This window comes from Podarcis liolepis, assembly GCF_965112155.1.
Source record: "Podarcis liolepis genome assembly, chromosome: 5".
NCBI lineage: Eukaryota > Metazoa > Chordata > Lepidosauria > Squamata > Lacertidae > Podarcis > Podarcis liolepis.
This window is the reverse complement of record NC_139556.1, coordinates 69344419-69458564: the sequence shown is the minus strand read 5'-3', so window position 1 is coordinate 69458564 and position 114146 is coordinate 69344419. Positions and strand designations below refer to the sequence as shown.

The following is a 114146-nucleotide window of genomic DNA, read 5'->3' as shown; positions in this document are numbered from 1 at the left end:
CACTTCTTGTGAATGCAGTTGAAACCTTAATGCAATATATATACAGTATATATAAATAGCCATCTACACTTGCAACAACATATAATACTTCTCCAACATTTGCATGTTAGGTTTATTTCTATCTTACGCAGAATTTAAATTTTGCTAATAGAAACTCTGTTTTTCCCACATATAGGTAACATCTCCTGGACTGATCTAAATCACAAACTTAACTACCCTGTCTTTCTTCAAAGTTCCATGGAAATTTATCATTTGGTGAACATGTATATTTGGGTGAAGATGCTGAGAATTCAGTTAAGACACTCAACTGCAGCTCCACGAGAGAGGGAATGACTTAAGCCCATTTTAATATGGATTTGTTCCCCAATTCCCACAAGCCACTTGGAGAGGTGGATGAGTTTGCCCACCTGTCAATCACCATGACATCTGATGCAATCATACCATGCAGGCAAAGGAAGAGCCCAGAGTATTATGAATAAGATACTATATTGCATCCTAGGTTGCCTTGGCTATTTCCAATCTAAGGGAGCTTCACACACCTAACTTTGGGGGTCCCCCCTCCCCATTTATCAGGGGTTCATTTACAACCTTAAAAAAGAGCAGTAAAGAGCAGTTTTTTCCAGTCTCTATGTATATCATATTAAAACTAGCTATGGTCTTCCTCTTCCTTGTTATACACTTAAATTGTGTATCTTGAAGCCTGACTCAAAGATTGGAATGTAAAACTTAATGCACCTTTAAATAACATATTTGTTGAAGTACAGTTCTCATAATTTCTGCAAGATTCTTGACATCCCCTTGTATCTTTTACCGCTGCTCCCACCAGAATCAAGCAGACTGCCAAAATAGCAGGGTGTCCTTTGGGCTTAGCTGCAAAGCAAGATAAGTCAGGTGTTAAGTTGATCCTCACCTCTGTACAAAGGTGCAAATTATATTTAAATCTTCTTAGCGGTAAACCAAATTGGGCTACTCTAGGAGGGAACATTTAAATTGCTTTAAATTAGGATCTTTCTGAGTGTTCTTAACTTCTTAACCTAGGACTGGGTAGGGGGTATCATTAGAAGTCATATATGGATATCTGGTTTTCCCAGCTTTACTCCTAATCCTAACCTAAAATACCCTGTGAATCAGCAGGTGCCTTCATTTAGTGAATTATTTTAACACCTTGCCACTCCATTTTGGTAGGAATAGATCTTACTTGGGGTACTAAGTCATCATCTCTCAGTTCCCAATCTCTGCATATAGAACTCCTTTCCCTGCTTCTCACCCTTTATTTATTTATATCCCGCCTTTCTTCCAGTACAGAACCCAAGGACTTTGTGGGCAATCTTAGAGGGCTGGGGCCATCATAACATGGCAGTGGTGGCCCAAGTGGACAGGGCAATGGTGGGCAGCTCTTAGCTTTAATTGTATGGTAGAACACATTCCACCCACACAAAGTCAGAGGTTTTTACACACAGACACACCTCTACACCTTCTCCCATCTCATATCTAGGGAAGCATGAGGCATTATCGCAGTTCAGTGACACAATCTGGTCAAGCCAAACCACTCAAGGGTGCAAAGAAGAACTGATGAGAAAATCCTGAGGCAAGAAAAAGTGCTGGAACCAAACTATACTTGACTATCACTGCTTGGTCTCCGCAGGCGCCATCACATTTGTTTGTGGGTGTTACAGAGCCTGTAGGCACTGCACTGGTGACGTCCCCAATAGCACTTTGGTCCTGTTTCACACTAGTCATTTTCAATTACAAACAGCCTCACTATCTGTGGCATTGCACCTGCTTGGATAACAACTGAATAACCTTCGGGTACAGTTTGGCAGCAGTTCCCTTGATCATGGTGACATTTTGCCCAGTAGCTTTGAACATGAGAATTGTTTCTTGTTTCATCCATGATTGCCTAGTTCATACCTGGCAAGCTATACAGAAACAAATTCCTGTGTCAAGTGTCCTTTGAAGGAGAATGGACAGGGTGTATAAAATTTCTCCCTTTTTAGCCACTCCTCTTCTTCGCGACATAAATTCATCGTTAGTCTGCCCATCTCCTGAATCTTTGGGGTCTTGCAGCATTCTTCTTTTCAAAAAGCTCCGCAATCTGGCAGGTGCTCTCAGCCATGTTTGAGTCTTATCCAACGGCCTCCTCAGACATGTTTTGTTAAAACATCCAGACATGTTTGTTTGTTTTTTAATATAATTTTTATTGATTTTTGCACAAATTTTCCAACATAACAACTCCAAAACACCCAGACATGTATTCTGCAAAGTGCTTGACACTCATAGTGCGTTAGTGATGGAGTTAGTTCTGTTTTATTAGTTCTGAAATGCTCCCCCAATGCTAACACATCATTTCCATGCATCACTGCCAAACTTTTGGAGGCACGGACGGAGTTGAAAGCAGGATCGCGCACAACCAATAGCATCATGAGTGCAAATAATCATGAATGCACAATAAAAAGGAGATCTGGAGGAGACCCAAAGCTGGCTCCTTGTCTTTCTTCAAGACCTTGTGAATTGTTACCCAATTACTGGCCCAGAGAAGAAAATGTATGTCTGACCAAAATCTGGGGAAATGGGCAACTGTAATGGGCAACTGTAATGGGCAACATACAGTCTATGGCAGGCTTCCTCAACCTTGGCCCTCCAGGTGTTTTTGGCCTACAACTCCCATGATCCCTAGCTAGCAGGACCAGTGGTCAGGGATGATGGGAATTGTAGTCTCAAAACATTTGGAGGGCAGAGGTTGAGGAAACCTGGTCTGTGGTGTAACCTGGCCTACCTGCTGCTGCTCTACCACTAAACTGCAAATCTAGCTGCCTACCTAGCAGGGGCAATAATTTCAGTTGCTAGCACCTCCGATCCAAGGAGCCATATCTCTTACAATCCTACTGCGTACACACGCTGGAGGTCTTCGCAGTTGCTGGGTGTCTGCTGTGCAGTTGAGATGTGTTTCCTTCTAAGTTCACAGCTCTAACCTTCAAACATTTCTTCTTTGCACTTTGGTGCCAAGAAAATCGCTAGGAAATGAGGCAACAATTTTAGACCTCTGTGGCGTTAGAATAAGCATGACCCTTGAGAGTTGGTTTTGGTTTTAACCCAGTGTCTCCCGAAGTACCCCCTGCTTTTTTTAAACACTGGTGGATATTAATTCAGCATATGAATGTACATCAACTATGCTATCTATATTTGAAAATAAAATAGGGTGGGAGGTGGACAACAAAATGCTAAGCAGTATGGGTAGATGCAGAACACTTAACAGACTATGAAGGAGGACTGGTACTGTGTTTGCAGTGATGTAGTTGTAAACTTTGAAGTGCAGGAACTCATCCTAACAGTCCCCATATCCACGCAGCCCCCCTCAAGAGTTCAAAACTGCAAGCCACAGTATCGATCAGCTTATTATACACACAAACCACACACCAAAGAAGGCAGAACCCACAGGGCCAGCAAGTTCAGCCTGTGATGCAATGATGATAATAATTAATAGCATAAGAAAATACAAAGGGACTTAACCGGTCACAGTCTCCTTGTGCTGATCTCACATCAACAGAGCGGCTGCATTCTTCACCACTTGCTTCTTTCCCAAATACCAATGAACAACTATCAGGAAGGGATTGCGGCCCCATTTACAATTGTTAAAACTGCCGCATCTGCAACCCTCCCTTCATAGGCAAGTATTTTGGTGCAGGCTCATGTCTCCCATATCTGGGACCCAACTCTTGAGGGCACCCCCTGGGGCATGGTGCAGCTCTCAAAGGACAATACTTTGTCGCTGGAAAAATACAATTTCACTGTCCGGCAAAACCTGTGGTTGACTGGAATGCGGTGTGACAAGTGTCATGGGGCACGTATTGGTTAGCACTTATGAAATCAGTGGTAGTCTTCCTGTGTCATTTTGCGAGCACATTTTAATATGCCTTAAGGTAATTTTTGAGAGCTTTCAGCTGAAGCATTCCAGCAGAAGCAGGATGTAGCATTTAAAAGAGATTGGAAATGGGGTGAGAGAGAAAAACGGGTGAGCATCATTGCTCTTTATTATTATGCTTACTAAGTCACTTATTAGTGTATTACACTATTTGAAATAGTGTAATATCCATTTAGGGACGCGGGTGGCACTGTGGGTTAAACCACAGAGCCTAGGACTTGCCGATCAGAAGGTCGGCGGTTCGAATCCTCCGCGACCGGGTGAGCTCCCTGCTCCTGCCAACTAGCAGTTCAAAAGCACCTCAAAGTGCAAGTAGATAAATAGGTACCGCTCTAGCGGGAAGGTAAATGGTGTTTCCGTGAGCTGCTCTGGTTCACCAGAAGCAGCTTAGTCATGCTGGCCACATGACCCGGAAGCTGTACGCTGGCTCCCTTGGCCAATAAAGCGAAATGAGCATCGCAACCCCAGAGTCGGTCACGACTGGACCTAATGGTCAGGGGTCCCTTTACCTTTAATATTCATTTACATCCATCCTTCCTCCCAAAGAGCTCAAGGCAATCTACAGCGTTCTCTGCTTTGCTCACCAGGGTATACTTACAGCAACCCTGTCAGGTACACTAGGCTGAAGTAGCCAACATGGTGACCTGCATATGCTGTTGAACTACAACTCCCATCAGCCCCAACCAGCATGGGCAGCAGCGGTCTGGGATAATGGAAATTGTAGTTCAACAAAATCCAGAGGTTACCATGTCGGCTGCACCTGCACTCAGCTGAGAGATAGTGATTGGCCGCAGGTCACTAAGCGAGCTTCATGGCTAGGTAAAAGGTAAAGGACCCCTGGACGGTTTAGTCCAGTCAAAGGCGACTATGGGGCTGCTGCGCTCATCTCGCTTTCAGGCCAAAGGAGCCAGCATTTGTCCACAGACAGCTTTCTGGGTTGTGATCAGCATGACTAAACCACCTCTGGCGCAACAGGACACCGTGACAGGAACCAGAGTGCAAGGAAACACCGTTTACCCTCCCGCCACAGCGGTACCTATTTATCTACTTGCACTGGCATGCTTTTGAACTGATAGGTTGGCAGGAGCTGGGCCAGAGCAATGGGATCTCATCCCATCCTGGGGATTCGAACCACCGGCTTTCTGATCGCCAAACCCAAGAGGCTCAGTGGTTTAGACCACAGCGCCACCCACATCATGGCTGGCAGGAGGGATCTGAACCCTGCTCTCCCAGATCACACTCCAGCTCTCCAACTACTGCATCACATTGTTGCATTATGAGTCTACCATTTCCTCACCTGAATTCTTTTCAAATGTGGGTGGGGGATTGGGCCCAGCAGGCACCCCACTGTTGCAACACAACTATTTCTCCCTAGAGACACGCTATTCCTTTCTCCACTGAGATGTGGGTAGGGGCAGTAATTATCAGTGTTACTGTAATGCTAATAGTCATATGGGGTCAGGAAGCTTATTAGTGACAACATATCTGATGCAAATTACACCAAATTTTATAATGGATTCTGGCTGCAGTGAGGAGGCCAACACAGGCTGACAGTAAACCATTTTTGAGGGCAAAATGGCCACAAAACACCGCAAATTTCTCTCAAGGTCGGGAAGGAGCAAGCTCTATTAAACGTGTAAATGATGGCTGTGAAGTGAAAATGTTGGGTGGCGGGGAGTCTTCTTCGCCTTCAACAGAGGGCCAAAACAATTAATGTGTCTGCATGTTTCATGAAAGAGTCAAGCATCTTCTTTTGATGTTCTTGGATCAAGGACAGTCAGCGTTGCCCGATGCTTCCCTTATTGACTGCTTCACCTAACAAAGTGACAGATTTTAATTGCATTTGCTGTTTAAAATTCAGTTATATTCATTAAAGGAAGTCTGAAGCGGAGGGAAACACACTGACCTTGACTATGAAAATCTCCTGGCTTAAGAAGCCCGCTGGGAATATGACTTACCGTTGCATCAGTACTGCAGAAAGCGGGAAGGGTCCAAATTAGAAAGTCAAATGTCTCCAGCTCCTCTTGATGTAGATTATCCGATAAATTTGAATTGATCATTTGCTTTTTAAAAAACAAAAAACAGGGCAGGTCCAAATAGAGGCTCACATGCAGCAATGCAAATACTTAGCAAGGCATTTACGGTAACTACATGTTTACAACAGAACAATTTCACACAATAACTGTCTACTTTTCATAAATAAATAAATAAATAAATATCCAAGTACAGTGGTACCTCAGGTTACATACACTTCAGGTTACAGACTCCGCTAACCGAGAAATATTACCTCAGGTTAAGAACTTTGCTTCAGGATGAGAACAGAAATCGCATGGCAGTGGCGCAGCGGCAGCAGGAGGCCCCATTAGCTAAAGTGGTGCTTCAGGTTAAGAACAGTTTCAGGTTAAGAACGGACCTCCGGAATGAATTAAGTACTTAACCTGAGGTACCACTGTACTTGGGAGCTACTGTATGGGGTTTACAGTTGAATGAAAATATCTTAGCCTGTGGCGCAAGGGGTCAGTGTATCTGGCTGTTAACCAGAAGGTTGGTGGTTCGAGCCAACCAGGAACAGCTGTGGGCAGGATTCCTGCATTGCAGGATTTGAAATAGATGACCCTCAGGGTCCCTTCGAATTTTGTAGTTCTATGATTCTTCTCTTTCCAAAATATTGCTACCCACATTATTCAGTTATTACACACTACCTTCAGTCTCCACACTGCTTCCAGGACCCGAGGATGGGGAAGTGGGAGGGAAAGTCTGGAGAGCCAGGAAGACCCAGTGGAAGCTGCAACCCTATTATCACAAGTTTTTTTTTAAAAAAATAATCATTCATTTCTTAAAAATTACATCCCTGTCTTGTAGAACACAGCAGGAAGATGGGAATGAAATGAGAATGAATTGGCTCTGTCCTCATTGGCTCTGGCCCCACCTACTGTTGACCTTCCTGTCTTCTGCCCCCACCAGTTTCAATGGGTGCCAGCCCTCCACTGTTCCTCATCCTTTCCTTCAAAGCCCTATGTGGCTCTGCTATCCTGCTACATTCCTGCCATAGCTCTGCCTCATCACCTGTCCAAAGATCTTCTCCCCGCCTTAATTACTCCGCACTTTCTCCCTTGCTGCCCCTGATGTCTGGAAGCATATTATTATTATTATTATTATTATTATTATTATTATTATTAATATCCCACCCTCCCCAGCCGAAGCCGGGCTCAGAGCGGCTAACAACAGTAAAATGATAAAACATTCTAAAATCATTTCATTATAAAATGAATTCCAATCAAATTAATGGCAACCGTTGGGCTAGAAGTTCTGTGAGGATTGCCAAAGGAGGGAGTCAGGCTGTGGCCTGGCCATAGGCCTGGTGGAACAGCTCTGTCTTGAAGGCCCTACCAGAATGCCTGTGTGATGCGACCTTTCTCGCTTCTAATTCCTCTTTAAAACCCACCTATTTTGTAAAGCCACTGTTCTCTGTGCCTTACTGTACATGAAATAAATGCAGATTCTTCTCCTTGTTTAACCCTGCCTCCATCTCTCTCCCTTTCTCTGCTAGGACTAGCTCTGCATCCACATTGAATGCTAGATTTTTGAGTCTGCATACAAACCAGACATTTAAAGTGCATTTGCCTCCCAAAGAATCCCAGGAACTGCAAAATCAAGTTTCCGGGATTTCTTCTTTAAGTGCATGGTTTGCAGCACATAGCCAATGTCCTTGAGCCATGGGCTTGTAATGGCCCTGTAAAGAGAATAATAACATTCGACATGTTGAAGATGAGTTTTCTGGGTGAACAGATGCTATTTGAAAATGAAGCACTGATGGTTCTATTGCCCACAGCAGATAGTGGTTATGTCACCTTTGACAACTGTCGCCACAGCATAATTTGTTGCTGGATTCCAAGAGACATGGAACATTCCTTCTCCTCAGAAGATCTTCAAAACAGGCATAATTAAAAGGCATCATCAGTCACTTGGTGAGATTCTCTCCCCCTCAAAATGATACGAATTCCCTCATGACCATATCCATTTGTCTTTATGCTAGCAATAACCCTGCAGAGCGTTCTGGTAAAAAAACAACAAACCTCAGTCATTTCTGGTTCAGAATTTTTAATAGGCTTTATTTGGTGTGTGGGACAGACAGGTGACTCTGCATTTTGTACTCAGGTTAGGGTTGTTGTTTTTTTGCAAGAGACACTATTGCTCAAATTACTCCTTTAACAATCAGGCACTTTAGGTAACTTGAGAAGAGGTCATAGTAAGCAAAGCAGAATGCCTTCTCACCTCTTTTCATGTAGGCGCCATCCCTGCGGGGATCTCAGTGCTGCACATCTGACAAAAAAGAAGTGGGGTAGCATTTATTCATCATTTCTTTCCTGCTACCTTTTAGTGGACGAAGTGTCATTGCCTTATATTCTGCCTGTATCTCTGACACACAATTCAGCTGGATGGAATGGATGGATTGCTTTTGGGGTGGAGTGAGAATGGGTGGTATATAAAAATCTGTAGGAAGAATCTATAGATCTACAAATCTGTAGAATCAGGCCACAAACAGCCTCTCTTTTTTGGTACAAACTCCACCTGCTTAGTCACGAATTTTGACTAGCTCTGTTTGGTCAGCCATTCCTCAGTATGGTTAGGTTAGGACCTCACTGCTGTTTTCATGCAAGTCTGTTTTCTCATCAGTTAAAACACCTTAGTGTATAACTGTTACTTTTTCACTGTATGTGGGGCTATTTTGCATAAAAATTATTGCATTTCGAGATCATTATGAGATCAGGCAGCAACTCCAAATTCATTTCCCCTAAGCCACAAAACCTTGAAGTTGCCCAATCCCTGAAAACAGGAGCAAAACTGAAATTATTGACCATGTTGGATCTAGTATGGTAGCTGCGTACAGGGCTGGATTTAGGTCTGATGAGGCCCTAAGCTACTGAAGGTAAGGGGGCCCATTATATGTCCAGCTGTCCTTTGTCAACAACAAATTGTCACTGTTTTTTGTGTTGAATATATGCTATATGGTAATTTATGGACCTAATAGGTATCTAAAGCCATTTGCACATAACAAAATATGTATTTTATCAAAGGAATTGTTGAACTGAAATACAATTAAGAAGAAGTATATTAATAGTGAAATACAATTAAGAAGAAGTATGTTGGGGGGGTGCAAGAGAGTGGGGCCCTAAGCTATAGCTTGTTTAGTTTATACGTAAATCCGGCACTGGCCATTAAACATACAGCCATTTGGGATTTTTAAAAACGAGTTTGGACTCGGCACATCCAATACAAAACCACTTCTGTTAAAAAGGTTTGAAGAGTTAAGCATCCAGCCTCCAACCTGATTCTTGTGGGCAGGAGAAACATAATGCTTGTCGATAGAGGCAAGGCAATAATGAAAAGGCTTCTTCATCATTATTTTTTGCTATTTATAGCACCATCAATATGCTTGGTGCTTTGCAGTTGGACAACAGAAAATGAGACTAACAAAGGAAGAATATCTGTTCAGTTGCATGTAAAGATGGGGGAGAAGTCTGGTCTCAATGTTAATGAGAACTTAACGAATCCATACTTTCCAAAACAATATGTGATCCAAAATACAGCTATCCTTCAAAATTTGCACTTCTCAGAATTTTCTGATGCAGTTTTTCAACCAAATAATTTGCAGGAAAATGTGTATGTTACGGGAAAGTGTGCTTTAAAAACCATGTATTAGAGAGCACAACATATAAAATGCATTATATTGGGGAAAATTGCTTGCAAAAATGCATATATTAGGAGAAATTAGGACTAAATGCTGGCAAATTTTCATAAGGATTATTTCTTTAAAAAGAAACTAACATTGCAGATTGAGGCAGAACTGTGAACTGATCTTGAGACGGAAAAAATGAGAAACTGAAATTCATCCCTCTCTAGTTACATCAGGGGATGGAGATTAGAAGACCTCCCCTCGCACATTAAGAGCACATGAAGGAGCACACAGATGTTGTAAAGGTGTGGTGATGTGTCCAGGAACAATTCCATTGAAGAAGCTAAGAGTGATTACCCAGACCTCACTGCTGGTTGCGAAGGGGCCCCCATGGTAATTCAAGCTTCAGGGGCCCCCAAAGGTAGGTCCGCCAGCCACTGATCTGAACTCCTCTGGACTGAGCATACAGAAATTTGGCAAATTCCCCTTTGGTGTGGCAGATTTTAATACGGCTGCCAGAATGTTCAAATTAGGATTCGGATGTGCTGGAACCATATTTCCCCCATTATCCCACTTCCTTTAGGACACTGGTGCTGACATTACTGATGCCCTTAGTTATGCAGAGATCCAAGGCTTTAAGCCTTATTATATACGTTGTGTAAGCCGCACAGTGTCTGGGAAAACCTAGCCAGATGGGCAGAGTATAAATAATAAAATTATTATTGTTGTTGTTGTTATTAAGCTGAAAACATCTGAGGTTGAGTGATTACATGGGTTGAGTGCAAAGGCAAAAGCAGATCTGTCAAGTCCAGAAGCAAACATTGCCTTTTCTTAAGAAATTTCAATTGGCCTATACTGTATTCATAGTTTCAAGGTTTGTGGTTCAGTCTTGACACAAATGCTCCATCACCTAGGCAATGAAACTGGCTGCCATAGAAACCTCAAGGCTGGATTACTCATCAGCTGCTTTTTCAGAAAGCAGATGGCTGCCTTTTCGCAGGAGGTATTTAAAATAGCTGTTATCTTATGGCAGGATGAAATCAACTTCATATGGGTTAAGTCTGTTCATTTAGATTTGTGGCCCATCCTTTCCTGTGGTTTCAGGATAGGTGATACAGTTACAGGTGCACAAAGATGGACCCCTATGCCAAAAAAATCCCTGAGCCAGTGTGGTGTAGTGGTTAAGAGCGGTAGTCTTGTAATCTGGGGAACCGGGTTCGTGTCTCCGCTCCTCCACATGCAGCTGCTGGGTGACCTTGGGCCAGTCACACTTCTCTGAAGTCTCTTAGCCCCACTCACCTCACAGAGTGTTTGTTGTGGGGGAGGAAGGGAAAGGAGAATGTTAGCCGCTTTGAGACTCCTGAAGGGGAGTGAAAGGCGGGATATCAAATCCAAACTCTTCTTCTCTTCTGAATTCAGTGCTGCACTCTCAAATATACTTACGTTTGCAAATTTATTAACTAGAGCTTTACCTGTAGATTACTATTTGCTTCTGGATTAATAGGCGTAGATGAGTTTTTAAGTACGATAGTGTCATAATGACCTAACTGCGGCACACACTGACAAGGTTTGAGGGCACCTTGAACCTTGTATTGTGAAAAATCCAAGTGCAAAAGATATCTGTCTCAACATCAGAAATAATGTTGTGACAATAAGGGCTGTTCAACAGTGGAAAAGTCTTCTTCGGGAGGTTGTGGACTCTCCTTCCTTGGAGGTTTTCAAGCAGAGGTTGGATGGCCACCTGTCATGGATGCTTTAGCTGATATTCCTGCATTGCAGGGGGTTGGACTAGATGACCCCTGGGGTCCCTTCCAACTCTGCAATTCTATGATTCTATATGCCACCTCTTGCTTTGGGCTGGACACTCTTCAGTTACCTCTGGTCCTTATTGCTAGAAAGAAAACAACTCTGGTTTCATCATGAAATGCAAAAGATTATGCAGCTGTTGTAATTTAGATATTATATTTTATGTGAGGGAGTCACTGGGAATTTTGGTTATTATGTACCGTATTTTCCGCCCTATAGGACGCACTTTTCCCCCTCCAAAAATGAAGGGGAAATGTGTGTGCGTCCTATGGGGCGAATACAGGCTTCAGGAAGCTCTGCGCGACCCTCCGGAGCCCGGCGCGTTTTTATGGAAGACAATCTTACTCAGCTACGATTGATCACTAAAGAAGAAGCCTGGACTTTTGTTGTGGGGACGGGACAGAACCGACGTGATTGGTCCGTTAGTGAAGTATGTCTATTGTTTTACTTGATCTTATTTCCATTGTTTTACTTGATTTGATACTGCAGTTATGAAATTAAAAGACACCTGCTTCTTGGGAGAAAAGCAATGACAAACCTAGACAGCATCTTAAAAAGCAGTGACATCGCCTTGCCAACAAAGGTCCATAGTTACAGCTATGGTTTTCCCAGTAGTGATGTGTGGAAGTGAGAGCTGGACCATAAAGAAGGCCAATCGCCAAAGAATTGATGCTTTTTGAATTATGGTGCTGAAGGAGACTCTTGAGAGTCCCATGGACTGCAAGAAGATCAAATCTATCCATTTTGAAGGAAATCAGCCCTGAGTGACCACTGGAAGGACAGATCCTGAAGCTGAGGCTCCAATACTTTGGCCACCTCATGAGAAGAGAAGACTCCCTGGAAAAGACCCTGATGTTGGGAAAGATGGAGGGCACAAGGAGAAGGGCACGACAGAGGACGAGATGGTTGAACAGTGTTCTCGAAGCTACCAGCATGAGTTTGACCAAACTGCGGGAGGCAGTGGAAGACAGGAGTGCCTAAACGACTAAACAACAAATACTGTACTTGCTGCTTTGTTGTTGTTTGTTGTTTAGTCGTTTAGGCACTCCTGTCTTCCACTGCCTCTGTTGTTTAGTCGTTTAGTCGTGTCCGACTCTTTGTGACCCCATGGACCAGAGCACGCCAGGCACTTCGTCCCCTTCTCCTTGTGCCCTCAACCTTTCCCAACATCTGTCCTTCCAGTGAGCACTCAGGGCTGATTTCCTTCAGAATGGATAGGTTTGATCTTCTTGCATTCCATGGGACTCTCAAGAGTCTCCTCCAGCACCAGTACTTGTTGCTAGGTGAGGCCAAAAGGCCTGTCTAGTCCAGCGACCTGTTCTTCCACGGTGGCCAACAAGTGATGCCCACAAGCAGGACTCACCCCACTTGAGCCCCACCAGCAACCATCATTCACAAGCATCCCTGCCTCCAACCGCGGAGAGAGACCGTAGAGCTCCGAAGCTAGGAGCCTTCGCTCTCTCGCTTTCCCTGAGCCACTTTGGAGTGCATCCTGAGCGCGGACTCTAGCGGCCACCTGCTCGCTCGCCAGCGCAAGACGCGCGTCCGCGGAGCCTCGTTAACTCTTGGCTTCTCCCGCGAAGGCGGGGGGGGGGGGGAGAGAGACGCGGGAAGGGGGGGCGGAGAGCTAAGGCTGCACTTCCGGCGCTTCCTCCCGGCGGCGGGGTGGGCTCGACGGATGGTCCAGAGAGCCGCGTCGAGCGCAGACGAGGCGTCGGGTTTCGCTTCGGACGCTGCTGCTGCTGCCCCTGCTCAGCCATGGTGAAAATCAGCTTCCAGCAGCCGGCGGCGGGGCTCAAGCCCGAGAAAGAGGCGGCGGCGGCGGCAGCAACAGGAGCCAACTATGGAGCCAAAGCCGAGGTCCTCTTGCCCCACGACTTGGTGAGTGGCGGCGGCTGGGAGCGCCTTTAGCTCAAAGGATAATGATAATAATAATAACAACAACACATTAAATAAAGGGAAAGCGTTTCGATGTCAAGGGATGGGTTCCATTAGGGGGACTTGAAAAGAAAATGAGCCCCGGAGAGTTGCTTGGGACGGAGCCCCCTGGAATGCACAGCGCGATCCGCTGCAGAGCCCGGCCGGGGCGGGACGGGTTTGCCTGCCGGCTTTTCCCTTGCAAGCGCCGACCGGCCGGACGGGCGAGAGGAGCGGAAGAAAGAAAGTCGCCTGCTTCCCTCTCGCCCCCGAGGGAGGGCAGAAAATGAACGCGTTTTCTGCAAAGGGAGGCTGTGCGGTGGTAGAAAAGTGGGGCAAGATCGCGCGTTGGGGGGCGCATGATGGCGAGAGGGCGCGTCGTGGCGCGCAGCCCTTCCCGTTCGCTGGCGAGCCTTGTCCCGCGGCGTTTCCCCTTCTGCCGCAGGGTCCGGGGCTCCCGAGGGTGCCCGCCCAAGCCCCTCGGTTGCGGGGCCGGGGAGGCACTTGGAGGCGCCCGCCTTGGGCTCCTGCATCCGTAGGACGCGAGAGAGGAGTCGGAAAGTTACAGCAGGAAGAGGCCTGGCGCCGAGTTGTAGCAACAGTCCAGCAGCCCCAGCCGTAGAGGCAGCTCGTAGCTCCCCGCAGGCGGAGGCAACTTTTGCCCATCCCTGAAGTCTCGGGTTATTTATTTATTTTCCAGGAATGACCGGAAAAACAGGCGCTTTGACCACGAGTTCTTCCCCCCCCCCCCATTCGTGCACCATCATTTGAAAAACCCAGCTTTAGGAAACTGTAAAATACGTCTTAGAACTCCTGAGCTTGTGCAGATATTTTCCCCACAGAGCGTTTGTTTCTCAACATTTATATCCCACCAAGAGTCTCGAGGAAGTGCAATTATTCCCTTCCTCCGTTTTTGGTCTTCGCAAAACAACAACCGTGCGAAGTAGATTGAGGCTGAGCAAGAAACTGCTCTGAGGTGATCCATGCTGTTCTCTCCGGACCAGGGCCTGCTGATCAGGGAAGGGCTTCTGGGCCAAGGCAAGAGGGGGATAAGCATAGCTGTCAACTTTTCCCTTTTCTTGCGAATAAAGGAATTTCCCTTTAAAAAGGGGAAACGTTGACAGCTATGGAGATAAGCTATCAGACATGCTAGACCTTTGTTGTCTCCCATGTTGAAGATTTGAAAAAAAAAGTATTTGGGGCTTGTTGGTTTTTTTTGAACCCAGGGTCCAATCCGTGGCCTAGAAAAAAGGCTGTTTCAGCTGTGGTTCTCCTAGTTGAGAAACCAGCATCTCCACAGTGAGTGGTGCTTTGGGTTTCTGTTTAGATTCCCTCCACCCCTGGGGTTTGCCCTGCTGACTGTGACCTGCTGAGTTTGGGGTTTGCTGTTGATTCTTCCCCTCTCCTGCCCCCTTGAATAGAATCAGTGGTTGGCATTCTTTGGCGAGATTTCAAAATATCCAGTTACAAAGCTGAGGGAAGCAGCCGAAAGGTTTCTGGGCTATAGTGGCTGTGTCCTTTACCGCAGGGGGCTCTTGCTAGTGTTTCTCTCTATATCAGTTCCTATCCAGTGGGTGGGTGGGGAGGTGCTAAGCTGCCTCCATGATCTCTTCTAAAATAATGGGAGCCTGACTTCATCCTTTGTCGTTTGTGTGTGCTGCATAATATCTGCCCCTGTTTTCATCACACCAGGAATCTCCGCTTGACTCCCGCAAATTGCATTGCACCGCCTCTGTTTACTCCACACAATTTCTCTTTCTAACTCGCTGTCCCGCTCCGCCCCCATGAATAGCCTGCAGGACACCCAGCATGCTTAGATAATGTTCTCATTCAGCCAGATTGCTGAGCATTTCCAGAGGCTTTCACTGACACGAGGAATGCGCAGAAAACTGAGAAACGAGAAGCGTTGTAAAATGGAGGTTTGGATGACCAGGATTCTTCTACATTTGAGTTTAAAGTTTTGTACAGAGCACACACCTTTTGTTCATTTGTTCTGTTATAGCATCCTCCTTCCCAAAGGAGCCCGGGGGAAGCACTTTTCCATTCCTCCATTTATATATGCGCCATTTATCTTAAATTATTGGCAGGGGTGGGGAGTGTGTTGCAATGACAGCTGCCTACCGTTTTGTTCCTGTAGATGTGTTCTTGTTGAGTGGTTCAGGAAGTGAACAAATTAAGGTCTCTCCCACTGTTGCCAGAACTGGGTGTGCAGAAGAAGCTGCTTTATACGGACCATTGGGCTACATAGCCCAGTCAGGCTGGTAGTGGCTGTTCTCTGTCTTCCCCACCATGACCCTTTTAATGCAGGCGTGGGAAAGATTTGGCCCACCAAGTGTTGCTGAACTACAACTTCCATCATCCCAGCCATTGGCTGTGTTTGCTGATACGGACTGTAGTTCAGCAAGTTTGGAGGGCCAGAGGTTCCCAGCCCTGGAGATGCCAAGATCGAACCTGGAAACATCTTTTGTGCAGCATGCAGAGCACCACACTTCTACCAATAAGCTATAGTCCCCATACCTGCTGTATGATCTGCACTTGTTCTCATTGGATTTGTAGCTTGGAGTTCTCTACCCAGATAAAGAACAATTCTGCACCAAGTTAACCCAGATTCTGATCCTAGGAAAGCTGAATTCCGCAATCACAACGCAGTTTGCAAATTGATACAATTTTCGTAATATACTCCGCAATTTCAAATCTTTTGCTTCATTTGCCTTTGCTATTATGGGAAAATTCAAGGAGCTATGCAGGACTGTGAACTCATTGAAACTCCTCTTTAGAATCCTAAAGGCTAGAAACTTTTAAAAATCAGACCTTGTGGTTCTGCCTTCAGAATAGTATTTTCCATGGTTTCCCCCCTCTTTGCACTTGTGTGGACTAACCAGAATTATCACCATATTCATGTTGGAGAAGGCTCCTGGCACAGTTTTGCCTACTTGTAAATTTATAGTGCTAAACTGACTTTCCATGGCAACGGTCAGTGGTGATATCACTGTACCATGAGGAAGATGCTGGCAGGGATTCCTGACATGTTTTTTTCCAGTTAAAATGAAGAAAAAGATAACAGTTTCTAACACCATTGAATGCGCTACAGTGGTACCTCTGGTTAAGAACTTAATTCGTTCTGGAGGTCCATTCTTAACCTGAAACTGTTCTTAACCTGAAGCACCACTTTAGCTAATGGGGCCTCCCACTGCCACCGCCGCACGATTTCTGTTCTCATCCTGAAGCAAAGTTCTTAACTTGAGGTACTACTTCCGGGTTAGCGGAGTCGGTAACCTGAAGCATTTGTAACCCAAAGCATTTGTAAGCTGAGGTACCACTGTACTAGGATTAGTGTTCCCTTGCAGTCATCTTGCAGCCCTTTTCCAAATCCAAGGTGAAGAGAGACTTGTAAAAGTTGTTTTTATTTTTCCTTTTCTTAAAAAACTATTACAATAAAAAAACTTAAAAAAAACTTAAACTACTCTAGAATTTATTTTATGAATATTATAAAACTGAGCGAACACAAATCTGTATCTTCTCCAAGCTATGCAGCTTGCATTTGAAAGGAGCAGCAACATGAATATTATGCAATCATTTTACTTTCTTACTTCAAGTTGAGTGCGTCGTATCTCAACTACTAGGATGTTTAGATGACTGATATTGAGCAAGCTGGGCTACAGCTTTTGTCTGAGGCTCCTCCCATAGAATTCAGAGTCAGAATCCTTGCTAATCTACTTCAAGTCACTCAGAGATCTACTAGCATATTTCATCCGACCTTCCCCCCATTTCTGCTTTGTACAGGGGAATAGGAAGCTCCATTATACAGAGTCACACTATCGGTCCATTTAGCTCCATGTTGCCCACACTGACTGACAGCAGCTTTCCAGGATTTTAGGTGGGGGACATTCCTAGCCCTACCTGGAGATGCTGGGGATTGGATCTCGAATCTTTTGCATGCACAACTGCAGGCACAAGCTCCTCTTCCTCTCCTCCCACCTGAAACCCCTTTTTGCTCCCAAAAGTCTGCTTCAGAAGGTTGGGGAACTCTGCAAACCCAGGTGGGGGGAGATGAGGCAGAGGAGGATGGAGAAGTCATGTTGCACAAGCAGGCTTGCACCACTGAATGTCACTTAAGGTACAAGCCTTTAACACCTGTGCAATTTCTTCCCTCCCGCTATGGAACGTGGTTCCAGGACAAGGAAATCTGGGTGGCTCCAGCTGCTGTCAGACCATAAGCTCTTGGCATTGGGCATGCTGAGAAGGGTTGGTGGGAGTTAAGAGTCCAACAACATGAAGGGACTCCGTTTCTGCCTCCTAGTTTTAGAGTCACCCTGAGGGGGCTGGGGAAACAACTGTTGGGAATTTGCATGTGTTGGCCTCCCTCTCAACCCACTCCCCTTTCCACATGACGGTGTACATTTGTCTTCCACTGTGGGCTGATAATCCTGCACTTCTCTGATAGAGGAAAAAGGGTTAAGCAGCCAGGGTTTTATTGAATTCCCTTGTTCTGATTGCACACCCACACGAATCAGCACCCTGCCACCTCTTTCATTCGTGCAGTGACAAAGCTATGCATTAATTAGAAAAGCAGCTTTATTGGGTATTTTGTGCATGGCCTGCTGCCTGTAGCCTCTGCTTAGGGCAGGTGGGTGAGCATTGTTTCTCAAAACACATGGCTGGTGTCAAGGACGCAATCAGACACATCATTGTGATTGTTCTCTTCAAGTGTCTTCATTTGAGATCCCAAGTGTCTGTGACTCTCTGTGGCTTTGCACAAGTACCACATTTCATATGCTCTCTGCTGAAAAACTGCTTGCCGTGAAGACTGCATGTAGTACCTTTTCTATTCTAAAGCAAAGCTTTTGAAACAGCCTGTATGCATAATTGCGTCCTGGTTTCTGCTGATGTGAGGAAACAAGAGCCATAGGGTTAAGGCTGTGCTCCAGACTTCCTGGGGTCGTGAGGATCTAGCTCAAAGCCAGGTGCCAGCAAGAGTTCTTGGGTGCTAGAGAGGACAAGGTGAGAGGTTATAGGCAGTTTACATGTGCAGCAAGAATAGTTCCCCTCCCCTCCACCTAGCTCAGGATGTCCACTCCAGTAATCTATAACTTTTCCGACCTGGAACCTGCCCTCAATTCACACATGCCTTTAGGGACCCACTTCTTAATTTTTCTTCACTAATACATTAGTACGGTCATTGTGTTGCTGTTGCAACACATATTAAATCAGGCTGTGCCCAGTAGTGGGTTACATGACCCACTGGGTAAGACAAATGGCATACACTGACTAATAGCGACACTCCAGCTTTTCAAAAATGGGACATTTCTGGCCCTACCTGGAGGTGCTGGGGTTTGAACCTGGGCAAAGCAAGCAGTGATATATAAACTAATTGCCAAATGGCACCTTAACGTTACGTTCGCCACAATGGAATGTCTAGGGGTCAATGAAATTATTTCATTCCATTTCTAAAGGTAAAGGGACCCCTGACGATTAGGTCCAGTCGTGGCCGACTCTGGGGTTGCAGCACTCATCTCGCTTTATTGGATGAGGGAGCCGGCGTACAGCTTCCGGGTCATGAGGCCAGCATGACTAAGCCGCTTCTGGCGAACCAGAGCAGCGCATGGAAACGCCGTTTACCTTCCCGCCGGAGCAGTACCTATTTATCTACTTGCCCTTTGACGTGCTTTTGAACTGCTGGGTTGGTAGGAGCAGGGACCAAACAATGGGAGCTCACCCCGTCATGGGGATCCGAACTGCCGACCTTTTGATTGGCAAGTCCTAGGCTCTGTGGTTTAACCCACAGCGCCACCCGCATCCCATTCCATTTCTACACCGCTTTATATTTCAAAGAACAAAAAATCTCAAAGCAGTTACAAACACATTAAAACAATCCAGAATAAAACAAATTCAAGCTTCAAGGAAAATATATCAGATCCTTCTCTAAATGACATTTTGCTTTCCCCTATTTATTTGCCTACAGAATTTAGGCAAAAGTACTGTAGGAAGCCAGAGCGGTGTAGTGGTTAGAGTGCTCGACTAGGACTTGGGAGATCAGGATTCAAATCCCCACTCAGCCATGAACCTCAATGGGTTACCTTGGAGCCAGTCACAGCTTCTAAACCTCACAGGGTTATTGTAGGGATTAACTGAGAAGGGGGTGAACCATGTACTCCTCGCAGAAAAAGGTAATTAATAAGCTCTTCTGCTTCCTGGCTTAAGAAAGCTGGGGATGGGGCAGCCAGATGGAGATGTCTGAACCAACCTGGCATCCAGAGATCTCCATGTGGTTGCATTTGGATCCGCACAAGTCGCAAAATGCGTTTGGCACGTGGAAATTTCTAATACTACAGAGCAGAGGCTCTGCTGCTGAGCTGCAATTAGTGGATCTGGTGCTCTTGTGCAACAAAGCCATGGTAGAAACATGGAATTTTTTTGGTAAGAAAAGCAGGAAAACCTCCATGCAAGCAAATTGGAATGAATGAACTGCAGTGTGGTGTGACCTCTGTAAATGTTGTTCAAACAGATCAGGATGAACGGTGAGTAATGGGGTTGTCTGGAAGAGCTCTTAGCAACATTTGCTAAGGACATATAGCGGCACTGAGATTGTGGTGGATATGCCCACCACTTCAAGAATTCATTGTTATGCCGCTCAGGAAACGGTGTGCCTGTTCTCCAAACCCATGTGTTTTTTCTAGGCAGGGGGCTCTTAACCAGCGTTGCCTGCAAAGCTCTCAATGCAGAACAGAAATAATCTGCCAAACTCACAAAATGCCCACATTCTTTGTGAGCACATTTTAGCTGAGGTCATTTTCATATTGCAATCTTAGTACAATACAATATATAAGCCCTTTGGGAGCTGCAGACTGTAGTAGAAGAAATAAATAAATGGGGAAAGAATATCGAGGTCCCAGCAGAATAGAAATGGGAAGATTTCAGGGCAAGTCATAAATAATGATGCCGTTCCCTCTGTGTAATTGAATGTTCCCATCCCTGAAAAACAACAACAGAGGACCAAAATGTGATAAGAGTTGAAGGGGCTGAGTGTCCTTTGCACCTTATTTGGGGGAAATGGTCTAGGATGGCAAAAGCTGAAAAATGAAACAGATGAAACAGCTTTGGAAAGCTAAGTGGGCAGGGGAGATGAAAGGACTGCTTTCTGATGGCACTGAACTTGGGTAAACTTGCTTTAATTTCCTTCCTCTTGTTTACATCAGCGGAAATCTCATTGATCAAACCTGCCCAGATACAAGCAACTGTAAGCTTGGCTGTCGCTTATTACATCTAACCTTGAACTTTATCAATGGCAACTGATTTCCTGCTGATAAAAAGGTCGCAAACGACTCTGGGGTTGCGGCACTCATCTCGCTTTGAAGGCCGAGGGACCTGGCATTTGTCCACTTCCGCAGACAGCCCCCCCCCCCCGGGTCACGTGGCCAGCATGACTAAGCTGCTTCTGGCGAAACCAGAGCAGTGCACGGAAACGCCGTTTACTGTTCCACCGGAACCTATATATCTACTTGCACAGTGTGCTTTTGAACTGCTAGGTTGGCAGGAACTGGGACCGAACAACGGGAGCTCACCCTGTTGCGGGGATTCGAACTGCCGGCCTTTTGATCAGCAAACCCAAGTGGCACAGAGGTTTAACCCACAGCGCCACCCACGTCCCTGTTAAATTACCCACATAAATTACCGTATTTTTTGCTCTATAAGACACACCAGACCACAAGATGCACTTAGTTTTTGGAGGAGGAAAACAATGAAAAATATATTCTGAATCGCAGAAGCCAGAACAGCAAGAGGGATCGCTGCGCAGTGAAAGCAGCAATCCCTCTTGCTACTCTGGCTTCTGTGACAGCTGTGCAGCGTGCATTCACTCCATAAGATGCACACACATTTCCCCTTACTTTTTAGGAGGGAAAAAATGAGTCTTATAGAGCAAAAAATGCGGTATATATAATACACAGGCATACAACCCACCCTGTTTAGGAGGTCCAGGTGTCTTTTGTACCCTGCCTTCACAAACATCCTTATTTCACCTGCGAGTGCTGCATTTTCCCCTTAAATTGGCTCTGGTTTATTTTGAGTTATTTTCCTCTTGCCCTCTCATGATTTTGGGTCAGGTTTGCTGTACTGCAAGAAGAGGAGGCATGAAAGGAAGAGCGGGAGGTACTTGCTCTAGGCCAGAGGCTCTCAAACTTTCCACCCTCAGAACCCAGTTGAAAGGGCTACAAATACCGAGGCTCCAACTATCACAAAATAGCTGTGTCAAGGTTATAGCCAGTTTCAAAACGGAGGTGGAGGCAGACGTAATAAAACAAATGGCAATTGTTGGCAACATTTTCTATTGCTTTCTAACCCCTCTTTTAAAAATGGATTCTTTGCCACTGTGAGTTCCCTGCGGCAGGGAGTTCCACAGGTCAGCTTTACTCAAGCTTAGCGCATACATTGGGTTCTCTTGAAATTCTTTTTGTTTTAGGCAAAATGTGATGACGCAGAAGCTCCTCGCAAGTATTTTGAGTAGCCTCCTGTAGCTTCTTCTCTCCATCTCCTTTCACACTTGTACTCTGTGCCTACCCCCAATCTGACAGTTTCTTTCATCCTTCCTACCTGGGCCTTCTACATTCACTCCTTCCTCCTAACAGCTTCCATGTTATATCCCCATCTTCTCTATTCCCAGTTTATTACTCTCGCTTTTGGAGATGCTTCTGCTAGCACCTGCCCAACCCAAAGTATCACATAGTCAGGGCTGGGTGGGTTATAGCGCAGAGGCCTTCCTGCCTGAAAGTGGGTTGAGGCTCCCTAGTAGTCCCTGACCCACAGCTGGAAAAACATGGCTCTAGACGGATTTCCTATTCATAATGAATATATTTCCATCCGTGTTTTCTCCCTGAACCAATCTAGCATCGTTTCCAAGGAAAGAAGAAGAAGAAAATGTCTCAGAATAACTCAGTCAATCCTGGCGTGTGTTAATTTATTAACCTGCCCTAAAACGGGCCAGATGTTTTTCATGGTCCTTTTGTTTTATAACAAGTTTGGGAAAGCCTGCCTTTTCATAGCTTGTTTGTTTTTTGCCATTCTGTGCCTGCCGCTCGTTGCTCTGCTTGGTTTTCTGCAGCAGACTGTGCACCAAGCTGATCCACCCTTTTTCTTTATTGGATCGTACACTCCTATATATCCTGCCTGCCAACTGGGACGGACTTAAAATGCCAGAGCATGCTTCCTGCAAGTCAGCCAGGGAGACTGTTCTCACCCCCTTACTTCAGGGCCCTCCCAGCTCCGACTATGCCCACCCCACCCACTCCCAACTGAACTGTGGAGTATCTGTGGTGTTCATGGAGCTCAGCCAAGCTACACAACCTGCCTTGTTGATTAGTTTATTATTTTTCTTCCTTGCTGCCCCGGTGGAATGCTCGCTTTTCGCTTCTGCCGAATTGCATATGTCTGTTGCATACAGGGGCAGCTGCAAATGAGCTCATTTAATGTTTTCGTGCAGTGCATCCTGAGCCGTACCTTGTTTTAAGGATTTGCAGCCACAGGCTTGCTCTCAGCAGTGACCCTTCATTGTTTTCCTAGACTGTGTGCCTGATGTTACTGTGTTGAATTAGCATTATCATTGTGCAGGCTGATCTCATGAGCGCTGGAACACTGATGTAATGCCACACGCCAGATTCCAGTTGCCCGTTTGAAATTCATTTATCTTTGCCCCTCAGATGTGTCCAAGGCAGTGTGCAAAGCTTAAATTAGAAAAAGGTTAGTTAGCAAAACAGGACCTGAAACCAGTTTGGTGTCGTTTTGTGAAGTACAGGCGGAAGAAACCACAGTTTCCCCAAGTTATGGACATAACAGGAAATTGTGGTTTATTCAGAACTGTATGTGAGTTTGCAACCTACAGCCTTTGCATGTGAAGAAGGCGGGGAAGAGATGGGAGGGCAAAGCACCCAAGGCTCTTTGCACCTTCTTCTTTGTAACTAAATAAACTAAACAAAAATGGTTCACTGCTACTTTTGAGTCCTGATTATATAAACGAAGCAACAAAATTATTATATGCTAAATATTGGGGAAGATAAAACAAGTTACAGGATTATGCAATAGTGCCAAAGATCAAAACGACTATGAATTAAGGAGGACAAATTGTGGAAATTTTTTAAAATCAAAAGTTATGTATTCTTTTCTGATTTTTTGTGACATGGTTTTTGAATATTACAAAACATGATGTTTGTGTAATTACTATTAATTGTTTTCCGTAGTGTGTCCAAGAGACTCAACAGGGACAAAAATATTAATGGCAGCATTCAAATAAAATATGAGCCACTTGGTCTGCAGAAACATACCCTCCAACATTTAGCCATTGAAAAAAGAGACATCCCATTCCATAATGATAATTTTACTATTTATACTCCACACATCTTATTGGGTTGCCCCAGCACTCTGGGCAGCTTCCAACATATATAAAAACCTAATAAAACATTTAAAAAATTCCCTATACAGGATTACCTTCAGGTGGCTTGGGGGTGTTTGTGTGGTGAATAACTCCATACCCTCCAACATTTCTCCAGTGAAAATAGGGACATCCTAAGGAAAAGCAGGACATTCTGGGATCAAATCAGAAACTGGGATGGCTTCTCTAAATCAGAGACATCCCTGGAAAATAGGGACACTTGGAGGGTCTGTAGAAACATCATATCTGTATAGGGATTCCATAGTAAGTAAATACAGTGTCCATATTGTTGACGGGGATGCTGAGGCTGAAGGAGAATGACTTGCTCAAATCTACCTAGTGAGCTTATGGCAGGGGCAGAATTTGAGTTGAGGCCTTCCTGGTTCAGAACACACTGTCTTTACTGCTCTTGACTACATCACAAAATATAGTACAGAATACAAATCACACACTAGCAGTGGCATACCTGTTTGCAGACTACCTGTTTTCAAGCTTTGCTTTGTTTGCTTGGCACAATTTGGAAACAATAATAATCAAAAAACTGAAAAAGGTCTGCTGTTCATCATGGGAAACAAACTTTCTGAAGTGTTTTATTCTGTATTGCCGTCTTGACTCATCTTATCTTCTGAAAATATTCTATTCAGCACTGAGAAATCCTGATCAGTGTTTAAGCATGTCTTTCATTGCCCATACCAATATTTTTGTTACCTTGTGTCCTTCTTTTAAACAGGAGGAGCAGCCCTTGCCTTTTCCAGTGGAGACCAGGAAGCCTCTTAGTCGCATCTTCTACTGGACGATGATGATGCTGTTGTTGCTCCTCGGCCTGATTTTGACATCGATGTATGTCTACAGATACTTCTCTTATACTTTCCCAAATCAGGTATGTATGGGGCATTGTGAAGGGTCTCCACCTCGTCCCCCCAGGATTCTCAAAGTTCATGTTGACTTAACCTATTGCCATATCTCCATTAGTCATTTGATTCCTTCATCTCTCCCCCGCCCCAGGTTCATTTATCATTCATAGCTCACTTTTGCTTCCTAGGGAAGCCCAGATCCCCAAACAGCAGACAAAAACAAAAAGCCAGAATGAAAGATCTCTGCTGTATATAACAAAATGCAGCATAGATCAAAATATAAAACACGACAAAGGCAAATTCATATCAAAGCAGTGTCAGCAAAACAATAAAACTGTTAGATACATAAGAATTAATTAAACAACAATCTTCTGACCTTAATGTTCCCATCCCTTTTCCATGGTACCGACAGATTATAATTTTCCTGAGAACTCCAGGGTGGAGACTGAGAGAGAGGTGAACCACAGCACTTAATTTCCCATCTTTAATATTAATCTGCCATTTTCATTTCCAAGTCCTTTGTCATTGGCACTTCTCTTTCTTGAGTACATTCCTGGCTCTCTTTTTACTCACTGGAGAGTTTGCTCTGTACGTACGCTACGGTGCAGGTTTGTGTAAAATGTGTTCTGTGAGGTGATATTTAAGCAACGCAGGTGGGAAGCTGAGACTTGTCTGGTCCCAGAGAACAGGAGGTAGGAAAAATGGGAAGTGTTGTTGTTGTTGAAGACTCATCATGTGCTTTATTTTTAGTTACATAGAAGCTTTGGGCAGAGAGGCAGCACTTACTTAGAGTCACACTTGGGAGCCAGCTGCACATCATATGCAAATGTGTGCAACAAAGCTCCAACTGTCGCTTGTTTTAAAAGAAAAGCAGCTTCAGAAGGCAGCCATGTTGAGGTTGTTTGTTGTATTTGCCTCATCTTAAGGGCCTTAGCTCAGTGTGTGGGATGCAGAAAGCCCAAGCTTCAGCCCCTGGTCTCTCCAGAGGTGGGTGGGAAACACACGTCTGAAACAATGGAGAGCTCGTAGTGGAGCCTACACAGCTAATGCAGAATTTGGTGGGCCAACACTGCATAAGGCACTGTCTGCTGTTCCTGCGTGAAAGCTTTTTCTCTGACTCTTGCAACAAAGGTCAAAGAGCCCCTGCATTTACGACCACCCTTTTTATTTCCACAGTATGGCCTGGAAGATCAGGAGCAGGAGATGCTCTGCCAGCTTTTCTACGTAGACGAACTGAGGGAGCAGCTGGAACTGCATGAGAATGTGAGGATTTACCTCGGCGAGAATTATGAGCAGATCAGCATCCCAATGCCCCACTTTGGTGAAAGCGACCCTGCAGATATTATCCATGACTTTCAGAGGGTAAGGAACGAACAACGTGCTACGGATATTATGACAGCTTCTGAGGAAGGGCTGCACCTTGGAGTCTCCTGAATATGCTTGTAGCAGCTTCAGAGACTTGCAGGAGTGACAGGACAGGAAGCCCACGTGAGATGCAGTTTTCCTGACCATGTTTTTAGTACAGCTTTCAAAAGAGGTTCCTGCTCAGTTAGGTGTACCAGTTCCTTTTCCTAACATTACGTCACGGGTATCTCCTGTAAGCAGAGCCTGTACTAGAAGGATCTTTCAAGAAGAGGATGCACTAATGGTTAATCTTTGATGTTGCATGAGAGGTACTAAGGTTGCTTAAGCTGAGGGATCCTGGGTTGTTGGAGGAAACCTCTGCTGCTCTCTCACCAAGAGCAACATAGCCTCCCTTGTTTGAGCTCATTCTGCCTGTTTTTCCTTTCAGGGTCTGACTGCCTACCTTGACATCAGCTTGGATAAATGCTATGTCATTGAGCTGAACACCACCACTGTCATGCCACCTCAGAGTTTCTGGGAGCTGTTGGTTAACGTAAAGGTAGGGGGGAATTGTTCCTTATTCTCACAGGGGTGCTTTGAAGATAAAATGGAGCGGACGCGTGAAATAGAATAGATAAAAATAATTGTGCACGGTCTGAAACACAGGGCAGGATTCACCTTACGAACACCAGGGCTTTTGCTTGTGCAGGTGGGACTTTCCCCCTCACTTTCTTTCCTGGAACAGCTGCTTAGTTGAGGGGGAGAGGGATGGGAGAACCCCCTGAATAGTGTGCACTGGGTGGGGACATCACAAATTGAACATGTGTAAATGAGGGGGTTGCCTGCATGTTGTAAACTGCCTTGATATACTTTATAGAACTGTTGATTATCAATATTTAAATAAAAATAAATAGATATAGTCAGTCATCCAACCTTGGATTTAAAAAATAGATATTGCCAGGAAATGCGTAGTCAGCCTCGCATACATGCTATCTCCTTCCGTGGTGCAGATAAACAGATAGCTTGACTTTTACAGAACAGCTCTGCTGCCATTGGAGAACTCTCCTTAATTGACTGAGACAGCAATATTTTACAACAGGCTATTGATTTAGCTTGATGTGGCAGCACAACAGCATAGCAATGTGTTAAGATGCCCTGCTCCCATTGAGTTTTCTTAATCTCCCAGGAGATAATCAATCACTGGGTCAGGAAGTGGGGTGGGAGGGCATCTGTGGCTTGGGATGCTTGCCAGGGGAACTGCCTATTCAGCTGATGCCATTCTGATGGTATCACTGTGGGATCTCTCTGCTTGCCTCCTCTGCGGTTTTGGAATGTGTAGGTCAGTTTGCTGGTGGGAAGCTTGTTTGCTTAGTAGATGGTCTTGTGTTGGGGCAGGTGTCTGCTTTTAAAAATTAATTTCATTTTTTTAATGCTGCCCTATAATTGTGTAATCTTAGGGTGGCTAACAGATTTAAAATTTGCGCTGGGAGTGAGGGTTGGTTAATAAAACATAAAGCAGGACTAAAAACAGCCCAGATACCAGAAACTTAAAATAGAAGGAAAAGGCTTAACAAAATGAAAAGGTCTCTACCTGGCACCAAAATGTTATCTAGGTAGTTGCCAGGTGAGCCTCTCTTGATAGGGCATTATATAATCAAGGACCATCTCAATCTCATGCCATTTAAGGTTTTAAGGGTCAAAAACCATTGCTTCTATTTGTGCCCAGAAATGGTCTGGGAGCCAGTGAATCTGGCAACACACCGTCCTGTTTCCTAATCGCAGTTCAGCAGTGTTGCAGCTCAGTTTTGAGCTCTGAAGTTTACAGACCATCATTGGTCCTGTGCATGGTACACACTGGGAGGTTGCCCAGGGCATGGATAACTGAAGTTGGGCTATTCCTGTCCAGGTAGCGTCACAGTCAGCACCCAGCAAAGGTGCTAAAGGGCTACACCTCCTGTGCCAAATATGGTTCAAGAAGCACCCCCAGACTGCAAACCTGATTGTTCAACCCTCTCCAGAACACGCTGAACACAACTCGCTTCGCTATCTTGCTTGGGTTGAATTTCAGTGTACTGAGTATCATGCGCTCTATTAATATGCCCAGGTATTGATTTAACACCTCTTTCTCCTCCCCTGAGTCAATGAAAATGAGAAGTTGGGAGTCAACCACAAACTGACTTCGCTGAAAAGCTTCCAGATGACCTCACTCTGTGGTTTCATGTAAATGTTTCAGAGCACGTAGGCAACAGAGCAGGACTCTTGTGGGGCCCTGAAGCACAAGCACCCAGAAATGAAGTGAACTCTCTTCTAGTCACAAACTATTTTCTAAAATAATTTGGCAAGTTGAAGCAGAACTACTGCAAAGCACTGCCCCCGTTTCTCAGCACAAGGCAACCTAATCCAGAAAGAAATCGTGGTCTCTTTGCTTTGTTTCTAAGGAGCAAGGATTGAATTGGCACAATCTGACCTATTTGGTCATTCAGATCAGATTGAGTATGAGGATTCTTGTATACCCAAAGATGAATGAGGACAGAGTCCTGCACTTAGCAGGCTCAAAACCAACTATATTTTATTATTCTGTCCTAATATTGTTTGCTGGAAGCCTGTGGGGTGAAGAACATTAACCCCTGCTCATTAAACTAGTTCTGTTTTCTTTCACCGACACATTCAGAGTCATATTGTGCATCTGTGACGTTGCAATATCATTTCTGATTCCCTATTTATTGCTTCTTAACTATAATTCTAGCCTCCTGTGGCTACATTTAGACCATTGAGAAACAAAGCGACACTGAGAAGGTGGTCTGGCTCTAAATGGAACTGCAGTTTTCCAATTCCGCTAGGTGATTTGCTTCAGAAAAACAACCACCACCTCTCAAAACGTCTTCAGTGTGCACTCTCTCTCTCTCTCTCTCTTTGTGCTTTTCCTCCATGCACTCCAGGGCCAACTAGCTTGCAGCTTTAGAGATGGAGTGGGAAAGCTCTAAAGAGAGTAAGCAAAATTCGGCAGTGTTTTGATTAGATCTTTTTACCTTCCTATTGGAAAAGTGTATAATTGCATAAACTATCCTAGGAAGGACAAGCTTGCTAGTTTCCTGCAGGCGTATGGTTGCTCGCTGTGAGAAGAGGGTACAGGACTAGATGGTCCTTTGGTTTGATCCAGCAAGGCTCTTGAACAAAGATTTATCCAAGAAACCCAGTGAGATCATTGCCATTTCCCCTCAACTCTATGGTTTTTTAAAAAACAATTATTAGCGATCGGGCATTGTGTCAGCACAAGGATTTCCACTTGTGCAACTGAACGTCCCCCTCCTCTGCTGTCCCCGAGTGTGCTCCATACCCTCCACACATCTGCTTCAGAGTGTTGGGGGGGGGATCCCCAGAACAGATTTAGAGGGCATGGGGTGCGGGGCGAGAAGAGGGAAAGTGCTGCTGTGCAAGTGGAAACCCTTGTGCTGATGGAGTCTATTAGTCAGATACCACCCACTCTTAGTCATATTAGTATTTCATTCCAGTAGCACCTTAAAGACCAACTAAGTTAGTTCTTGGTATAAGCTTTCGTGTGCATGCACACTTCTTCAGATACACTGAAACAGAAGTTGCCAGATCCTTCTATATAGTGAGAAGGTGGGGAGGGGTATTACTCAGAAGGGTGGTGCGAATGGGAGATTGGCAGATAGCTGAGATGAGCCTGTTGACGACTCTTAACGACTGCAATAGGTCTTACAGGAAAAGGCAAGGGGTGAGAAGGTGAAAAATGGCTTAGTCATGTATAATGAGATAAGAATCCAATGTCTCTGTTCAGACCAGGTCTCTCCATGGTTTTAAGTTTGGTAATGAGTTGCAATTTAGTTGGTCTTTAAGGTGCTACTGGAAGGAATTTTTGACTATGGCAGAACAACACGGCTACCTATCTGTAACTAGTATTTCATTATCATTGTATGTTGCACTGCATTGAGTAACATAAGGGGGAAAAAAGGTCCCTGCCATAGTGGCCCTCCAAATTAAACGTAGACTGAGGGCACCATGTAAGTTTATTATAATAATAAATATTAATAATTTTTATTTATACCCCACCCTCCCCAGCCAAGACCAGGCTCAGGGCGGCTAACAACCAATAATAAAAACAAGTTGATTGAAATACAACTTTAAAAACAAGATTAAAATACAACATTAAAACATTAAAATACAGCCTCATCACAGGAAGAGAAAGGAAAAAAGAAAGAGGGGGAGGGAATCAAATTGATTCCAAGCCAAAGGCCAGGGGGAACAACTCTGTCTTACAGGCCCTGCGGAAAGAAATCAGATCCTGCAGGGCCCTGGTCTCATGAGGCAGAGCGTTCCACCAGGCTGGAGCCAGTGTTGAAAAGGCCCTGGCTCTGGTTGAGGACAGGGGACAAAGGTGGAGGCCCCCTAGAGGGTCTATGTGTTCATTTTTGGCCTTTTGATTTATAAAAACCAATTAAGCCATGAGAAAATTCCACCTGATACCTGTTTGTATTGATTGTCTTCAGAAAGCTTACAAAATAATGATGTTCCTGTCAGAAGTGTGCTGCTGCTCCTGGCTGGTTTTCAAAATGCCAATTAAATCCTTTGCTGATGAAGATGAATGAATGTTGCTTGGATCAAAATATTGAAGCCCTGATAAAATCATTTCTAAAGAGCAAAGATCATGGCTGTCAGGCATAGTTTCCCCCTGAAATTTGATCCTCATCAAATAATCTGAGTAATAGTTAAGATTTTGTGAATTTAATTCTGTGGTTTCAGAAAGGGGCGTACCTGCCACAAACCTACATGATCCAGGAGGAGATGATAGTGACGGAACATGTCACTGACGTGGACCAGCTTGGCTTCTACATTTATGCCCTGTGCAGGGACAAAGAGATATACAGGCTGAAGCGCAGGGCTGCGAGAAGACGTAAGTTTTTGCTGTTGCTGTTGCTTCTGGAGTTACACTGCTCAGCTGGGCTTTGAAGTCAGAACAGCATTTATCTTTGCAATTCCACAGAGGATAACTATTTTATTTAGACATTTATTAACTGCCCATCAACCATGGCTACTGGTTGGTTTACAGCAAATGTCGGAAACAGTAAAATATACGCTAATAATATATTAGAACAATAAAATCAGTAAAAACATTAAACTCAACACAATATGCATAAAACCCCTTGGAAGGCTGTTAATTCATCTAGCTGATTTACAGTAGGAGTAACTGTATGCTTTTGTAAAGGGTATCATTATGATAGTCTTTATTACTGAAGCTATGTGCTTTAAAAATAAGTTTATTTCTTTAATAGAATAAATGCCTTGATGGAGGCTAATTTTTAAAAAATGGTTATGGGGTTATGGGGTTATTTTTGTGCTCTTGCTTCAACATCCTTGATTCTTGAACCGGTTCTATTTCAACACTCATCTTCTTTCCTCGCCACACCATGCCTTAATCTGACATTTCTTTCTACTCTCTTCCAGATATCCACCGACGTGCTGCTGAGACATGTCATCACATCCGCCATTTTGAAAACACTTTTGTGGTTGACACAGCCATTTGCCAGAAGTTGTGAGAGCTGCACTCCCAATGTAACCCTCTTGGGCTTTTCCTCTACTCATCCGCGCAGGCGTTCTTGCTCTGTCCTTGAGAGAATGTGTCTTAATTTACTTCTTGCTCCCATTGCTTGCGCATTACTAACTTCTCAGGTCACATGTGGGCAACACTGGGCCTTGGGTGTCTTTGTTCTGCATTTACATTCAACATTCACACATCACTGGGCTTAAATTTAGACAGCGACCCCAAAATGTGAGTATTAGGTTTCTCTTGAGAAAGCTAGCACAACAATCTCTTCTGAAAGAGCATGAGAAGCTTGAGAATTGGGAGGGCCTACTTCAAATCTGTACCCAACCACAAAGTTATCTGAGTGACGGTGAACCAACCACTCACTCTCAGCATTACCAATTTCACAATACTGTTGTGAGGATGAATGGGGTTGATTTGTTGGTTAGGAGCTCCTTGGAAGGTGGATTATAAACGTAATAATAAAAAAGAAGAGTTGGCCTTTTTCACTAGAGTGCCACTTCCTTCTCAGCACAAAGAACCATTTGTATGAATCAATTAACAGAAAATCTGCAGTGAAATTAATTCCCTAAAAGGGCAAGGAAGCTGTATCAGTATCCTTGCAGCTCAACATCGAAATTCATGGACTTGTCATTCTAGGTCAGAGCTTTCCAAACTTTTCACATTGGTGACACACTTTTTAGACATGCATCATTTCGCAACACAGCAGTTCAGTTTTACTAGCAAACCAGAGGCGAAACTAACTTCTTTTCAGCCTTGAGGAGCAGCGCAGGGAACATTTGCCTGCAGTCAGCACACTGACGTGTCAACACAGTTTGGAAAGCTCTGTTCTAGGCTTTACATAGCAGCATTCATTGCCTTTCTGTGCAAGCTTGCCTGCCATTTTTTCCTCATTTCTCTGTAAGAGGCACAATCCCACAATGCAAGGGATGCGTGTACCACTGATCTGCATGCAAGATTGGTTGTGTTCTCCTGAATCTTCAGGAGAAGGAAAAGCAAACTCTTAAAATCCTGAGTTTGTAGACCAGCAAGAATAAACCATTCTGGGAGATGTTGCTGGTGAAGAGGTCAATACAGCTGGCTCTCCCAGTGTGCAGATTGTCTCACCATCTCCAAGTGAAACAGGGCCCACTAGTCTTTTTACCATTGGAGAGATGACAACTGAACTTGGACCAAATGTTTATCTTGATTGACTTATCTTTGGGGTCTTAAAAAAATGTTTCAGAATATCACTTAGCAATTCATTTTTTGCCAGATGTTTATAACGGAGGTTTTGTAGATACAACAGTCAGATTGAGCTCTTGCTTTGTAGGAATGGATTGGTTGAAATAATGATGAGGATCTCCATGCAAATAGGTAGTAGGGCTGTGATTCACCCTCCACAATAATAATAAAAAGAAAGGGATTAGTAGCATTGCACACTGGAGGAAAGATTGGCTCCCCATTTCCTTGCACACTATATACTACCCATTAGGTTTCTAAACATCAGAAGTTGAACAGTAGATTATGATCCAGGTTCCTAGACGTCTGCTCTTGTAAAAGATTGGTTAAACAAGAAAAATCAAATGCAGTTGGACTGCAGTTACACAGTTTTCTTTTTTGTGGCAGATGGAAAAATGTGGTTGAGAACACCCCTAGACAGTAGAGTTCAGGGAATATGAGGAGGGAGAGGGATGCACAGAAAAGAGACCAACATTCATTTAGCAGAACTTTGCTAAACACTTCCTACACAGTAAAATTCTCCCAGAAGATAACAGAACTAAAAGCTGTGGTTGCGTTTAATATACTGGAAATTCAAATCACACAATCTGAAGCATCTTCATCATGTGTCTTGACCATTGAGGGCATTAATGGATCAGTCCCTGGGAGAACGTTGGTCCAGGTGTTGTATAGGGCATAGGATGCTTGTGTGGAGCTGGGAGATGGAGCAGGTGGACACAGGATGAGAAGATCTGATCTTTGTCAGAAGATCTGTGGCAAGGTTGTCTCCCATAGCATGTAGTGGGAGAGAACTGGGGGTCTCATTGAACAGCTCCCAGGTTACAGAAGGTCTGAGTTGTCAACATATCTATATTTCAGGAATGTGCCTGCATCTCGAATTGAACTCTTGGTGCTTCTGAACAAGGTTTAGGGTAGCTATGCATGCACAAATATGTGCTTCAAGTGTCCCTATGGCATTTGCTCCCTGTAATGAAGTAGTGGCCTGGAGTGATCTGCCACTGTGCTGTCGGAAACCTGCCCACCCAAATATAGGGCATGATGACACCTTCTCTGTATGGCAAATTGAGTGGTTTAGCCAGTGCTAATAATAACAAGATGCCTAATGTCTGGCTGCTGCAAAATAGAGAAAAACTCAAAACAATGCACACATTTTGCCATGTGGAGGTGGACTCAGTGTGATTCCAATTAAAGCAGTCACAACATAGAGGCATATTACTTATAACCATCCTTGGGTTTTATTTTAACTTTTACCTGCCCATGCAAACAGAATTTTCAGCTCCTTTTGAGGTATGCACTCTGCTTGGTTAGGAGTAATGTTCAAATTCCTATTGATTTTCATTGCAATTTCATCTGAATGGTACAGATCCTGAAGGGAAAGGAGCATCATAACAGTTTCTTTAGTGAGCATCGTGGCACAGTAATAAAAATCAGGCTTGCATTTTCTTCTGCGCTGCTCAAGTTGGAAATCCAACCTTTTTGTGTTTGGTTGTGCATGTTTTAAGCCAGTCTTTAACCTTGGTAACTTTGTGCAAAACCTGAAACACATGGACAAGGCCTTAGTTCTTTGCTGGAGCTAAAGATGATTCAAAGAACAGAACATCAGTTATCAGGTGACGAGATGGGGGGAGGGTGGGTGGAACAAAAGAAAGACCATTAAATGCTTTATATATTTTGTCTGAAAGAAATCTTACCTTTTAGGAGAAATGAATGAGATAATAAAATATTTTACTTCTGGTTGCAGTTGTCTCTTATTTCGGTGTATGTATTCCTAAAGGATTCTCCCAGTGCTACTTTCCTAGAAAAAGAGGTGCCAGAACTTCTCTTACAGTGACAATGGTAGCCACTTGAGATGTGCCAGAACTGAGTTCTGGTGAGTTGCGGCTGAAATAGAGCCCTGATTATACATGTCTTCAGGCCTTGCAAAGAGGATTAATTAAGCACATGGAGGAGACAGGATGAGTGCACCAGCTCCCACGCCACCACTATTTTCATTGCCTTCCAACCATGGAGGGAGATGGTCTGAAAGGGGGTGTTTTGGAGCTTTGAACTTAGAGGGGGGGGGAAGTGGTAGTTGCAATGAATGAATGCATTGCAACACAAGTGCTTAATTTCATGCAATTCCATCAGCTGAGAACCCCCTAGTTAGACAGCACTGAATGTCATGGCCATCTGGATGTACAGTTCCTACTGCTCGTAAAGCAACAGTAGGGCAATACCTTTATTACAACTAACTAAAATGTCACAAAGCAGTGAGCACACTTTGGAGTTCCCTGAGAGGCCTTCTCTAACATCAGTCTTTCCGTCTTGTAATTATGAAACCAAAGTTGTAAACCAAACGAGAATGGAAGCTGCTGAATCATATTTCCAAGTAAAGTAAATGTTCTGCAAGCGTAAAGCCCACCATGCCTTTTCCTGTCCAAAGCATTACAATTTTGCAACGTAAGAGAAAGCTTTCTGAAATGCAGAAAACTGCCTGAATTGGCTGTGCTTACTGGTAAAAACACAGGAGTAACATCATTACAGCCAATGGATTTATATCAATATTAAATGACAAAAACCAGTACAATAATAGAGAAATCAGTTGCCTGTAAATTCAAATGCTGTATGGGTTTGGGGACAACTGCTACCTTACCACAGTCCTCATTGTGGGCCCTGGTTTGATTTCCAGGAAATTCTGAACATAATGTGATTTAATTGTCACACACAAGTCTGGATGTCCCTCTCACACAGTTTGTTTTATTTATTTAGGAACTGAAAAGCCACTTTTCAAAACACGGTTTTCTCAAGGTAGCTTATAATTAACATCATATGACATGAATTTAACACACTTCAGCAAAATTGTTCCAAGGGGAGAAATTTCCGCTTCACAACAGCACATCCAAAATGGCTGCTCACCAAATACTTTAGTCAACGGTACTTGCTTGTGTATTCTTCTCTGTTGAGGCAAATTTCATAAACTCCTTTAAGATGAAATAGTAGTAGATACCATCCAGGAAGCAGTTGAGATTAGCCCAGCACAGGCTGATCTGAACAAATGAGCGAATAATCTGCCGGCAATCATCCAGTATTTGGTTCTTCACAAGATAATATAACACCAGGGCCACATGCAAAGGGGTGAAGCAGACAAGAAACGTAGTCAGGTTTGCTGTGATAATATTGATGGATTTGCTCCTGTTTGTGAGGGGCTCACCAGGCGTTTGGTTCCTTCGCAGGCATACAATGATCCGGACCGTACAGAAGATCATAGCTGTCATGCAAACAAGAAAAGCTGTTTCCAGGGTGATAAACAAGATGGTGTTTTTCCAAATACTTCCGGAAAAGCCATAGAAGCAGGGGCCTCCATGTTGGTGAAGTTGATACGTATATGCAGTTCCTGCCCACACCCCAGCTGAGATGACAAGACAAGTTGTGGCTGCTTTCTTGGGAGATCTTAGGGTCATGGCGGCAAATGGGTGCAATATAGCAATGTATCTATCTACACATATGCATGTGGAGGTTAAGATGCTTCCATACATGTTCACAAAATACAAGCTTTCCAGGAAGGAGCAAAAGGCACCCCCGAGATCCCACTCGCTTTTGTGATAGGAAATTATCTTAAAGGGAAGAGCAAAGAGCATCAAGGTATCAAAAACCATCAGTGATGCCATGTAGATAATGGGTTCTGTCCATTGCCTGATCTTGCGGCAGGCAAACCACATCGCCATTCCGTTGAACAGCAATCCCAGGATGAATGTGGGAATGTATACAGCAAGTTGGAAGCGTTCCACATAAGGTGGAATGGGGAGGCTTGTGTTCCCTTGACTAGAACAGTTGGCTTGAAGGCTGCTTGTCTCCATCAGTTCAGTTTCCTTCAAAAAAGAGACAATGAGGCTATTGAGGTGTCGGCTACTGGATGATAGTTTAAAGAACGAGTCAATTGGTCAGTGCCCCCCACCCACCCCCATTCAAAACCCATCTGAACCATGAACTCATTCCATCAGGGAATCCATTTTCTTTCAATCTCCCATGAGGTAACAATAAGGTAAAGGTAAAGGGACCCCTGACCATTAGGTCCAGTCGTGACCAACTCTGGGGTTGCGACGCTCATCTTGCTTTATTGGCCGAGGGAGCCGGCGTACAGCTTCCGGGTCCTGTGGCCAGCATGACTAAGCTGCTTCTGGCGAACCAGAGCAGCGCACGGAAACGCCATTTACCTTCCCGCCAGAGCGGTACCTATTTATCTACTTGCACTTGAGGTGCTTTTGAACTGCTAGGTTGGCAGGAGCAGGGACCGAGCAATGGGAGCTCACCCCGTCACGGGGATTTGAACTGCCAACCATCTGATCGGCAAGTCCTAGGCTCTGTGGTTTAACCCACATCGCCACCCGCGTCCCCGGAGGCAACAATACTCACCTACAATATTAGAGTTGCTGTAAGGATTGAACACTTAGGAGTAGTGGAGGAGACCAACCTGGTTTCTCTGAGCCATTAGCAGGGTCAAATCCCACCTTTGCCACTTCCACTCATGTAGGCTGGGCGTGGCCCTGCAATAGGACACCAATGTGTTTGATAGCACCGCAGTAAAGCTTTGAGTCTTAGCATTCATATTGGTCCTACTGCAAAATCAACTAAATCATATCATAGTTAAGGACTTCTCTAATCAACCTGGGTCAATTAGTATATGTTCTTCATTCTCCCACTGAAAAGCTGCTGCGATGCGGATGTGAACGTAAATTTTATGCCACAGCACTCAGTGAAGCAGGCAGAAGGTACCAATGGTTTTACCCATCCAAACTCCGAATAAATTATGAAGGAGTAGCTAAAGCTGCCTCCTCCATACAACTGGAAGCTAAAATAAAATAATAATAATTAACTCAACCGGAACTGCAACCAGATGAAGACAAACAACTGAGAGAAGTAGGCAGTGGAGAGGAAGACAGAAGTCGAAGAAGGCGACTGGCAGCAAATGAATAGAAAGGGAAGAAAAACAAGATGGAAAAAGACACCTGCAAAAAAAGGAAGACGCAACAACAGCAAAAGCAACACAGAGATGACTTCCTCTCTGCCTGACGTCTCATTGAAACTACCAGCTGTAAGTTTGAGATCTATAACCAAAACAGGAAAGAAATGAGATCTATGAGATCTATAACCAAAACAGGCAAGAACTGGGCTATTCTTCTCTTATTTTTTGTTTGCAATATAACCATGTAAAACATTTCTGTTTCTGTGGGGGAGGGGTTAGTGCTTATGTTCCCCAACGTCATCTTAGCTCATGAGCATCTGATTCATGAAAAAAGAAGCAAACTATTCCACTCTCAGCTATAGGTGCCGGGAAGGTTGTGGCATTTTTGTCAGTATTCTCAGCATTCGCCATTTCACATTTTAAGCTCATCGTTGTACGAGGGTGCTCTGTGTGTGTTATGTTCCCTTGGAACCTGGCTGCTAGAATTTTATTTTATTTTTGTTATGGTTTAGGAGCTGAAATGTGACCTTGAAGTGTGCTGTGGAATACGGTGCTTGGTGATTTATTTATTTATTTTTTTAATTTGCTGCTGAACAAGGATGTGACCTTGAGCTGTGTTTCAAAACCACTTTAGCTTTAGCTAAGTATTGTTATTTTCTTCAAAAGAAGCCATGGCAGACTCTTTAACTAGTGCCTTGTTGCGAGACTCATTGAGAATCCCCTGTAAGCTGCCTTGACTTCCACGATGGAGAAAGTCCATTAATATTCCAATAATATTCCATTAATATTTGACTTCCTTCACCAAACTAGTGCCCCCTAGGTGAATTCCAACTCTGGTCAGCCTGAGCCAATGATTCTGCTGGCAAAGGCTGACTTACATAATAAGTACCTATAAAACCCTATACAGTTCAATGCAAAACTACTTGAAGGACTGTCTCCTCATATGTAAATCTGCTCATCCTTTAAGATTTGGTATTGCATCCTTCTTGTGGTGTCTATCGCCTTCTGAGGCAAGATTTGTGACAGATATAACAGGGGGTTTTTTGTTGTTGTTGTGGCCCCCCCCCAAATCTATGGAAAACTCTTGCCTCCAATGGTGTTCTTCTGGCAACTGAAATTATTCAGTTGATTCTGTTGCTGTTTGCTTATTTAATTAAATAATTAAATAAATTTATAGCCTGCCGTTGCTCCCTAAGGGTGCCAGTGTATTAATTATTGGCGTTGCTCTTCGCATTTTTTGCTTTCTGCTGTTGTTCTTGGTTTGAAAATCTGTTGCTTTTACATTTGCTGCTCGGAGGCAGGGGAAAGTGGAATGTGCGTTAAATTACATAAAGTAATTATTCCTATCTAATTCTTATAAAATTGGTCTATTTTGGACTTGTTACCACGAAACACGGTGCCAGCAACTAACTTAGATTGGATATAAACAGGCATGATACAAATTTATGGAGGACAGGGCAGGCATTGATTACTAGTAGTGATGAATCAGAGTTCATATGGGTCTGATTGCCAACTGTTGGGAACAGGCTGCTGAATCTGATGGACCCTTAGTCTAATCCAACAGGGCTCTCTTCATGTTCTTATACAGGTTGTTTGAATAGACTTTTATGTTTTTATACTTTCTACAACATGCTTAATATTAAGCGCAAAAGTAAAGTGTCATTTACATCTGTCTGTCTCAAGAGACAACTGAGTGCACCTCCAGGGGTGAAGTCAAACTGCTGCATTAGCAACATCAAAGTGACCTCCTCAGGGCGCAATCCTGGGCAGGGTGTATGGAGTTCCTGGTTTGCCCAGATGGCAAGACCTCCGTCTCAGCCTTGCTGATGTGGTCCAAAGGGAAGCAGAGCCATATGTTTGGCGCCAGCTTGGCTGCAGGAGTTGCTGGAAGGAGGCGTACAAGGCACCATTCAACTGTCTTATGTAATAAAAGTAAATAAAATTATGGTATTAGGTGAACACGCTATGAAGTCCTAAAAGCTATACAATAGAAAAGGTATAACTTGAATGAGATTACATAACAACCAGCTAACATGGCTCACTTGGTAGAGTATGAGACTCTTAATCTCAGGTTCGTGGGTTTCATTCCCACGTTGGGCAAAAGATTCCTGCATTGCAGGGGGTTGGACTAGATTATTCTTGTGGTTCCTTCCAATTCTACAGTTCTGTGATTCCATAACGCAACCCAAAACAAGACAGGAAAACATTTTTCAGTCAAGACATAAAGAGGAAAGTGCAAAACACTGCTCTTTCTGGTAATGGGCGGGTGTCATTTCCTTGAAGAGGATTTATGCAGGAGTAACTTAGGCACAGGAAAGGGATGTGGGTGACGCTGTGGGTTAAACCACAGAGCCTAGGGCTTGCTGATCAGAAGGTCAGCAGTTCGAATCCGCGCGACGGGGTGAGCTCCTGTTGCTCGGTCCCTGCTCCTGTCAACCTAGCGGTTCGAAAGCACGTCAAAAGTGCAAGTAGATAAATAGGTACCACTCTGGCGGGAAGGTAAACGGTGTTTCCGTGCGCTGCTCTGGTTTGCCAGAAGCAGCTTAGTCATGCTGGCCACATGACCCAGAAGCTGTATGCCAGCTCCCTCGGCCAATAAAGCGAGATGAGCACCGCAACCCCAGAGTTGTCCACGACTGGACCTAATGGTCAGGGGTCCATTTACCTTTACAACTAGGCACAGGCGACCACCAGTAACCATGGTCTAAATGCCAATGCCTACTACAACTGAGATAATCTTTGTTAGTTCCACCAGCTCAAGTCAGTCAGTATTCAGGATGGTGGAATGGGATGGCTAGGTTCAGGCTGCTCACACACCATACATTTAAAACACATGACTTCCCACAAAGAATCCTGAGAACAGTATTTAACCCTCACAGAGCTACAGCTCCCATCAGGCTTAAACAAACTACAGTTCCCCAGATCCTTTGAGGGAAGCTATGTGCTTTAAATGGTGTGTGCACTGCCTCACTCCCCACCTTACAAACAGATGGGCATCACTCTCAAAGCTGATAGTGTCAGCCATCTGATTACGGCTGTACATGCAGCTTCCGATACACACACGAAGCACATTTTATACTCAGGCCGAGGAAGAAATGCTCCTTCAAGTATGCTATGCTATGCTATGCACATGCACACAAACACACAGATGAGTTGCACGCGTATGATAGTTAAAGGACCCCTGGGCGGCTAAGTCCAGTCAAAGGGGACTATGGGGTGCAGCACTCATCTTGCTTCAGGCTGAGGGAGCCAGCGTTTGTCCACAGACAGCTTTCTGGGTCATGTGGCCAGCATGACTGAACCGCTTCTGGAGCAACGGGACACCGTGATGAGTGCCAGAGTGCACGGAAATGCTGTTTAACTTCCCACCACAGTGGTACCTATTTATTTGCTTGCACTGGCACGCTTCTGAACTGCTAAGTTGGCAGAAGCATGGACAGAGCAACAGGAGCTCACCCAGTCGTACAGATATGAACCGCCGACCTTCCAATCGGCAAGCCCAAGAGGCTCAGTGGTTTAGACCACAGCACCACCCGCGTCCCTTAGTTGTACAGGTATTTTCCAGGGTCTGCCATATCCAGTATTGAGGACTACATGAGATGGCTTGCTGGATCTAGACAGATTATTAGCCAAACTGGAGATAAAGCATTGCAAATTTAAAATCCTAGATGCGATCAGTACTTAAAGCTCATAGAACTTACCCCCAAACTCACTCTCCATAAAACCAGCCAGAACACTGGATGTTACTCAGTGAATCAACAGTAGGTCCTTCTTTACAAAGCCTTTCCTGGAGCAGAATAAACACCAGATCCCAAATGCAAATACTAGCTTCCTCTTATTGATGTTCTTAAAACAAACATGTGCCTGCACACTACTTAATTAGCGAAAAGCTGCAGCTCTATTCTGTCAACTCCAGCTAACGTTCTCAACTCTCATAATTTGAACTTCTCAGCCTTCTGACGTAGTTTTTAAAGGTATTTGCATACGACGCTCCACTTTTTACTATGTGGTAAACCTGTAGCAGAGGAAATGGTATTTATAAGTCATAACTGGCTTTATTTAGCAACCTGCGTGACAAGCTTCTCAATTTGACCATGATTAGGGAATAGGATTATGTTTATTTGAAACCACTTGAGAGACACCGTACTGTAGCATATACTGTAGCATAACCCGGGCTTTGACATTGATTTTTATATTGCACTGAACTGAAACAACGGCATCGCCACTTAACCTATTGTTGTAAATAATTAGCTAATGAACTGCTGGAAAAGAAGAAAGCATGCAGTATAGAGTGCTACTCTTTTACACTTGCAGGTTAACAGTCACTACTGGACGTGGTTCAAAACTGATTCTTGGCACCCTATGGAATAGGGCTAGATCTGTAGTGCATTGTTTGCATACTTCTTTTGAAAACCAGCCCACAACTGGGATAACTATTTTAGAGCTCCCAAAGAAGGGCTACATTTGATTTTAAGAAAAAGTGAATGATATGCACGAACATGTTTTTATAACCTTCCCCAGCTTACTGCCACATTTACAGAATGAGATGTCAGTGTATTTGGTGTGAATGAGATTAGTCTGCTCATTCTACAACAGTTTCGTTGAAGATGAAATCAAAATATAGTTGTGAGTTTTACTTCTGAGTAAGAAAGTTTCTAATTTACTTTGAGCAATCATTAAAGTCATTTATAAAACATGACCTTCAGTTCCAGGAAACTTGCACGTTATGAGTCATCTGCTGTTTTCCCCACGCTGTATAGTACAAGAGGGCAGACTATGACAGAATCATTCAGTACATATGTGGATTGAATATTCATCATAAGGCAATGTCAGAATTGAAAATAGTAAGAATTTAACATCTTAATGTATGTCACTTAATACATTTTAAAATATGAATTGATGGACAAACAGGCTGTGCATATGCCTATAGCAAAAACAGCACCAGTGATATTATTTCTTCCTGATCACCTATGAAAATCCAAACTCAAAATGAAGTACATTTAACTTTACTAGACCCATCAAGATGTATAGTGTCAACTTGTACATATATGGTTTGTGAAAATGCTGTTAGTCCTATCTTACTAGTGAGCAGGATTTTCTGCTCAACACAGTAGTTGCTTCTACTAAATACTAGGGACACTGCCTTCTGAATAGTTTATAGCCCTTAATTAAAAATCATTAGATACTAAATTTCTCTCAGCTGTGTTCATGAGGATACTATTCTTGATAGCTGTTCTACATACTCAGTCATCTCCTGGTTTTTAATTGCTTTATTAGCCATACTTCAACAATCCTTAGCTGCAGGTAACCTCAGAAAACGACTTTCATCATTTGATTAAAATGAGCTTTCACAGAGCAAATATGGGATAGAATTTTCATTTGCAGAGGCAGCTCATTCATAACCAGAATGATCAAGAAATGAGAAAGCAATGGTCATGCACAGGTTAACTTGGCTTTAGTGTTAGAATTGCTTCTATCTCTCTTTTGTAGACCTACTACTTCCTTAACAATTAAGTTCAATTGGCCTTTCCAATAATTATGCTGAAATCAATTCCCATTATGCTGGTTGACTATTATTTCTTCTACTTTATTCATTTTCCTCTTCTAACACACTGATTTTAACTTTTCAACTGCTGTCTCTTTTGGAACAATCCTTTTTATTAGCATTTTTCCTCCACTCCACATTTCCAATTTATTTGCTTTATGGCTAAAAGGAGGCAAGTTAATACTTTGAAATTAGACCACTCCCATTTGACACCTTTGAAAACTCAAACTGGGCTCTTCACAATACCTTTGCCACATAGTACTCATAGAAACCTTAAGCTCTTGCAGTTGTTCTGATGCTGCACTCTTATTGATACAAGGAATCAAGCCATTGTTATCCAATTAAGCTTATGTGGGCTGAATAGCCCCAAATCTGGAAGTTTGTCTGCAAAATAAGATGTATGACCTTAACAACTCCATTGATGGTTAGTACCTGCCACCCCAGGGCCCAAGTGATCAAAATCTCTAGAATTCAGCTGCTGAAATAGAAGGGCCCTCCTTTAATGTATTCAAGACCCCAGATGGCTGCTGAGACCTTCCTAGCCCTGAGAATGGGAGAGGCTATTTCTCAATCCAACAGAAAATTACCCACTCACAGGTCAACCCTGACACTATCTCAGCAATAATAGCTAATGCATACAGAAATAAGGTGCTGGCATATGCATTCCATAAACCTTTGGCCATCCCGTACCATATACCCACATCTCATACGGCATTGCATCCAACCCTAAATCTGTTTTATGGTTCAAGGCCGTTAAGTATTCCGTGGCCGCAGGCTCATTCATTCCTACCCATTGTTCAAATAATTGCAAACGTTAAAGCTCATTTTTACAGGACGAGGGATAAATACAAGCAAGTTCTATTCATACTAACTGGAGGCTAGAAAAGTATTCAAATGTTGTAAAAAATGCAACCCAAGCTTAATTGTAAATTTAACATTGAGAGCATTGCAATTTTGAATGAACGTGCAAATATAAAATAGCACCCATTCTTCAAATTTAACAGCATTTTCTATTATAATGAATCTTAATAAAAGTCTTTGGATTCCCAACAATAAAGACAAACACACAGGCTGCCATTGTTACTTATCACAATTACCCCTGCAACCAGTCAAAATGTTTCGGTTGCAGGTTTTGCATAGCAGGGACACGAGATCTAGAATCAGCTTTAATACGCAACCATGTTTAATGACTTGAGTAACAAAAAAGTTAATGCCTATATGCTATTGCTGCTTAAGATTGTAGTATGTACTTAAAGGTAAAGGTACCCCTGCCCGTACGGGCCAGTCGTGTCCGACTCTAGGGTTGTGAACCCATCTCACTTAAGAGGCCGGGGGCCAGCGCTGTCCGGAGACACTTCTGGGTCACGTGGCCAGCGTGATGAAGCTGCTCTGGCGAGCCAGCACCAGCGCAGCACACGGAAACGCTGTTTACCTTCGCGCTAGAAAGCGGTACCTATTTATCTACTTGCACTTAGGGGTGCTTTCGAACTGCTAGGTGGGCAGGAGCTGGGATTGAAAGACAAGAGCTCACCCCACCGCGGGGATTCGAACCATGCCAACCATGCGATCGGCAAGCCCTAGGCACTGTGGTTTTTACCCACAGCAGCACCTCAGAGTAAAACACAGTGAATTTTGCTTCTATTACAGAATGGCATTGCACATGAACTGGAAGCTACTTCATGCTATGATCCAGTTTCTTAAGTCACAAATACTATTCTTTGGTACGACTCCAAACCTTTGTAAAGGACTCGACTGCCTGAAAAGATGGGTTTATATTCCCTTTCTCAATGTATTGCTTGCATTTTGTCTTTATTTTAAAATTTACATGGACAGATTACATAGTTTTTCTACCTAAGTTTTAAGGATACTTTCATGAGGTATTATTTCCAGTTGGTTCTGGAAATGTCCTGTATAAGGAGGAACATGACACCATTATCAGGTTCTATTAAACCATAGGATAGGAAACAGAAACTTTAAAAAAAAGAAATAACGGAAGATATACATACATTCCTTCATTCATGTTTCTTTATTTAACACAAAGCTCAATGTGCACAATGATATCCCCATGTGATTTTCATTATAAAGACATGTCTGCTACGATTTAGGATCCTGTAACGTATTAGTATGATTCTTTTCAATATAAATGTTTCATTTTTCAGGTTTTCAAGATCGTTGCAAAAGGAATGCAAGGGGGAAGGGAGAATAGATCTTCAAATCTAGGAGGCAGTATATAGCATTTCTGACAGAAACTTTATTTTATACTTTTCTCAGAATATATTTATAACTATTCTAAGAAAGATTTTAAAGCTATTTTAAATGATTAAACGAAACTGCTAGAACGCTTAAATGTTTATTTGAAACAGAACAAGTGAACTGAAGTATGAAAATATTTTCAAATAATCATCTGACATTACTTTTTTCTAATACTCTTCCCCTTCTTCAGCCTCAGCTTCCACAGAATCAACACCCACTTCTTCATAATCTTTCTCAAGAGCAGCTAGATCTTCACGAGCTTCAGAAAATTCTCCTTCCTCCATACCTTCTCCAACATACCAATGCACAAAGGCTCGCTTAGCATACATCAGGTCAAATTTATGGTCAAGACGAGCCCAAGCTTCTGCAATGGCAGTTGTATTACTTAACATACACACAGCACGTTGCACCTTGGCCAGATCCCCTCCTGGCACAACAGTAGGAGGCTGGTAGTTAATGCCCACCTAGAAGAAAAATGAAAGTTTAATTATGTTTCCCTAAAGCACAATGCTCCACCACCCACATTCAAGGGAATCATTGCAGGGCTTATGAGTTTTGCTTTTTCCTTAATTCCCATTACAGCAGGCAAGGACATTACAGAAAGAAAATTAGAGGTGAACTGAATATTAAGCAGCTTGAACAAGACGATCAGGTAGGTGAGAATATAAAAAATGTATGTATCTATTCTCCACTATGTCCTGAGGTTCTGCTTCTACACCATAGGGAGGGAAGGACAAATGGGTTTGTGGGCAATCATGAGGATCCCACTGTGAGCAGACTGTACTTTTGACCCGGGGGTTGTGTGTATCAATAAAACGATAAAACTACACAGGATTAACATTCAGAATGCAGTCATCATTAAGTTATATTTCAGCCAAGAAAGCCCTCTGGGTATAGGGCAGTATATAAATTCAAATAATAATAGTAACAATACTGTTAAATATATGGTTAACTTATTAATATCTTAGGATCACATTCTTTGGCATACACAAAGATCACAAAATCTACCAGGAAAGGGCAAACTATTTAAAAGTCTCTCTATCTAGTTAAGTCCCCCCCCCCCCCAAATGCTAAGCAAATACTTTAAAAATGATAGGCAAACCCTACTTAAAACCTACATTATTCCAATTCTGAAAATCAGTAAAAGCAATGACGGGCGCTGTTCCATCTGGTCACCTATTTGAGGGAATGAAGAAAACTGGACCTTCCTTGCCCAAATGTCTTTGTTCCGCAGAGTAAAAATCTGCAGCCCATTTCTATATGAGCTATCTGGTTAAGGGGTGATTTCTGTTACATACTTTTTTATTTTACTTTTAATAGGTTAGTTGATGTGGTGTAGCAAAGTTGTTCTTTAATCAAGGAGACTTGTACTCAAATCCCAAACTATGCTATGAAGCTTATTTTCAGGGTAGCCACAATCTCTCTGCCTACACTACTTTATAAGGCTGTGAGAATAAAATGTGATGCCACTATATACAGCGGTACCTCGGGTTAAGAACTTAATTCGTTCTGGAGGTCTATTCTTAACCTGAGGTACCATTTTAGCTAATGGGGCCTCCCACTGCTGCTGCCACGCGATTTCGGTTCTCATCCTGAAGCAAAGTTCTTAACCCAAGGTACTATTTCTGGGTTAGTGGAGTCTGTAACCTGAAGCGTCTGTAACCCGAAGTACCACTGTACAGTGCTCTGAGTACTCTGGGTAAAAGGGAAAATAAGAAATAGAAACAATAATAATAGTCCTTAGCTAGAAGATTTTTAAAGGAAAAATCTCACCCTTTAATATTCTACTTTGAGAGCTTAATGATGATAGGAAATGCTAACTGCCACAAATTAGTAAAAAAGTGGTACGACCATGTACTTTCCAAACTACTGGATATCTTGTGCCTCTTAGTGACAAATAAGCAATGTAATTTACATGAATTTAATATTGCTGGGATATCTAAAATGCACTTGCATATCATACGTAGTGTTTTTTAAGTGCACTGAATACTGCATACTCTCCCATTTGGATTACGAAGCACGGCACATGGACCTGCCTCTAAAAAGTATCTGGAAATCTTTGGAATTCAATACAACTATGTGACAAGGATCTGCTCTGAAAGAATGAAAGGGGCCTCATAAATGAACAAATGTACCCTGTCATTTTAGACTGAGGCCTGCATCTTCAAGAAACTTTTAAAACCGTATTTGATTAGTGCAGCATTTTCTATGAACTAATTTGACTAATTTCACTTTCAAAATTACGAATGCACTGTTAAAATGGCAAATGTGAAAACAACTACCTATTAGTTGTTAATTTACAACAGATTAAAAATGAACTTATGGACAGCTTGTGCACCATGAAAACCACCTATAAAGAAATGGCTGAAAGGTTCTGTAAATTCACTTAAAATGCTTTAAAATACCTTGAATCCAGTTGGACACCAATCCACAAACTGAATGGTACGCTTTGTCTTGATAGTTGCAATAGCTGCATTGACATCTTTTGGGACAACATCACCTCTGTATAACATGCAGCAGGCCATATATTTGCCATGGCGAGGGTCACACTTTACCATCTGGTTGGCTGGCTCAAAACATGCATTAGTAATTTCAGCGACAGACAACTGCTCATGGTATGCCTTTTCAGCTGAGATGACAGGTGCGTATGTTGCCAAAGGAAAATGGATTCGTGGGTATGGGACAAGATTTGTCTGAAATTCTGTCAGATCTACATTCAGAGCACCATCAAAACGGAGTGAAGCCGTGATAGATGAAACAATTTGGCCAATGAGACGATTTAGGTTGGTGTAAGTGGGACGTTCAATGTCAAGATTGCGTCGACATATATCATAAATAGCTTCATTATCTACCATGAAGGCACAGTCAGAATGCTCCAATGTTGTGTGTGTAGTAAGGATAGAATTATAAGGCTCTACTACAGCAGTAGATACCTGTGGAGCTGGGTAAATAGCAAACTCCAATTTGGACTTTTTGCCATAATCAACTGACAGTCTTTCCATGAGTAAAGATGCAAATCCAGAGCCAGTGCCTCCTCCGAAACTATGAAAAATAAGGAAACCCTGAAGACCTGTGCACAAATCAGCCTAGAAGAAAAAGACAGCAAGCAAAATATTAGTATTCTAAGTGTGTACTTAATGTACAAATCATTCCTAGAAATCACTTGTTTTCACTGTGTGCATTTAAAATATTTGGCTAATTAAAAATTTCCTTCAATTTTTCTTAAAAAGTCTTAAAATCTAATGATCCTAGATTTATTTAATGTTGTCTGATTATTTCATGAAATATGCTGTTTTGATGTTTGATAGATAAAGCTAAGCAGTAGTTCAGTATTGCATTCTACACCAGTAAGTTCTATTTAGTGTAGAACTAATAAGTAAACTTAAATTAATCAAGCCTATTATTTTCAGTGGGTCTACAAAGATGTTTAATGTTGGATACAATGCACTGAATTTAATAAGTAGTAAAATGAAATCTTTAGTACATTTTACTTGAAATCAAAGACTTCTAGAAAAATATTTTAAAATGGTATGTGTAAACAAAAAAGAATTTATTTATTTATCTACAGTGGTGCCCCGCAAGAAGAAAGGGTTTTTCGGTTTTGCGTTGCTTCGCTAGACGAATTTCCCTATGGGCTTGCTTCGCAAGACGAAAACGTCTTGCGCTTTTTTTTTTAAAGCCGCTTGAAGAGGCGCAGATGCGACGGACCGTGCTTCGCAAGACGAAAAACATCGCAAGACAAAAAGACTCGCGGAACAAATTATTTTCGTCTTGCGAGGCACCACTGTATTTCAGATAACATAGTCGCCTTGGATAAAATTAGCTTGTTACTGGTGTATGCCCCCCCCCATCTAAGACACAAAAATTACTTCTAATTATTTATGTGGTCAGTTACAGTGCATGGCTTTGGGAATACTTTTTAATGTGCAATAAAGAACCAATTTTCCTGTCTTTGTTAAGTCTACTAAATCTATTTCAATCACCTTTAAACTCTATTCTGACACAATAAAATCATACCTTTAAGATTAAGGACCTAAACCAGAACATGGGAAGTCTGTACATACCAAAATCCTGTGAACATAGAAGATCCCTATGCAATACTCATGTGTTGATATTTTATTGCTCTCTGTACAAGTGTATGTGTTACAAAAACCTACTCACTTACAGTAGTTCTATAGCTGTCTGTGCAGATGTCAAATTAATTCAAGATTGATGGGTCTTTACTTGTAAGTTAAGTTTGTATAAAGATCGGAGGTGGTAAGGAGGGTGTGATTAGCAATTTGGTTGTGTGTGTCCTTTGGATTTATGGCCTGTTAATGATACTTTCCATTTAAATGTACTCTCCTATTTTCATAATAGAATATTTTTTTCTGACTAGTTTGAAAGGTAGCGAAATAGGTTGGTGTCTGTTCTTAGTTTTCTACTAAAACTTACCAGTTTGCGAATGCGATCCAGCACTAAATCAACAATCTCTTTTCCTATGGTATAGTGGCCTCGGGCATAATTGTTGGCAGCATCTTCTTTTCCAGTAATAAGTTGCTCAGGATGAAATAACTGCCTATAAGTGCCTGTACGCACTTCATCTATAAAAAATTATAAAGAATCTTGTAAACCATTCCTATTTTACCTTTGCCTGATGCATTTAGCCTTAAAACATTATGCATGAAATGGTAAAAACAGATAGCTTGCCACAAAACTATTTTGTAAAATCTGTATTGCTAAAGTTAATTTTAATATTAATCTATAATAACTCTAATATAATGCTCAAAACTGCAACATAGTCTATTTAACACTAGCAATTTCATACATCAGAAAGCAGCAATATACCTACCAACCACAGTTGGCTCAAGGTCCACAAAGACAGCTCTAGGCACATGCTTGCCAGCTCCAGTTTCACTAAAAAAAGTGTTGAAAGAATCATCACCACCTCCTATGGTCTTGTCACTTGGCATCTGACCATCAGGTTGGATTCCATGTTCAAGACAATACAGCTCCCAGCAAGCATTACCAATCTGAACACCAGCCTGTCCAACATGGATAGATATACACTCACGCTGTTAAAAAAACAACAAAACAAAGACACACAGAAGAGTGAAAATTAGTTTGCTCTTTTGTAAACGACTCGAGAATTTTTTTAAAAAAAATTGTACCATCACAGATACCAAAGACTATTTTTTTAAAGCGGCTCTCTTTTCAAACACACCACTATCTCAGCCTCGATAATCTATTTAATGGAATATCCGAGGTCTGTTTAACTAACACTTTCAAAGAGGAATGTATTTCTCTTACCTCCCATATGATCCAATCAAGTTTTACTTATGCACTCATTACCTGTCATCTTTCACAGCATTTTGCCGTAATCTGGCCACTACGCACTTCCCAAACGGTTAATAATTACAGTGCATTCCCTCCCGACCACGGTCCCCTTTCGCCCTTCTCCACGATTTCATGCCAGGATAACCCGTTTTACATTTCAACACCGACTTATCCCACTGTGGGCATGATTCAAAGGAAAGCGACCGCTTTCACGCCTCCTCGCCACCCTTTAATAGCAAAACCACAATATTCCACCGCTCCCCACCATGGCGAATCTGAGGCGAAGCGACGGTCAGCCCTCGCGCTCTCGGCCCTGAGGAAAGACCGCCAACGGCGCGAAGCCAACCGACTCTCTCGGCAAGATTCGCGCCTTTCGGGGTCACGCGGCCGCTCTCCATTGGCTGCCGGAACCGCCGCTCGTTCCCTCGTGCTCGCGCGCCACGAGTCGGCCGGCCTTCGCCGCGCACGATGCGGGAGACCTCGGGTTTCCGTCTCCCCGCTCGCCATAGGGCCCTGCTTACCACCCTCTTACGGCCCCCGTCAGAACACCCTCAGCCGAAGGGGTTCAACACCCGCCATGCCGTCCCTCCTAAAGCCCCACCACAGAAACCCCCGCTCCCTACCATGGCGCCTCGCGGAGATGACGAGTTTCACGGACACCGGTGGAGCGTTCTGCGCCCTACCCCGTCTGAGACTAACGTCAATTGTTCAGCCGTTGGGGGCAACGGCCTCTCTCGCGCCCCTTTCGGTCGCCCTACTGATGCCCTATTGGCGGAGGCTGCTCCGCTTCTGCACGCTGATTGGTTGAACGGGGCCTTCTCCGACTCGGGGTGGTTGTGGCCTGATATGATGGGGGTGGTTGTGGGGCGGAGGGGAGCGTGACACTTTAGGCGGGAAACATTTTCGCTTCTGGGGGGAGGGGTGGGGAGCTAAATGGATCGTCGGAACCCCATGTCAACAAAAGCATCCTTCTACAATATGGGGGGGGGGGTGCACTTTTGTCACTCACTGTCAAGTGTGAAAACTGCATGCTTTGTGTGAAGTAGCCCATGATTGTGGACTGCGAAGCGCATTGAAAACAGACGTCTACCCTCTCCAAACTTTGAATTAACCAACTGCCCTTTATAACTTTATCTTCTTTGAAGGCTGCAGCCTTATATGCACTTTAGGTCCAGTTGCGGACGACTCTAGGGTTGCGCGCTCATCTCGCCCTATAGGCCAAGGGAGCTGGCATTTGTCCGCAGACAGCTTCCGGATCATGTGGCCAGCATGACCAAGCTGCTTCTGGCGAACCAGAGCAGCACACGGAAATATCGTTTACCTTCCCGCCAGAGTGGTACCTATTTATCTACTTGCACTTTGACGTGCTTTCGAACTGCTAGGTGGGCAGGAGCAGGGACAGAGCAACAGGAGTTCACCCCATCATGGGGATTCAAAGCGCTGACCTTCCGATCTGCAAGCCCTAGGCTCTGTGGTTTAGACCACAACGTCACCCGCGTCCCTATATGCACTTACTAGGGAGTAAATTCAACTGAACAAAGCAGTGAACATGTACATATGATTACAGTATATTGCTTTTCACAAAAATATGGCTCAAAGCAACTGAGAAACTCATAAATGAACCACTTAGAAAACAGCAAAAAACAAGTATACAGAAAAACCAACAAAAGACTAGGTCTATCAGGCCTCTTCTTCTTGAGTTGCTCTCCTGGGAGCAACCATTTTATCAATCCGCCTCTAGGAGGGATAGAAAGCTAAGTTCACTCCCCACTACAAAACAACCACTATCCCAAAAACATAATGTACCGCAGTACAATTGTGTTGTAAAATATCACCATTCTCATTTAAAATTAATACAGAAGCTTCCAAAATGCACAATGAAATGTATATGTTTTAGCTAATGAGCAACATTATTCAGAAAGAAAACCACCCAACAGTGCCATCGTGTGGGAAATCTTATCTGTCATTTGAAATCCTGTGTTTCTTAACTGTCTTAAACAGTTTCTGTACTTGCCACAAGGAGGAAGCAGAACCCACATTTAGAAAAGCTGCATATGATTTAAGGAATGGTTTAAGAAAGTAAAGGTAAATAAGTTTTCAGCATTTGTAATGAGGGTTACAAAAAGAGTAGAAGGGCTGTATTTTAATATTCTCTTCAAATCTTCCAAAATCTTCCAAAATCACTGAATTGCAAGAATGCCTTTATGTGCTAGCTGTTACGTTCTGCTTAACACAGATTAATTGAATTGGAGGCAGTTTTCAAATCAAACTGGATTTTATTCTAAGTAAAATATTATTATGAGTGGGTGGTCACTGACCAGATTCAGACAATCTGGAAGAAGACTGATTTTCTAGATCCATTTCTATCGTGGTTTCGGCCTGGCTTTGGCACAGAAACTGCCTTGGTTGCTTTATGCAGTTTGCCTAGATGCAATAAAGTTTAACACGAACAGTCAATTTCAACAAGTATATGTTGGTTGAATCCTGCAAATCAGTTGCATAACCAGCTTAGGCTATTACCAGAAAATTTGCAGTGGGCAGAATTCCAGTGTCAGGGAAAGGGAAGGGAGTATTTGGTAAAAGAGCTAAACCCTAAATACAAGCAGCAAATAATTTAAATTATGGCTGTTATTTCATAACTTTAATAAAGTTTTGTTTTAATACTTTAAGTGCCAACTGTTTGCCATTTATTCCATAGTGTTTGCACTCATTGGTTAGAGCATTTTAAGCCAGAAAAAAGCTTCTTAATTGTTTACCAATAGGAGCATACAATGCTGCTGTCTATCAGGCCTGATTATTCCTTTAGTCCAGTATTGTCCGCTCACCTGCTACCTAATCCACTGGAAAGGTGAAGGATTGAACCTGGCACCGTCTGCATATAAAGCATATGCTCTACCGCTAAGCTATGCTCCCTCTCAATAATAATTGGGTAGCATAATTGGCTTAATGCTTTTTTATATCCCTGGAAGTTCAAACACTAGGGTCATTCCTTTTTAAATAGCAGATGAACATTCAATAAAGGAGTTTAAAACAGGTCTGCAAAACCTGTGATCCACCAAGTGAACTCCTTGCCTCCCACTTCATCTGCTATGTTTGGCAGGCAAACGAGATTAATAGACCTTATTTTTTTCTGCCTGTCTGGGATTGCAAAGAAGAAGAAAAAAGGTAAGCAGCCAATAGGCCCCCACAACACATGGCTGCAGTAGGGTTGCCATATCACAAACTGAGTGCAGATTTGTTATATAATATCCATAGGTCCTTTCATCATAGACAAATATATTTCTGTTATCCCAGGTTTTTTAATCTGTTTGGGTGATATTCAATAATGGTGAAAACTTATGTAAATGGGACTTACTCTTCCTTTCCCCCCTTCTATAACTGCAGGTACACAACCTAAATCTGCTGTGGAGAGTTGAGGGATCCTTCTGAGCAGAGATTGAGCTTGTGGACATACTGATATGTTGTATTCTAGCCTTTTATTTTTGTGACTCATGCTGGAAGAAAGCAGGCAAAAATATTTTTCATCTCCCAGGGTTCATTGCCAGGGGCAGACTTGCTTTACTAGCTCGCTGCTGGCTGAAATGCAGCTGGCTGTCAGCCAACGTTGCTTTCGTTCAGATGCTGGAAGTCTTTATTAATATATAACTTCCCACCAACATCTAACAACATCATTCAGAAAACAGGATGAGCTGAAGCAGGGATGGGGAACTTCTGGCTAGCAGACTGATTGTAACCCAGGTGCTGAGATTTCCCCAAGGTTACATCCCCTGTCCCAGGACGTGCCTTTATGTGCTTTTGCTTGTTTTCAGGTCATGCTGAGAGGTACCTGTAAGTGAGGGGCACATGGGGCTCATCAGCCTGGGAAGGAAAACTCTGAACCTAAACCTCCAACTGCCTTGTGGGATATCTTTGGGAGAAGAAAAGACTGAAGAGTAAACCCTACACAAATTCGGAGTGGAGTCCTTAAGATGGTTGGATGGTGTGTTGTTCCTTCTGGAACTCCTGCAGCCTAACTGGTGCCAAACATATGGCTCTGCTTTCCTTTGGACTACATCAGCAAGGCCGAGAGTCGGGTCTTATCCTCTGGGCAGCCCAGGACCTCCATACACACTGCCCAGGTTTGTTCCCTGGGGAGGTCATTTAGTGCTGTTAACGCAGCGGTTTGACTTCACCCCTGGAAGCACGCTATTGCCAGCAAAAACATTTCAATGATTGCTGCATTTTACAACATAGCTTATCCCTTACATATTTAAATGGAGACATTTGATTTTATGACAATTTCCCCTATTATCATTAGCATTCATCTTTAAGCTTAGATTAAATGTGCGGGGAAAGGCGGGGAAGGTGACTGATTTTACTCCTAGTTCTTGTGCCACACTGTCCTATATTCTGTAACCGCACAGCTCTGTAAGGGTGCTGCAGAGAAGAATCACTGTTCTAATTGCAATTAGACTGGATATTTCTCATTCTTCCTTCCACTCTTTGCAAAATAATACAACACCACACAAACTTTTCTGCTGGTATATATTTGGGGAGGGGGGGCACACTGTACACTGAGAGCCAGTGTGGTGTAGTGGTTAAGAGCGGTAGATTCGTAATCTGGGGAACCGGGTTCGTGTCTTAGCTCCTCCACATGCAGCTGCTGGGTGATCTTGGGTTAGTCACACTTCTCTGAAGTCTCACCTCACAGAGTGTTTGTTGTGGGGGAGGAAGGGAAGGGGAAATGTTAGCCGCTTTGAGACTCCTTCGGGTAGTGATAAAGCGGGATATCAAATCCAAACTCCTCTTCCTCCTCCTCCTCCTCTTCTTTTTTAGAATACTAAATACATTGGAAAGACAGACAGAAATGAAATTTTGATGAACGCACACTACAGTAATTTACATTGCTTCAGAGAAGAGGCCAGCTGCCAAACTTTCTGCACTTACTTTGAAAATAGTTCTAGACAAGGACCTGTTTAAATAAGACAATGTAATGACTGATCTGCTGAGGCATGATTGATATACGTTGAAAAGATGTGTCAGAATTCTAACATTTAAAAAGTGCCTTATCTTAAAAATGTAGAAAAGCAAACGGAACAAGCTGGGAAATTAGCAGTCAAAATAGATCGTTGAAACCATGTTATAAATAGCAAATATAAAAATAAGTAGGATTTCTCTGCCATTTCAAATAATTTTGCTGTTACTTGTTAAGTGACTGTTAGAGCACTTTAGGACTGAGTTTTAAGTCATAAATCATGATGAGGCCCTGCCTGTGATTTCAGAGGTGGCAATATTGTATGGTGGCAATAAGGAAGTTGTATACCTGGCTGAAAACACACACGTTTGCCTTCCCAGGTGTATCACCTGTGTTTTTTCTGCCATCATTACTTACAGACTTTCAGTGATCATTTCCCATTATATACTGGAAACAACATTCATATCAATAGCCCATTTGCTATTAGCCCCAGTGGCTGCAGGCTAAAGCAAGACTGGATACAGTGCAGCAGCAGCACACTTACACCACTATGTGGCAGAACTGTGCATATTTAGACAATCGCCCACTTTGCATGCCACCTTAATCCACAGTTAATTTAAAGAATGAACAGTGTGCTGGCACACACTGTTCAAAAGTTTGTGCTTCACTCCTTCCCCGCACCTGCCTGCTGCCTTCTGGGGGAGAAGCAAGCCAGATAGGTTACATGCAGGTATGGGCTCATGGTTTGTGTCCCACAAACAAACCACGATCAGTAAGCCAAAACCAAACCTTAGGTTCCACTTGCGGTTTGCTTGGAGAGAAACAAACCAGTAGTCTGGTTTTACACAGTGTCCTTTCTGGTGCAGAAGCAGCAGGACTGGGGGTAGAGTGAAGCGCAGACATGAGCAGTGTGCAGCAGTGAGTGCATTGTTTGCTCGCATTAAACAATCATTTGTCTTACTTGTAGCTTAATGCATAAACTAGGCAGAAAGTTAATTTCCTAGACAGAAATGATAATGAGGTAAGAGGGGCATATTAGACAAGGGGAAAGGGAAAGAAAAGAAAGATTGACGCTAGTGACATATACTGTATGACCATCTCAAAAGAAAGTTTGGAAAATGTCTATCGTGATTAGGGAACTAGGATTAGCAACATTACAGGTGCCCAGACAAAGAAAGAGGATGTGGGTACAATCTGCTTTACCAGTGGGGAAGAAGTGAGAATAAAGATTGAGAAAGCTGAGGACAATACACCGGCTTTCTGTTTTCCTGGATCACTGGCAAAAAGATTTCTGAGTACTTTATTGGTGAAAATATTCAGAATTCTGTCCTCATGAAGGATCTAACAGACAGATCTCTTGCATTCTCTTGGCTACACACCTTGTGTGTATCACACCTTGTCAGGAGGGTTAAATATTGTGTTATGGTGTAATGTGCTTCTTGGCAGCTCACACTGAGCAGGGGACATATTACTGTGTTTTGTACCAGCTGTGCCCTCTGAATACTGGCAGGCCGACAGATAAAGTCCTAAGATGGCAAAAACATGATAACAATTCCTGTCTGAATACAAAACTTCCAGCCTTTACAGTATAATAGGGTAATCCAATGCTCAAGGAGCTGGCGCAAAGCATGCTGGCCCAATTGAGGCTGCTGTATAGTCCATCAGAAGCCCAGAGGAGGTGAAAGTACCAAGCTGAGCAGGTATTTACAAAGCAAATACACAAAATACAGAATGTTGGTGTATCCAACCTTGCTGCCAGCTGTTGATGTACACAGAGGAGTATTTATAAATCACTCGGTTCTGCTTTGGTCAGACCTCACCTGGAATACCGTTTCCAGTTCTGGGCACCACATTTTAAGGGGGATATCGACAAGCTGGAACACGTGTAGAGGAGGGCGACCAAGGTGATAAAGGATCTGGAAGCCAAGCCTTGTGAGGAATGGTTGAGGGAGCTGGGTATGTTTAGCCTGGAAAAGAGGAGACTGAGAGGAGATATGATAGCTATCTTCAAATATCTAAAGGGCTGTCACATGGAAGATGGAGCAAGCTTGTTTCTGTTGCTCCGGAGGGTAGGGCTCGAAACAATGGATTCAAATTACAAGGAGATTCCCACTAAACATTTCAGATGGTAATATTTGTTTGACAGTGGAACAGACGACCTCCGAGGATGGTTGAGTTGCCTTCATTGGAGGTTTTTAAACAGTGGTTGAATGGCCATCTTTAGCTGATATTCTGGCCTTGCGGTGTGTGTGTGTGTGTGTGTGTGCTTGTGTGAACCTCGGGGTCTCTACAATTCTAATATTCCAGAAGGAGAGGGGTCGCTTGCCGTGGCACACTGAGCCCCCCAAACTGCCAGTCTGGTGGCAAATTCTGCATAAATTGCACAAACTGCAGCAGGGCCAGGAAGCACCAGGGAACCTGCAAGGAGAGAAGGGTGGGGTGGTAGAGCATCAGTATGCTGCCCACATGGAGCCAGAGAGCTTGACCCTTCCTAACAATGACCCCGGATGAGGCCAATGAGGAGCTAGTGGGCAGAACACACCTGCTTGGCATGTTCCATGAGAACTCCAGAGGAGGAAGAGCAGGGTGGAATGGGCAGGCAGCTCCTGTGGTTGAAGCTTTGCATTTAAGTCAAGCACCACAGGGTTTTGAGCCCCTAGTGCTTTATGGCAGTTAAATCTAGAGAAATAAATGTGTCTAAGAACCCTCCTTGTGAGTAAACAAATGTGCCAAACTGCATTTTAACTGGTATCTAATCTGCAAGCAAATCAGTCTTAAATATCCACCGTTGTAAAACAACCCTTTCACCACATTGCTTAGCATTTTTAGAATAACCATCTTCAGTGTCATACAAACCTGTGCACATCAACCAGTTTGTGCTCAAACGGATGACTAAGAACAAATCATAGAAAGAAGGTTCTAATAATTATATAGAATCTTTTTTAGTACATGTTCTTTTAAAATCAGACTTTTAGAATTCCCTGAATAGAATGGAATGCAAATGAGATAAGGGTTCCCATAGGGTCGTTGAGTTCATTATTTGACCCTCCCCACAAGCCAAGTGCCATTTTCATGATTCACTGCTGAGGAAAACCCAAGTTGAAAAACAACTGGCATGCAAACCGTAAACTTCTTCACCACATATTTTATTTCCTCTTTTTAGAGGGAAGCAAACAGACCAGAGTTCCTGTTTGTGTGCTTTTTTTAAATGTCACCCTTTTGGAGTTATGGTGAATTCAAGGTGGTGTTGTAGTGGTGGCAAAATATAAAGTACACTTTCCCACCATCACTACCAGGTACTTAGTTGTGGGAAGAAGGGGAAGATATGTACCGTATTTTTCGCCCTATAGGACACACTTTTCCCCCTCCAAGAATGAAGGGGAAATGTGTGTGCGTCCTATGGGGCGAATGCAGGCTTTCGCTGAAGCCTGGAGAGCGAGAGGGGTCAGTGCGCACCGACCCCTCTCGCTCTCCAGGCTTCAGGAAGCTCTGCACAACCCTCGGGAGACCGGCGCGAAGTTGCGCCGGGCTCCTGAGGGTTGCACAGAGCTGCCTGCAGTCCCGGGCTTCGCGCAGCTCTGCGCAACCCTAGGGAGCCCGGGGCAAAGTCGTGCCGGGCTCCCGAGGGCTGCGCATAGCTGCCTGCAGTCCCGGGCTTTGCACAGCTCTGTGCAACCCTCGGGAGCCCGGGGTGAAGTTGCGCCGGTCTCCCAAGGGTTGCGCAGAGCTGCCTGCATTCCAAAGCCTGGGGCGCGCTGAAGAGAGTGCCTGGGCTTCGCGCAGCTCTCCGGAAGCCTGGGGAGACCGGCGCGACTTCCCGCCGGGCTCCCCAGGCTTGCGGATAGCAGGCTGTTCTGGGGGCTGGGGTCGGGGGAAGCTCGGGCTTCCCCCGTGCCAGCCCCACACCTGGGGGGGGGGGATAATTTTTTTTCTTTATTTCCCCCCCCAAAAAAACTAGGTGCGTCCTATGGGGCGGTGCGTCCTATGGGGCGAAAAATACGGTAAATGCTGTCAGAGAGATGCATATCTTTGGTGTTGTAGCTATGCTCTGTGGAAATTTCACAGTAGAGCAACTTTAATGTTGTTTTTCCTGGTTGCAGTCAGAATTATTCAGAAACTATACTAGTTACAGGCAAGCTACCAATCTCCTTCCTCCCTTACCCTGGGTAAATGAAAAAGTAAAAAGAACCACTGGTTTCCTCTTTTCCAAATTTCTGGTCGCAGAACTACTCAGTAAACAGTGTCCCCAAAGTGCAAAACAAAAAACCAGTGCAAAACAAAACAAAAAACTTTACACCAAGTAGTTAGCTGCTGACAGTGATGCTCTACTTCTCAGAAAAACTTGTGTTTTTTAAAAAATAAATAACAAGTGATTTACAACAGCAGAAATATATATATATTTATTGCTAGGTTTATGTTTATTGTTTGTAATAACATTTAAACTAAAACATGAAAGAGAAAGGCTACAGTACACGAGAAATCCCTAGCTGTTGTTATGCATTGATAATACTTAGATAACTTGCCCTTTTTGGTTGCAAGCAAATAGCAGTATGGGAGATAGACAGGTACAGTGGTACCTCGGGTTACAAACGCTTCAGGTTACAAACTCCGCTAACCCGGAAGTAGTACCTCGGGTTGAGAACTTTGCCCCAGAATGAGAACAGAAATTGTGTGGCGGTGGTGTGGCAGCAGCGGGAGGCCCCATTAGCGAAAGCGCGCCTCAGGTTAAGAATGGTTTCGGGTTAAGAACAGAACTCCGGAGCGAATTAAGTTTGTAACCTGAGGTACCACTGTAACTAACAAATAAACATTAAAATGGGTTGTAGGACCTATAGTCCTCTGGATGCTATTTGACTCCAACTTCCATCATCCCCAGCTAGCATGGCTTATAGTCTGGAGTGATTGGAGTTGTATTCCAACAACATTCAGTGAGCCATCGGTTTTCCATCCCCTTATTAACGTGATATTTTTCTCTTGAAAGCAAAGTGTTGAAGAGAACAAAGAGTTAAATGTGTGGGTACAACTGAAACCAAGTGATGCTAAAAATAAAAGTGGAATTTCCCACAAACACTGAATGACAACTAAACGAGGAGGTATGTGGCAACTTAAAAACTGACAAATATACTGTGGCATGGACATTTATGAACTGAAGTGCAGTTCACACACACACACACACACACACACACAACTATTTCAAACCCTCCAACATTTCTCCAGTGAAAATAGGGACGTCCTAGTTCATCATCATCATCATTTTATTATTTATACTCCACCCATCAGACTGGGTTGCCCCAGCCACTCTGGGCGGCTTCGAACATATATAAAAACATTAAACATTTAAAAAGTTCCCCATACAGGGCTGCCTTCAGATGTCTTCTAAAGACTGTATAGTTACTTATCTCTTTGGTTTGGCGGTCACATAATTCCATACCTTCCAACATTTCTCTGATGAAAATAGGACCATCATAAGGAAAGCAGGACATTCTGGAATCAAATCAGAAACCAGGATGGCTTCTGTAAATCCAGGCCTGTCCCTGGAAAATCTGAGACACTTGGAGGGTCTGCTATTTTCATGCCTGACTGAACCACTGTGGTCAACCTCCTCAGTTGCAATCCCCTGTAAATGTTCCCCAGTGCCATAATTCAACTTGAAAATGGCTTCCTATTGACTCCAGGAGGGCCTTTTCCAGTCTAAGGTGGGCCTGTTGTATGCTGGTTGAGGAGGCTCCATAGGCCACTTTCAGCCTACAGACTGCTAGTTCTTCATCCCACTACATAAGCTAGGGTTATTTGCTACAACCTTTGGCGAAAGTACTGTCTTACTATACTAATTAATCTCTACATAGTTAGATAGACAACCTCTGCCCTGTGGGAGGAAGTGGAGACTGAGGGACACAGGCAAAGACATTCTCCATTTGGACTTCTCCCTCGCCTGTTCTATCATATTTTTTTCAGTCCTTTTAAACTGTAAACAACCTTGGGTGCCTTGGCATAAAGACAGTATACAAATGCAACGAATAAGAAAAAAAAACTTAGCTAGTGTTTGGACACCTGTTGAAAAGGTGGCTCATTTTTTAGATGCAGACGGCTTTGGGTAGGGCTTCAAGGTAGCCATTTCTTAAAGCGGCACTGCAGTCTAGTCTCTGGGAATGTTAATGTTTGCAACATATAAAAGGGGCTTGGAAATGCTATAGGAGCCTGTCAATTGTTGTTCTGAGGGATGAAATCATTGCTTATTGAGTCTGTAATCAAGCTAAAATAAACATCTGTTATCCTTCACTTAGGGACGCAGGTGGCACTGTGCTCTAAACCACTGAGCCTAGGGCTTGCCGATTGGAAGGTCGGCGAGATGAGCGCCGCAACCCCAGAGTCGTTTGCGACTGGACTTAACTGTCAGGGGCCCTTTACCTTTTTTATCCTTCACTTATTGCTTTGGTCATGGCATTCGGATTGAGTAAAAGAACAGTTGCTGCTGGTAATGCAAGGGACAAGAGGTCCAGTTCTGGAAGAGGGTGGAGGTTCCTTTCAGAAGAGCTAGTAAAATAATATAGGGCAGATACAAAGTCTTTCCCCATGAGACAAGTTGCTTAGAATGAAGGCCACAGTCTTGACACCTGAATTTTATAAGGTTTTTTGGAACCAGGTTGGCAGTGGGAAGGTTAGCTGATAGTGCCAAGCCAGGAGCCTGCTAATTGAGTCAGCCAGCTTGCATTGCAAGCAAGCTGGCACCTTTTGTCTCCAAGTGCCTTGTGTTTGCTTGAGATAGCTCATGACCCACTAGCCTACTTACAAACACACTGGCCATTAAGATGGACCAAGTTTCTATGCAGGGATAATGGCATATCTGAGGGACTTCTGGGGAGATGCACGGTGTGTTCTGTGTATAGAGACATTGCACCCCACGCATAAATTCCCTGCTGGTGGAGGTAACACAACTTTATCAGTACAGTGGTACCTCGGGTAACAGATGCTTCAGGTTACAGACGCTTCAGGTTATAGACTCCACTAACCCAGAAATAGTACCTCGGGTTAAGAACTTTGCTTCAGGATGAGAACAGAAATCACGCGACGACAGCAGCAGGAGGCCCCATTAGCTAAAGTGGTACCTCAGGTTAAGAACAGTTTTGGGTTAAGAACAGACCTCTGGAACGAATTAAGTTCTTAACTAGAAGTACCACTGTATTTTTTTTTAATTCCATAATTTATTTAAAAGATTCATCCTTACTTGTTTTAAGTAAGTCCAGATATTTTTCTGTTACTTAAATGGTGGTTTGTAAAAAGACCAATGTGTTGTCATCAGTGTTAAGATGCCCACTTTCTTGTCAGTCTGAATGCTTTACTCCCTGCTGTAGAAAGTTGGCTTAGGAAGCGGCACTCTCTTTCATGGCAGTTTTATATTTCCCAGTCATCTCCTTTGGTAATGGCACTTTACCAGGGCAGGGAATTTGGCCTCCAATTTCACACATACATTCCCGCAAGTGGTACTTTTTGGGGCCAAATGTTGTGGGATGCCGTAGCTTCATTTTCTCTTGTGCTTCTCCCTGCAGTGTCTCCTCGCTTTTACCAAGAACTTTCTTAACATGTTCTGCGATCTCTTTGTTAGTCTTCTCTTCCACATCAACCAGGACTTGCTCTCCAGTATCTAAATAGAATTTTAAGCATGGCGGTGGTTTCATGTTCTTAAACATCACAATCTGAAGCCAAGGGTTTTTGTACTGAATCTGAGGTATGTTGAAAAACGCAAATTTTCTGGCTCCTTTGCTGAGAGGCCCCCTCGTGTTGTAGTTCACCGTCATCACCTTCATGGCGTCCTTGAAGATGATGTCGCCCTGGCTCAGGTACTGCAGCGTCCTGTGGATGGGGAACCGGCTCTTCATCGGCATGGCGGCAGCCGGCAGCCCCGCACGCACCGTGTAGCCAAGGGCAGCGGCACAAGTCTGCGGCGCAACTTCCTTGCTCTGACCCACCTGGGTGGGAGCGAGGTACCACTGTATTGAGAAGTAATTGAGAAGAGCTGCACTGAAGCAGTAATAATGGCACATTATTTGTTGGAGCACTTTGGGGGACAGAAAAAACAGCATTTTGAGTGGTAGTGCACTTGTCACCATTACATATATCTGGGCATGCAGTCTTTAGGCCTTGATCTTCAGTGCCTTGTTTCTGTTGTGTTAGATATTTGGTTTTTAGTTTCATGGAAGCTTCCTGGAATTCCTTGTTCACAAAGTAATAGCAAATGGCATCCAAACAGCAGTTGGTGTTGGCAATAATTCCTGCAAGGTTTGTAAAGTTGTCAATTTTTTCTATCTGAGTGCAGCTGGCCTCAGTGAAGTCAGCTATGGACCGAATTAAGTATGCAAGATGAATAGGTAAGAAGCATATGACAAATACGCTCATATTTGCAAAAATGATATTGATTGCTTTCTGGATGAGCTTTTCTTCATATGGGTTTGTTTTCTTCTTCTTCACAAGTTTCTTTGTGATTTGAATGGAACAGAAACTAAAAATAGTTAATGGTATAAAAAATCCCCAAATGACAGATGCAAAGACATACATTGATGGTTCTCTGGAAATCCTTCTAAAGCAAGTCCCTGATGAAGCTCGTTTCTCAAATTTTTTAGTTACATATCCAATGCTGATCATCAAGGCCCAGAGAAACCCAGAGATAACAGCTGACTTCAGAGGGGACCGTATGTGCCTTGCTTTGAGGGGATATTTTATGGCAATGTATCGATCAACTGCTGTGATGGTGATAAGGAAGATGCTCATATACCTGTTAATGAAGTATGCAGACTCAAAGACCAAACACAGTGTAGTCACATTGATTGTCTTATAAGCCATCTTGAAAGGCAAACAAAAAAGCAACAAAAAATCTGCAATGGCTAAGTTGGTCATGTATACTCTCGTTTCAGTCCACTTGCTCAGAGTGCAACAGAATATTTTCAAGGCCAAGGCATTCAGGATGACTCCAAAGCAGAAAATGGGGATATAAATAAGTGCTTGAGTGAGAAATATCTCTTGACTGCTAGTGGTGTTGCAGTTCAATTCCTGATGCACTTCTTCGGTCATTTCCACACCGGTGCTGTAAAAGAAACATGCTATAGTTATTATATACCTTTAGCGGCCAGGCAAAAACGTTCCTCTTCAACAGGGCCTTTGGCTGTTTAACATCCTGTGCACTTTGGGATGTGTTAGTGGGAGCGGGTGTGGGCAGTGGGGTTATTGGGTTGTTACCGTTTTTATTGTGTGTTTTGTGTTTTTATCTTGTATTTTAACGCTGTGATCCACCCTGGGATCTACAGATGAAAGGAAGTGCACAAATTTTATAAATAACATTAACAATAATATTTCTGTAATGCCAGCATTCAACCTGTTAATAATAATCTTTCATACTTCTACAGAGTTTTGCATTCAAAATATTTTGCTTATTTAAATATGTACGCTTATTTAAATATGTAAGCAGCACTGTCATATAAATTATGACAGCAGCCCTGTAAAAGTATATCAGTATTATTTATCCTCATATAGCAGTAGATACCCATCTAGTCCTGATCAATTATAAATATAACTGGAGATCTCTTTTTTTTCCACTGGCATGGTTATAACTAGTAGGAGTGCCAGCTTGGCTTCGCAACCATAGGTGCCCGGGACTGTGGGTGCCATACAGCGTGCATGGTCCTGGCACTGAAATTTTGTGGGAATTTTGTGGGTGCTCTGGCACCAAGGGCCCCAGGGAGTTGGCACCTATGATAACCAGCCTGAACCAGAAGGGTCTGCAATCATACTTGGAGCTAACTGCATGGAGTTAGTGCCAACACAGTTTACAGTTATAATCATGTTGCCACTATAATGTAGTCAAGGAGTCCTGTATGACAATCTCTTGAAACTCAACTAGATTTGGTGTCACAAAGGACCTTTTATCCGCTGAGGCTGATGTGCTGACTGTAGACAGAGGGAGACTAGTCACACTGATCCATGCCCTGGTAACTTCAAACTTCGGCTACTCTGCAGACAGTTTGGAAACTACAGCTAGTCCATAACACTGCAGCCAACCACTGCTTGCCAGTTTTGAAACCAATGAATGAGCATCTATTAGAACATTCTGTTCTATTCCCACTACGCAAAGTGATTGTCCTTATCTAGTGATTAAATTAGAATAACAAGATAGCATATAAATTATGTACATAACAAATAATGTGTAAGGTTGACCTTGCAGAGTCTTATTTAAGGACTTCACCATCTCACAAATGAAGAAAATTGTCCCATCATGAGATCAAAAAGGGGGAGATAAACAAGCCACCCATATTTTTAATTTTAATTTTCACACTGTTTGCTTCCCAACTGCATATTATTTCTAGATTAGAAAGAAAAGCCTGAGTTTACAAGACAGTAGTGGATTCTAGCCTGCTGAAAAGCCTGAGGACAACCTTTCTGGCAGGCTGCAATCCACTGCTGTGTAAACTCAGTCTTTGCTTCTGATCTGGCAGCTGTTAAAGAAATAGGAGATATGAACACTTTGCAAATCTGAGTGGTGATCAGCTGCAGCAGAGAGATACTATCAGACTATACGCACAAAGACAATGTCTCCACACAGCAGAACTTACCACTATGAACAGGTCTGGGGTCTTTTGGTTGAGCTTGGAGTATCCTTGCCGTAGGTTTGTTTCTTTTCAACTCAGTGTGGTAAATCTGGCTACTCAGCCTCCTCTTTTGAAAATCTTGTTATCACAGCCTGCTTTTCCTGTGAACCAGTTGTTCCGCTCTTGAAAAGTTGTCTTGAAGTCATGTCTTGAAAAGTTAATATTTTAATTTTGAAGTTAGTTTTCTCAGAATTCGTAGGCACAGTGGGAAAGTTTTAAGACTGTGTCTTTGTTTACGTTTATCTAGCCTTTTCTGCAAACACAATTTCTTTCATGACTAATAAGTCATCTGCTATTTTTCTGTTGTTAAATAATGCTTAGTCAAGGAAATGTATTCGAAGTCGTGTGGTCTGTTGCAAAACACAGCGCAGTATCTCACTAAGAACATAAGAACAGTCAGCTGGATCAAGCCCAGGGGTCAGCAAACTTTTTCAGCAGGGGGCCGGGCCACTGTCCCTCAAATTTGTGGGGGGCCGGAATATAAAATGCACCTTATTGTAGGTTAGCTAACGTATGTATTTTATAAAGCAACTAATAAATATAAATAGTAACTAGGAGCATGAGATTCTTAATCCCACGGTTGTGGGTTTGAGACCCACACTGGGCAAAAGATTCCCACATTGCATGAGGTGTTAGACTAATGATCCTCATGATCAGCTCTATAATTTCAGCTCTATAATTCTATATATAATTCTTTCAGCTCTATAATTCTATGATGCTATGAACTAGCTAATCATGGGAGGCATTCAATGTACAGTGGTACCTCGGGTTACAGACGCTTCATGTTACAGACTCCGCTAACCCAGAAATAGTACCTCGGGTTAAGAACTTTGCTTTAGGATGAGAACAGAAATCGGGCGGCGGCAGCGGGAGGCCCCATTAGCTAAAGTGGTACCTCAGGTTAAGAACAGTTTCAGGTTAAGAACGGACCTCCAGAACGAATTAAGTTCTTAACTGAGGTACCACTGTAGCTTTGAGATTGTATACATAGTGGAACAATCCTCCCAGAGGCAATGGTGTGTGTGTGTGTGTGTGTATACGCATGAGGAGGACAGGGTGGGAAGTCCCTTTGTGCTAGCATCATCATTTTTAATTTGTATACCGCCTTTCTATCTTACAATACTCAAGGCGGTTTACAAGCTGAAGAAACAAAAAATGTACATCTTATAACAATCTAATGCAATACAAAAATGTGATAATAAAACATAACCTTAAAATAGGCAGCCTACATCAAAATAGTAACATTGAACAATCAATTAGAATAGTATAAAATAATAATAACATATAAAAGTTAAACAGAAATCCACTCAACAGTTACAATAATATCTAAACTATAATCAATAAAACAACGGCAAGCCACAGTACATAAAACAATACAATACACATTGAGAAGCAGAGGGTAGGGCAAGGCAGGTGGAAGGAGGCTTTGCCTGATGGAGTCTCTCCCCTCTCCCCTAGCAGAAGGCCTTGTGTGTGTTATGTATTGAAGTTCTCACCCTGGCCAAAAGGAGTATCATCTATGTAGTTTTCACTCAGGTCCACGTCAGTTACTTTAGGCGGGGAAAACCCTGGGTTGTTGTTGCTACAATGTTGACAGCCGGCTGGCTATAAAAGCAGGCCGGCTGAGCTGTTTGCTGTTCAGTTCTGTTCCAGCTTACAAATAAAGAGCTGCTTTGGAGAAATTGCTGCGTCGTCTGCTATGTCTACCCACAACTTAACAGTATGGCTAGTGGGACCTGCTAGTTCAATCCAGACCCATGTACTGTATTTTAAAAAGAACTTGTTCACACATTTTTGCGTGGATGACAACAGCCTATGATGTCTCAACCACACAAAAGGAATGGTGAACTGTAAGGGTTGCTTCCTGTTCCAGACATCTCTCTTCAAGGCCTTTAAAAAAATAAAAAAATAAAATAGAAAAGTTCTTCCAGATTCTCTTTTCCCCTTACCCAGTCTTGAAATAAGGCTTGGCTGCTAGTGGTTCAAGGTCAGTCACCTGTGTGATTACTCCTTTTTCTGTAGCCACTAACACCAACAGGCTCATGGGTAGCTCAGTCAGAAGAGCATGAGATTCTTAATGTGAGGGTCGTGGGTTCGAGCCCCACACTGGCTGAAATTTTCCTGCATTGCAGGGGGCTGGACTAAATGACTCTCATGGTCCCAACTCTACAATTCTATTATTCTTTGTGGTGAACTAGCAGTAACGAAGCTGGAGGAAGAGTAGGGAGGTAAACAAAGCCGACAATAAATCCTTGCAAGAAAATCTTTCTTCCAGCATTCAAAAGGCACCTTCAATTTAATGCTGGCCAGGAATCAGGATCCCAAAGTGGAAGTTAGCAAGCTGCAGGCTCCTAGTGCTTAACTGCTTTCTTCTCTGAAGTGTGGTTGGCTGACTTCCTGCTAACTACAATGCCTTGGAACTGAGTCTCTGTTGTAGCTTAGCTTTAATTGCATTTCCTGTTGCACCAAAGAAGAAGTCTAAGCTTGGCATAATAAACTCAAGCGTATGATGTAACCCCATGTATTTCTATACTTAATCATTTAATTAATTTCATAAAAAATTATATACTGCTAAATTGTAAAAAACAACAAACTTCAGTTTTATGTATTACAGTGGTACCTCGGGTTAAGTACTTAATTCGTTCTGGAGGTCCGTACTTAACCTGAAACTGTTCTTAACCTGAAGCACCACTTTAGCTAATGAGGTCTCCTGCTGCCGCCGTGCCGCCGGAGCACAATTTCTGTTCTCATCCTGAAGCAAAGTTCTTAACCTGAAGCACTATTTCTGGGTTAGCGGAGTCTGTAACCTGAAGCGTATGTAACCTGAAGCGTATGTAACCTGAGGTACCACTGTATATGTCTTTTATTACATGTGCTGTTCTTGCTACTTTTGCTTGCTTGCTGAAATCTAGTTGTTCATTTTTTTGGCTACTGCCTTTATTTTGGTTGATCAATATATCTTGATTTGATTGTAAAGTGGTTGGTGTTGTTAGACCCCTGTTCACTTGAGCAACTCATATAGCCCAACAGAATCATTAGCTAACAACACAAACCTATCCATCTTTATTAAGAAGTGAGTCTCATTGTGTTCATTAGCACATTCTCAGATACTGTAAGTGCATAAAATTCAACTTTCAGGGTGTTTTCGCACATTAAAGCATATTTAAATTGCTCTTGTATTTACTTGTGTGTACAGTGCAGATATTTATTATTGCATTTTGGTACTGTCCTTCCAAGGAGCTCAGTGTCATGTTACATGGTCTTCCCCTTGCCTTCATTTTATCCCTGAGGTAGGCCACACCAGCAAGCAAAAGTGACCAGCAAGCAGTTGAATATGCACATCCCATTTATCATTCTTTGCTGTCTTCAGAGGCAGTAAACAGGATAGAAGAGAGTCAAAGTGTATAATAAATTGTTTATTTAATACGTTTTAACACATGTTCGTGATCAGTTGTTTCAAGGCACATACACCCAAAGGGGTTGTTTTGTTTTAAATGTAAAGCTTTCGAAAACACCGTCTTACAAAACAGCAATAAAACCAGCCACAGTAAAATAAAAAACAATTGAAGCTCAAAAACCAACAGTAAACTCAGTCAGGAGGACGAAATGCCTGATTCTTGAAGGAAAATGCACCCCTTTGTCATCCTTTGAAACAAACAAACAAAAAGGGATGGTGGCAAATGGCTGTAGCTGTCAACGTTTTCCTTTTTTTAAGGGAAATTCCCTTATTCCGAATAGGATTCCTTGCAAGTAAAGGGAAAAGTTGACAGCTATGCAAATGGCTGACAGTTTCTACAACCACCTGGGTCTAGGGAAGGGATCTAACAACCTCTTTCAATGGGACCAGAACCACCTCGTCTCTTAATGAACTATTTATGGAGACACATCACTTTGTTATTTGCTTGTTGTCCTTAATATAGTTAGTAAATTGAACTAGGAGCTGCGATTCAATACAGCAGCAGGCCTGATTAGCTGGATACAATTGGAAACGTGGTTTCACTTGGTGGCCTCCACTTTTCCCCATGGCAATCTGTGGCTGAAGCAGCATGCTTGCAATGAAACTCTGCAACGCTGACAAGACGTGTCGGAGATCTCCCATCTTTTAAACCAAGGCTTTGTTTCCGATGGCACATTTCTCAGAGCCCGCCCCCCCATTGATGACTATGACTCAGCTGAATCCAATAAAAAAATCCATCACAGCAAATACTTCATTGTTCACATGACCCCGATTAAGTATTGAAATATATTTCAAGGAAAAGTAAACATCTATAAGAGAAGGGGTGTAGAATGGGGAATACAGATAGGAACAGAGAGACCTGTTTTAATTCACAATAAGGTGCTCATCTTTTTTGGATATGGGTTCCACAGAGAAATGCCATACAAGCCGCCTGCCGTCTCTTTGCAGAAGTACAAAAATATTTTTTTATCGGGGGGTTGGAACCCCCAAAGGGTGCTTTTAAAAACAAAAACAAGCAACTCGGTAAAGACTGAGCACTGTATTTTTCCATGTATAAGACACCCCCTATTTTTGGGGACTCCAAATTAAGAAAATGGGGGGAGATTGCCCATAGTTGTTGAGCTTTTTTGGGGAGGGGCAGAGTTGTTGAGCATTTTTTTGGGGGGGAGGGATTGCCAAAAATCGCTCACCTGCCTAACTGATGGTGACACTCACACACATTGCAAAAGCCACCGATTGTCTGTCCCACCAATAACACGCACAATAGCCGCTGATAATATCCGGTTCACGAAAGGAACCAATCCCACGTCCCCCCTGTGCACTATCCGTGTATAAGACGACCCCCTAATTTTAATTTCTTAATAAAAAAACCTCGTCTTAAACACAGAAAGGTACAGTATGTTCAGTGGGTAGACGACATTGATTGACTGCTGGAGGGGAAAATGAAAGGAGCGCCAGTTCCTGGGGATTGAGCCCTTTTGCCCCCCCCCCCTATATTTTTGGAGTAGGAGCTGGGTCACCCGATGTTCAAAAAACATGGAGCTGATTGCAGGACAGCTCCAGTGGCTGGCTCCTTCCCCTCCTACTCCAGCCATTGAAGCCCCCCTTGCAAGTTGGTGCCTCTGCTGGGGGGACAAGAAGGAGGAGGAATGGAATGATGGGGAGTGGCTGGAAACCTGAACAGGAGCACTTGCCAACTGCAACATTTTGTTGCAGCAGGTACCAGTTGGTCCTACATATTACTAATGAACTCCTTTTCTAAGTTATGCAGCCAGAATGGCGTCGTCCACACACAAGAGGGTGGTATTGCTATCAAGAGGCTTGGGGGGACCCTAAGGGTTGCAGAAGTACACCTACTAACCCCCCCTACTTTAGGGGGGAAAATTCCTCAGGTGGAAGAAACCCCCTAAACAGCCCAATCAGGCCTGTGTTCATGCTTCCTGGTCACAGAATGCGGACTGACTGCTGGAAGGTGGGAGGGGAGTTGGAAACCAGGGGAGAGGGAAGGAACTAGATGCAGTATGCTGAAAAGGGCATGGCTGGCTAGCAAGAACCCTGAATAAGAGCATTTGAGCTGCAGCTCAGTAGTAGAAAATCTGCTTTGCATGCAAAGGTCCCAGGTAGAATCCCTGGCAGGTAGGACTGGGAGAAACCCTCTGTCTGAACCCTGAACCATTGCTAGTCGGTGTAGACAGTATGGAGCTGGGTGGAGCAATGGTCTGACTCGGTGCAGGGCAGCTTCCTGTGTTCACTGCATATGGAAGGTTCTACTTCTGTTTCTGAGAATAGCTATCAAGGTGCAACCCAACTTGGCAGCATGATAGCATCCTTAAACCACATAGCTCAGTCTGCCAGGCTTGTGGTTATCCTGCAGCCTGGCTGCCAGGAACTGTGCTTCAAGACTTAACATTAGCAGGAAAATAACCATGTATGTTATGCAAATAATATGTGCATTTCTAAATAACCTTCTAGAATAAGCACATCACTATTTGCATGTTAACACACACACACACACAGTGCTTTTTTGTGGGGGTACACATACCACTAAACATTTTGTGAATCTTTTTACTTTTGTCCATTTACTGTGTTTATTTGTCCCGATTAAATGGTGATTTTCTTGAGTCAAAATGAGTGTGTGTGTGTGTGTGTGTGTGTGTGTGTGTAATGAATTGACCCTTTAACTGACAGACAATTCCTTTTTGTGTATAAAAAAGAAATGTATTTATGTGTTACATTTATATCTCACCTTGACCCCAAAGAGCTCAATTTTGCAATCAAACTTTTGCCTTTCCCAATTTTATCTGCACAACGTCCCTGTGAGGTAGCTAGACTGAGGCCTCATTTGCACTATACATTTGAAGCAGTATTATAATGCCAGTTTAAACAGCCATGGTTCCCCCCCAAAGTATCCTGGGCAGTGTAGTTTGTTAAGGGTGTTGAGAATTATTAAAAGGCAAAGGTAAAGGATCCCTGACAGTTAAGTCCAGTCGCGAATGACTCTGGGGTTGCGGCGCTCATCTCGCTTTACTGGCCGAGGGAGCCGACGTTTGTGTGCAGACAGTTTTTCCGGGTCATGTGGCCAGCATGACTAAGCCGCTTCTGGCGAAACCAGAGCAGTGCACAGAAATGCCGTTTACCTTCCCGCCTGAGTGGTACCTATTTATCTACTTGCACTTTGACGTGCTTTTGAACTGCTAGGTTGGCAGGAGCTGGGACCGAGCAACGGGAGCTCACCCCATCACGGGGATTCAAACCACGACCTTCCAATCGGCAAGCCCCAGGCTTAGTGGTTTAGACCACAGCGCCACTTGAGAGACCCCTATTCCCCTCACACAGTTACAATTCTCAGAGTGGTTTAACAATACCTCTTCCCAGGGAATTTTGGGAATTGTAGTTCCATGGGGGGAATAGGGGTCTCCTTTAACAAACTACACTTCCAAGGATTCTTTGGGCAAAGTCATATATATTTAAAGAGGTATGATGCTGCTTTAAATGTATAGAGCAGGTGGGGGCCTGAGAGACAGTGAGTGGCTGAAAGTTAGCGTCACAGTAGAGTGGGGATTTGAACTCTGATCTCCTAGTTCTAGTCCAACACTCTAACCACTGCGCAATGCTTCTATATAAAAACTATATTGCACATCATGCAAAAACCAGCATTTATTTATTTTAAAAGGTAACGCTCTTAATATAGTATATGCACTCTGCAACCAAATGTATATCAATCATAAAACAAACTTACAATGCGTAATACAAATCCATCATTGTAAGCTGTATCAAACTACAAGCACCAATTCAGCTGAGGAAGGCCTGAGTATAAAGACAGGATTTCAACATGAAAAATACCATCTTAGATACAGGGATATGTATCTTTCCGCAAGAAGTATGGATCCAGAACATAATCTGCCGTTTCAGCAAGAGATGTTAAACCAGCACACTGATCTCCATTGGCGAAAATTCAAGGGAGCAGCATCGGTTTAAAACGTATCAACTAAAATTAACGTGATATCCAATTTGTTTACTGGTCTTGAATAGTCTGTGGGGTTTCGTTCGACATAGCGTTCGAAAGGCGATGTTTCAATTGATTGGACATAGTGCTCCAAAGGTGAGACTAGATGCATCTTAAAATGACGTTGCGATTTCAGCTGTTTAAACTTTGCAGTTGTGAATTTTCGGGTGTTTTGCTTTGCAGCTGTGAATCTTGAGTTAAGTTGGACCTGGACTGCATTGCGTTGAAGGGAGGCAAAAGTGCTGCAGCTTCCTGGAATTCCTTAGCAACCATGTAATAGCACATGGCATCCAAGCAGCAATTTAGCTTGGTCATTAACGCAGTTGCGTGTATGGTATTGGCGATGGCTTGCCACACCTCGCAATCAGCAACTTCAAATGCTTTTGCTAAGTAGCTAAACAGTAAACTCAAGTGGAAAGGCAGGAAACATATAATGAAGGTGGCCAGGTTGACTGAGACCACCCAGATGGCTTTCTGGGTTAACTTTTCTTCATGAGGACCAGCATTATGTTTCTTCCTGAGGCATCGGATGACTTGTACGGAACAAAACAACAATATAACCAGTGGTATGAAAAAGAAAACGATTAATCTGACCAGGGTAAGAGCTTCGTTCTCCTTAGAAAGTTTATGAAAACAAAACTCTCCTTTCAACGAGAGACTGAATGGGATTGTATAAAGCAAGCAACAGAGCCAAACAAATAAGCAGAAAAGAGCTGCCTTCCGTGGAGACCTGATTACTTTGGCTTTCAGGGGATGTTTGATTGCAAGGTACCGATCAACCGCTATTAGCATGATGATGCCTATGCTCATTGGCATGTTCATGCTACTGATTCCGAATATGACAGAGCAAAAGTCATCCACAGGCCAGTTGTTGTAGTGGAAGTACATTATGAATGGTAGGATAAGGACCAGCGTGTAGTCTGCCAGGGCTAAATTGATCATGTAAACTCTGGTCTCTGTCCATTTGCCCAGTTTGAAGCAGAAAACCCACAACGCAACTGTATTAAATATGACTCCGAAAAAGGTGAGTAGGCTGTAAAGAATAATTTCAAAAGTAACTATGCCCTGCTCAATCCTGCCACTGCAGTTCGCCATTATGACAGTTTTCTGTAAAGAGATATTTTAAAAATAAGTAGCAAAAATGGAATGCAGAGATAATTAAAGCTTGATTATTTGTTCTAACAGCAGCACTTGGATTATTTAGATCCATTCCTATTATTATTAGTCAAATTTGTATACCACTGTATACCTGTAGATCTCAGGGCGGTTCATGATCTGTGTCTGGGCCTGGCAATTGAACTAAGGCGTTTTGGGGTGAGGTGCCATGGTCCCAAAATTCCACCTGTAGCTGACTAAATAATACTTGTGGGATGTGTGAACTGTTTTGTGTTTTGATTTGTCTTTTTACTGAAAGGGGCTGCCCATTTTAGCAGAGGATTGACTGCTTGACTCCTTCCCCCCTCATATCATTTATCTGCTTTCCAAGTAAATTTTCTTCTCACAGAGAAAAAATACAGTGACTTTGCATATCCCCCCCGTGGGCGAGAAAAAGCAGCTGGTGAGAGTGATTTTGAATGTGGCAATGACATTCAGCCTCTGGGCAGTCCCTTCCTCCAGTTTCCACCAGTCTTGCTCTGATGTTGCCTGACTTCGTCTCTGTCACATCCGCACCATACATTTAAAGTACTACAATACCACTTTTTACAGGCATGGCTTCCCCCGAATAATAAGGGGAGATGTAGTTTGTAAGGGGTATTGAGAGTTGTTAGGACAGTGTTTCTCCAGCTTGGCTCTCCAGCTGTTGTTGGACTACAACTGCTGTCATCCCTAGCTAGCAGGACCAGTGGTCAGGAATGATGGGAGTTGTAGTCCAACAACAGTGAAGAAACACTGTGTTAGGAGAACTTTATTCCCCCACACACCTACAATTCCCTGGATGGTTTCACAATCAGTTTTCCAAGGGAACTCTAATTGTAGCTCTGTGAGGAGGAATAGCAGAATCCTATCCACTCTCAGCACCCTTAGCAAACTGCAGTATTAGAGTGCTATTATAGTGCTTTAAATGTATGTTGTGGGTGCTGGTATGTGTATGTTTTTGTGTGTTTATAAGAGTAGAGCGATACAATCAAATCTCAGATCCCGACTGCCTCCATTTTGGAACATTTCGGCTCCCGAGCGCCAAAAACCCGGAAGTAAACGCTCTGCTTTTCGAACGCTTTTCTGAAGCTGAACATCCGATGCGGCTTCCGTTTGAGTGCAGGAAGCTCCTGCAACCAATCGGAAGCCACACCTCAGTTCTCGAACATTTTGGAAGCTGAACGGGCTTCCAGAATAGATTACGTTCGGCGACTGAGGTTTGATTGTAGTTTATGCATGTCTCATGTATTGTTTAGTTTGAACCTCAAGTATGGGAAGTTCCTAAAACAGGACATGTTAGTATTAATGAAAGTTGCACAGTACATAGATGTATACACTACCATGCAAGTAGGAGTAAAACAAGAACCAAGCAAAATAGGTTATGAAAAATATATGGTCCAATCTGATTCAGAAGCCTGTTATTAAACTGCTTATGAAGGGGAAGCTTTTCAGCACCATTCTGCTATGAATGGCTGGGGCAACCCAGGACTCAGCTACATTACTCGTCTTACAATACAAAAACTGTGTCATAAACATGTGACACCAGATGTAGAGCTAAAAACATTGTCTATGCAATTTTACATAAAGTTTTTTTCCTTCTGTTATGATTTAATTTGTAACTTATTTATAGTGTTTTTCCTGTGTGTAGATTCAGCCCCTAGTCAGATGGGCAGGTGCAATTAATAAAATAATCATTATTATTTAAGTGTGAAATGTAGTTTGTCTTTTTGCTCAGCCTTCAGTGGAGCAAAATGTAAAAGAAGAACGCATGTTTACCTACCTTATCTGATTGCAGTTGCCCACAAGGAAATGTTCAGTCTAACATAACCATGGTTATCTGGATGCCATAGGAAACATTTAATCTGATAGCTGATGGCAGTTCTATCTGATGCTTCCAACTTTTCAGAATGCTAGTTCAGCAGGAACTCTGCAGGCAAATGTCATAGCATTAGTACTATCTGAGGTAAAATTTTGCAGCGTTCCTGGAGAGGGGAAACCCAGCTCTTTATCACAAAGCGATAAGCTTCAGAAACTTAAGCATACCTTGCCAGGTTCTCCTCTGAGTTCTTGTGCCCTTTTTATGTCACATTACTCCCTTGTGATAGTTTTGCTGTTATGTCTACCCCCATTTCCCTCCCTCAGTATTTAATCTACAGTGGTACCTCTGGTTGCGAACGGAATCCGTTCCGGAGCCTCATTCGCAACCTGCAAGGAACGCAACTAGCATCTGCGCATGCACGGGTCATTATTTGCCGCTTTTGCGCATGACATCATTTTGCACGTCTGCACATGCGCAAGCGGTGAAACCCGGAAGTAACCCTTTCTGGTACTTCCGGGTCACCGCAGGACACAACCTGAAAAGACGTAACCTGAAGCAAACGTAATAAGAGGTATGACTGTATATCGAATCATCACATTGATCAATGTAATTTGTCGCCATATTTTTCCACAGAAAGAAGAATCTATGCGGTTCTGTGTGTGCTAACATTCTGGCCTCAAGTATTAGGACTTTGCTAGAGTTGAACCACTGTCACACATGGAGCTTAAAATGGATCAGTTCAACCAGACTGCGATGTGAATGAAGTGGCAGATCTCCGGGTCTCAAATTTCAGCGGCATGCTTTGTGACACTGAAATTTGGTGCTCCTCTGCCTCTCACACGCCATTCTAAATCATAATTGTTGCACCTCCAAGGCTCTGCACCCAGTGCAACTGAACCGGTCACCGTTCCCAAAATCTGCCTCTGGGTGATTGCAGTCCTGCATTGATCAGAATGCTGACTCGTGTCACAGATACATCTCTCCTTCCTTGGAGGTTTTTAAGGAGAGGTTGGATGGCCAGCTGTCATGGATGATGTAGCTGTGATTTCTGCATTGCAAGGGGTTGGGCTTAATAATAATAATAATAATAATAATAATAATAATAATATATTATTATTATTTATACCCCAGCCACTCTGGGTGGCTTCCAATTGAGTGTTAAAAACAATACAGCATTACCCTTGGGGTCCCTTCCAGCTTTATGTTTCTATGATTCTGTTTTCTCGCCCTTGTTTACAACAACCAGACACATCATGTAAATAACAGGAAGTTTCAAAGTCAATTTAAGTGTTCTTAATCCAAATTGCTGGATTGACTGTTGGACTATAGTGAGTGCCTCGTTTTGAATAGTGAGTGCTGTGATGACCAGGGTTTAGGATTTATTTTAAATACCAAGAAAATACACAAAAGACCAGGGTCTCTGATCAGGTGGCAGGTTATGGGGAAAGTCTCTGTCCGAGATTGTAAAGAGCCACTGTCACTAAACTAGACAGCACTTGGCTACATTGTGAAAAAGCTTGACTATACAACACAGAGATAGGAAAAGGCTAGACTCATTCTGTCACAGCCCTTATTGGTTGGTACTTCCAGTGTAAGGTTTAACTAGCTTCCCACTCTAATTTTCAGTGGAAAGTATATAGGATTTTCAGCATAGAAAGGTCAAGAGGTAGGGCAGGGGTAGCCAACATTATAATTATATTTATTTATACCTCACCTTTTCCCCTGATGGGACTAAAGCCAGCTTACAGATAAAAAAAAACTGCTAAAAATACAGAAAACACAATAATTAAAACACAATGAAGCATTGATAGAATTAAAACTATACTATCTATAAAATCTATTGAAAGTCTGGGAGCAGCCACCAAGAAGATGCCCTCCTGATGCTGTTTGACTACAAATCCCATCATCCCTGACCATTGGCCATGGTCGCTGATGCTGATGGGCACTGGAGTCCAACGACATCAGGAGGGCATCACATTGCCTATCTCTGGCACAGAGTGAAGAAGACATTTATGTATCAGGAAAACACTAAATGCACCTGGAAAGTTTATGCCATAATAAATGTGTTAGCCTTTCAGGTGCCCCAAGACTACTTGTTGTTTTAATCATAGTGTGTAAATGACAAGTTGGATTCACATAGGAAGCTGCCTTAAACCAGGTCAGACTATTTGTCCATCTATCCCAATATTGTCTGTTCTGACTGGCAGCAGCTCCCAGGGACTCAGACAGAAAGGTCTTTCTCATCACCTCCTACCCAAATTGAAGATGCCAGGGCTTGACCCTGGCACTATTTACATGCAAGGCCTGAGCTACCCTGCTGAACTTTGTCAACACTGGAAGCGTAATCTCAAAATACATAAAAATTATGCGAGTTACTATACCAGGAAGCTACTCCACAGAAAATATTTCTGCAGAAATATGGATAAAACTAATTAAGCTCCTGCTATTTCTGTATAGTCCTGTAGAACTCAATTAATTATAACATACACTAACCTTGTATACAAGTTGGAAGCAACTTGTTCGATAGTTGAATGCGGAGCTTGCATCAGGAAAGGACAAACACCATTGTCAGTGCCTTTTAAAAACTAGCTGTCTTATTTGCATAGCCTCTTCGTCTCTGTGATGTAAAACCGTTTTCTCCCCCTCGAAGTCTCTGAGTGGTTGGATATGTGGTATTAACGCGTAGAGTCTTGCGTGCTAACAGGCTGGTTTGTGGCTTTCTTAGAAGCAATGGGTATGACTCTAGTAGAGTTTCTCTTCTCTAAGTCATGACGGAAATGTTTTTTCATTTCACTCTTGCGTCAGGCATAAAACATTCTTTCTGTCATTTACTTTCTGCTGCATCCCTGTTGCCCGTTACTGGAGAGTAAGACCCCTTGAAAAGTAATGACATTTACTGCTGAGCTAACATGTGTAACGCAACACACTTAGATGGTATTTGTTAACTTACCTGTTTGTTTGAGGACACTGTTAAATGCACCTAGAGAGCACACTACACTGGGCAAATGAGAATTGTCAAATCAGAATAAAATTTTGTACAGATCAGTGTTTTGTTCTGTTTGTACTAGATTCAGTGCTTTTTTCTGCGGGGACTCAGGGGTACGCATACCCCCTAAACATTCTGTGAATCTACGTTTGGCCTAATTGAGGGGCAGTATTTCAATATGAGTAGGGAAATGAAATTACCCCTAAACATTTTTTTAAAGAAAAAAAGCACCAGCTAGATCTGTTATGATTCTATATGAAGATAAGAATGATCATATATCCATAGTTCTGGAAGGCTTCCAAGAACTCATGAACAGAGGCAGTTTTAGTCGTATGACCAGTTTGTATCCCTTCAGCTGAGGTAACAGAGCTAGGTGATTACTAGCTGTTGAACTTCTACTCCCATTATTCCTGAACATTGGGCATGCTAGCCGGGCTGGTGAAAGGTGAAACCGAGGGCACCATGTTGACTATCTATATATCAGATCATGACCTTGATGGGTGATGAAGAATATATTTCACTTGAAATAAGTCAGGCGAGGACCACTTCATATACTTATGCACCTTCAGTAGGCTGGCCATCGCTTGCTGGTGAACATGTCTTCATTTGATAGATGGGGAAGCAGAAAGGACCGACTTTGACCTTGCAAGGTCTTTAAGCTGTTTATTCTAAAGCGGGTGTGCTGGTGTGCCTAAGCAACAAACCAAATGTGATGGAGACAATGGGACTGGATGCCCTCTTTTCCTAAAAGCAGTCACGTGTTGGGTTGGGATGATTTGGAATAGGGCTGCCATGCTTGGGCGGGGCGGGCAGGGGGGAGGTCTAACCCTCCCTGCTGACTCCTGACATGTATCCCTCTTGCAGTTGCTTTTAGGAAGAGAAAAGTGCATCTGGGATCACAGATTCCCTAACTCACCTGTAGTTTGGCCCTAAGAATCATGAATCAGAAAGTTCTCTGTTCGAATCTCACCTCTGCTATGAACTCTTTACTTTGGGCATGTCCTTGGAAACCTTCTCATCCCTGCCCTTCTCCTTCCTCCCTTCTATAACACAGGCTATAACATGGGTAGGCAGGATCCGGCCCAATTGCCTTCTAAATCCGGCCTGCGGACGGTCCAGGAGTCAGCATGTTTTTACATGAGTAGAATGTGTCCTTTTATTTAAAATGTATCTCTGGGTTATTTGTGGGGCATAGGAATTCTTTCATTTTTTTTATTTCCAAAATATAGTCTGCCCCCCCACAAGGTCTGAGGGACAGGGGACCAGCCCCGTTTGCTGACCCCTGGGCTATAATAACCATGGTTGGCCTTGCAAAGAATTACTGTATAATCTGTGCCAAGTGCTTTGTGCACACTAAAAAAGCGTTATAACGGTTTATTATTACAGCAAAGCTGATGAATTTCAGCTTTGGAAAGTCATAACATTGTGGGCTTGTATTTTTCTATGACACTCTGCATGATCTATGTTAAGTTGTGGGTTGACAGTGAGAACTTCAGTACATATCAATCTACACTCCTTCTTCTGTCTAACATTTTTTCTTTCTTTCATCCCACACCTCCGTTATAAACGGATGCAATTATCCTCCCTGTTAAAACATCCTTATGAAAAGCCTAATCTGCAGACAGCAAACTTGAGTCTATTGGAATGAGCATATATTAATTTTAATTCCACGAGGCATGTCTGTTCTGTTAACAGCTTTTGTCTAACATTCCATTATATACATATATTTAAAAAAACATGTTTCACTAGATATTTAATTGCTTCGAAATATTCCAAGCCAGTTTTGGAGCCAATTTCTCGAAAGTTTTAGAATGTGGGTGGGAGACTCATAGCTATTTTCAGGGTTGAGTAAACATGAAAAATGCCATTTTGGGTGCATGTTTTGCATCTATGTAATTGTGAAGTAGGAAAGATGTGTAGTCTGGGGCTTTGCTTTATGGGTTTTTCGTGCAGCAGTGCCACTCGTCTTCCACTAAAATGGCCATGTGAGAGCCCGGGGTGGAGAGAGTGGCTGCACAGCTAGGTGTGGCCCATGAGGGGCCCTTCTGAGCCCCCGTGGTCCTTAGCCAATGCCCAACCTGGTACCAGTAAAGGTTTGCCTTTGCTGAACAGCTTCTCCTTCTTCAATTCAATTGTGCTGTTGTTTGCTGGAGGCGGTTGGAGGATGGATGGTGGCTAACGGATTGAGGTTGAATCCTGACAAGACAGAAGTACTGTTTTTCTGGGACAGGCGGAGGGAGGGAGGGAGGGGGTGAGGGATTCCATGGTTCTGAATGGGGTAATTGTACCACTAAAGGACCAGGTGCACAGTCTGGGAGTCATTTTGGACTCGCAGCTGTCCATGGAGGCACAGGTCAATTCTGTGTCCAGGGCTGCTGTCTACCAGCTCCATCTGGTACGCAGGCGGAGACCCTACCTACCCGCAGACTGTCTCGCCAGAGTGGTGCATGCTCTAGTTATCTACTGCTTGGATTACTGCAATGCGCTCTACGTGGGGCTACCTTTTAAGGTGACCCGGAAACTACAACTAATCCAGAATGCAGCAGCTAGACTGGTGACTGGGAGCGGCCGCCGAGGCCACATAACACTGCTCTTGAAAGACCTACATTGGCTCCCAGTACATTTCCGAGTACAATTCAAAGTGTTGGTGCTGACCTTTAAAGCCCTAAACGGTCTCAGTCCTGTATACCTGAAGGAGCATCTCCACCCCCAGCATCTCCACCCCCATCATTCAACTGAGGTCCAGCGCTGAGGGCCTTCTGGCAGTTCCCTCATTGCGAGAAGCGAAGTTCCAGGGAACCAGGCAGGAGGGCTTCTTGATAGTGGCGTCTGCCCTTTGGAACGCCTTCCCGTCAGATGTCAAAGAAATAAACAACTATCTGATGTTTAGAAGACATCTGAAGGCAGCCCTGTTTAGGGAAGTTTTTAATGACTGATGTTTTAATGTATTTTTAATCTTGTGTTGGAAGCCACCCAGAGTGGCTGGGGAAATTCAGCCAGATGGGCGAGGTATAAATAAATTTTTATTATTATTACATCATTTATGTATTGCAAAATTAGCCCCGGCAAACTCTGATCCTGCGCTAGCTGTGAGAAAGCAGCCAAAGTAACTGGGGATCCAAGAAGATATTTAATTTCATGCCATTGTTGTCTGCTTTTCGGAATGGCAAGAACCTTTCCAAAGGCTTCAACAGTGCAGATGGGACAATGTTCTCCCCTGCACCTGACGGCAGCAGGAGATGTAGGGCACGCCACATATTGTAGTTCTGCCCTTCAACATCTTTCCCATCCACCCTGCAGCGATTGTCGCACGTGATGTCTGCCTCACTCTGCCTAATCTATCTGAAATGTCATACCCCCATGAAAGAACTGGTCACATCTTTTCTTTTAATTCTTTCTTCCTCTTTTAAAAATAGTACTGCTTTCTCAGTGTGGGAAATGCAACCAGCCAGCTAGCAAATAATTCCCCAAATGCCAGTGTGTGGGGAGGTGAATCAGGTGGCCAGGCTGCGTTTCAGTGTTTTGCACAAGTGCTGTCATTGCATGCAGGGAAAAGTATACAGTCGCTGAAAACCTTTTAACAAAACCAGTCGACGAAATCGCAAAATTGCTAGCTAATATTTGCTTATATCGGCAGGCCCGGTCTCCTGAGCAGGGCAACGTTTCAGAAGCAGAGCTATCTGGGTCTGACTTCCTGAACAATGAAGACTTTTGGTGTCTTTGCAATATTTGCTTTATTAAAAAATACACAAGTAGAGCATAGCACCGGTGGAAGCAAGTAGCACAAATACTCATAGGAAGCCGCAGGCCTGTTATTTCAGGGCATATTCAGACTTCCTTTTGTGCCACATTTCTAGGTACTCTTTAAACCTGTGGGTCCGAGCGCTTTAATTTTTGTTACAGCGCTTTCCCCATGAAAACCCGCTATGTACTGCTAATTTGGAGTAAACTGCAATCCACAGTGAAATATACTCGGACTGGATTTCATGCTCTTTCTTCAGCTCATAGTAGTGAGGAGGAATGAAAGTTCCTCCAAAATATCTACTTTATATACATTATTTACACAATGGGCTGCATATGATTGGCTAATTCTGGGATTCTCCTGTAGGCCAATCAGGTTGCGGATTCACTTCCACCTGGAGCTGGATTGGATGGCTCCTGGAGGCCAATCATACTGCTGCATTGTTCTAGGACCAATCAGACTGCTGCATTTTGGATCCTATTGTTCTAGGACCAATCAGACTGCTGCATTTTGCATCCTATTCAACTCAGAACATAACACACAAAAACCCCCAATTGCTGTTTGTTTGGATTTAGAGTTAAAGAGCAGGGTTTTTTTTAGGGAAAGTGGTGGTACGGGGGGGGGGGGGAGAGGAGACCCAGTGTGGATGAGCCCTCACATCAAGTCTACACAGAGAGATGCATGTATGTGAAGGAGCTTTCAGAGTAGCTCACTGTTAGCTCTCAGTTCTCTTTCTCTCTCCCTCCCTCTCTCTCTCTCTTTACAAAAACTGCAGTTTCTTTCACATAAAAACTTTAAGATCTACTCTTGGAGGGGCTGGAAGATGTCATTTTCCCTTCAGGAATGATATGGGTACATCTCCTTTTTCTAAAAAATAAATAAAAATAATTTTAATTAAATTTTGTTCATCACAATAACTTTGTCTCCATAAAAAAGCAAAATACAATTCCCAAATTCCCCCTCCCCCTCCCCCCAGCTTCCCTCAACTCCCTCTTCTGGTTCATTACATACTAATTTCTTCTGCCTGTTTTATTAACTCTCAATAAAGCTTTCGTAAATCTGAATATTATTCTGATCTTGTCATTTTTATACTGTAATTGTTTTCGAGTTTCTTGTTTTATTAGTTGTAAGAGTTTAATCAAACCCACTTCTTTGCAGTATTCTGTAAGTACAACATAAATGGTTCCCAGTCTATTTTAAAGTCTCTGTTGTCTTTGTCTCTATTTTTTCCTGTTAATTTCACCATTTCTGCATAGTCCATCAGTTTTTCTTGTCATTCTTCTTGAGCTGGGTACATATCCTAACAATTAGCTCCCATGGACAAACCACTAACCACCACTAACTGAGCCTGAATAATTTTTCAATGAAGGATGTAGTTGGCATGTCTTGGCCAGCATTAATAGAATCATAGAATTATAGAGTTGTAAGGAACCACAAGAATCATCTATTCCAACCCCCTGCAATGCAAGAATCTTTTGCCCAATCTGGGGCTCAAACCCATGACCCTAAGATTAAGAACCTTATGCTCTACTGAATATACTCAGAGTCCCATAGTGATTTCATGCTCTTTATTGCAGCTTTCAAAACAGAGACTGAATTGCCCCCCAAACCTCAGGCTTTTATATACATTATTTACACAATGAGTCCCATCTGATTGGCTGATTCTGCTTCCCTCCTGGAGCCTGATTGGTCTTTTCCTGCAGGCCAATCAGTTGTGGCATTCTACGATCCTACCAGCCTAATAGGCTGATTAACTTCTTCCTGGAGCCTGATTGGTCTTCTCCAGCAAGCCAATCAGTTGCATTCTAGGATCCTACTTGCCTATTGTTCTAGGATCCAAGGTTAGTACATAACATCTACCAGCGGAGTTATCCCAGACATTCACAATCTTTTTTCTGATGGTTCTCTCTTAGATATTCTGCAGCTTTTACCTCCTCCTTTTTGGTCAATACTTTACTATTAAAGTATGTTGAAGCAATAAAATTCCACAGCTGTTTCCCAGGAAGATGCCTTTCCATTTAATACGTTCAACCTCATATTTATAGTCTCTTTGAATCTGTCAGTTTGGAATTGATTCCCATTGATTAAACTGCCACCAGTCCTTGCTCATTCCTGTGCTAACTCTGCAGTCTCATTGCTTTTCTCCTCTTTGGGCACTTGCACAAATTTATAATTCCACAGGCATTGGTAGTGGATTTATTCCAGAATAAAGGAAGTCATCTGCATAATGGGCTCCCTATAAATGCATCGTTTTGTGTTCATGGTTCTTTTCACAAAAAAGTAAGAACTTTAATGCAAGGAGTGCCTTTCATATTAAACATATTATGGCTTCATTGAATTCAGAACACAGCAGACTGATTATTTAGCTGGAGAAGTCTGAAGTCTTTTAGCAGAAGCCTTGCTTTAACTAATTATAATGAAAAGAGACTTTTTGTTGGACGTGTGTGTCACACAGCTAGTTGCCGCAAATGGAGACTGATGATAAATTCCCGAAAACATATAGGTAAAAAGAATGTGGCTATTGATTCTTTTAAGTGGAAATATGCAGAAGTTTGGCTGTTTCAATCACTGTGGGATACTTCCTTTTTTTGCTCTAAAATGGGAAGCAGTTATTAATCTGTAGAAAAGAAAGATGGGCTATATGCCTCTAAAGTCATGGAACAAATTGCTGCAGAAGCAGACAGTCTGTCTATTCGAATCCATGAGATATTTTTCAAAGGATGTTAATCCACAGAAAATTGGTTGTCCCCCCCCCCCAAAAAAAACACAGCAACTTCACATTTTAAAATAAAGTTATAATCATATTGATTTATAATCCTATGTAAACCAATCTGGGAGCTTTTGTGGCTGAAGGTTGGGGTGCAAATGCTCTAAATAAATGAAATAATAGGAACCATATGAATTATCAGAGCTAGCTAACAAACAACCATTAATCCAGTGCTGTGGACCTAATGGTACATTGGCTTATTTTTATATATATATAAATAGCAGTGCCTCATGAAGCTGGCAAACTGCTTTTGACACTGAAGTGAGTTTCAAGGCCAAACTAAATGTGACAATTTCCTGTCATTAACTCTTGAGTAACTCCCCACCTCAAAAAATTGGTTGCTGCAAGGAAACGTGAGATGGATTGGGATTATTTGTTTATCCACACTCACCTTTCCTCCACACTTTCCAGGCACGGACTGCATTTTAAAGCTCCATATCCAAGTTCTAAAAGAATTATTTCATTTTTCTTTTGTTTTGGATCTTTCCCTGCAAAAACCTGCACTATAAAAAACTGAATCAGAGCAAATGGGAAACCAATATAAATCTAGTTACAGGTAGGTAGCCATGTTGGTCTGCTGTAGTCGAAACAAAATAAAAAAAATCCGTCCAGTAGCACCTTAGAGACCAACTAAGTTTGTTATCAGTATGAGCTTTTGTGTGTATGTACACTACTTCATGTATCTGAAAAAGTGTGCATGCACACAAAAGCTCATACCAATAACAAACTTAGTTGGTCTCTAAGGTGCTACTGGATGGAATTTTTTTATTTTGTTTCATAAAACATAAAGTTCTTAGAATCCCTAATCAAAAACATTACATCTGCCAGAAACTTTGTGCTACTATCAACACTCAGCCTTTGTTGAGGTGGCCTGCCAAATGAGAAACTATACAACGGCCACAGAAATCTGTCGGAAGTGGAAATTGCTGCTGCTTGCTTTTTTGTCCTGGATCCAGAATGGGAATACTGTAAAGCCAGAGAATACAATCAAGGTCAGTCTAGCAAATATGATCAGTGTTTGCTCATCATGCCCTTTGTTTTTATTGTTTAAATAGCCCACAGTCAGTAAATCAGAGGATTACATACTGTGGTCCTTGGACTACCAGTGGTTCACAAGCTTCATTCCGGTGGTAGAATCATAGAATTGGAAGGGACCCTGAGGGTCATCTAGTCCAAGTCCCTGCAATGAGCGAATCTCAACTAAAGCATCCCTGACAGATGGCCATCCTACCTCTGCGTAAAAACCTCTAAAGAAGGGAAGCCCACCACCTCCCGAAGGAGCCTGTTCCACTGTCGAACAACTCTTACTGTCAGAAAGTTATTCCTAATACTTAGTCAGAATCTCCTTTCTTGTAACTTGAATCCATGGGTTTGGGTCCTCTTCTCCAGAGCAGGAGAAAACAAGCTTGCTGCCTTCTCCTCGTGACAGCTCTTAAGGTATTTGAAGATGGCTGGGTGGCGCTGTGGTCTAAACCACAGAGCCTAGGGCTTGCCGATTGGAAGGTCGGCAGTTCGAATCCCCGTGACGGGGTGAGCTCCCGTTGCTCGGTCCCATCTCCTGCCCACCTAGCAGTTCGAAAACACGTCAAGTGCAAGTAGATAAATAGGTACCGCTCCAGCAGGAAGGTAAATGGCGTTTCCATGCGCTGCTCTTGTTTGCCAGAAGTGGCTTAGTCATGCTGGCCACATGACCCGGAAGCTGTATGCCGGCTCCCTTGGCCAATGAAGCGAGATGAGCGCTGCAACCCCAGAGTTGTCTGCAACTGGACCTAATGGTCAAGGGTCCCTTTACCTTTTACCTTTATCCTATCTCCTCTCAGTCTCCTCTTTTCCAGGCTAAACATGCCCAGCTCCTTCAAGTGCTCCTCATAAGGCTTGGTTTTCCAGACCCTTGATCATCTTGGTCCCCCTCCTTTGCACACGTTCCAGCTTGTCAACATCCTTCTTAAATTGAGGTGCCCAGAACTGGACACAGTACTCCAGGTGTGGTCTGATTAAGACAGAATAGAGTGAGACTTACTATTACTATTGCTACTTCTATTATTAATAGAATGAGACTACTGCTATTATTACTATACAGTGGTGCCTCGCAAGACGAAAAGAATCCGTTCTGTGATTCTCTTCGTCTAGCGGTTTTTTCGTCTTGCGAAGCAAGCCCATTGACGGATTAGCGCTATTAGCGCTATTAGCGGCTTTTAGCGGCTTATCAGTTTATCGGATCAGCTGATAAGCGGCTTAGCGGCTTAGAAAAAGGGGGGGGGGGAGGAAAAAAAACCGGCAGGAACTCGCAAGACATTTTCGTCTGCGAAGCAAGCCCATAGGAGATTCGTTTTGCGAAGCACCTCTAAAACGGCAAACTATCGTCTAGTGAGTTTTCCGTCTTGCGAGGCATTCGTCTTGCGGGGCACCACTGTATTTGGATACTATACGATTGTTGATGCAGCCTAGAATAGCATTAGCTTTTTTTGCTGCTGCATGACATTGTTGTCTCAGGTTAAACTTGTGGTCTCCAGTCCACAGGGACCTCACCTGTTCTCCAATAATTCTCAAAGATTATAGGCAAAGGCTCTGAGATTACAGCTCCTTTAGTACCCTTGGGTCCATCTCATCAGGTTCCGGAGATTTTAATTCATTTAATGTACTACCCCTTTCCCTATCTTGGGCTTCAGCAAGTCTCTGGATTTGTGACTGAAGATGGCCCATCTATCACATTAAATATTCATATTGATATTGAATTTATTTTTATTACTTCCTTTGTTATATTGTATTCAATTTTATTGCATTACGTTTTGAATTCTATGGAATTCAAATCGGAATACTATATATAAGGAATAAAAGTAGCAGTAAAAATACAATGTAACTAGGACAGCACATTAAAATAGCTATAAAAGGAAGAAAAATCTTTAAGCGGTCTCCCAAGATCCTCAATAATGTACAAAGCGGTCCATGGTGGGTGGGGGAAGTTTGGGAATGACTGCAATGCATAATTAACGACAGTTTTCCTGTGCATTGTTTTGACATTTCCTTTAAATTGACTGGTATGAAAATAATGACATCATTAATTACCTAAAATTTGTAACATAGATAAAGAATTGGGTACAGTACATTAAATAGTGGAAAGCAAGATGTATTGCGTAGTGGTAGGAATGGAAATGACATCCCTAATACTATCAAATAAAGCACTTTATTGATTCTACACATAGAATCATAGAATTCTAGAGCTAGAAGGGTCCCTGAGGATCATCTAGTCTAAGCCCCTGAAATGCAGGGATATGCAGCTGTCCCATACAACCTGCAACCTTGGCATTATCAGCACCACACTCTAACCAACTGAGCTATCCAAATGCAGCCCTTCACACCTCTCTCTCTGGTCCTCTGCCAGGCTGCCCCCTCTCCTCAGCCACACCTCCTACTGTCCCTGCCTCACATCCTCCTTGAGTCAGGTAGGTAGCCGTGTTGGTCTGATGCAGTTGAAATAAATAAAGAAATAAAAAATTGTCCAGTAGCGCCTTAGAGACCAACTAAGTTTGTTCTGGGTATAAGCACTGTGGTCTAAACCACAGAGCCTAGGACTTGCTGATTGGAAGGTTGGCGGTTTGAATCCCCGCCACGGGGTGAGTGCCCGTTGCTCGGTCCCTGCTCCTGCCAACCTAGCAGTTCAAAAGCATGTCAAGTGCAAGTAGATGAATAGGTACTGCTCTGGCAGGAAGGTAAATGGCATTTCCGTGCGCTGCTCTGGTTCGCCAGAAGTGGCTCAGTCATGCTGGCCACATGACCCGGAAGCTGTATGCCGGCTCCCTCGGCCCATGAAGCGAGATGAGCGCCGCAACCCCAGAGTCAGCCACGACTGGACCTAACGGTCAGGGGTACCTTTACCTACTGGACAATTTTTTATTTTATTTTTATTTATTCCTCCTCGAGTGTTTTTGCCTCCCTGGAATTTGTCTTTGAACTCTGATCCTAACTTTTGATAGTCTGGATGGAGGCTAGAGATGGCTGTGTGTGTGCAGAAACTAGCTATACAAAGGTAAAATTGACATTCATTCCTCCACCTGTTTTTGCCTCTGGACACACCCACCCCTGCAATGTGGCCCTTGGAATGAGAACGTGGTCCTGAAGCTTAAAAATGTTCCTCATACGGGATATAATAATAATAATAATAATAATAATAATAATAATTAATAATAATAATTTTATTTATACCCCGCCCTCCCCGGCCAGAGCCGGGCTCAGGGCAGCTAACACCAGTAAAATTACAATAGAAACATAATAGGGGAAGAAGAAGAAAAAAACAACCCAATTTAAAATACAGGTTAAAATGCAATTTAAAATGCAGCCTCGTTTTAAAAGTAGCCCATAGATCAAAACTGTAAGGGGAGGGAAGATATAAGGGAAGACATAAAGTCCAAACCAAAGGCCAGGTGGAACAGCTCTGTCTAACTATTCTTGGAGCTTTTCCAATAATTTATGGCATAGATTAGAAGTGGCACATGAAGGGGCCACGGCAGAGGCACTCGGATGAGGTGGAAGGAAGGTTGGGGGAACTTTGGTGATTGCAGCAGTTTGCAGGTGTGGGCGCTCCTGCTGGCAAAATGGGGCAACTGCAGTAAAGTGCCTGCTTCTTTCTCTACTATATATGTTATCATTTACAGTGCAATCTCTAAAACATGTTTCCTTGTATTTAGTCCCATGGAGTACGATGGGACTTACTCCCAGGTAAATGCGTATAGGTTTGCAGCCCTAATGCAGGATTTATCACCTGGTCCACACCAACTGAAAAATCCTGATGGGTTTGCTGATGTCTTTTAATGTACATTTAAAAATACTCACTAAATAAGTGCAGGACAGACTTTAGGCTTGTGAGTTTGGGATCAACCTTGTGATTTACTAGGTTTTACTAGGGACATATTGGACCAAAACAATAAAATAAAAAAAATGTAACCCAAGGCATGGAGAGCAGAATGCATAACCCCTCCCTGCCCACCTGCTGAGTCATCATTTCGGGCACCCCACGTGGGCCTGTGATGGATGCACAGCTTGGCTGACATAGGGGGCAATCACTTGGCTGATTTTCTATTTTCATTTTCCCGATCTGCCTAACAAGGAACCTGTGTGTTTCACTGAAGGCTGGGGGCAGAGCCAGGGAACTACAGTGGTGCCTCGCAAGACGAAAAGAATCCGTTCTGTGATTCTCTTCGTCTAGCGGTTTTTTCGTCTTGCGAAGCAAGCCCATTGACGGATTAGCGGATTAGCGCTATTAGCGGCTTTTAGTGGCTTTTAGCGGCTTTTAGCGGCTTATCTGCTGATCGGATCAGCTGATAAGCGGCTTAGCGGCTTAGAAAAAGGGGGGGGAGGGGAAAAAACCAGCAGGATCTCGCAAGACATTGTCGTCTTGCGAAGCAAGCCCATAGGAAATTCGTTTTGTGAAGCACCTCCAAAACGGAAAACTCTTTCATCTAGCGAGTTTTCCGTCTTGCGAGGCATTCGTCTTGCGGGGCACCACTGTACTGAGATTAACATTGTCAAAAATGGGGATTCGGCCATGGTGTGTTTCTTTGTCCCAGCAACAGGCCAAACCCTCCAAGTGTCCCTATTTCCCAGGGACAGTCCTGGATTTACAGAAGGCATCCTAGTTTCTGATTTGATTCTGGAATGTCCCAGTTTCCCTTAGGACGTCCCTGTTTTCATTGGAGAAATGTTGGAGGGTATGGCATGCAGAACTCTTAGTAGAGCCTGTTTCAGTTGAGGCCGCATTAAATTCAATGCATCTTCTGAGTAGATATGATGACCTTTGTGACCTAAGTGTGTAATCTCCCTCTACAGTCCTTCTGAAGACTGTGGGAAAAGATATGTTTTGTGATTACAACATTGCGTCATTGAACTCCTGATTTACATAACACCCCATGCAATGAGTACTGGAGAACTCAAAGCCTACTTTTTAGATCAGGCACAGGCAAACTCGGCCCTCCAGATGTTTTGGGACTACAATTCCCATCATCTCTGACCCCTGGTCCTGTTAGCTAGGGATCATGGGAGTTGTAGTCCGAAAACATCTGGAGGGCCGAGTTTGCCTATGCCTGTTTTAGATGGTCCTGATAAAGGTATTGTTCAACTATGATGAATTTGGGCACTTTGCTTTTAGTACTTTGATGCAGGAATCTTTAGGTGGCATCCAGATGTTTTGTCTCTGCATGTGCAGTGCCAATGTTGGTGTGCTGGGGAGTAGCTGCACATGCTTTCTCCCTTCCCATAGTATACTGTATTTTTTTCTTGTGTGGTTAAAGGTTGTAAGAACATGAAATTATTATAGTGGCTCTATAAAACAATTTACATAAATTTAATAAAATGACTTCAGTTACAGACTGAATGAAATCATTAAACATTTCATTACGCAGGTAATATCCATGAAGGCTGCAATCTTGTGGAGTCAGGTACCTGTTAGGATGCCCCACTGAGCTCAATGGGAATTACGTTTCACTAGACATTTAAAGGATTGGGTGGTAAAATAGTTTAAGCAGCGCCGACAAACCAATTCCATTTTCTAATGGGAAATTAATATGAGTTATTGGTAATAGAAGGGTATGTTTCTTCACAAGCATTAAATGCTTATGTAAAAGTTGCCACTTTGCAGTAACCGAGCTCTTAGCCAAAAATAAGAAGAAAAGAAGATTCTTAGATACTGATCAGTTGGCTTTTCCTGGTAAAAAGTGAGTCAGATATCTATTATGAATGTCCTCCATGATAGGACAATAAAATGACTCAACTTCTCAACTCCCACGAATGGACTAAAATAGATATTATCCAACTTGTGGCTGAATAGAAGCTTTCTTCCCCCTGCCCTCTACAGTAGCTGTCAGTAATAGCTGGAGCCTGGCCAATGTGAATATTCTTTGATTTGATGAATGAAGCCAAAGAAGAATCACACAACTGTGTAAAAAGCTTCATCTTAGCATGCCAGTCGCGGGACTGGATGTAAGTAAGGAGGCAAGCAGATCAAAATGTGTAGGGCAATGCCCAATATGATCTATAAGAAGGGGTGGCCAACTCTCAAGAGACTGCAATCTTCTCACAGTGTTAAAAACTGGCAGTGAGCTACCACCTTTTGGGGGGTTCAGGTCAAAGTTGTTGAGATTTTCTTAGGGAGGAGGAAAGCCCCATTTCTGGGGGGTGCAGGGCAAAAATGTTGAACTTTTTTTAGGGGAGCCAAAGCTGTTGGGCTTCTTTGGGTATTGTTTTTAACACTTGATTGGAAGCCGCCCAGAGTGGCTGGGGAAATTATCGTGGGAGCATGGTAATGATTATCTACAGTGTAGATTTTACAGGATCAAGGACGTCCCCAATCAAATGCATGTTTACTCAGAAGCAACTTCTGTTGTATTCAGCGGGACTTACTTTCGTGTAAGTGCACACACAATTGCACTGCAGATCATATAGAGAACATTTTTTATTCAGTAGAACAAATAGTTGTGGCTATAATATAGCTGTTCTATCAGATTTATAATGCCATAGACTCTCACATGTCTTTATGCAATATTTCCAAGAGTTCCATGCATCCCTTCTCTAGCTGAAATCATGGCTGCAGAAACAAATCTCAGTTTATTGAGGTGGTGTTTGCTGGGGCTTTTGTTTTGTTTTGGTCTTATGCCTTTTGCTCACCACAATTTCCTTTAGAAAACAACAACAACATACCCCTCTGTCGCTTCTATCAGGATGCATCATAGATATAGGGAGACCAAAGGCTGCTTCTTCTTTTAAAGCAATGATGGCTTCAGACAAATCTGAAATCAGACCAATGGAGGCAGCTCATTGGTGGTGCCTGTAACCCCTGTTTTCTTCATTTGTACGTGTTGCAATCAAACTGCAGGCAAGGCATGGGGTTTTGCAGGCACCAAGGTTCAGCTGATTGGTAGTGCTTGCAAATTATTGTTATCAGTGGCGTAGCGTGGGGGGTGCAGGGGGGGGCGGCCGCACCGGGTGCAACATCTGTGGGGGGGCGCGCTTGCACTCGCAGCTCTCTGCCCCTACCTGGTTCACTCACTTTCTCTCACTGCAGTGCTGGCTGTGCGAATCCGATCCGAGCCGCTGGGTCGCCGCCCACTGTGGAGGGGGTGGGTGCCAGGCGTGCAGTGCGGAGAGAGAGCGAGGGACTATCTGGGGGAGGGACAGTGCAGCGGCCGCCCAGCGCAGCGCTGAGCACGGGAGCGAACCACACCAGACCAGACCAGGCAGCAGCAAGAAGAAGCTGGCAGCGGCGGCAGGTTAGGGGTTAGGGGGCGCAAATTACTTGCCTTGCCCCGGGTTAGGGGGCGCAAATTACTTGCCTTGCCCCGGGTGCTGACAACCCACGCTACGCCGCTGATTGTTATCATTATTATTTATTAAATTTATATACCACCCTTCATCTGAGGATCACAGGGGGGCTGCAGTATAAAAGCACACAACAACAAACAAAACAATAACCCCTCTTTTGGCTGGTAGTCATAACTTTACCTGTCCATACCCAACATGGCTTGGAGAAAATGGACTTGCGAGCCAAATTAGTACCCTGGTAGTAGTGATATTATGAAACTTAAGTTTTCCAAAATCAACATAGCATTGTGACCTGGCATTTAGGGCAGTTTTGTAGCTTGCACCAAAATGCCTCCCATCCTTAGATATTAATGTGTATTTCTTCATTTCACCATCTGGTAAGGCAGCCCACTGTGTCTTCCCTCTGCCCAACACCTCCTGCTACCTTAATTCTGGAACCACGGCATGGCAACTCTAATTGGACTGGTTTGGGCTAACTAGCCTATTTTTGGGGTTGCAGACTTCTAGTCCTATGTTGCACTGCTTTTCATCCTGTTTACATACCTAATTACTGTGGATTAAAGGCAGAGTGGAAGATTGTCTCAATTAGCCATATTTCTCAAGCGAATGACAACATTAATGAATCTTCATCACATCATTAGATTCTTCATCACAGAAGGAGCTTAATATCAGCAAGCCACTCATTTGTGTCACTGTGTCTTTCTTCATCTGTTTGAAAGAAAATTGGAGACAGACATTCAAAACTGAATAGGGGGAAAATGGGAGCAACTATTTCCTACTGTGGCCAATAAGTATAGTTTAATTTCTGTACAAAGGATTATTCTGAATACACGATAAAGACTTGTGTACGTCTGCATGATGGGTATCATCCCCTCTCTGCTCAAAGGGATTTACTTTAAAGTAGATACAGTGGTACCTCGGGTTACATACACTTCAGGTTACATACGCTTCGGGTTACAGACTCCGCTAACCCAGAAATAGTACCACGGGTTAAGAACTTTGCTTCAGGATGAGAACAGAAATCGTGCAGCAGCGGCATGGCAGCCATGGGAGGCCCCATTAGCTAAAGTGGTACCTCAAGTTAAGAACAGTTTCAGGTTAAGAACGGACCTCCGGAATGAATTAAGTATGTAACCAGAAGTACCACTGTATGCATAAGGTTGCATTGTACATTAGTAACATCAGATTTTAACAAAATGCTTAGAGGTCAACCTGCCTTTTGAAGCAGAGTTTCTTGCTAGGATGAGTTTAATCATTCAACCACAGCAAAGGTAATCAGCAGGGGTTTACTCCTATGCTATGAGATTTATTGATTTTTAAAAACATTGTACAGTGTACTGGTTGATTGTAAAAAAAAAAAAGAGTCAAACCTCTAAGTGGTCTATGGAAAAGAAAAATAAAACACTAGCATTATCAACAAAAGACTCAAAAACAGGTATTTAAAAAGATAATTAAAATGAAAAATGGGCTTAAAAGACATGTGTTTTTATCTCAACTTCTCCATGACTGGATAGGCCTGCCTAAAGAATAATGTTTTGAGCAGGTGTCAAAAAGTGAGGCTGTCTGATGTCACTAGGCAGGGAGCTACAACGTTGAGGAGCTGCCACACTAAAAGATTGGCTTCTTGCAAGTGTGGAATGAGTACTAGGTGGCATCTGCCAGTCTGACAGATCAAAGCAGTTGAGTTGTCATGTATGGGTAAGGTGAGCCCGCAAGTAATATTAGACATGGATGAAAAGTTCAATTTTTTAATACAATTTAGATTCCTTGAACAGTTTAGGAAAACAACATGGAATTCAGCGTAACTACAAATTGTTGTGTGCTATTGATTTCCAGAGTGTAACAGGCTGCGACAGGCCTTGAAATAATGACACTTGTTATAGAAGATTGCCAGCATTTCAGTGAAATCAGATCGAGGATAAGAATTCTCATGGTGGGCATTCCTTTGTCACCATCTTTGACAAACTTGGTGCCTTTAAGATGTTTTCAACTGCGATGCCCATCTTCCCTGGGATGGGGCTGATGGAAGTTGGAGTCCATCCACATTTGTAGGACTCCCAGGTTGAGGAAAGCTGATCTGTTGGACTTGCACCTGTGCAGGTGTTCAAAGAGTGCGCTCCCAATTCTGTCATCAGAAGAAATTGGGCAAGGGCATTTTCATTGAAATTGGGCAGTGTTTCATGCAAGACAAGGGGTGAAGCCACAGATGCTTCCCCCAAGACCCTGGAGGACATTGAACACAGTTTGTGCCAGCGGGTAAGGAGAAGAGAGAGGGGAGAGGCTAACAAACCCATCTGCATGTCTCTTCCCAGCAGCTTCCTACTGACCTTGCAACCCATGAATTTCCTCAGAACTGAGAAGGGCAGAGAAACACCCAATGTGGTTTACTGACATCCCCTTTCTCTCATGTGTTTTTTTCTTATTTTGCTTTGTTGCTGAGGTGGGCGTTTCTCACTGTGGGTGCTTGTGGGCAATGATTCATGCCACTCAGGGCGAGAGCCTAATAGATTGGAGGAAAGTAAGTTACCCAGGGTGTTCAGCTACTCAGAAACCACAGAGTGAGAGGCTGTTGGCTCAGAAGCAGGTTCCCTTTGGGTGCGAGACAGGGGGAGAGAGTAGGTCACCATAAAGGAAAAACAGGCTGGGAACTGTGGCTAATCTGGTTGCTTAATCTGTTTGAATGTTTTGTGTTTGTTTTTACGTAGACATTTGGTTGAATTGGAAATTTTAATTTTTGTTGTTGTGGTTTGGCTGGTTTACCTTCTGACAGAATTGTTAATTTGTTAGAATTGTTAGTTCTTAATGTTTTATATATTACTATATATAAATATAACTCTTTTCTATCTAATGGTCTATCTAGTTAGTTTATCTAGTTAGTTTATTTTTTGAGTGCCGGTCATTGACCATAATAAAGAGATTGACTAAAGAGATTTTAAAAATCAAAACTCCTTAGTCGATCAATTGATCTCTTTATTATGGTCAATGACTGGTATTCAAAAAAGAATGATTAAAGAAATAGATAAAATATTAAGAAAGAAGGCAAAATAAGAGAACCATGACAATAAAATTCCTAGTAAGTATATTGTACTGTAGACTGCCAGGCATAGAGAATAAAATCATAACTTTGCTAAAAATGAGTTTTACACGCAGCAGCTCCATATAGAGCTACCCTGCCAGAGGTGGACACGTTCTGATCTGAAAGATGTAAAGCATAAAATGAATCTGATCATCTGGGGGGTTTCCATAAAAAGGGTTCAATATCTTATGTGTATCATGATAAAAGGAGCAATACATTAGAACATGAGTTTAGTACCAAGGCCAGTGCTTCTTTTCTGGGGTACACAGGGGTACACATACCCCTAAACATTTTGTGAATCTAAGTTTGGCCTCATTGAGGGGCAGTATTTCAATATGAGTAGGAAAATGAGAGTACCCCTAAACATTTTTTTTTTTTAGATCAAAAGCACTGACCAAGGCACTTGAAGGACCACCTTTGTCGTCCTACCCGCCCACTGAGCTCTTCAGTGGAAGGCTTTTTAAATCTGCCCCCAGCATCTGAGATGGCTACAAGAGTGAGACAGAGACAGAGAGAGGTTATTCTTGGGGGTGACACCCCATTGTGGAGTGCTCTCCTCTGAGAGGTTTGCCCGATGCCTTTCTGCTTCCCCAAACCCTTTAGAGAGCCAGTGTGGTGTAGTGGTTAAGAGCGGTAGTCTCGTAAACTGGGGAACCGGGTTCGTGTCCCTGCTCCTCCACATGCAGCTGCTGGGTGACCTTGGGCTAGTCACACTTCTCTGAAGTCTCTCAGCCCCATTCACCTCACAGGGTGTTTGTTGTGGGGGAGGAAGGGAAAGGAGAATGTTAGCCGCTTTGAGACCCTTAAAATGGAGTGAAAGGCGGGGTATCAAATCCAAACTCTAGATGCTATTTTAACCTTGCTGGCTGTTTTGAGCTGCTTTTGTCCACTTTTAGCTCATGGTGCTGTGTTTGTATCCACCTTTTACTTGTTTTATGATTACTTGCAAACAGCACTAGGAATATGATGCCAAAGGTGGTATAAAAAGGCCTACAAAATGCCTACAATGTCTTTCCGCCATTTTATAAAGGCGATATCTCCTAAGCGACAAAAGAGTTAATCACATTTACCATAGTAGGAGCAGATGCTGCAGAAAAGGTGAATCCTTTTATTAAAAATGAAATGGAATGAAATATCTCCATCAGTAAAAGCAGCTCTCTGAGTGCAACTGTGATGTGAGTTCTCTACCTCCATTGAAACTGTTCAGAACCTTCTTGTTGAGTGCATCAGAGTGTCTTTTTATAGCTCGCTTGTTTTTGCTCGAGATCCATCAATATCCTTTCATGGAATCTGAACAGACTGGTTCATCCTGGTAGCACATATTTATCAGCTATGCAGTGTTACAGTCAAAATGTCGTGACTGAAAGATAATGAGTGTCCCCAATGACATAGCTAGGTTTGCAGTGCCTCTGAAAGCTTTTATACTCAGGGTTGACTTGAAAGGGAATGCTGAAAAAAGGGGGAAAGGTTGCTGTCAGATTTTCTCCAAGCTTCACTCACTCCCATCGCTAACCTGACATCTCAGCACCAGGGTGTCTGTTGTGCCACAGTGTGTATGTTGACTCTGCTTTTTTTGGTAGAGCTTTCAGATGGATTCCAGCAGCTTTCAAGCAGAGGTTTTTTTTTTAAAGCAATGGAACTCTGTTGTTGTTTTTTTGCTAAAATTATTTATGGATAAAACCTGAGGACTGTCTGTGCATAACAAGATTTTGAAGAAAGGGTTTGGCAATGTCAGATACATGTTCGTTGAATCAAGCTTAGTGCAATTGTGATGTGGCAAATAAAGTGATATGCATGATCTGAAGATGGCTTATGATGACCCCCAATAACGCTTGCTCTGGCTAATACTTGATGAAACGGGTTGAACTTGATAACCCTTGGTGTCCACTCCTACTCTATACTTCTATGAAGTTGACTCTAAAAGCACCGAACACATCACAAAGAAATTAAACTTACAATTCTTGGAAATGTGTTCTTAGTCTAAAATACGGTGATTTTTGCAAGAGAAAGAAACATGCTCATTTGATGAGAAATGTTATACTGTCTACAGGGATGCTGACTGATCTTTTATCTGGTACACTGGCTCACCTTTGGAGACTTTCCTGATCATGCACAAAATGCTTTTTAACTCAAAAAATAAATAGAAATCAATTGCAGCAATCAAGTCAGTCTCTAGATGACTGTAGAGAAATGATACATAATTTGACATTTATCAAAATGCTGCAAATGGTAGTGATGCCTGTAATCAGTTGGCCATAGCTTGTTAAGAACTAAGCATTCTGGTCAGTTACCAAGGAAGTCCATGAAGCACTTTTTAAGAACATAAGAAGAGCCTATTGGATCAGGCCAGTGGCCCATCTAGTCCAGCATCCTATTCTCACAGTGGCCAACCAGATGCCTGTAGGAAGCCCTTAAGCAAGAGCGCTCTCCTGTGGTTTCCTGCAACTGGCATTCAGAAGCATTTATATCCCCAACCGTAGAGGCAGAGCTATCAATGGACTTCTCAGCCACTGCCAGCTGTGTCCTCCATGAAACCGATGGATCCCATAGACCACTTGGAAATTGCTGAGGGTCTTTGAAGATCACGTAATCATTTTCCTGCATCTTGTGGCAATTGTAATGTTCACTGCTAGGTGCTGTATGATTGTTAACTGCCTTTTTACAGACACACTGAAAACCACCTGAAGAAAGCTCATGGACCTACAGTTTGGGAACTTGTGCCACAAAGGCAGCAACAGTTTATGCTATCTGGCTTGATTAAGGAAGAGGCCAGGCTTTATTGCCAATCTTCACTGGGTTTTGTTATGAATATGAATGTTTGCATGAGACGTAAGCAAGATGAGGGTTGCTCTGTGCAACACAGTGGCAGGGTGAAATCTTCGTTCATGTTCTCATTGCCTTGACAGCATTGACTATAAATTGATCTCTGATGATGGTTGCCATGCAAGATAAGATCCAAAGAACTGGACCTTGCTGCAGGCTTATCCAGCCCGGTGTCTTCCATATGTTGTTGGACACCAGCTCTCATTGGTCATGACCATTGGCTGTGCTGAGTCCAACAAAATCCAGAGGACATCAATCTTTTGGAAGGCTTCCTTGCTGGGTCTATTCAACTTCAACAAGTCCAGATGCTAAGGGTGTACCAGTCATTTAGATCTGTGCCTGTTCGATTGGCTTTACTTCAATTTCATGTCAAACAATGTCAAGACATACATATACAGTCGTACCTCGGTTTTCAAACAACTTAGTTCTCGAACATTTCGACTCCCGAACGCTGCAGACCCGGAAGTGAGTGTTCCAGTTTGCGAACTATTTTTGGAAGCCGAACATCTGACAGGGCTTCCCTGGCTTCTGATTGGCTGCAGGAGCCACACTTTGGTTTTCGAATGTTTTGGAAGTCAAACGGACTTCTGGAATGGATTCCGTTAGACTTCCAAGGTACGACTGTATAATGTATAAATGTCCAGGAAACCCCCCCCCCCACACTTGAAGCTATTTGCCTGTAACCTGGCAGGCTGAATCCACTCTGGAGGGGCTATTATGTTCCATAATTGCACTCACTTCTGTCAAAATGTTACAGCCCTTATTAGCAATAGCAAATAGAGGGGGGGGGGAAATAATAGCCACCTTCCCAGAGGACTCTGTCTCAGATGGTCAGGCACAAAACTGCCGTTGGGTACCAGATGTTATGTACTGAAGTTCTCACCCTGGGCCAGCAGGGGGATACTGTAGATAGTTTTCACTCAGGTCCACATGCAAATAAGGGATTGAAAGTGATGTTCAGTGATTGGATAGTTACAGAAAGTGTTACAGTTGCGTTGTAGTGGAGCTCTATATAAGCAGGCTGGCTGAACCCTTCAGTTCAGTTCTGTTCTGGCCTGTGAATAAACAAGAGCTGTTTGAAGAATCACTGTGTCATCTGATATGTTCACCCACAACTTAACACTGGTGACAAGGATGGGATGGACATCAGAGCACAGCCAGATGCAGCCACCCTCTGAGCTCAGCTGAATCACTGAGCTGAAACACCGAGCGAAATCACTGAACAGAACCAATTCAGAGCTGACCGTTCTGGCTAGAGCACGGTGTTCCATCCATCGCCCTCCACGCCGGCATCGGAACCATGGCTTCATTGGTGTTTTCCAAAGTGCCAGATTGAGGTTTGAACATGGCTGGTGCACACCCCTGTTAAATATGTGCACACATTTAATGTACCTTACTCGGGGATGGGAGGGCAGGGGAATCTTCTAAAACAGCACACTCTTAAACTTTGTCTCCTATCTTTCAGTCCATATTAGTGTTAGGTGTAAAACTATACCAATGATTCAGGAGAGCAAGGCAGCAGCCTCATCATCCCAGGAATATTGCCGCTTTTTCTAGAGAAGGCTCCAGGGAAATGTCACCCGAAGGAGTTTTATCCTGCTACATTACTTTTCCCTGCGTCTCCGAACTAGGCATTTGGTAGGATTCGTTTTGTCTGAGAAACTAAGTACGTTTTAAGAGACAGTCCCCAGAGGCAGAGTTTTTCAACTTAGGCCAAGCGTGCTTCTTATTTGCAGTGCTTATATGAGCCCCTAGAGAGAATGAAGACATGCGCATCTGCTACTGTAAGTGGAATGTTATCGGGGGAAAGCAAAGCAGTCACAAAAAGTACCCTGTGAATAATATATTGCAGTAGAAAAATAGCAGAAGAGAAGAAAGCGATAAACACTGGAAAAATACAAGCAGTCTGCATTCAGCTTAAGTTCATGACTGCAATGGGGAACATGATGCAAAACTTAACAGACGACTCCTAATTAACCTTCGAGGTCCATTGGGGTATTTTTAGCATTAAAATATTTGTCCATGGGAAGTCTGGGCTGCTCCATGTAATGTTTAGTGCTTTTGGTAGACTCATTGTAATTCTTCCATTCATACAATAATTTTCATATCATTTACTGTTTTATCATTTCTATGACATTTACTGATTATTTTGTAAATGAATATTTGCATTCCCCCCTCCCATTTGTCAGTTATTTTAAAAACGAATTTCCATTTAACCTTCTTTTTGGCGTGGTTCTGCCTCTTTTGTCACTATCCAGATGTTTGCATGGTCAAATGAATTCAGAACCTGATTCTCAGTGCCCAGAAAGGTTTATTTTTCACCATTAAAAGAATGAAAGGTGGTTTGCTAATATTTTAATTAACAAACACAGCTAGAAAAAACATTGTTGTGCTAATTAAGAGATGGATAAATAAATGAGTGATAAAATGTTGCACACAACACTGTAAGCAACGTTGCAGTGGGCATTGGGTCATTACATTATTTCTGAATAAGTGGCATATAAACAAGGCATAAACAGGAGTGAGTTGCTTTCATCTGGTTTATTGCCAATAGGTGGCAGCAGATGACAGTCAAAGACCAGCCCCCTTAAGCTCTCTGTTAGTTTTTGCACAATCTTGGGGTGGCAAATTGTTTTCTTGGGAAGGGTGCTTCTTTCTAACCACAGCACGAAACAGAAATATAACCACTCTCCCCATTGTCCAAAGTCCCTTACAGTGTTTTAGACAGTCTGCTGAAAACTTTTTATGTTTCAGCTTGCCTTTCTAGCCACATGATTTAGATACATTTGTTTTCAAATCTTTTGTTGATTTTTATCTTGCTTTTAAATGATGGATTGGTTTGTGTATGTGTTTTTTTTAAAAAACCTGTATACTACTTGATTTCCTTTTTTTAAAATAAAAAAGTGGCTTATAAATTTCCTGAATAAACAAATAAATAAATATTTCTTTCCCCACCATAATCTGGGCCAGAGTGAGAGGCACATAAAGAAGCAAGATGGGGGATTTTTTCCCCTGTAGGTGTGAGCCCCCAGCAGATTCCCCATCATGCATTGCATATGGTCCCCGCCCTCCCCCCATTCTCTTCCAAGCACTTGGTTGGTTCCTCACCTCCCCAGCTCTTCCACCTGCCATTTGGACCAGAATTATGGAAGCCAAGCAGAGGCTCCCTCAAGGCCTTGTCAGATGTTGGATGAGTACAGAGGGTAAAAGACTCTCTGCTTCTAAAGCTGCAGAAAAGCAGTTGGAGATGGATTGCATTTTCCTTCTTGAAAAAGGCATTAGGTTCCCCATAAATCTCAAACACATTCTTCCGTAGATCACTTTCTTCCTGAGGTTCAAGGAAATTCTGGGTCGAAGAGTAATGCTCTTAAGGGAATGATTTCTCTTGTGCACTTTTCAATGCACTCCCCCCCCCTTATTTCCCCCCAAGTATTATACAAAAAGTGTCCTTTTGTCTTCTTGCTGCATTTTAGCTTTCTCCTTCAAAGTATATGGTTATTAAAGGGAGAAAACTAGCAGAGGGCTTCTGAAAGGGTCACCGTTACAGTGATCCAAATGACTGTTAATGTTTCCTCTTTATCAGGGTATTATCAGGAGTTAAGCTTCCTATAAGAGCACAAAGGAGGATGGGAAAGCCATGACTTTCCAGATGTTGGTGGACTCCAAGTCCCATAAGCCGTTAGCCATAGCGGCCACTTGCCAGGAATGATGGGAGCTGTATGCCAGCAACATCTAGTGGTCTCTAGTCCTTGAGTCTGAATAAATCACTCTACCTGCCTTTCCTCCTTTCTTCCTAAGTTTCTGACAAACTTGCGTCTTTCTCTATTGAAGTTGCATATTCTTCTTTGAAACCTTTTTTATTTTTAAAAAAGTGATACAGAGAAAAAAGGAGGGAAGTGAGGGGAGAAAGAACAAAGGTATGTATAACACACACACACACACAGACACACACACACACACACACACACACACTGCAATATAATCCCATAATTCCGATATAAATTGATATAGTGTTATTATCCTAATATATATGTACATATTATTACCCTGCTACATTAAAGGGTATCATATTGTTATTCTTCCAGTTCATCGGTATCAGTCTCTTGGCCACCATTCGGGCACATAGAATCCATTTTCATTGTCCTGTTGTTAATTTCTATACAATAGGTATACAGTTCAAAATAATATTCTGTGCTGAAAGATTTAACTTTTTTCCTGCACAGTCATAGTTATACAGTCCAGTACTTTCTTCCAAAACTTATAGAACACTGTACAAACCTATGTTTCAGGAAAGCATTGTCCTTACGACATCTCCAAAGCTAGCTAGTCCTTTTTTTAATACATCCGTATCAGTCTCTACAGCCACAGCAGGTGCCGTAAGTCTCCAATGGTTTGACTTCATCGCCAAAGGTGCATTCTTCCATTATTTCCCAAGACAGGCAGATGCCAACCATGAGTCGATGATCGTAGCTGCTTTCTTTTAGAAATCCTACTTCATGTTTCTCTTTCTGAAGGCTTATCCTTGTAATCTAATCTTCTGTGAATGTTTGCATTTATTTTCTAGGGAGTTTGTTTTCAGTTGCAGTTACAAAGCCTATTTGCCAAACAGGGATTCAAATGTTGGGCTGCGATAGCGACTGACCAAACATAACTGCAGCAATCCTGGACAGTAGCTGGAAGAGTTGAGTGACAGCTGTGACAAGAGGACATACGTGATTAACATAAACAATGCTTCTAGATTCAGGTAGGTAGCTGTGTTGGTCTGATGCAGTCGAAATAAATAAATAAAAATTGTCCAGTAGCACCTTAGAGACCAACTAAGTTCTGGGTTATATGCTTTTGTGTGCATGCACACAGAAGTCACCAGACCCTTATATATAGTGGGAGGGTGGGGTGGGGCTTTTCTCAGAAGGGTAGTGGGAGATGGGTGATTGACTCAATGGGTATGGTAAAACTGGAGTCATAAACAATGCTGCCATTAAAGTAAATGGGCTCGCCCCAGTTACATATACGCGTACAAAATGAAAATATAATTGGTCCATTTTTCAAGCTTTTGATCCTAACACCTGTTTAAGTCATCACCTCTCTCTGAAAAGACAGTGATGATGCAAATGGAGTCAGTGGAACTGGGAAGCTAAAAGCATTCAAGATTAAAACCAACCAACAAGCTAGGTACCAGGAAACATCTACTAAGAATTCCCATCCCTAGACTAATTTATTGGAATGGTATGGCCTTTACACTAACCACAAGAATTCTCAATGAATTTTAGTTTCTCCAAGTGTTACCATTTAATGCTTTATGTCATTAGGTGACACAAAACTTCTTTATAATCCTACATTTAAGTCCCTGTAGGTGGAACTAGGTTCTCTCCTACTATCTATCTATCTATCTATCTATCTATCTATCTATCTATCTATCATCTATCTATCTATCTATCTTCTAGACAGCATACCCCCCCCCTTTATTAGACTGATAGACTATTCTAACAATCTAACAACTGAGCTATTACCTTGAAAGTTTGGCAAAAGGCCAATCACTGTGGGGCATCTAAAATGTTCCTGAAAGCAGTACTTTCACTCCTGTATTGTGAAAATTATAGTACACTAACAGTAATTAATATTGTCATTTGGAAAACAAAAACAACAGGCTAAGACAGATATTTTGTTTCATACTGGCTGAGAAAATTACACCTATTAACAGAACAATTCAGGAAGCAATCTCCACATAATTTTAGTCTTGGTACAATTATGTCAATACATCCCTAGCAGACAGCTTGGAGTGTCAGACAGTAAACAATAGTTCCGTCATATTTCATTATTGTTTCTATACAAGGAAGATGGCATTTTCTATCTTCAGATTATGGACTAATTTTCAGACAAGTGGTTCTTGGAAGCTTTACCACAGTTTATGTTTATCTCATTTAAAACACTCAAGGGATTGAGATGGCTTGAAGCAAGTTTGTCAAAGGTGGCAAAACATTTGTTGCTTTAATATCGTTGAAGGATTGTTTAGTTATTGCTGAAATCTGAGCACAAACATCTTAAATAATGGGTGGTAACAGATGTTCGTTAAACTCAGGTTGGACCCACTGAAATAAAGAGATTTGGATTTGGATAATTTACTTAGTTTGCCCTAATCTATATACACGTGCATATGAATAAAAACAAGTGTGTTTCTCGGTGCAAATTGCACATGGTATAAAAATGTCATTTGAACTCCAGGTACCTGTTTATTTTGCAAGAAGTTGGGCTTTATTGGGATCAGGATCAAACTGCAGCAGGGTGTGGAAGAAGAGACCTGGGCTCCAATTTTCCCCTTATGCTGCACTCACAATTTAAGCGCTATGCTCTAAACCACTGAGCCTCTTGGACTTGCCACTTGGAAGGTTGGTGGTTCGATCCCCGCAATGGGGTGAGCTCCCATTGCTCTGTCCCAGCTCCTGCCAACCTAGCAGTTCAAAAGCACACCAGTGCAAGTAGATAAATAGATGCTGCTGTGGTGGGAAGGTAAACGGCATTTCCGTGCACTCTGGTTTCTATCACAGTGTTCTGTTGCTCCAGAAGCGGTTTAGTCATGCTGGCCACATGACCTGGAAAGCTGTCTGTGGGCAAACGCCAGCTCCCTTGGCCTGGAATCAGATGTGCACCACACCCTATAGTCACCGTTGACTGGGCTTAACCATCCAGGGGCCCTTTACCTTTACCTTACTACTATAATCTATGGAAATGAAAATGGAGTTACACCAGTATTTTTTTCCTTCTGTGGCCAATACAGTGGTACCTCTGGTTACATACGCTTCAGGTTACATACGCTTCAGGTTACAGACTCCGCTAACCCAGAAATAGTACATCGGGTTAAGAACTTGGCTTCAGGATGAGAACAGAAATCGTGCTCCAGCGGCACAGCAGCAGTAGGAGGCTCCATTAGCTAAAGTGGTGCTTCAAGTTAAGAACAGTTTCAGGTTAAGAATGGACCTCCGGAATGAATTAAGTACTTAACCCGAGGTAACACTGTAATAGCTTTCTGGGAATTTGGAATGGAGTCAGAGTGTGCAAGCAAAGAGTTAGACCCCTCTACATGCCATGCTTCCAATCCAAATAGGCCCACCCTGTTAATAAATTAACATAATGTTGGATGTTGCAGAATTCCCACATCACATGTGGTTTGACCCCTCGGTTTTAGTGAAAGAATCAATGGAAGAAACTGGCGTCATCACTGTCCTAAGAGATGCAGTTATATAACGCTAATAGGCTTTCTGATTATGGTATAATGAATTGAAAAAAATGTTTAAAATAACTTTTGTAAAAGCAAACAAACAAACAAACAAACAAACAAACAAACAAACAAACTCAGTAGCCTTTTATTAGGAATTGTACGTACCGACATTCCAAAGGAACAGAAAAGACTTTTCATGTATGTGACAACAGCAATGCGGATGCTACTACCCCAGAGATGGAAAGAAGACAAAGTCCCTACCAGAGAGGAATGGCAAACCAAGCTCTTCGACTATGCTGAAATGACAAAACTTAGCAGAATTTTAATAACACTTGTAATATAGAGAATATTATGGATAATATGGAAAGATATAAAATATGGACTATGAAATAATATGCAGTTGATAAGGTAGACAATAGGATCCATGGAGGGGAAGGTGGGAAGTCCTGAGATTTGGAGAAATCTCTAAATAGGGTTATGTAATTTGAATTGTTATACAGTGGTACCTCGGGTTATATACGCTTCAGGTTACAGACTCCGCTAACCCAGAAATATTACCTCGGGTTAAGAACTTTGCTTCAGGATGAGAACAGAAATCGTGCTCCGGTGGCGCAGCAGCAGCAGGAGGCCCCATTAGCTAAAGTGGTGCTTCAGGTTAAGAACAGTTTCAGGTTAAGTACGGACCTCCAGAATGAATTAAGTACTTAACCTGAGGTACCACTGTAATTCTATATTTGTAAAATCAAATAAAAAATTATTATATATGTAAAAAGGGAGGCTTGGGCAGTGGTGAGTTGGGGCGGCACCTTCCCATTTCATATCAGGTGATGAAACAGGATGGCACCATCCTTGCCCGTCCCTAAAAAATGCCATCTAAGAAGGGGAAAGGAATTTCTGCAGCAGGGCACTTTCCTTCCCCTCCCCTTCTTGAATGTACACTCTGTAAAATGGAAAACCCTGCAGTATGAGGAGACGAGTCTTATAGCACAGTCAACCCAAGTGGAGGTGATGATCTTCTTGTCATTGCCCCAGTCCCATCCTTGAAACTACAGTCTGTAAAGAGGAAAGAAGGAGACATTCTAAGCAGAACAGGAGGAGAGAACTGCTTTCTACTGAGCTCATTCACAGGGCCGTCTTAAGCATATGTGGCGCTGGGGTGCAAAGATCCACCCGGCGCCCCTAGGTTGCCCAGAATGTAAGTTACTCTTGTTCTCAGTAAACAAAAACATATTATCAACATATACAAGGAGAAAAGTTGTTTTCCTTCATTTGCAAGGAATCGTACAAAACAAAGTGGCACTAATAAAGAAAAGTTCCAGGGTGGCAACAGAAAGCAAACTGAAAATGCTTTTGCAGTTCATCGGAACTATCCAGCAATATCAAGTTATAGGAAAACTGGCGCTATTAACAGTAACCCTAGTTGGGGACTTCCGGGTTAGCGCCTCTGGCAATGGCGGATTTCCTCTGATCGGGAGGAATCCGCTCCGTGAAAATCAGGGTCTGGACCGCCACGGCAAGGCGGAGATCCACTAAAAACCACAGGCAGGAGAAGCCTGTGGACGTGGGATTTGGCTGGCACCTTTTGCGCCTCCCCTACTCACGGGGAAACCCGGTTTCGGGGATCTGGAGCGGCGTGGGGTGAGCGGCACGGTGCTTTGAATCGACTGCTTCTTTCACGGAGTGAAGCCGTATTGCTGTTGCCGGAGAGCGTTGACTTTTTCCTGTGGACAATTGGACTCTAAACAACTACCCGTGAGTAGAACGGAAAATTGGATCTCTAAACATCTTAATTTGGCACCGAAACGGGAAGGTTAATTGATTTGGCAACTTTCATGCACATGACGTCTGATGCTAATTCACCCCTGCCCAAAGAGTTAAATGAGATTCAGGTGAGGGTCATATAACTTGTCAATCCCAGCAGGTATATAACAGGAAGACCCGGCCTGCCCATTCAGAATATTTTTTTTATTGTTTTTCTCCTCTAAAAACTAGGTGTGTCTTTTGGAGCGAAAAATACGGTAATTTAGGCACTAAATGTTATAGATTGATAGATACTATTACTATACTAATATCCTTGATTAAGAAAAAGTTCCTTGTATTAAAGAGCTTCAGTGAAATGACATGATTTTTGAGAGAAAGTAGAAGAGGAGTCGTTATCACAGATAGAGATAGTAATTGCCATTTGGGCCAATTTGAGTATGGCAAGATCTTAAGCAGGATAAGTGCCATGCGCAGTCATAGCAAATGATTTCTCTAGAAAGATCTGGCATTCCTGAGCAATTGTTGGCTAGGATTCTGATCTCACACATACAGAGAGATGGAATTTTGCTAAAGGAAATTTGCTTTCAGATGTCAAGATCATTTGAGGAGAAGTTATACAGAACCTGGAAGAGATTATTTTTCCTGCTTACACAGCCAACAGCACTGCCACAGAATGCAGCTGTAGGACATCTAGAGAACTTTCCCAAATAGCCAAATGTTGCTTCTATGGATGCTTCAAAACTTTATGGTGATGCTGTCATCTGTTTCCAGGTAATGCATGCTTATTGTGCTACATGTCTATCTCACCTTTCCTTCACGTAGCTCAAAGCAGCATTTTGGGCTCCACACCTCCATTTTATCATCAGGACAATCCCGTGAGGCAGAATGAGTGAACCAAAGCCATGCAGTGAGCTTCATGGCCAACTGAGGCTTTTTGAACCCAGATCTCCCTCATCCTACTTACTACCCCGATGCCTTAAGCACCCTCATTTAGCATTGCCCACTCTCATCTTTGACTGAATCCCTTTAAAAATAACAGATAACTTACCTAGTACTGAATGGAACTCAGTTTTTGCAGTCTTCATGTTTTATTCTATTTTTTGTAATTTGGAGGGTAGGGGCTTCAGAAGGTACAAAAGTGTTTTCTTAGGAGAGAATAGGGAAGCTATCTGTGTTGCCTTGGCTATCGAACCACCTTTGATTTGGATTTCGCCACTTTTTTGGGGTGTGTGTGCTCCCCTGGGTGTGCAAAAACTTCTGGTTTGTTCATTGGGGCCCTTTTTGATACCAATGTGGTTTTCATGGGCCCATTGAAGTTGTTATTAGGATGATGCTGAAAAATATGACAAGGAGATAAAAGTAAACTTCATCTCTGGGGTGAATTCATGTTTTCAAAATGATGTTGTTCTTGCCCTTTAAAAGGACTTGAACTTAAATTGTTTTAATAGAGCACAACTGAGGGAACTCTCCGACTCAGGAGACTGCACCAAATGGAACATTGGCTGGTCTTTTCTGAAGTATATCCATTTATAGCATTCCCACTACAAGTTAGTTGTTTACATGAAAATACTTTCAAATAACCAGAGGTGTGAATATTTACTCCTGTCAAAGTGACTATGGCTGTTTCCAGGCAAAGCTACTGAACCTTTAAAGGAATTGCACTGAATTTTCTCTTTAGGAATAAGGATAAAGACAGCAACTGAAAGGGGTAAGTACCAGAAAAAGGAAACTGGGTTAATGGATGGACTGGTAAGATGGGAGTCAGAAGACCCTTTTAGAAAAATATCTTAGAAGGTTGTTAATTTTTGTGAATATGTCTACTGGCATAAGCAAAAGCGGCAAAAAGGGTGTTTGGGAGGAAGGGTAGGATATAAATCGAAACAATCATTTACATGCTTACATGCAATTTAAACGTGAAGCTTGATTTTTTAAAATAAAAAATCCGCACTAAATGGGACAGACCTATGTTTGAGTGTCAGTGAAACAGAAATGGGAGTGGCTTAGTCATGAACAGATCAAACGATTACCGGTCCCTCAGCTCTGTGGTAAACCCCACACAGATTAGTAGGTGATTGGTCTAGATCAGTGGTTCCCAACCAAGAGGGGAGACAGGTGATACGGGGTTATCGCAGGGGGCACAAAAAGTTATCCCACCCCTTCATTTAAAGGAGGGAGGAGGCTTCTTCAAAGAGCACCTTAAGACACTCTCCCTGTTCCTGGTAAGTTCCTCTGGGGGCTGTGATGTAGCCCTGCCCCATCTCAGGCAGACCAGACACTTCTTGTGGGCATGTGGAGCTGGGAAAAAGCAAATGTGCAGGGCCCTGGCAGCAGCAGCTGTAGCAGCTTGTTCACCCTCTTCACTGCTCGGACACACTTTTGTGGAGATTGAGAATAACAGGTTAGCCTGAAGGTGCTGCTTCCAAAGGGATTTGCTGCTTAGAGATCATTCTGCCTCACCATTCACTCCAGCTGTATCTCTAAAGCTTTTAATTTATTTGTAAAAAAGTAGAAATTCTCACCAAACCGCTGCAGTGTACCACCGACTTTGATTGCAAGAATAGTTTTTTTTAAAAAAAATGAAGCAACAACAATCCCAAAGCTCTATTGTCAGAATTCATAATACAAGTTAGGTTCTCTTTAAAAAGGCTTCCATAATTCAAAACACTTAAATGCACAGGTTTTTGTGCATCTGCTTTTATACTCCATTCTCTCTTCTTCCCATTAGTGAGTTTGTTCTTTTTTTGTCCTTGGATTTTTAAAAGCCTGCTCTTATTCCCTTTCTCTGCCCCACCCCCTCCGAATGCTGGAACACTTGAAGACTCTTTTGTGATGCTATAACACTTGTCAGGTATTTCCAGCTTTAATGAACATTTTCGCCTTTTCACCTTTTGCCTTCCATTCTTCAGAACTTTTCCCTGTGTGAGACAGGGACTTTACTAAAGGAGACAGAAAGTCAATAGGAAGTTGTCCTTTCCAGATCTCTCTCTCTCTCTCTCTCTCTCTCTCTCTCTCTCTCTCTCTCTCTCTCTCTTTCTTTCTGGCCTTTTTAAGTGCAGTGCAATCCTAATATGTCTACTTAGAAGAAACTCTGGGAAGAAAGACCCTGATCTGCCCACTCTCATTTCTCTAAGCCAGTATGCCAAGCATCTCTTGCCACAGAGTGCAGGGTCCACTGGCTCAGGGCCTTTCGAAAAACCAATGGCTTTGGTGCATCCCCAGTTCCCCTCTTTGTTTCTGGTGCTGTAGAAGAAGAAGAGGAAGAGTTTGGATTTGATATCCCGCCTTATCACTACCCGAAGGAGATTCAAAGCGGCTAACATTCTCCTTTCCCTTCCTCCCCCACAACAAACACTCTGTGAGGTGAGTGGGGCTGAAAGACTTCAAAGAAGTGTGACTGGCCCAAGGTCACCCAGCAGCTGCATGTGGAAGAGCGGAGACGCGAACCCGGTTCACCAGATTACGAGTCTACCGCTCTTAACCACCACACCACACTGGCTCTCTGACAAAAAAGGATGGTGGTGGCAGCAACTACTGGACAGTGAGACCCGGATAACAGCACTGCAGGGCTGTTGTGCAAAGTTGGGTAAAGAAGGCGGTGTGAGAGGCTCTGCTGAACGCTCCCTCTCCTTCACAAACCCAATAATTTTAATTGTACTTCTCTGTAGCATCTTATCTTGGCAATGGTGAATTCAGTGTTCTTTGGTTTATTTTTGCATTGTGAAATAATTTTTCCACTGACTGTATTTATTTACTGTTTTTTCTATTTCTAAAAAAATAAATGAATGTTAACATTAGACTCTAATCTAATGATTAGATATGAGTCATATGTGATTTGCATTCATTTTGTGTAGTATTCATTGTGAAGTAAATAAAACCACTAGGTGGCAACACTCACATTATTTAAAAAGCTTTGCAGGCATGAAACAAATGACTGGTTTGACTTCGTACATACATGGGACATGAATCTTCTGACTTGATCATACTTTGCTAACATCTGAAGTAGCAGCTGTACTTATATAATAGCTTCTGTTCCTAAAAGTTTAATAATTTCTCATGGGAAACAATTACAACTACCATGATGGAGAATGGAAGTTACTTTATTTTGCATTTTCTTGCTTTCCAGAATTTAATCCTAAGCAGTGTTGGCATCAAAGTTTGAAAATAAGGGGCTCAAAAGACATTTTCCAGTGTTGTAAGTGTTAGAATTCTTGCTCCATGATTGCAGTCATGGGATTTTTGCCTTTCACATGATGGTATATGTTTTGACTCCACAGAGTGGGAAGTGACAAAGACAGGATGTTTGTGTTACTGTGTTCCGTGAAGTGGGACTATTGTCCTTTGTCCTTTTTCTCTTTGCTGTCTGGTGCTAGAGAGAGAGGGAGCCATGTTGCAGTGCTCTGTGTGTGTTTATATGTAAATAAAGTAGATTAGCCAAAATGCTGAGCTGCTGAGGTCTGTTACACATGATGCGCAAACTCTGCGGATCCCTAAGTGTGCCAGTGTCAGTTGGCATCGGTCGCTGTGATGTTTGGGCAGAAGAAAGCTTATGAAGCTCCCGAACGATCGACCAGGAGGGAGAGAACATTCCAGTCGAGTGTAGGCTGAACTCCTGACAGTAAGAGTCTGGATGTTTTCTGAGAAAAGCTCCATTGCTTGGAGAGCTCCCTTCCTC

General features: G+C 42.9%; 5 protein-coding genes and 2 long non-coding RNA genes across 17 annotated transcripts; 2 read left to right on the top strand and 5 right to left on the bottom strand.

Moving 5' to 3' along the window:
- Positions 1–13004: 13004 nt before the first annotated feature.
- Positions 13005–34464, top strand: ITM2C (integral membrane protein 2C). Its single transcript, XM_083506614.1, has 6 exons — positions 13005–13286; positions 24473–24622; positions 25773–25958; positions 26389–26499; positions 30705–30855; positions 31407–34464. The coding sequence occupies exons 1-6, from the start codon at positions 13164–13166 to the stop codon at positions 31496–31498; spliced, it is 813 nt and encodes a 270-aa protein (XP_083362740.1). The 5' UTR covers positions 13005–13163; the 3' UTR covers positions 31499–34464.
- On the bottom strand, positions 28269–30698 carry LOC310708407. The gene is made up of 2 exons (XR_014527006.1): positions 29848–30698; positions 28269–29425 (listed from the first exon to the last, which is right to left on the bottom strand). It is a non-coding gene; the product is annotated as an uncharacterized lncRNA (long non-coding RNA).
- Positions 34465–35443: 979 nt separating the features above from the next.
- Positions 35444–41706, bottom strand: GPR55 (G protein-coupled receptor 55; the record flags this gene model as incomplete). Of its 6 annotated transcripts, none has more annotated exons than XM_083506555.1 (3): positions 35444–36575; positions 37178–37250; positions 41534–41706. In XM_083506555.1, the coding sequence occupies 2 exons, from the start codon at positions 37193–37195 to the stop codon at positions 35631–35633; spliced, it is 963 nt and encodes a 320-aa protein (XP_083362681.1). In that variant the 3' UTR covers positions 35444–35630. The 6 variants fall into 6 exon arrangements, with proteins under 6 accessions (XP_083362681.1, XP_083362680.1, XP_083362679.1 ...); XM_083506554.1 differs by having other exon boundaries at positions 41371–41547; XM_083506553.1 differs by lacking the exon at positions 41534–41706 and adding an exon at positions 39712–39956.
- Positions 37711–110490, top strand: LOC310708389. Of its 3 annotated transcripts, none has more exons than XR_014526986.1 (3): positions 37711–37798; positions 105107–105245; positions 110063–110490. It is a non-coding gene; the product is annotated as an uncharacterized lncRNA (long non-coding RNA). The 3 variants fall into 3 exon arrangements; XR_014526987.1 differs by lacking the exon at positions 37711–37798 and adding an exon at positions 66323–66417 and having other exon boundaries at positions 105062–105245; XR_014526988.1 differs by lacking the exon at positions 37711–37798 and adding an exon at positions 66340–66417.
- LOC310708297 (tubulin alpha-3 chain) lies at positions 45226–51561 on the bottom strand. 2 transcript variants are annotated; one of them, XM_083506504.1, is made up of 5 exons: positions 51407–51561; positions 50299–50521; positions 49902–50050; positions 47873–48553; positions 45226–45931 (listed from the first exon to the last, which is right to left on the bottom strand). In XM_083506504.1, the coding sequence occupies exons 1-5, from the start codon at positions 51407–51409 to the stop codon at positions 45635–45637; spliced, it is 1353 nt and encodes a 450-aa protein (XP_083362630.1). In that variant the 5' UTR covers positions 51410–51561; the 3' UTR covers positions 45226–45634. The 2 variants fall into 2 exon arrangements, with proteins under 2 accessions (XP_083362630.1, XP_083362631.1); XM_083506505.1 differs by lacking the exon at positions 51407–51561 and adding an exon at positions 51049–51174.
- On the bottom strand, positions 62920–63620 carry LOC310708352 (small ribosomal subunit protein mS25-like; the record flags this gene model as incomplete). Its single annotated transcript, XM_083506663.1, has 1 exon — positions 62920–63620. One exon carries the CDS (start codon positions 63618–63620, stop codon positions 63099–63101), a length of 522 nt encoding a protein of 173 aa, XP_083362789.1. The 3' UTR covers positions 62920–63098.
- Positions 73473–79453, bottom strand: LOC310708322 (G-protein coupled receptor 35-like). Of its 3 annotated transcripts, none has more exons than XM_083506581.1 (3): positions 79287–79452; positions 76755–76901; positions 73473–74944 (listed from the first exon to the last, which is right to left on the bottom strand). In XM_083506581.1, exon 3 carries the CDS (start codon positions 74930–74932, stop codon positions 73970–73972), a length of 963 nt encoding a protein of 320 aa, XP_083362707.1. In that variant the 5' UTR covers positions 74933–74944; positions 76755–76901; positions 79287–79452; the 3' UTR covers positions 73473–73969. The 3 variants fall into 3 exon arrangements, with proteins under 3 accessions (XP_083362707.1, XP_083362709.1, XP_083362708.1); XM_083506583.1 differs by having other exon boundaries at positions 73473–74870; positions 79287–79451; XM_083506582.1 differs by lacking the exon at positions 76755–76901 and having other exon boundaries at positions 79287–79453.
- Positions 110491–114146: the final 3656 nt, after the last annotated feature.

What these genes read in the sequence shown, in the direction of transcription:
- ITM2C (XM_083506614.1), top strand. Translation starts at nt 13,164, where the DNA reads ATGGTGAAAATCAGCTTCCAGCAGCCGGCGGCGGGGCTCAAGCCCGAG. An exon ending in CTTATACTTTCCCAAATCAG is followed by an intron (nt 24,623 to 25,772) that starts GTATGTATGGGG and finishes TTATTTCCACAG; the next exon opens with TATGGCCTGGAAGATCAGGA. An exon ending in GCGCAGGGCTGCGAGAAGAC is followed by an intron (nt 30,856 to 31,406) that starts GTAAGTTTTTGC and finishes ACTCTCTTCCAG; the next exon opens with ATATCCACCGACGTGCTGCT.
- LOC310708297 (XM_083506504.1), bottom strand. An exon ending in CCTTGAGCCAACTGTGGTTG is followed by an intron (nt 50,051 to 50,298) that starts GTAGGTATATTG and finishes AATTTTTTATAG; the next exon opens with ATGAAGTGCGTACAGGCACT. An exon ending in GGTGTCCAACTGGATTCAAG is followed by an intron (nt 45,932 to 47,872) that starts GTATTTTAAAGC and finishes TTTTTCTTCTAG; the next exon opens with GTGGGCATTAACTACCAGCC.
- LOC310708322 (XM_083506582.1), bottom strand. Translation starts at nt 74,932, where the DNA reads ATGGCGAACTGCAGTGGCAGGATTGAGCAGGGCATAGTTACTTTTGAA.